At 38.4% G+C, this 121,896-nt stretch overlaps 1 protein-coding gene and 1 long non-coding RNA gene across 6 annotated transcripts in view; both read right to left on the bottom strand.

Moving 5' to 3' along the window:
- Positions 1-3,584: 3,584 nt before the first annotated feature.
- DDHD1 (DDHD domain containing 1) lies at positions 3,585-101,821 on the bottom strand. Of its 5 annotated transcripts, XM_034992785.1 has the most exons (15): positions 100,889-101,821; positions 60,928-61,101; positions 60,279-60,299; positions 54,016-54,117; positions 51,996-52,124; positions 50,780-50,927; positions 40,092-40,198; positions 33,905-34,011; positions 25,345-25,607; positions 23,844-23,919; positions 18,268-18,417; positions 16,116-16,368; positions 14,911-15,102; positions 12,284-12,367; positions 3,585-6,560 (listed from the first exon to the last, which is right to left on the bottom strand). In XM_034992785.1, the coding sequence occupies exons 1-15, from the start codon at positions 101,715-101,717 to the stop codon at positions 6,379-6,381; spliced, it is 2,817 nt and encodes a 938-aa protein (XP_034848676.1). In that variant the 5' UTR covers positions 101,718-101,821; the 3' UTR covers positions 3,585-6,378. The 5 variants fall into 5 exon arrangements, with proteins under 5 accessions (XP_034848676.1, XP_034848677.1, XP_034848678.1 ...); XM_034992786.1 differs by lacking the exon at positions 60,279-60,299; XM_034992787.1 differs by lacking the exon at positions 12,284-12,367 and having other exon boundaries at positions 100,889-101,820.
- A 13,698-nt stretch (positions 101,822-115,519) lies between these two features.
- The window catches only part of LOC118002150, a 172,531-nt gene continuing 166,154 nt past the window's right edge, over positions 115,520-121,896 (bottom strand). Inside the window, exon 4 of the long non-coding RNA XR_004676965.1 lies at positions 115,520-116,336. This is a non-coding gene — a long non-coding RNA (uncharacterized LOC118002150). The remainder of the gene's footprint in view (positions 116,337-121,896) is intronic.

Raw genomic sequence — 121,896 nt, 5'->3', positions numbered from 1 at the left:
ACTGTATAGGATCAGGAGGATTATGTTCCTAAGAATGCTTAGAACAGCCTACTCTTTCAGGTTACTATAGGGCATAATTGCTTGCTCCTGGTGAATGAGATGATGAATGGATCCATTCAGCTAGAGAAACTGTGTAATTCAGGAGCAAACTACATTTACACCTCACTTCCTTGAAATTATTAAATGTGCATGCACTAGCTCCAGCTGTGAAAAATCAACACTGAACACTTCTAAAATGAGGGTTGTTTTTTTGCCATCCAAGCGGATCACTGCAGAGATAAAAACGGGAATAATGCTTCAGTAAAAACTGAAGTTCCTGAGAAAATTAACCTTGACTATTGAAAATGAGAGGAAAGAAAGGAAAAAGAAAAAGGCCACCTTCTAAGAGTTGTTATGGCAGCCACTGACAGCATTTTGTACTGTCAGGGAGAGCAGGCAAACATCAGAAGAGGTCACAGAAGCTGAAGAAAGGGTCTCAGGAGAGTCATGGTGCCACTGCTCCTGAGAAGTATACCCAGTGGCAGAGAGCAAAAAGCTCCCCAGACTCTTACTTGCAGAGTGTGGATTTATTATGACAGCCTCAGGACCAAAAATGGTTATATTTTTCTATGACAGAGCTCACAGGGAATCAAAGACTTTCAGAGATCAAGCAGAGAAGGTGGTGTGTGTAGGTGTAGTCAAGGGAAGGTAGGAATGATGCTCACAGACACTCGATGTTTTCCAGGAGAAAGCATTAAAGGTGAAGAGTTAATACACTTGTTTTTCATCTTACTCCAACAGCAGACCAGATGTAATCTTTCTAAAGAGTGACTTCCCAAAGTATCCTGATAACTGTAGGGTGGGGAGGAAGCAAGTTGCACCCTGTTACAAATAAATGAGAAACCATAAGGTGACAGACAATACTAAGCACACTCCCACCCTTATTCAAACACAAAGGCAGAGGAAAAGTTCATGCTATCTGCCAAGAGATTATTTTTGGGGAAAAGAAGCATGCACACACACACACACACACACACACCATATACAGCAGCAGCAGCAAAAATTCTTCTGTTCTCCAGTACTTAAATTAAAAAACTTCCATTAGTTAACCTATGTTGGAACAGTTTTAGAAGGGACCTGCTTGTCATGAATTGATAAAAGGCCAACATACAAACATTAAGGGAGTGAAAGAAATATCAAACATTATTTAACACTGTGCAACCTCCCTACCAAATTTGCATTTGTCTCCAGAATGGAAAACTAGTATGTTCCTGGTGTACCTTTTTTTTCTTATTTTGTTTTTTTTTTTTTCTTGAGTATGTTGAGTCTGAGTCAAGAAAGGCCCTCTGTTCTGATCCGGTAGGGCACTCTTTCATAAGGGCCTTGGAAACAAAGGAGACCAACTGGGGAACTCAAGCCTGGAGCCATTTGTCAAGAGCTTGCAGCCCGTAAAGCATCAGGTTACACAAGAGGGCTGTGGGTGGGGCCGGGAGGAGGCACAAAAAATGGAGAGGGAGTTTCTGCCCTTCAGGAGTTGCCGATCTCCTAGGGGAAGGAAACAGGTAGCGTGGCCTAAGACGTCGCTGGGAATGGGGGTGGGGGCTAGGTTCTAATTCTGACTCTGTCATTGGCTGGCCATGTGATCTTACAGGGTGGGAGCGGTCACTTGTCAAATGAAATAACATGAAGGGGCAGATCTCTGTAAAATGGAGTAGTTAAATAATGTGATCATTTCTCTAAGTATATTCCAATTAAAAAAAAATCTGGTTAAATAAATTTGGAAAAACTTCCCTTCCTGAACCCCCACAGTACCAGATCGATTCTTACTACATTTAGTGTATCAAAGGCTCCAAAGTCCTGTTGTAAAAGATTCTTTTAAATTTGGCATTTCCCAAACTTATTTTCTGAAAAAACATCTGCTGACATTTGCAAAACATGCTTTGGAAAATGCTGATCTCTCTGCCCCTCCCAGCTTTAGAATTCTACTATGATTAGTGGTTATTTTTCCTTATGGGCACCATCACTTCCCTCCTCTTTCATTGAGCCTCTTGGGCTGAACCTAACATGCTACCTCTGGCTTTACTTTTCATGACTTTATGCTATTTAAATGCTCACATGAAACTAAAACAGGGTTGGACCAGATGACCTCTAAAATCTGTACAAGCCCTGAGATTTTAGGATTCTTTGAATATTTTCACAAACATCCACTGAAGACCAAAACAGGGTGTATATAACCCAAGCTGTTCCCACCACAGTACTCATATTTACTACATGAGAACTTGGGAGATGAAATTCTATATCCTGCCATTGTATACACGGCTCTAAACTCAATACTCTATTTCCTTGCAAGTTCCTTTCCCCTTGACTAATGCAAAAGGAGAACATATAGGGAGACAGTGTGGGTTGTATGGGCTCCCTAGACCCATCCTAGAGGTGACAGAGTTGAGTCCAGTGGGGGCGCTTCCTGCCAAATCTGCTCTTTGTAGGTACAGCAAAAGGTTCTTCATATAAGTAAATTCTTATAAAACATTAGGAAACTATACATACTGGACCATACCTAATTATAAAAATATTTAGTGCATGTGTTTCAAAGTCAGCCAGAGTACCATCCAATTCCTGGCAGAGGCGTGAGGCCCAGGGATGACAGAATATGGGTAAGAGACAACTTGAGAATATCTACAGAAGTCAACTAGCCAACACTCAGAGAGTTTAGTACAATTCTAGTTCTTTCTCTAGTGTAGGAGTTACTAGATCCTCTTTTTCACTCTGTCTTGACCCTTCTTTAACATCACACATTTCTTCTTTAGGCCCATTTCAATGCCAACAAGATTGTTGAAAAATACTTTTAAGACAGGGGTGCCAGGGTGGCTCAGTCAGAAGAGCATGTAACTCTTGCTCTTGGGATTGTGAGTTCGAGTCCCACATTGGGTACAGAGATTACTTAAATAAAATTAAAAGTATTAAAAAAACAGTTAAGACATACACTCAAATTAACTTGCTCAATTATCCAAATGTAGTAGCTGAGAAGACAGAAATATTAACCAACCTAATTAACAAGAAAGCCATTCAATTGTTTTTCCTCCACTGCAGACCTTACAGTGAAATCTCTAGGTCTGGTCTGCTCTACTTTTTAAGGGGCTCAGGTGCCATTACTGAAATGAAGGGTGAACTGACTGGGACACCATTGATGGTTTCTTTTCCCTGTCTACTCTTTTTTTTTTTTTTAAAGATTTTATTTTTATTTATTTGAGAGAGAGAATGAGATAGAGAATGAGATAGAGAGAGAGAGCACAAGGGGGGGGGGAGCGGGAGAGGGAGAAGCAGACTCCCTGCTGAGCAGGGAGCCTGATGCGGGACTCGATCCAGGGACTCCAGGATCATGACCTGAGCCGAAGGCAGTCACTTAACCAACTGAGCCACCCAGGCGCCCTTCCCTGTCTACTCTTCAGGGCAATGCAAAGCGGGCATATGATGTGTGAATGCCATGTAGACCAGGACACTTCAGCCCCCAGTGAGGAAACAACAGAGAGAAGAAGAGGTGAGGACAAATGTTCACATGTCACTGTCCAAAGGCTTCGACAGAACATGTGCAGTGTGAGAATTTCCAAAAGCTGACAGACGCTATTTAATAAAAAGAAGTAAAAGAGAAGATTCTTACAGTTTGCTTCACATATAAAGGGGTAGTTCCAGTACATTTTGTAATTATATTCTATAATACAGTAATGATAGATTGTAACATAAGCATAATTACTGCTGAAAATAAAGTTATGAACAAAAGGCTTTAGCAAAGGCTAATTTCAAAGTAAAAATAAGATTTAATCTGAAACATTCTCCTTATTCTAAGTTTTGATAATTCCTGGGACCCTAACTAGGTTCAAATTGAATGATCTGACCAATACTCAGAAGAATCATCATAGCATGTACACAAAATAGAGAATAAAATTTTAATGGTATCAAAAACAGAACTTTTTGGCCAATTTAGTACTTGCTGGAATAAAGTTGCAAAATGTTACTCAGTAACGGACTTAGCTTCTAAATCAAGCCAGAATTACACATACTCTGTATATTACTTGAGTATATACAAGTACATTCCATGATAACATGCAGAGACATGGAAACAAGAAGAGTACTATCAAATCAAGATCACCATCTCTATTGATGAAATAATGAAATCAAAATACCTGTTCAGTAATCCAGAATATCTCATTTTGCCAAGGGGGGTTTTAAGTGTTGCTCTTTTCAAGAATTCAAATAAACTCCATATGGTTAAGTTTGTTTCCTCAACATGAAAAATGAAAAGCAGATAATATAGCTATAGCTATATCTTTTTTTTTTTTTACTCAATTGCAAATTAAAAGGTTTGATAGACTCTACTCTTCTCAGGTAAAAAGGGCTCTTCACATTCTAGTGGTTAAGAATGAATCCCTTAAAGCTCCTAGACATTTGAGTGTGACACCATCTATAGCAATATATGCTCAAGTACCTTTAAAGATACAGTCATATGAGACAGGAGTTTAATTTTCCTGAGAACTAAATTAGACTTATGAAATAAACTAGGGTATGAAAATGACCTGAGTTCACAGGAATCTCTAAATTCGAAAGAGATTGCTTCAGCTTTGCTAAGATTTCATCAAAAGCCTTTTATAGCAAGCATTTCTCAGGGAGTCACATATTTGGTCATGGAGCCTTGGGATCTTTTTAAGCACTAAGAAGTGCTTTCTGTTGTGCAAATTCAATGAAAGGCCAGAATAGACAAGAAGACTGACAGTGCTGTAGGAAAACCTACAGGCGAGCCTATCGATTCCACTACTTTGTAAAGAAAGGAGTAGGTGAGATGTGCAACTGATCCAACTGGGCAGCTAAGAAAACCCTTGTAAGATAAGCGAAGAAAGCACCTTAAGTGGAACCTAGTAGAAGCCACTCGAAAGTGAGGGTTGGTTGGGGTAGAGATGATCTCCTCTAAGTAACTCTCCTCTGTATGTGAGAACCCCAGAACATATTCGAAAAGTAGGGTAAAATATTGGCTTCACAGTCTCTTCTCCAAATTATGCATTGCAACTTCTGTGATTATTATTGTTTGCAAATTAAGAGGTCACATGTGAATTACTAGTCACTACAGCATATAAAAGAATATAGTCTAGCCTCAATCTGAGCTCTTCTGTTTGCTCTGTAATCTAATTCAAGGCACTTTAAAATGTTTTGGTGCCTTAGTGTATTAACACGTAACATGAGAAAAACACTCATTTACTTACCTCAAGGAGCTACCACATAGATGACTGAGTCTTAAAGCACTCTGGGCTCCTCAGATGAAAAGCACTGTGGAGACAATCACAGTGGAGGAAAACTCTCCCAGTGCCTTAGAATCCTGATCTATGTGCCTTGTGTCTCAACCAGGTTTTCTTAAATACTTCACAAGTAAAATGTGTTAGTGGCACTCCATCCCTTTATATATGTTAATTGTTTGGCACACCGATGTTTATATATTTAAAATAGTCGTAGTACTCACTACTCCAAAGTTGTTTACTAGTTGTCCAATAAAGTTAATGAAATGTAGCCACGATGGAGTACTTTGTGTCAAATTTAGAAAACTTTAGCTTTCTCTGAGGTACATGTGACATAATAAAAAGTTCATTTTTTTCAAAATAACTAGTGTTAATTATGTGAAACCACAAGTTTTTAATGAAAAAAATACTGAAAGTATGCCACAGTGTCTATATATCCCTCTGAAGAGTATAAAGATGGAGTTTTGAGGAAAAAAGGGTCTTACTGCTATAGAAAACAAAGGTGGTTCTGAAATTGTTCAAAGGAAACATTTTAAAAATGTCATGTTTCACATATTGAAATAAAGCCGTTAGAGGTAATAAATTATAAATACAGTAGTTCAAACATTGTTTCTTTTTTAGCATTAATTTTTCTAAGCAAGTTAAATTCAAAACACTTGAAATCTGTCATCCTCTTGTTTCAAAGAACTATGGAAATAGAAGCTTTCATAGGAATCTACAACAGGGATACCACCAGTGATCTTTACATAGCCTACACTGGACCTTGGCCATTTTAGATTTACAACATATTTTGGTTAATACATTAGATTCAACTTATTAATATGCCTTTATATCTGGAGAAATTAGATTGTGATTTATAACCCAAACTCAATTCTAGGTCGTGCTTGATTTTCTGCAGGGGGTTCTGTCAGATTCATAATTAAAATGATGAAAACTGTAAATAATTTCTTTCAGACTGAAAAAATATTTTTGTTTTTTTAAATAAAGTGCTTTTAAATTTAAATGTTTCTTGCCCTAAACAAAACTGAAACACACATAAACCTGAAATCTCCATATCTTGACACACATATTTTAACAGAAAGAAATCAGTTTTGGGCCATTAATGTCCTTCAAGAGTTCAGATTGGATCTAAATTGGGTTTTGCATTATTGTCGTGCTCATGTTTGTACATGAAGGTTAAAAGAAAGAGGGCAACATCCAAGGAAGACCAATAGGCAGTATGCGACGTAACAGCTGACCAGTAGCGGCTTTCCACAAGTCCTTCTCTGAGTTCAAAATCAATTCTGTGATCCAATTCCACTAAAAAGAAAAGAAAGTCACACAAAGGAGTAAGTATTACAATATGTTCTATATAGACTTCACCTAGAGTTGAGAATAAAAATTTAGCTAACAGAAGTGATTTTCCTAAGTACCTTTTTTTCCTTTAGTGACTTTCCACTCTAAGCTTTTGGGGGAAAAACAACAACAAAAAACAAAAAACCCCAAAAAACACAACACCCAAAACAGCCTCAATAGCTCGGAATTCTCTTTGGTGGAGTCCTTTCTTTTGTATGCTCAGGTCAATATGGAACAGTAAAGGAATAAAACAAAAAAATTCACTTGGTATCACAGAGTATATTTGGAGTAAAGAAATTGGGCTCAAATCTTAGCTTTCCCATTTAATTTTTGTTCCTAATCTAAAATAAGGAAAACAGCCCTCCTGCAAAATTGTTCGCCAGGCTCATATGCAATAATGTCTGGGGGGGTACACAGGTCACTCAAAGGCTCCTTCCCTGGGGAGGGCCTATCTATCACCTCGCTCGGTGGTGACTTTTTGCAGTCCTAGACTCCCCATGTGGCTGCCGTCACACAGCCTGGTCCCCATGCAATCAGCAGGGCCTAACATGCACCTGGGACATACAAGTGCTCACTAAATGTATGATCGATAAAGAATCCACTGGGTGGACAGTTAAACCGGGAGGAACAGTGGTGATCCTTGGGATGAAGGACTTCATTTATAACAATGCTGTCCTCAAACAAATCAGTGAATTCAATCAAGTCTTTTTCTAAAGCCCACAGGAAGCCCTTGCAATACCTGTTAGAGAAAAATCGAGGCTATAAGAGAATTACCAAGGAATAAGTTCTCAGAGATAAAATACTTAGAAAAACAATACTTCGATCTTTAGGAACTCCTTTAAAACAGTCATTGAGCGATATAATATTTTGAAGGAACTCTCTTAAAAACAAAAAAACACTCAGATCTTTGTTCAGAGTGCCAGAAGATGTGGAAAGTAAAAGGTGGCAAATATCAAGGAGGCTTCAACAAAAGTTGGGTTTTGCTTTCTACTGAATTTGATAATTGCAGAGGAAATCGTATTCACTCTAGAGAATGCTTTCATATAAATGTTCAGCTAATGCTTATTTTAAATAGGTACTTTGTGACAAGATCCACTGGTGATTTAAAAATGCATATAGTTGTTACTTTTCTATTCAACTATGCTTTTCTGACAAGAAAAGTCCATGGACCTATCTATACATTTTCAGATAAGGTTACCCTTAAGCAGCATAAATACCAATTAGGTTATAAAACACTTGTAAAATATACTGACATGGGCCTTTTATAATTTTTTTAAACTGCTATTTTTCTCGTTTAAATTACAGTAAGCTAATCCACAATACATCAGAAATAGCTGAAATCCATATGTGGAACTGTGGGGTAGTAACGTCTGAATCTTTTGTCTTTTGAATTCCACGGGACATTTGAGTTTGATTTGTAGGCACATTCTGGCACAACAGGAAGATGAAAAAAGAGGAAACTGGAATTCTCAAGCATGATGAAGAGAAGTCAAACTGGAGTTAGTTATAAAGAAAAGAGGAGAAATAAGAGGAAAAACAGAAGAGATGAGAAAAATACACATTAATATTGGTGAAGACCACCAAGTTATAATTTCTACTTTAAAATGCTACTGTAGAATGTCTTCCTAGTCTAACAGTCTTAAGTCAAATTGTTGTTTTAGAGTCAAAGAAAGGGAAATTTTTTTCTGTTATAGCAAGTATTATTTGGCTTTGATTTTGTGTCCCTGACATTTATTTTTTAAAATTTTTTATTGTTATGTTAATCCCCATACATTACATCATTAGTTTTTGATGTAGTGTTCCATGATTCATTGTTTGTGCATAACACCCAGTGCTCCATGCAGAACGTGCCCTCTTTAATACCCATCACCAGGCTAACCCATCCCCCACTCCCTCCCCTCTAGAACCCTCAGTTTGTTTCTCAGAGTCCGTCGTCTCTCATGGTTCCCTGACATTTATTCTTAAATGCTGTTACTGTCGTGAAACACTGCCTTTCATATACTAGACACTCAAATGCTGAATTTAATTATCATCCTATTATAGCCTTTGTCATTCTCACCTACAGGGACTTACTATCCCTTGCTATTTATCTGTAGGCTGTCCTCATCAAAATGGGACTAATGTAAGGTAGCCAGCCTGTACCCGATCAATCAGTTTTAGTCTCTCATTTTCCTTAAAAGGTCTACAATAGGCCGTCTGGCTGCTAGCGCAGCTGACCTCACATGTGTTGGTTCTGCTGGTGGAGAGATGGAATTAGGTGGGCCCAGGTCTCATCCATTCTCTCCCTTTTATGTAGATCACAGAATTTCCAGGGGAGCAAGGGTCTAGATGGCAGTACCGTTCTTTATGTGCTGTGAGATGTGCTCTTGGCCAAAGTAGGCCCAAATCTATATGGAACTGCCTTGGACCTACTTTCTCATGATTATCACAAATGGGTGGCACAACACAGCTGGTAGTTTTTTCCTAGTTTCTCTCACCGAGTTCGGTCAAAGAGAAAGGAGAACGTAATATCATCACTTTGTCCCTTCTTCTGAGTGCCTGAGGGCTAGAATTCCTTGATCCACAAAGAAAAGACTGCGATCCTGAACGACTGAAGAGAAGTAAAACTGAGAAAAAGACTGTTAGATTTTAACAATCATTAGCAGTTTGCTTATACTGCTTTAAAACATGGGTTCTCTGCTTTTCTGGGGAGTCTCGCATGTAGGCCTCTTTCCCCAAAGTGAAGGTCTGCAATTTATGAAGGATGAATAAAAAATTAAAAAAAAAAAAAATTAAAAAAAAGGGCGTCTGGGTGGCTCAGTTGGTTAAGCGACTGCCTTCGGCTCAGGTCATGATCCTGGAGTCCCGGGATCGAGTCCCACATCAGGCTCCCTGCTCAGCAGGGAGTCTGCTTCTCCCTCTGACCCTCCTCCCTCTCATGCTCTCTGTCTCTCATTCTCTCTCTCGCAAATAAATAAAAAATTAAAAAAAAAAAATTATGAAGGATGGAGGTGAAGTGTCATCAGTACTGTGCTTTCATTAGAGAACTCTGTACAAGGCTTGTCCACATGGATATGGTATTAAACAATATGTGTGAACAGAAAGTTAGCGTCTTAGTATTAAAATGTGTACTAATTGGACAGGTTTCCACTGTTTTAATGGAAACATCTTAACTTTCCTGGAGAGAAATTTTCAAAACCTTAATCTTAACAGTTATCTCGGGGGCACCGGGGTGACTCAGTCAGTTAAGTGTCCAACTCTTGGTTTTGGCTCAGGTCATGGTTTCAGGGTCATGAGACAGAGCCCTGAGTCGGGCTCTGCGCTCAGTGGGGAATCTGTTTGGGATTCTCCGTCTTCCTCTCCCCTCCCCCTCCTCTCGCTCTAACAAATAAATAAATCTTAAAAAAAAAAAAAAGCTATTTTAAGTAATAATTACGGTCATAATTGCATGATTTTTGGCTACAGGCAGACACCAAGAAAAATACTAGTAAAGGAAATTGTGTTTTCAAATCACTGGCAAAAGATTCTTTCATAATAAAAAAGATTATGCTGAGTTCTTGTTGGTAAATTATGTCTTATTTTTGTGCTGCCTCAGTTCAGCTATACATTTCATGTGGTTAGGTGTCTGACATTCAAGGAATATCTATATTTTGTGAATTGTTGTAATTTCAAATATATTTAAGAATACTCTCCAGCTGTCCTTTATTTGAAAAAACAAGAACTCTGGGGCGCCTGGGTGGCTCAGTCACTAGGCATCTGCCTTGGGCTCGGGTCATGATCTCAGGGTACTGGGATGGAACCCCGCATCGGGCTCCTTGTTCGGTGGGGAGTCTGTTTCTCCTTCTCCATCATACCCCCGCCTTCATTCACTCTCGCTCTCTCAAATAAATAAAATCTTAAAAAAAAGGGAAAAAACAAAAACTCTAAAATGAGTTTTGTAATCAGTTTTCATATCTGCCAAAATAATTTCCCAATATTAATCTATCCTGAAAGATACTCAAAATACCTCATGTTTGAGAACAGATGGGCTTTATGGGTAAATGTAGGCTCTATGGGTAAATCTTGAATACAAAAAACTCCAGGAGATGGGCAGATTTGTTGGACCCTCTACAATCTGGTTTAAGAAACTTTTCCAATCCTATTTAGAACGATTCCCTTCCATTTAACTAACTTCTGGTTCTCTACATACCCTGTGCTTTGCTTATGCTGTTTTTTCTCCTGAAACATCTTTTTATCTCTGCATGTCCAAATCCTACTTCCACAGAGCCTTTTATGATTTTCCTACATGAAAGCATTTTCTCATTCCCTAGAACTGACAGAGTCCTTTACCTGTACCTTTGTTATGTGGCTCATCATATTCTACCATATACTATAATTATTCATGTAGTTATTCACCTCCCTACTAGAATATATATATATATTCTCTAGAAAATATTTAATTTCAACACCAGCATTTACATCTTTGTGTGCAGTACTGAAGTCTGTTTCATATTGGTATCTTTTCTAGTGACAAGCTTGGTACCTTGACCCATGGTAAACCTTTAACAAGTAATTGTTAAATGAAAAAAAGCAGAGGAAGAGAAATAGAAGCCACACACATATTACCATTTGAGTCAGTTTGGTGTGGTTATAATTAGTGGTCTAGTTGCCTAGATAGTTGGGATCGTTTTAAGATGGCAGATATAAGGGCTACTTGAATGCACGATAAATGAGTGGATTAATTTTCCTTCATCCAATTAAATATGCAAAATGCACAAATCAAATAATTTCTTCATGGATTTGACTAACTATTTACATGAGTGGGGCCAGAGAGAGCACTTATATAAGATCATTCCTTGGGGGGAAATTCATGAAGTTACAGCAACACAAACTATTGCTAGGGAGCAAAAAAACCCGAATCCGTTTGTTATATTAAAATATTTTTTCGGAATTTTTATCGAGTTTTTTTTTCTTTTAAAATAGAAAAAAAAAGTATGGGATATTAACAGTTAAACAGAGAAGTTGTAAAATTAGATGCAGTTAAAAATCCAAGGAAAAACTTGTAACATATTTTTTGTTAAAGACAAATCCAATATTAAAAAAAAAAAAAAGAAAAAGGAAAAAGAGAGGAGCTGTGGAAAAAGGAATGAAAGTTAATGATAAAGTGATTTTAAACTAAGATAAATCCTTAGTGATACATTTAGAATCTGCTGAAAATTATAAGACTGAAAATATCTCTTACATCCCAAACCACTAATTTTTAAAAGCAACCCTACCCCTCTTAAAGAAGGTTAAATATACCTACAGCCCTAAGGAGTAATGTTACTGACACCTGAAATAACTGGGAATGACTGCATATCTTATATTATGAAACCTTTTTATATCTAAATGTCTTACATGAAAAGAACAGTGAACCTCTCTGAAGCCTTTAGGACAATAAAGAAGGAAAACAGACTAATGCTTTTCTTCCCTCTCTATAAGGTTCCTTCTTTGTAGGAATGTACAGGAGTATCATTTTAGCACACTGAGTGGCTAATCAATACTTGAGTTTCAGGACCACTACTACTTAAGATTAAAAAATACAGGAAGAAAATATATATAAAATAGTCTATAATGGTGACATTCAAGCTGATCTCACAGAAGAATTGATGAAATTTTTCAGTGAGCAGAAGACCTCTAAGTAGATCATTTTCATAGTATTCTGGCGCTATTCCTGACATATACCATACCGAGGGTATTATCTTTATTCTGCATTACATTTTCCGGAAAAAGAAGTTGTGGGAGATTAAAGAACGATTCCTGAAGTCTGAAATCTGTGAAAAAAAAAACACAAGATGCTGTAAAGTGTTGGCTGAAAATACAAGATGCTGTAAAGTGTTGGCTGATGGCTACAAAGGGTCTTCAATGATGTAGTGGTCAAAAGTTAGAATACTACTCCCAAATATGCTGATTAAACCTAGCATACATAAAGAAGTACACACTTTGGTTTTTATGAAGAGCTCTTTCATGGAAAATGTAAGCGTAATTAACTTTGAAATACAATGTCATAATCTGTTGACACCCAGATACCTCCAAAATTTATAGCTCACATAAATTCTAATGTAGAGGCAAAACATGCTAAAAGAAACAGACTTTTTTTTTTTTATATATAATATGTTACAAACACAGAGGAGCACAAGAAATGGAACCATAAAACCACCGTATATAAGCCTGGACTTTTCAAAAGAAATGAAGAATAGCTATCTAAGATGCTTCGACTTGATGACAATAAAGCGGTTTCAACGGACAACACACACACACTCTTCAAAGAGAGAAACCCAGATTGATTCATGAATTCAAAGTCTGTGTCCATCTTACCTTCAAAAAGCAAGAGAATCTGAAGCTTCAGAATAAAGGTTATCAAGAAGAACTGAGGCAATCAGTGTGAGCAGAAAGGAAGGAAGCCAGAATCACCTAGTCACGATGACCAAATTCCAGAAAGAAGATTTAAGGAAGAAAGGCTTTATGATTTGCAAGATACAGCAAGTATGACATAAGGAATGTCTAAATCAGGATTACACAGAAAAGTGTATTATTGAAGCAAGTCTGAGAATTAGTAAGGCAAATCTTGTTGAATTTGGTTTAAAACGTGGAATTCTATAGTAGTTTAATTTTAATAGCTACATCGATGTCTAGAGATAAATATATGTTAACCAAGAGTTACCATTAGCTCATATTTAGTGGAGTCTATAGTCGACAAGGTATTTACCATTAGGACCAACAAAGAATTTATATGCAAGAATGACAGAAAGTGTATTGTTAAGCTATCAAAATATAATGATACAATATAGCTAAGCACCTCTATAACTGCTGTCCTGAAAGAAGAGAGAGGTTTCTCTATTACCATTTTGAAATTACTATGTTAAACAGTAAAAGACCTAAAAAACAGCTTTCTTCCCTCAGATACTATAGATTCTCTCTTTATGTCTTCATTACCCTTTCTCGGGGGCATTAACATTACAAGGAATTGTGACTTTTTACCTGCCATCTTACAAAATTCTTTGAAAGTATTTCTCCTCGGAAGTTTAGAGTTTTGACCTCGGCATGTCACAATAGAATTTTGTATTTTTACAGTCACATTTCTGGTATTAAATAGAAGTAAAAGCTTAAGTCAGCAATAGTATAGGAACTTATGTAAGAAACTAAAAAATGAATTTTGTACAAATATCAAAGTCTAAAATGAATTTTCTAGGCAGTGTTCAAAAGGCTTACAATTATAAAATTTTCAGTACTCAGAGTCTGACATAAATAGGATTAAGTTAAAAAAATGTTACTGGCCCAAATAGGAATGTCCAAGTCAGGAATGTCCAGGATAATTCCTTCTGGAGTGGGCCTGACTATGGAGAAAGATCCAGCCTCTAGGACTGCCACATCTGAGTTTCCTTTTTAAGTACGTTTTATGGATGGCAATGGATGCTGGTCATTTTAAAATTTAGAGTAGCAGACACAGCAAGAAAATAAGGCTACAAGTATCTGAAATAAAATCTGCTTAAACATTTATTGACAAAAGGAAGGAAAGCTTTCTGCTGGCTATAGTTATAAAAAGCAGCTAGTTTGAGAATCCACATTTCCTTATGTAAATCAATAGAAAAATAGGACTTACTAGTCTTATTTTAATGGACACTTAAATATAAGGTTAAAATTTAGACCCTTGGAATTAGATATATATAATAAATGTGTAAGAGTTTCACAACTATTCAAGATCTTAAACCTTAGAAATCTACTGGAAAAAATTAAATAAAGCTCCATGGTAATGCTAAGTCCAGCATAACTATCCATTCATTCACTTCTTGAATATCTACTTTTGCTAGGTAGCTGGGATAGGATTGAAAGCCATACAGCAGATCCAATACAATAATATAAGCCTGAAAGTCTTATAATTTGGTTGGATGAAGGGAACTGTGGAATTAGCAGCAGGATGGTTTTGGCATAGTGGCTTTTAAAAAGTATCAAGAATATACACAGTATAGGTTTGAAGCAGTTAAATTAATTTTTAAGGCCATATTATAAAAACTCTACTTCATAAAAATCAGGGGGTGCTCACCCCAAAGAGATTTGTTTTATACTTGATGTTTAAGACACCTTGCCACCAGGCCCTGATTACTAATAATTCTTAACTATTAAGTCACCAATGCAGAGAGTAATACTGCATTTACCCAGGAACTTAAAAATATAATCAAAGGAAAACATTTTTTCTTTAAAAGCTAACTTATGCTTTAGATTTAGAGTTGACTGCTCTTGTCAGTATCTTCATCCTCTGTGCCTCAAGTTGTAAGAGATAGGGTATAAACGTAAGGAAAGAAGAGTATAAACTAACATGCAGAATCCAGAAAGCCAGAACTGCTGTGTGGAAGGATCTGTGTTGCAACAGTGGTCGTGGGAAGCGAGGCAACTGGCTTCTTCTCGTCTTCTATTGAGTCTTTTGATGCCTCAGACGACTGTGATGTAGATGAACGTCCAAATCTTGAGAACAACATTCCTCCAAGGCCCTTTCCAATGCTAGCGGCCCCTGTATTTCACACAATAGGGCAGTCAGTCTGTTGAATCAAACCACATACCAAGCTACAGAGCACTATCCACAGTTACAGCCACCTGGCAGAGGAACCAAGCCCTAGTCATATTTTTCCAGGGTGGGAACATAGGAAAACTGCAATTTATATTGTAGGTTTCTAAGTAAAAATGGTGTTGAATAGAATGAGAGTTGTACAAACTGTAGGAATATAGCTTACAAAAAAAAAAGAATAAAGATTCTATTTTATTCAAGTGATCATTGTTTATTCAAGTGTTTGGTAAGATTAAAAACTTTAATAACAGAACCATGCCATTGACATGGGTATGTATTTATTATTGATATGCTTTACTACTAAAATTAGGTGAATATTTTATAAAAAGCTATCATAAACAATCTGTATGACAAAGTGAAATATCAATGAAACGCCTATTTATAGTGCCATCTTGTGGCATTTTATATTAAGACAACCCGTAACCAAGAGCAATGGACTAATTCAAGTGGCACATAATTGAGCTCCAGGGCTACACCAAACACTGTGGCTGGTGTTGGCAATCATTTAGAGAAATTAAATATCCTTGTTGCCCCCAGGATGGACCCGGTTTGAAAGACTGTTAAGACACAAAGTGGGGAACTCGTTGGCGGGGGCACCCTTAGAACTCAAGTATTCCCTCATTTTACAGATGAGGAAGCAGACCATTAAAAATGATGTGACTTACCCAAGATCTCACAGTAGGTGGCAAGGCCAAGATTAAACTGAGGGTCTTGATTCCCAAACCTTCCCCTGAATATCCAGCTATCTCATAGTCTAAAACTATAAGATCTGATCTAATTAGAGAACGTTTAGGGCTTTTGGCTCTCAGTATGAACAGTGAGAGGGTAGTTAATCCTAAACACCGGGATTAAGTGTTGGATGTTTTGTAATACAGAGAGTATTTTCAAGTACCCCAAATTTAATGCCTATCTAAAAAAGTGCTTATATTTACTGATAAGAAATACTTAAGAGAAATTACCTAATATACTTGCTTTGCCTATATTTGTTATAGATTCCCCATAGTGTCGGCGGGACAAGACTGGTGAGGTCACAGGGCTTGGTATTGTTGAAATGCCTTCATTCTCTGAAATTGAGGTAGGTTCTTTTGCTGGATGGAGAAAGCTTGGCTTCATGTACTCATAAGGTAGAGGATTGGAAGTATTATACCAGTGGATCTGGACAGGTGAAATGTTGCTGTAGTGTTTCAGTATTAACGGTTCTAATCTATAAGCCTTGATTAAAAAAAATTCAAAGAAACACAACATTAAGGCACAATGGTTGGATTTTACTAAACTGTTTATTCTTATTCTATTGCCTGCTCAGCAGACCTTAGGGAATTTAAAAAACCAGGTATTTCTAACATGCATTCCTATTTGTTTACTGTTAATAATATGTAATTGGTCTAATTATATATCCTTAATGATGAGATTATTAAGAAACCAATTAGCGTTGGTCTAAGCTAACAGTGCCTGTTAATTTGTTTTTCAGAGAAACATTCATTTTTATCGTATTCTGATATCATCTAACAATTAGATTTATGTTAGTCTCAACAACAAAGCTGAAGCAGTAAACATAAACTAGAACATGATAAATAAGGTCAATCTGTAATATTTTAGGAGCTCTCAGTAAGCTCTATTTTCAAATAGATTAACATAGTAACAGCACAAATTACATGCTGATACAAGACCATTTGTCTAACGTGAAGAAGGGATTATATAGCAGAAAAGGTAATGAATGGATTTGGCCAATCAGAAGTAGAATTCCCCAAGTTCATATTCCAGCCTCTGTTGCTTATTAAGTGTATGACAGCTACTGAGTTGCAAGGTCTCAGAGACACTGTTTCCCGAGCTATAGGAAGGAGATTAGTGCTTCCTACCTCACAAGGATGTTGAGGAACAGATAACGTTTGTAAATACTGCCTAGCACAGTTCTGACATAAACTTTATTAAAAAAAACTTCACTTAAAAAAGTCACAGGAAAACTATAAAATGAATAATAAAAATAACTTAAAATAATACAGTGACTTTGGAGCCCCCCTTTATAATATAACAAAGTTAAGATTATACCCAGAATAGGGTATACAATGAAGAGTTCCCCTATGAACTCTCACTTTCAAGTTATAAGGCAATGAGTAAAATGAATGTATATTAATGAAATACTTAATGTCTAGCTGGGTGTTTTCACATATATTTTACTTAATACCAACAACCTTATGAGGTAAAATATTATCATCTGCAATATACAGATAACAAACAGTCTCAGGAGAGACTTGGCCAAGATTGTGCCGTCTGTATTTGAATCTAATACTAGTTTCCAACTCAGTGAAATTTATTTCTTAAATATAGCATTTTTGATTCTTTAACATATAGGAAATTTTCTAAAATTCTTGTATTTAATCAATGTTATATTTACTTGGTACTAGCTAAAGATCTTTTAAAAGACAAAGCTATTTTTCTGAGAATGAATGCTATTTAAAATGGTTTGTTTTAAATTTAGTTATACCTAACCTTGTCCCCAAAAAGGATTTAAGGAAGCATTTTTCTCATCTAAAAATCTTACTTGGTATTACATGGCCTACCTGGATGCAAGATCACTGGAGTATTTACATTAAAAAATTATTAACAGTACAAACATAAGAGAGAATATAAAACCCTCAAATTTTATAATCCCACCAGGCTAAAATAAATTCATCCATTTTTTCATGTTTAACACATAATATTAAAATATTTTCATTTCTAAGGGGACCTACCAGACACATTTCAATATTGTAGCATGCTTTCGAGAAAGAAGAGTTTAAAGTGGGATTTTAAAATTTATGGTTCCTGGGTTATTGGTATCACAACTGGTAATGGTTTAACAGTTAAGAAGACTCCTGTTCCAGGTATTAATTGTCCAGAGATAATATTTTTCATTATGCTATTACACTATAACATAAACAGATCATCTCTAAGGTATTTTCTGAGCCCTATAAATTAACCAAAACACAAATGTCTTAAAAACAGGAATCTATGAAAATATAACCAGATAAATGAACTAATTTCTCATTAGTTCAGGTGTACCTTGCAATATTTCTTATAGAATCTTTAGGAACGGTTAGTATTGAGGGAAAAACATCCATAACTGCAACTCACCACTGGATCTGTTGGATGAAAAATATTTAGTAACCGGTTACAAATTTCTCTAGGCAAAATATGGTCTTGACTTCCAGTGTTTCCTGGGCGGATGCCACGCAATGCCAAGAAAACTGCTAGTGGGGATCCCATGCAGAAGAAATTCTCAACCTAAAATGATAAAGTTATCCTAAATTTTAAAACCAGTGAAATGCTTTTCAGCAGAATTTGGGCACAATATAATACATGGTAAAAATGCGAATAAAATTATCTTCAGTCTTTTTTCATGAGCTTTGTTCAGATGGTATCTGCATTACTTGTTAATTATATGCCAACCATTATTCTAAAAATCTATTTTCAGAAGCAACGTCTTTTTCCTTAAATCTAATAGAAAACAAAGAATGAGAAGAATGAGGAAGACCGCCTTAGTTTCATTAAGCTACTATTTTGTGTTAAGTAATATTTTAGGTGCTGTGAAGTCTATAAAGACCAATAAGGCAGAACTTCTGCACTCAAAGAGTTTACAATCCTGTGGGGGAGGCAGAATAAAATAAATGAATAGAGAGAAAGACTGCTATAAGAGAGTAAAGAAAAGGGGCGCCTGGGTTGCTCAGTCAGTTAAGCATCTGCCTTCGGCTCAGGTCATGATCCCAGGGTCCTGGGTTCAAGCCCCGCATCGGGCTCCTTGCTCTGTGGGGAGCCTGCTTCTTCCTCTGCCTGCCGCTCCCCTTCCTTGTGCTTTCTCAAATAAATAAATGAATAAATAAATCTAAAAAAAAATAAGAGAGTAAAGAAAGGAATAATTCCAACTCTGAGGGTGTTTACACAGGAAGAAGCATTTTTTTCCCACATTGTGTGAAGTTTTTTTTTTATTCCAGTATAATTAACAATGTTTATTAGTTTCAGGTGTACAATATAGTGATTCAACAACTCTATATATTACTCAGAACTCAACACAGTAAGTGTATTCTTAATCCCCTATACCTAGTTCACCCATCACCACCCCCCCACACCTCTCCTTGGCAACTACCATTTAGTTCTCCATATTTAAGGGTCTATTTGTTTGTCTTTTTGTCAATGTGTTTCTTAAATTCCACAAATGAGTGAAATCATAAAGGTATTTGTCTTTCTCTGACTTATTTCACATAGCATTATACCCACTAGATCCCCATCCATGTTTTGTAAAAGGCAAGATTTCATTCTTTTTAAAATGGCTAATATTCCATGGCATATCTATATATCTATATATCTATATCTCACATCTTCTTCATCCATTCATCTACTGAGGGACATTTATGTTTCTTCCATAATTTGGTTATTATAAATAATGCTGCAGTAAACACAGGGGTGCATCTATCTTTTCAAATTAGTGTTTCCATACTCTTTGGGTTAGTACCCAGTAGTGGAATTACTGGATCGTATGGTATTCCATTTTTAATGTTTTGAGGAACCTCCATACTGTCTTCCACAGTGGCTGCACCAGTCTGCATTCCTACCAACAGTCCACGAGGGTTCCTTTTTCTCCATGTCCTCACCCACACTTGCTGTTCCTTGTGTTGTTGATTTTAGCCTTTCTGACAGGTGTGAGGTGGTATCTCACTGAGGTTTTGATTTGCATTTCCCTGATGGGGAGTGATGTTGAGCACCCTTTCATGTGTCTGTGGGCCATCCGTATGTCTTCTTTGAAGAAATGTCTGTTTATGTCTTCTGCTACACAGGGAGGAAGCATTCAACATTGGCGATAAAAGGTAAAAAGGATTTCTACATTTGGGGCTGAGTCACTGGGCCAGAAAGGAGGACACTTTAGATTGATAAAATCACTATGAACTAAGGCAGACGCAGGAGAGAACCTGGCTCAATTTAGAAAATAGAAATAGTCGGATACAGTTGAAAAATTGGGTGTCAGGAAAATGTAACTTGGAATGAGAATGTACAGAACCTTCACTATTTGACTAAAAAAAGTAGGACTTAATTGATTTTATAGGTAGTAAAGAAGAACAGGATTTGACCCATGTCTTAGGTGGTTAGTAAACCTGGTAGTAGTGTGTGGATGAACTGGAAAACTGAGACTCCGGTGACTCAGAGACAAGTTAGGAAACTACTGAAAGTGTTTAAGCAAAAGATAATCTGAACTGGGCTGGACAAGATGTTCCATTCAGGGGCGCCTGGGTGGCTCAGTCGTTAAGCGTCTGCCTTTGGTTCAGCTCATGATCCCATGATTCTGGGATTGAGCCCCGCTTCGAGCCCCGCATCGGACTCCCTGCTTGGCGGGAAGCCTGCTTCTCCCTCTCCTGCTCCCCCTGCTTGTGTTCCCTCTCTCACTGTGTCTCTGTCAAATAAATAAATAAGATCTTAAAAAAAAAAGTTCCATTCAGAAATGGAAATGGGAGATGAGAGAGTGGAATCAACATGACCGAATGGAGATGGGGATGAGGAATGAGTCAGAGGCAAGTTACAAGCTTTGGGTCTGGCTGACTGGGAAGACAGTGGTTCATTTACTACAACAGGAAACTCTAGGTAAGTCCTGTTTTTGTTCAAGTTTGAACTATCTGTAACATACCTAATGGGCCGAGATTTTAGGACAAGAGATGGAGAGTTGGATATGTCCTCTCCCAAGTCCATGTGTCACCACCACAGAAGTGACATATAAAGCCAGAGAAGGGATAAGATGGCTTAGGAATTGCACAAAGTAAGAGAGGGCTTTAGCTGGAACTATGAGCAATGTCTATATTTGATTAGCAGGTGAAGGAGGCAGACTACAAATGGGAGAGTGAAAGGAAAAGGAGAACCAGGATAATGCAGTATACATGGAAGCCACGGGAGAGGGCTTCTAGAAAACTAGTGTGGTCAGCAGCACTGGATTATATACAGAACGTGACACCCCTTCCTCCTAAAGTTACCCTACGTCTCTCATATGTCCCATTATCCTGATGAGTGAGACATCCCCAATTCATCCTTCCCTCTCCTCCCCACATCAAAGAAGTTATTCCAACAGACTCTAACACTTCTCCTCATGGCCTCTCATCTGGACTGCACTGTAACTATATTGTCTCTGGCTCCAATTTTATGTACTTTTAATCTCTTCCCACCACTGCATCCAAAGTGATTCTTCTTTTTTTCCAAATGAATGACTATATATTTTGAAAATGGTCCTTTATGTTAAAGAAGTATGAGAAAGTTTTTGTTTGTTTTTAAAGGACTGGGTAACTTCAATATGTCTGAAGAAAATTAACTTGTGTTAATTAAAATTATAGGAAAAAGCATTTGAAATAGTGAAACAGATGAAAACACCAATTTTGAAAGGAAAAGATAATTAAGATAATAAAGGAAAGAAAGATACAAAAAATAGTTGAGCTAGAAGAGAAGCTATGTAAATCCTTTCTTTCTGTAAATCCTTCTGCTTGATACACACACATATATACATATACACCCTAGCAAAATGCTTTATGCTTTGGTCAGGCGTTTCATAAATGTTTGTTAAATTCCTACATCCCTGGAATAAATAACTTTTCTTTATGATTGGAATGCAGTTTCACAAACACACCAGTAATTATTCTAGGAGTAATGATATCTACATCCATCAAAGAATTTTAAAGGTGAAAAAAACGCTTCAGACATTTAGTCTAACCTCCTCGTCCAGAGAGGAGTAAACAAATGAATTCGAGATCTTTTTTTTTTTTTTTTAAGATTTTATTTATTTATCTGACAGAGAGAGACAGCGAGAGCAGGAACACAAGCAGGGGGAGTGGGAGAGGGAGAAGCAGGCTTCCCGAGGAGCAGAGAGCCCGATGCGAGGCTTGATCCCAGGACCCTGGGATCGTGACCTGAGCTGATGGCAGACACTTAACGACTGAGCCACCCAGGCGCCCCCAGATGAATTCGAGATCTTAAATGATGTGGCTGACATTACATAACCAGTTAGCAGCAAAGCTTCATGATCAGAAACAAAGTTTCCCACTCTCCAGACCAGTATTTGTCAATAGTTTGTTTTTTTTTAAATTCAGTGGTCACCTGTAACAGATCTAACACCTGTATTCTCAAAGTAAATCCACCTATTCTGTTCCTCTTAGATGTCTGGAGTCCTAAATATTTGGCAATGCATCAGATACTCCTTTTTAAATTTCAGATTTCTATATTTTTTCTCCATGAGTCATTAAATAACAATTAAAAATCCCTCTTATTAGACTACATATGACTGTTTTAAAAGAATACACAATTATAGTGTATAAGTTCTAGTAGTATGATATTTAATACTGAGAACCTAATGTACTTGGTGGATCATACTCAACTCTCCAGTAAAAATCCCAGGACTTGAAATACAAGAGTTTACTTTTTCTATCAGATCATTTCTATGTATTTAACACATTGATTATATGTAATAATGGTGGCAGAGATGGAACTCAAATTCCAGGCGGGGATGACTCCAAAGACCATGCTCATACGGTTTTTATATATAAGTTGTAACTTTACCATATGGCTTTTAAATGTGTTAAGTTTAAAAAGAAAACATAAGTCATAGAGATAGGCTCAGTAAGAAAATTCTTACTGCTTTAAAAAAAAATTTCTGCATCATTCCATTACTTACCCTGGATATTAAGTTCCTGTAATAAAAGAAAGATTTCAAGAAGAGATAATATAGTACACTATCCTAGGGTATACATTCAAAAGGAAATGAGTATTAGGGAACGTATGCCATGCTCCATTTAACACTGCAAACAAGTTATCTGTTATTCAGCTATAGGCTGTGTCCTTTCCAACAGTCAGGTCAATGTCCACATCTCTCTGGTCACTTTTCATTCTTCTAAACCACTGCTTTCAACAGCTCCATTCTGATGCTCAAAAACCCTGAAAAGTTTCCCACTGTCCAATCAAATATAAGGTCTTTATTTCTAGCTTTTCCTGTTATCCCACAGCCCGTTGCCCAATCCTGTGCATTCTTTTTTTTTTTTGCCCTGAACTAACCACATACACCCCATCTTGTGTTTCTGTCATATACTTCTCACTGAATGAAATGCCAACTTTCCATCCCTAAAATCATCACTAATTATACTTCTACTTATTTTTCTTATCAGCCACAACTAGCTGGTTACTAAGGTTTGTTAATTCTAAATGCTAAATATTTCCCAAATCTGTCTCTTTTTTCTCTTCCCACTATTTGAGATTATTTCATGTTTCTTGTACTATGAAGTCATATTCCTCCACACCTTTGTTATGCTGTTTCTTTTTTACACAGAATAGCATTTCTCTTTTCCTCCACTTGGCAAAATCCAATTTACTGAGATCAAGTACAAATGTCATTCCTTTGTAAACCTTTCCGGGCAAAATTTAAACCCCTCTCTCATGTATATGTCATCTATACACTGCTAATAGTACCAGTAACACTGCGTTACAGATTCTGATGGTTGGGGAACCATCTTGTCCATTCTTTTCCTTGCAGAACTCCAAAACTAGCAATGTCCATCCAATACACAATATGTGTTCAATATATATTCATTTGAAATAAAAATTCAGATTTCACTTGAGTGCTAATGTCATGCTTCAAATGATGTTTGAAAAGAAACAGATAAATAATGAAAATCTCATCTCTCTTTCCTTACCTTAAATTTTAAGGCAGGTGTTTGTGTCATGGATGATGCCTTCAAACCATGTAGCCGTTCTTCTATTTCTCTCAGCCTAGGAAGCAGTATGAGATTATGTACTAATATTTATAATTTCATAAATCTAATATTTATAATTTCATAAATATTAGATGCTCACTAGTTCACTAAAGAAAATCATGACCCATTATCCAATCCCTAAAATTAATCCCTATTGACAGTATTTAACAAATGTACCTGCTGTAGTCTATAAATATTTATAAAATGATTAGTAAAAGTACCCCTACTCTTCATAATAGTTGCTGTTAATAGCTCTTTGGGAGGATCCTTCAGAAAAATGTGAGGCAAATACAAGCATATATACATCTTAAATAAAAAAGAATCACACCGAATGTTCATACCATATACACTGTTCCATGTCTTTCTTTTTTTCTACATTTAATAGTGAATCTTGGAGGTCTTTTCATTTCATTGCCTCCTGATTTACTTCAATCTTTGTAATAGCTGTGTAATTGTCCTTCAGACAGATCAGATCAACCACAGTTTATTAATCCTTCTCTGCTGATTAACATTTGGGTTATTTCAATTTTTTCCCATTATAATGTTCTGTATCTACTTACATTTAATAAATAACAGAACTAATTTTTTTTAAACGTTCAGTTCATTTTCTAAACCTCATTTTTTTTTTTTTACTGGATTTTATATCTCAAATGCTGCTCTGAGGCTTGCTTATATTTTCTTTCAAAACTATAATTATTTTGACGCTACAAAATTTATGTATCTAGCTTATGGTACTTAATAATATTCTAAATGAAATCCTTAGGCAACTTCTATAAGACTAAAACAAATCCAAGGCTTCCTGAAAAGAAGTTTTAGTCAACTAAATTGGTTGTTTTTATATGATGCTAACTATCAGAATCAGTGACTTTTCACTATTCCACTAGAACTGATGGGCTGCATTAAGAAGACAAAGAATAGAGCAATATGTAACTACAGATGAAGATAGGAATGTGTTAAAGAATTATAAGATAGTATCAGGAAGGCCACAAGTGATCAAATAATTGTAAATCTGTGAAAAAATTTATGTGCCAAGGAGAAAAGGGTTTTAAAATTATTTTCAGAATAGTAAGACAGACAAAGGCCCATCTTTAAGATTCGTAAAAACTATGAAGGATTATAAACTGGTAAACATTTTCGATAAGGATTCTGTGTGGTGACTCAGGTTGGAGTAAGTTTTAGGTTTCACTCCTAATAAATTGTGAAGAAGAGATGGAAGGAAAAATAAGATGATGATAAAACAACTTATTTTGTGTTATTGGAACACACATGCAATTAGCATGAAAATTAACAAAATAGTCTCTAGCTGATTAGGCATCTAATAATCTTCGCACTCCGAATAATATATTTTTCTTTATCATGAACATCTTACAGTGTTCTCCTAAGAAGTCCAGTAATTCCACAAACACTTTTAAAATGCTTTGAAGAGACTAGGGTATTTTACCGTCGCTTTGTTATATAGAGTTCATCCAGCAGATGTCGTTCTTCATAGCTCATCCATCGTTCATCAGGCAACTCTTCTTCCTTCTGCAGCAACTGTTCATAGAGTCGAACTGGATTCCAGCCAGTCATTATGTCATAAGTGATTACACATCCCAAAGAATGTGACACTATTGAGACTTTACCCCCTTTTTCTTCAAAGTCTGGATTCCGAGAACAGAAAAGGGAATATAATCGATTCAGCTCTTGCTGAAGGCCTTTAACTAGCTGTTTGAAATAAGAAAACATTATCATATTAGAGTAGTCACTGACTTTGCTATAAACTTTATTTCTAAACCCAAATACATTAAGAAAGAAAAACAGATGTTACTGGCCAAATATACCTAAATCATTAAAATTAACTCAGGTGCTTCAAAACCCTGCAGAAAATGAAAAAGTATACATAATGTGTAATCCATCTCATCGCTAAGGAATGAAAGCAGGTATTACCACCTAGACGTCTTCACGGTCCTTAAAGCAGCTATAAATGCCAGCAGTTTCAGAGATTAAAAAACAAAGTTCCATGCAGAGTCCAGTAAGTTTCCCAAAGAGCCCCTTCAAATTTCTTCTTCATTGCAACTCATTCTTATGCTATTCTAAACTTTTATATCTTGTAGTTTTAAGCTATAGTAAATTTTAGAGAAAGACTATCTGGGTTTATGCTAACAGGTGTGCTAACATATATGTTATGACACTGTGCATTTAGATAGGAGTAATGTAATGAAAGGCCACTGTATGATTGAAAAAAAAGCTAACATGGATCTATTCGATATTCCAAGATTCCCATTAAGTTGGCAATATGGATATGAGTGAAATGTTGTTTCATGTGGCTGCAAAGCAGGGCTTTTTAAGGCTTAAAGTTAGTAATGTGAGAAGTACCTTAGTCATTTTTCTTTGTAAAATTGCTTCCTTTGAAATTTAGCTTTAACAAATATTAACTGAAACAGCCCATAAAGTCAGAAAGATGTTTGTTTGTTGACCAACCCATACTGGGCCCTGAGTTTTAAGGCAGTCCTCTCCTCACCCTACCATTGCTAACTACTATGTGATTATAAATTTCCTGCCTGCTATTAATTTACTTCCTCATTTCAGTACTTCTTAGAATGCCAGCCGCCGCTCCGATGTACAAATATTACTTATGTGTTACTTCTATTTTTGGTCTTGTTATTCCATCTCAAGAGGCAACTAGCCTCCGCTAGATTTTACTGAACATTTTCTACCTGCTGACATTAACTGAAAATCAGTTGAGCATTCATGCTTGGCAGGATTAGCAGGGACAGGAACGAAGGCATGGTGCTCTCTCTTGACGGTTGGCATCACGGGACTCTACAGTGCAATACTGAGGTCTGCTTAAAGCTACTGAAAGGGGGCGCCTGGGTGGCTCAGTTGGTTAAGCTACTGCCTTCGGCTCAGGTCATGATCCTGGAGTCCCGGGATCGAGTCCCGCATCGGGCTCCCTGCTCGGCGGGGAGTCTGCTTCTCCCTCTGACCCTCCTCCCTCTCGTGCTCTCTGTCTCTCATTCTCTCTCTCTCAAATAAATAAATAAAATCTTAAAAAAAAAAAAAAAAGCTACTGAAAGCATGTGTTGGGTCTGATGAAATATATTCAGCCAATGAGAGAAGAGAAGGATAGGAGGAGCTGCTAGCATGTAGAAGGGTGATAAGCTGCCTTTTCTCTAGGGAGAAATGCAAACAAAGCTTATACTTTAACTGGACATTTTTTCTTCTTGGGAAAAGCCAACTCCAACTTTCAAAGTGCATGAGAATCACATGGAGGGCTTGTTAAAGACAGATCGCTAGGCTCCAATCCAGAGTGTCTGATTCAGCAGTTCTGGATACCACATTTTAGGAACTACTGCCTTAAGTGGCAAATGCATATAAAAACCTTCTAAGACGTAGGTTGTAGATAATTCCAGTCAATATAGTTTAAGGAGTGTGCAGTGTGATAAGAATTACAGGGCTCTGCTCAAAGGGAGTTATAGTGTAATGCTCTGGACTTAGCTTTGACAAGAATATCAAGTAACCTTAAAATTTGTAATTTTCTTGATTTATAATCTACATGAAAGGAGGTCCAGAAAAACCTAACATATAGACAAGATAAATTCCTTCAAAAGCAACATTTATTAATAGTTTTTACTTTTGAAGTCCTTGATTTTAAGACTTACACTATGGAAATCTAGAAACACTAAAAGACATATACTTAAGTACTCTGGCAAAAGGTATCCAATCTTTTTGTTTTAAAATACCACCCTCCCCATCAAAATTTAAAAATTAAAAAAAGGGAAAAGATCTACCAGCATCTCTACCAATGAGTAACCTATTTCATATCAAAAAAATTTTAAAGCACTTCTCACTATACCCAATACTTCAGTAATCATATATGGATAACAAAACAAGGGTAAATATCCAAGACAGAGAAAGTCTATTTGATGTTAAAATATTTCACCATGACACAGAATGGACAGTTTCTGGAGAGCTGATGCTTTCATCTATTTTAATAATCATATGCTTGAATATAAGTGGTCTTCATGTTTCCTTATTAGAACATATCTAGATATGGTAGCATTTTTAATCTTTGCCCATAGCTTACACATACAGGAATGTTTGTGTTCCAAAACATTATGATTTTGAAAGCCAAGTTTTAAACAGTTGTGCATTACCTTGAAATGCTTTTATAAATCATCCAGTCAGCAGAAAAAGGAAAACTCCACCTCTATTTTGTGTCCACAAAGTCCACACTAACTAGGGTTTTTTCTCCTTCTCCTCGCTGATCCAATTATATTCTCCCAGCTAAGACCCCTTTGTGACCAAGTATATTCATTTGAGATATATGAACCAAGATTAATGATATACCCTGTGATATTAATTTTATTAGCTCTAAAATATTATCAAGTCAGCTAGCCTCTCACACGGTAGGCAACTGATGGCTCTTCAAAAGCTTAAGAGTTTTTAGTTCTCATAACTGCTGCTTTAAAAGTTAAAATTTATGAAGAAAATTAACCCAAAAGGAAAAAGCCAGCGGTTTCAACAGAGAATCCAAACCCACAAAGTATGGCTGATGAATATAATTAGTCCTTTGTCCTTCTCTCTGCTTCAGGAAATTTTAATGGGTAAAAGTAATTTAGAGAGTTTTAGTTATATGCATCAGTTGAATGATTTTCAAGTAATAATAACGAGATGTCCGTGACCATTCTCTTTAAAATTTTTCATTTTTAAAAGTCATTGAAAAGAGAGTTCAGATGTACAAGATGTATAGTTCTCTCTGGATTTTTCATGTTACTTTATTCAGGATTAAAGTCAGGGCCAAAGGCTCTTTGATGATGTCTCTGTAGTCTGGATTAGTTTCTTTTTTTAATTTATTTTTATTTTTTTAAAGATTTTATTTATTTATTTGACAGAGAGACACAGCGAGAGAGGCAACACAAGCAGGGGGAGTGGGAGAGGGAGAAGCAGGCTTCCCGCAGAGCAGGGAGCCCGATGCAGGGCTCCCTGAGGTGAAGGCAGATGCTTAACGACTGAGCCACCCAGGCGCCCCTAGTTTCCTTTTTTTAAATTGGTCCTTGGAAAGTATGACCTGAGAAGCACTAATTGATATACAAAACTTTTCCCTTAACCATGGCTTTTTAATGATTATTGGCACAATCACTAATTAGGGCCCTCCCATGAGCATCTCACAATCTTCAGTGAAAGGGTAACTAAGAGATGATCTAATTTAAGCTGCTGTGAATGAGTCCCTTCAGTGGCATCCCGGTAAGTCGCTCGGCATCCACCCCAATGAGTATCTCCACTCTAAGGTGGATACTTCTAGTTTTTAAAAACTTTTTTCCAGTTTATTGTGATATAATTGACACATACACATTGTATAAGTTTAAGGTGCACAGCATAACGATATGAAAGATGTATAAATTGTGAAATGATCACTACAAGTACGTTTAGTTAAAATCCATCACATTATTTACAATTTTTTCCCTTGAGACATTCCTGTTTTTTTTTTTAAGGCAGCTTTAGTTACTTACAAAGTTCTTCATTAGTAAACAAGCATGTTCCTTTCCATATTTTCTATCACTGATCTTTATTCACTTTCTAGAGTTAACAGAGTAAGTCTATTCCTTTTTTTTCTTAAATGGGAGTCCGTGAAATACATAAAGACAGATAATTAATCACAACTTGAGAATCTAAGGATGAGGAATTGTACTGGGAACTTTATATACATTACATCTTTAATCCTCATGACAACCTTTGTCAGGTAGGTATCTTGTGTCCATTTTATAAGTGAGGAAGCTGTGACGGTGAGAAATGTGATTTAAGGTCACACAGCTAGTTAAGTGGCAGGTTTTGAATGGCATCTACTTTAACTCCAAAGGCTGAGAGAAAGGGAAAAAAAGGCTCTTTCATATGCCTATTGAGTAAACCAAACAAGGTTCATTCACCAGGCAAGATATAATTCTAAAGAATTCCTGATTTCTGTTATTTATCACTGCTTCCTTAAGGAAACATATACTGTTTAAAAATAATTTAATCTAGAATACAGGCTAACAACAACCCTGTGCTAAACGGGCTTGATTTGAAGAATCAGCTTTCCTTTTTTAACATTAAGAACGATTTTTGCTTGCTTCTCACTAAGTTTTCTTTTGTTCTTCACAATACCTTAAGCAATGTTTCCCAAATTTCCCTGATGGTATCACCTGGGGAACTGTTAAAAAACACAAATTCACAGGTTCTACCTCAGACCCACTGAATCAGAATCTCCAGGGAGGAGATCCTGGAAACCATTTTTTTTTCATTCCTTTTCTTAACCTTTTACCTGGAAATAATTTCTAACTTATAAAATGTTGCAAAAACAAAACAACAAACAAAAAACAACTCCACAAAGATCATCCATATATCCTTTACCAAAGGTTTATCTACTGTTAGCATTTTATCCTGTTTCTGTAGTACACACACCCATGTACATTTTTTTGTGAACCATTTGAGGATATATTACATACGTCATCGTCCTTTACCCCCTAAATACTCCAGTGTATATTTCCTAAGACTAGGAATATTCTCTTCCATACTCAAAGTGTAGTAATCAACTTCATAAATTTACTTTGATATAACATTTCATCTAATCTGATCTACCATCCACATTTTGTCAGATGATTTAATAACATTCTTTGTAGCATTTCCCCCCATCCAGTACAAGTTATGGTCTAGGATATGATGTTGTATTGAGCTATTCTGTCTCTTTAGCCTCCTTTAATCTGGAATATTCTCCACAGCCATTCTTCGTCTTTCACAAGATTTACATTTTTTTTTTTTTTTAAAGATTTTATTTATTTGACAGAGAGAGACAGTGAGAGAGGGAACACAGCAGGGGGAGTGGGAGAGGGAGAAGCAGGCTTCCCGCTGAGCAAGGAGCCCGATGTGGGGCTCGATCCCAGGACCCTGGGATCATGACCTGAGCCGAAGGCAGACGCTTAACGACTGAGCCACCCAGGCGCCCCAAGATTTACATTTTAAAAGAACACAGTCCCAGTCTCACTTTATTGGAACATCCTCATTCTAGGTTTGCTTGATGTTTCCTAATGACTGGAGTACTGCATAAACGATGCTGTGTCCTCTGACTGTCCCTCATAACACCCAGTAAAGGTGTTGCCTAATTTCTCCACTCTATACCTGTTCCTTTTTTTAACTAATAAGCAGTGAGGATATACTTTTAAGACTATGCAAATATCTTGTTCCTCATCAAAATAATGCCCTCAATTAAGCATCCATTGACTAATCTTGCCCAAGCCTCTTTTACCTGATCCTACCACGACAGCGGCAAAATGAGTATTTTCCTCCAGCATTCCCTCCACATTTTTCAGAAAGCCCTTTGCATTTACTGTGGGCAAAGAAGCTTTCTCCCCCATTTGTTTATCTATTTGTAATCAACACGGATCATGAATTTTTTAGTGGTTTTATAACTCCTTATTATATTATCCTTATTATAATTCTATATTAAAATTACTATTACCAATTCCTTATAATAAGTAATAATAATTACTTGATTATTTTGGTGCTCAAATTGTTCCATATTTGGCCAGTGGGATCTGCCCCATCATTCTTTCAAGGATTTTCCTACTTTCTGTCATGACAAGTTGTTCCTACCCTACTCCAGGCCTGGAATCAGCCATTTTCCTAAGGAACCTCAGTTCTTCTTAGAAGGTAATAATAGTACTGGAGGCAAAGATCTGGGTGCTAGGTGTGCTCATTAGATTGGGGTATCCTCGCTTCTTGGACCTTTCAATGCACACAGGTGGGAAATACATGCAAGTATATATATATACATACACACTTGAATATATAGATATCTATACACATCCACGTATTTTAAAAATCATGAATTCACATTTATACCTTTAATTCCAATAACCCCCACGAGACTGGTTTTTTTTTTCCCTGTATTTTTATGGAGTACCCCAAGTAATTGTTCTAGTTAAGGATGTCTGGGAAACTGGGAAACAGTGCTCAAAACTGATGATGAATCTCAACCACAAGTTCTCTGGTGCTTTTCCACAAAATTCAACTGGATTAAAAGACAAACTAATTTAAAATGCTGGGTGTTCTTGGGGCACCTGGGTGGTTCAGTTGGTTAAGCGTCTGACTTCGGTCCAGGTTATGATCTCAGGGTCCTGGGATGGCTGCATTGGGCTCCCTGCTCAGTGGGGACCTGGGGAGCCTGCTTTTCCCTCTCCCTCTGCATCCCAGCCCCTGCAGGAGCACGCGTTCTCTCTTTCAAATAAATGAATAAAATCTTTAAAAAAAAAAAACCACTCTGGGTGTTCTCTATTTCATTTATCTTAGCTATCAGTTCCCTCTTTCTACTGGGTATCTGTTTTATTCAATTCCATTCGGAAGATAACTATTTTTGGAGATATAAGAGAGTAAAATAGAAAGTGACCACTTTCTCAGTCATCACTAACCAATGGTCAGAGCTTTGAATCTGACACTTTTTCTAGTTTTTCCTGTTATTAATGTCAACTTAAAACTTTTTTTTAAACAGCTCTTAATATTAGTTTTGGGGGACATGTCTCAGTACATTTTACCCTTAAACATTCAGGATACCGGGCGCCTGGGTGGCTCAGTTGGTTAAGCGACTGCCTTTGGCTCAGGTCATGATCCTGGCTGGAGTCCCGGGATCAAGTTCCGCATCGGGCTCCCTGCTTGGCAGGGAGTCTGCTTCTCCCTCTGACCCTCCTCCCTCTCATGCTCTCTGTCTCTCATTCTCTCTCTCTCAAATAAATAAATAAAATCTTTAAAAAAAAAAGAAAAGAAAAAAAAACCATTCAGGATACCTTCTTAGGAAACCTACCAACCATATACCTGTTGTGTGTGTATAAGGTATACTTATGGTTTATGAGTGTGTGTGTGTGTGTGTGTATGTTATATGCTCTCAGCCATTCTCTCCTTTTTTTCCCCCCTTACTGGTTTCACTTGCAATACTATAGTTCACAATTTCCTAACCTTTAGGGCATATCCAACAATGGATATGAACATGTAAATTATTAGTATTCTACTTCATGAACCAGGCCTTCCTTTTTGGGTTAGAATGAAGTCCACTATAGTTTCTTTTTACTGTTTTTACTGTTTATTGTACTTTCTTTTACTGTTATCAAGCAGATCAAGGCAGACTTTATCCCATACTGGGATACAACAATGAGGGGATATAGAAAGAGGAATGGTGAAAAATCCTGAGGGGATCGCAGTCCAAAGAGAAGGAAGTTCTGTGGCAATTAACCTAACATACTTCTGTAGATATGCAAGGGATATCCTGAGTGAAATCAGGGATGACTTTGAATGAACAGAATCAAGAAATGAACTGGCTTGGAGCCCCACAGAGCAGCTCTACTGGTAGGTAACTACTCCTTGTACCAGTTTCTTCATCTTTCGAATGAGGATACTAATTATATCTACCTCACTGGGTTTTTATGAGAGGATTAGATAAGCTAACATATGCTAGGTAATTAACAAGGTTATTCCTATGAAACAGAATTTTTTCTCTTACCAATAAAGTGACAAAATGCATTCAGTGGAGAGTCTCTCATCCCTCTGAATAAACTTTTACCCTTACCCACTCCCCCCAGGGTTATTTTTGTGATGCATCAGCAACATTACAATTTAAGAACCATACGAATTCACTACAGAAATGACACAATAAATGCAAGTCTATTACAATCAAAAAACTTGAAGGAAATTTCTTAAGTGTCTAAAACTTTTTTGTGAGGACAATAATTGTAGATAAAATTAATCACATTTACAAAAACTGGTTGTTTTCTAACCAATCTCTGACTTCCAAGGTTATCCATTTTATTAAGGGTTTTCCAAGTATAGTTTGAAGATAACCAAATTTACCATTAAACACAGGCTATTTATAGGTTAACGGATTCCTGCAAATTCTCATTTGCTTATTAAAAAAAAGTGCATAAAAATTTAAAATTCAGGACACATATGCTATCACTCTAAAAAATACCCAACAGCAACAAGATAATCATGATACTTACTTCATCTCTATAAAGTGGGCTAGTATAATACATTATGTCCATTGCACTGCTGTTCAGCATATCCCTTAAACCTCGTACTTTGTCAGGAGTAATGGAATCGACAGTGTCTACAAATTTAAAAAAAAATTAAACTTACAGAAGATCTTTGTTTTAGGGAAAAAATAAATTGCAAAAAAAATTACATTCTTTGAAACAACAGGTCTTCAAGTCCATGTTTGAAAGTTCAAGAGTGGCTTTGGATCTAATGAACTTTCCCTTCTTGCAAAATGTTGAAAAAAACCCAAAACAGTAAAAGACTAAAAGGGGACACGGGAAGAAAAGGAACATTAAGGATGAAAGCCATTATCAAAGCTATAAAGATTTACCATTTTTTTCTTATGTACTGGCTTTTGCATGACATTCAGGGGTACCCAGAGCAAAACCAGGACATCTTGGTTCTTGGAACAAGTGTTAAGGGACACGACCTCACTCTTCCTGTACTTTTTCTGTTTCCTTTCTCTTCTTCTTTGGTCTCTGTACCTTGGGCCTGGCAATATCCATGTGGAATGCCCACCACCACTGGTGACAAACCGGCAACAAATTAAAGTTTCCCTATGCTTTACATACATCTCTCTAGTGAACCCAAGATCCTATGGGCAAAAGCTGCCAAATTACAAATATGCACAAAGGCAAATCAGCAAAGGTCCTCTTCAGTAAACAAGATAAATTGATATAATTTGCTTTTGAAAAAAGAAAGTCACTTACACTGCACTGCAAACAATTTAGCATTCCTGAGTTACAGCTAACCCATGGAAAATCTATCTTGGGAAGCTTGTTCTCTGAAATGCCTAATGATCAGAGATACAGGAAACTTTGCATTTCTCACAGAAATATAAAGAAGCCCTATACCTGGATTAATATCATAATATGGAAGAACAAGTTAGGCAGGAGAAGGCTTATATTTTTAGTCTAGTGCAGTTCTTGAGTTTTTCACTGAATTGGTTTGGTTTTATTTATTCCCTACTTTAATTTATTATTTAATTTATTTATTCCTTACTTTAATACAATCTAATAATGACTGGACCACAATGATTCAAGCAAAGCTAGAAGTCTTTTCAAAGATGTAAAGGATATGGGTAGCACAACCCATTTTTAAATTGTAAAAGTGAAAGATGTGACTACTATGCTGATACAAAGAGTTTCAATGCCATTTTAATGCATTTCCAAAAAAAAGTTTTTACTGGAAAACACACATACATACAAAGAAGATATTTGATATGTATGTGCATTTGAAAGAATAATTTATATACGGGAAAACATGTTTCTGCCACCTAGCTTAAGAATATTGCCAGTATCGGGGCGCCTGGGTGGCTCAGTCATTAAGCATCTGCCTTTGGCTCAGGTCATGATCCCAGGGTCCTGGGATCGAGCCCCGCATCGGGCTCCCTGCTCGGTGGGAGGCCTGCTTCTCCCTCTTCCACCCCCTCTGCTTGTGTTCCCTCTCTCGCTGTGTCTCTGTCAAATAAATAAATAAATAAATAAATCTTAAAAAAAAAAAAAAGATATTGCCAGTATCTCTGAAACCACAGTATATCCCTAAATGATCACATGGCTCTCCCTAAGTAACCACCCGTAAGAAGCTGGTATTACACTCTTGCTTTATAGATTTATAGATTTGTTACATGTTCATTAATATTAATAACTTTAGCCAATACTATAACATTTACTATGTGCCAGAGCCTATTTTATTTCATTTTGTCTGTTTCTCAACACTATGTAAATCGAATTATTTCACCCCCAATAGCGTGCTTCTGAGATTCATATAGCTGTAATCCACTCATTTTCACTGCTGTATAGGATTTCACACATATCTAACAATGCACCCATTTTCCTTTGAAAGACATTTGGGTTGTTTTTAGTTTTTTGCTAATATAAACTATGCTCCTAATAACACTGTTGTACATGTCTCCTGGTGCATATGTATAGGAGTTTCTTTAGGGTATATACATCTAGGAGTGAAACTGCTGTGTCATAGGGCACATGCATACTCAACTTTATATGAATATGTCAAACCATCTTCCAAATAGATTGTACCAATTCACATTCCTACCAATAGTCAATGAGAATTGTCAATGCTGTACATCCTCACCAACATTTGGTATTGTCACTTTCTTAAATTTTTGCCTGAAGGCTAGAAGATATTTCATTGTGGTTTTAACCTGCATCTCTTTGATTACTAGAGAGATGTACATTTTATATATGAAAATATATAATTAAAAAATATAACACACACACCCCTATATATATATATACATATGTGTATGTATGTGCTGCCTAGCTAGCTCCATTTAAGTTTCCTGTTCTTTATTCTGGATATTAAAGCTTTGGTGGTTATATCTGTTGTTCTGTTGCAACATCTTTTCCGTTTGTAGCTTGTCTTTCATTTTTTATGTTGTCTATTAAGAAAAAGAAGTTCTTAATTTCAATCTAATCAGACTTACCAATGTTACTTTATAGTTGTGTTTTTGTGCCATATTTTTTTTCTAATATGTTTTAAAGTCCTGGCTTATGTGTTTGATCTTCTGGAATGTAAGGTAGGAATCATTCTCACCACCTCCGCCCCGTTCCCCCCCCCCCCCCAGCACAAGGCCCATTTATGGAACAGGCCATCCTTTCACCCGCGATCTGTAATGCCGGCTCTGTCATACACCAGGTTTCCAAATTAAGCATAAATCTGTTTGAGGGGTCTCTAGTCTGGTGTACTGATCTGTTTGACTATCCTCGTGCCAATCTAAATTGTCTTAAATACAAAAATTAAAAAACGGTCCAGTTATCTACCAGGACATGACACCCTCTTCACCCTCTTGTTCTGATTCTTGGCCATTTTTGGGCCTCTGATCTTTCTACAATAATTTTGGGATCAGTTTGGTAAGTTTTATGAAACTCTATTGGGATTTTGATTGGAATTGTGTGGAATCTATAGATCAGTTTGGGAGAATTAATACTTCTAGGATATTGAACCATCCAATCTACAAAAATGATCTTTGTATATATTTAAAAGTTATATTTAATATTTTGTTTTTTCATTTTAATATAAATATACGTATTTTATTAGATTTCTAGGAACCTTGTATTTTTATGCTATTTTGAACAGTTTGTGCTGGCATATAGAAATGCAGTTATTTTTGCATACAGATCTTTTATTTCACAACACTGTAAACTATCTTATTAATTCTAATAATTTTTCCTTAGATTCTTTTGTATATTCTGTGTAGACAACCATCAGACCTGCAAATGAAAACATATCTTTTCCATCCCTTAAAGCTATTATTTCTTTTCCTTATCTCATTATACTGGTTAAGCTTTCAAATTGAGTATCTGTTATAGGAGTAGACATCCTTAGCTTCTTCCTAATTTGAAGGAAATGATTTTAGTCCTTCAATACCAATGAGGACAGTAACGGTAAATGAGGGTAAATACTCTTAATCAATGTTTTTGAATTTACAAACAGTAAAATTGACATTTGAGTTTTAATGCATATATGCTTTTGCTAACTACCATGATAATCAGGATACAGAACTGTTCCATCACCCTAAAAAATTCCCTTTTAAATTTAAACCCTCCCTTAAACCCTGTAACCACTAATCAGTTCTCTGTCCCTATAGTTTTGCCTCTTCCAGTATGTCATATAAATGGAAGCACATGTTATGCAGCCTTTGAGACTGGCTTCTGTAATACTGTGATATACAGCTGACCTCTGTACAACAAGGGTTTGAACAGTGAGGGTCCACTCATACATGGATTTTTTTTTGGTAAATACAGTACAGTACTGTAAATGCATTTTCTCTTCCTTATAATTTCCTAAATAACACTTTCTCTAGCTTACTTTATTATAAGAATACAGTATATAAACACATAACATAAAACATGTGTTAACTGACTATGTTATCAGTAAGACTCTGGTCAACAGTAGGCTACCAGTAATTAAGATTTTGAAAAGTTAGAAGTTATACACAAATTTTGACTGCGTGGGAGGTTGGTCAGTGCCCCTAACCCCGCCCCCCCCAATTATTCAAGGGCCAACTGTAATAAGAAACACATGTTTGGTCTTTGTCCCTGGTTCTTGGCACAGGGTTCCTAAAACCCTTATAATTTCCTGAGTGATAGTGTGAAAGAAATGTCTTTTATTATTCATATAAGCCTCTTTCAACCACACCTGAGTTTACCCTAATAAGGTGACTCTTGAGGATGGGAACTGACTGCCATAGGAACCAACCATGTGATTGGAGGGTTGAACTTTCTGCCCCATCCCTGACATCCGTAAAGGAGAGGGGCTTGAGACTGAGGTCAATTGCCAATGATTTAATTATCCCTACAGAATGGAACCTCCGTAAAAACTCTTAAATAACAACAGGGTCTGGGGAGCCTCCAGACTGGCACACACGTGTGTGTGGTACACTTGGACAGGATATGAAATCACCGCACCCCTTCCCTATACCTTGCCCTACATAGCTCTTTATCTGGCTTTTTACTGTATCCTTTCTAACACCCTTTCAAATCAGTAAATGTGTTTTAAACTAGTGAATGTAAGTAAATGCTTCCCTGAGTTTTGTGAGTCATTTTGTGAATCTGGTCAATTATTGAACCTTAGGATAGGGTCACGGGATCCCCCTTCCCCAATTTATAGCCAGTCAGTCAGATGTATAAGTGACAATCTGGAATGTGTGATGGCATCTGAAGTAGGGGGCAGTCTTGTGGGACTGAGTCCTGAATCTGACTGCACTCTCTCTGGGGAGTTTGTGGCAGAATTGAGTTAAATTCCAGGATCCCAGAATTGGAGAAATAGCTGGTATGGGGAAAAACCTCCATACCTTTGGTATCAGAAGTGTTGAGAATAGAAACAGTGGTGTTTTTCCTTTAGTTTCTCTCACTCAGCATAATGCCTTTGAGAATCTATCACAGTAGTTTAAACCTAATGGAAAATTACAGATTCAGTTTTATTAAATGTTAACTCATCCATACTGTGTACATTCCTGAGCAGCCTCAGAAATTTATCTGGGTAAATGGGAAAAGCCCAAAAGATAGTGTTAATTACACTAGAACCTTATGTATGAGCTCCTGCTGTTGAAGTCTTCTCTGATCACTAGTATTTTTTTTTTTTTTAAATTCGTTACAACTTTGGATACCATTTTGGTTTATAAGCTATAACTGACATTGCTAACTGACTATGAGATAGAACCACAGACTTGTAAGAATCCTTGGAAATCATCCAGGGAGGCAGGTTAGTGATGTGATGAATAAGGGCTCTGGTATCATACAGATCTAGATTCCTGCCATTCTTAGTTAAATTCATTCACCTTTCACTGAGTTTCAGTTTCCTTATCAGTAAAATAGAGAAAACAAAGTAGGTATATTTCATAGCTATATGAGAAAATTAAATGAGAAACTCCATGCAAAATGAACTATGGAGTGCCAGGCACACAGTCAAAGCTCCACAAACAGCAGCTGATATGTCTAAAACTCTTTCACTTTCCAGATTATGCAAATCATCAACTGAAACATGCCATCCTAATGGTTTAAATATTAAAAGGTCACAGCTTTGTGCATATTTTAGCTCATAACTCTTTAAGGAAGCAAACAAAAATGATTTTATTTAAACAAATATATTGTATAATTTCTCTATGCTAGATTATAATTTACCAGCCCAGGGAATGCAGGAACAAAAGAAAACAAAAAACCTGAGATTTTATCTTCCAAATATAGGAAAAGAAAATTATTAGAAAGAAAATGTAAGCTCATATGGAATTGTGGACAACAAATATTTTTAAAGTTGTCAACAAATCACTTTCTGTCAAAAACTTTATTTTGTTCCCTCCACATGCTCCCCATTCCCCCTGCCCCACCCCCTAGTCCACAGAAGGCATGCATAAAAACTGGGCTATCTGTGAAATCTATATGGTGATCCAAATCAACATATGTCAATATAATTATTTTAAGAATCAATCACAGACCTGTACCCCTGAAACAAATAATACATTATATGTTAATAAAAAAAGAGATAAAAAAATAAAAATCAGTGGATTTTCTTAAATTATCTAGAACAAAGAGTGACTATACCTCAAGACAACTAAATGAAAGACACTTTGTTCCCAACGAGCAACACCTTGTTTCCACTGACTAAATCACTTAATTTTTAAACAAACTATACCTCCATCAAGAGTAAGTTTTGACCGCCACTCAACAGGCAGAAATTCAACATGTGTTGCGTGGTTGGAAAAATGCCTTTCTTCTATTTTTCTTGCAGCTTCTCTCATCCTAAAAAAAAAAAACAAAATAAAAACAAAACATTATCAGAGTAATTTCTCATATGTACTTATACGGTATAAAATGTCTTTAATCATACCACTTCCACTTGCTTCTAACTTCATCCTATAATGTTTCAGTCATCGTTACACTATGCAATAGTTCACAATACTAGGAAACCTTAATTTCAAAGCTATTTCCCTAAATTTGTCATCTATGATTTCATATATTACAAACTTTCACATTATATTCTAAATAATTATATGTATATATTTTTAGTAGAGAGAGTAGGACAACGAAATCCCCACCTCTTCTGCCATCACTCTGTTCCAAATATTAGCAAGTCATGGCCTGTCTTATTTCATCTATTCCTCCACTCATTCTCTCCATAATATGAATTTTTAAATTTTATTTTTAAAATTAAGCTTTTTTGACATCTTTTCCCTTTTGGTGTCAGTTGTAGAGATTTGTGGTTAGCACCACCACAATTAAGATACAAACTAGTTCTATCATCCCCCCAAAATTCCCTCATACTAACCCTTTATAGTAACACCCTTCCCCCATAATATTTTAAAGCAAATCCCAGACATCACATCATTTCATCTGTAAATTGTTTAGTAGCTATTTCTAAAATATAAGGAAAACATAACCTATTTAGTACTATTATCATACCAAAACTTTTAACAATTTTTTAATTTCAGCAAAGATGTAGTTCAGTGGTCCCATTTTCCCAGTTAGACTAGAAATGTTATTTTCTAACATAAAATATATATTTACACTTGTCTGAATTGAGCTCCAAATACAATAATCCTCCCCTTTATATGTGGGGACACATTCCAAGACCCCTAGTGGATACTTGAAACTGCAGACAGTACTGAACCCTACATGTACTGTTTTTTCCTATACATACACACCTATGATAAAGTTTAATTTATAAATTAGGCACATTGAGAGCTTAATAACAATAACTAATAATAAAATAGAACAATTATAACAATATAATGTAATGAAAGTTGTATGAATGTGGTCTCTCTCTCTAAATCTTATTGCACTGTACTCCTCCTTCTTCTTGTGATGACATGAGATGATAAAATGTCTGTGCGGTGAGATGAAGTGAGGGGAATGACACAGGCATGGTGATGTAGTGTTAGGCTACTATCACCTGCTTCCAGATGCAGATGACACTAGATAACTGACATCACAGAGAGTGAAACTGCAGATAAGGTGGGGGACTGTATAGTCCGTGCACTGTAGTTGGTAGGTATGTCTCTTATGCGTCTTTTTTTTTTTAAGATTTTATTTATTTGTCAGAGAGACAGAGAGAGAAAGAGAGAACAAGCAGCAGGAGCGGCAGGGGCAGAGGGAGAAGCAGGCTCCAGCCGAGCAGGGAGCCCGATGCAGGGCTTGATCCCAGGACCCTGAGATTATGACCTGAGCCTTAACCAACTGAGCCACCCAGGCATCCCGTGTCTTTTAATCTATCAGTTCCCCTCACCTTTTTTTTTTTTGGTTTTGTTTTATAATTTATTTTTGTCCTGTAGAGTTCCTGAGAGTCTGGTTTTTAATGACTGCAACCCCGTGGTATTGTTTAACATGTTCTTTGTTCTCTATTTCCTGTAATTTGTTAGTGAGATATAGGGGCTTGATCAGATTCAAGTTCTGTTGTTTTGGCAAGACTACTACTCCATGGGTGCATACAAATGTGGTGGTCTCTTTTTGGTCACACTAGGAGTTACGACGATCATTACTTAGATTGATTAATTTAGGGCGCCTGGGTGGCTCAGTTGGTTAAGCGACTGCCTTCGGCTCAGGTCATGATCCTGGAGTCCTGGGATCGAATCCCGCATCGGGCTCCCTGCTCGGCAGGGAGTCTGCTTCTCCCTCTGACCCTCCCCCCTCTCATGCTCGCTCTATCTCATTCTCTCTCTCAAATAAATAAATAAAATCTTAAAAAAAAATAGATTAATTTATTATGGTTCCATTACGCCTTATTTCTTTATAAAGCTTATACTTCTAGAAAGAGAAATTTCCTCACATCAAATATTTGGCTGCTTTGTAGTACAACCAAATAGTTTATGAACTGAGAAAAGGCAAAATGAATGGTTAATTCTTCCCTTTTATTAACAATTTTCAAAATACTGAGTTCTTAGCTTGTATATTTTTTGACATCTTTACTAACTCATACACTTAAAACTTATTTGAAGTGTTTCTTTTTTTTTTTTTTTTAAGATTTTATTTATTTATTTGTCAGAGAGAGAGTGTGTGTGTGCACAAGCAGGGGGAGTGGGAGAGGGAGAAGCAGGCTTCCCGCGGAGCAGGGAGCCCGATGCGTGGCTCGATCCCAGGACCCTGGGATCATGACCTGAGCCGAAGGCAGACGCTTAACGACTGAGCCACCCAGGTGCCCCTAATTTTTTTTTTTTAAGATTTTATTTATTTGACAGAGAGAGACACAGCGAGAGAGGGAACACAAGCAGGGGGAGTGGGAGAGGGAGAAGCAGGCTTCCCGTGGAGCAGGGAGCCCGATGCGGGGCTCGATCCCAGGACCCTGGGACCCTGACCTGAGCCGAAGGCAGACGCTTAAAGACTGAGCCACCCAGGCACCCCGCTATGAATATTCTTTAACAGGTTTTTGTGTAGATAGGTTACCAGTTCTCTTGGATATATACCTAGGAGTGGAATTATGGGCTGGTATGCTAACTCTACGTTTAAATTTTTGAAGAAGTGCTAAACTGTTTTCCAAAGCAGTTGTACTACTGCACAATCCCGTCAGCAACATGAGGATTCTAATTTTTACACATCCTCACTAACACTTGTTATTTTCCATCTTTTTGATGAGAGTCAACTTTGCGGGTGTGGAGTGGCATCTCTTTGTGGTTATGAATTGCATCTCCCTAATGCCTAATGATATTGAACATCTTTTCATGTGCTTAAGGGCCATTTGTATATTTTAACTGGACAAATATTTTTCAAATCCAGTTCTTTTTTTATCTTTATACATGCTAGATACTATAGATCCTTCTCAGATTATGATTTGTAAATCATTCTGTGGGTTGTCTTCACTTTCTTGATGATGTCCTTTGAAGAACAAGTTAGAACTTTTGCTGAAGTCCAATTTATCTCTTTTTCCCTCTGTGGCTTCTACTTTTGATGTTGTATCTCAGAAACCATTGCCTAATCCAAGGTTACAAAGATATACTCCTATGTTTTAAGAGTTTTATAGTTTTGGCTCTTATATTTTGGTCTTTGATTAATTTTGAATTAATTTTTTGTGTGTGAGGTAGGGTTTTAATTTCATTCTTTTGCAGATAGATATCCAGGTGTCCCAGCACCGACTGTTAAAGGGCTATACTTGGGGCACCTGGGTAGCTCAGTCAGTTAAGCATCCAACTCTTGATCTCAGCTCAGGTCTTGATCTCAGGGATATGAGTTCAAGCCCTGCATTGGGCTCCACTCTGGGTATGGAGCCTACTTAAAAATATTCTTTCCTCAATGAATTATTTTGGCACTTTTGCTGAAAATCAACTGAACTCTTAATTCTATTCCATTGGGATCATGCTTTGTAGCAAGTTATGAAATTGGGAAGTGTAAGTCTTCTATCTTTGTTCTTTTTCAAGATTGCTTTGGCTGTTCTGGGTTCCTTGCATTTCCATATGGATTTTAGGATCAACTTGTCAATTTCTGCATAAAAGACATGTAGGACTTTAATACGGATGTGCTGAGTTTGTAGATCAATTTGGGAAGTACTGCCATTTTAATGACATTAAATGTTCTAATCCACAACTGTTGTTTTTATTTGGTCTTCTTTAATTTCTTTCAAAGGTGTATTGTAGTTTTCAGTGTACAAATCTTACATTTCTCTTGTTAAACTTATTCCTAAGTAGGTTATTTTTTTTGATGCTGTAATAAATGGAAATGCTTTTTCTTTTCATTTTTTAAAATAAACTCTACCCCCAACGTGAGTCTTGAAATCACAACCCCGGGATTGAGTCATATACTCTTCTGACAGAGCCAGCCAGGCACACCTGGAAATGCTTTCTTAATTTTCGGATTATTAATTGCTGAGTTCATTTATTAGCTGTAGTAGTTTTTTTTGTGTGTATGTATAGATTCCCTAGTATTTTCTCTCTATAAGATCATGGTATCTGTAAAGAGAGATCATTTTATTTCTTCCTTTATAATCTGGATCTCTTTTATTTCTTTTTCTTGTCTAATTGCCCTGGCTGATACCTATGGTACAATGTTGAACAGAATTGGGAAGGGACATTCCTGTTTTGCTTTTGATCTTGAGGAAAAGCTTTCAGTCTTTCACTGTTAAAGTATAATTTTAGTCATGGGCTTGTACATGCCTTTTATCAGATTGAGGAGATTCCCTTCTCTCTCTAGTTTCCTGAGTGTTTTCATTATGAAAGGGTGTTAAATTTTGTCAATGCCTTTTCTGCATCAAAAACCACATGGTATTTTTTTTTTTTCCTTTGTTCTATTACCCTTGACTGATTTCTTTTAAAAATATGTCAGACCAACCTTGCATCCCTGAGATAAATCCCACTTGGTCATAGTGTATAATCTTTTTTTTTTTTTTTTTACGATTTTATTTATTTGCGAGAGACAATGAGAGACAGAGAGCATGAGAGGGAGGAGGGTCAGAGGGAGAAGCAGACTCCCTGCCGAGCAGGGAGCCTGATGTGGGACTCGATCCCGGGACTCCAGGATCATGACCTGAGCCGAAGGCAGTCGCTTAACCAACTGAGCCACCCAGGCGCCCCATAGTGTATAATCTTTATGTGCTGCTGGATTCAGTTCGTTGAGGATTTTTGTGTCCATAAGAAATATTGATTTGTATTCACAAGGGATACTGGTCTATAGGTTTTTTTTTCCTTATGGTATCTTTGTCTGTTTTTGGCATCACAGCAATACTGGCCTCAAAGGATGAGTTGGGAAGTTTTCTCTCCTCTTCCATTTTTTGGAGAGTTTATAAAGAATTGCTGCTCCTCTTTTGTGTTTTTGTTTTGCAGAATTTGCCAGTGAAGCCATCTGGTCCTGAGCCTTTTTTTTTTGGAAGGAAGTTTATTGATTATTAATTCAAATGCTTTACTTGTTAATGGTCAATTTAGATTTTCTATATCTTCTTACTGGTCATCAAATCAGTTTGGTAGTGTGTATCTTTCTAGGAATTTGTCCATTTCATCTAGGCTATCTAATTTGTTGGCACAGAATTATGCTTAGTATTCCCTTATAATCCTTTTGATTTCTGTAAGATTAGTAATTATGTCCCCTCTTTCATTCCTGATTTTAGTAATTTGAATCTTCTCTTTTCTTGGTCAGTCTAGCTGCAGGTTTCTCAGTTTTGCCGATCTTTTCAAAGAGCCACAGTAATATATAGAGGTCATCCTCATTGTTTTACAACTGCATAGTTTTCCATCATATAAATAGCCATAGTTTATCAACCAGTCTCTTACTGATGCACATTTGGGTAATTTCCCATTACACGTAATGCTGCAAAGAATAGCTTTGTGCATATATCTTTTTAAAAATATATTTGCTAATATTATCCTTGATTCCCAAGTTAAGTTTGCTGGGTCAAAGAATAAATGCATATATAATTTTGACACACATTCCCACATTCTCTCTTCTTCACTGCAGTTTACTAGCAGTATGAGAATGCCTATCACCTATAGTCTGGCTAAAGGCGTATATTGTCAAATTTTGGATTTTTTGCTAATCTCATAGTCAAGAAATGGCATCTTAGTGCAATTTTAATTTACATTTGATTGAGCATTTCCTTTTCTGGGAATTAGATGTTCACCTCTTTAGCCCATTTTTCTAAAAGGTAGCCAGATATTTTTTCTTTATTTTTAGAAGTTCCCTATATATTAAGGATACTATTTATCTGTGATATAAAAGCTGCACATGGTTTCTCTCAGCTTGTCTTATTTTATGTTTTTGTCAACATAGCTTTTTTTTCTGGATCAAGTCATAGTTAGGATAGTTTTCTCTATTCTTTTTTTTTTTTTAAAGATTTTATTTATTTATTTGACAGAGAGAGAGATAGCGAGAGCAGGAACACAAGCAGGGGGAATGGGAGAGGGAGAAGCAGGCTTCCCGCCGAGCAGGGAGCCTGATGTGGGACTCGATCCCAGGACCCTGGGATCATGACCTGAGCCGAAGGCAGACACTTAACGACTGAGCCACCCAGGCGCCCATAGTTTTCTCTATTCTTAAAGTGTAGAAGAATTCAAACTCCCCTCAATTCCACCTTTTAAATCCATAGTATTTGTATGGCTTCATTTCTTATATTTAAATGTGATCCAATAAAAATTTATCTGAGTGTGAGAAATGGACCCAATTTTATTTTTTTCCTATGGCTATCTAATTATCCCAATACTATTTGTTAAAAAAGTCTATCTCCATTTCTAGTATATTTTAAAAGGCAATATTTACAATATGATTACATTTTACTGATTGTATATCCTCACAGTTGCCTTTAAAAACATCTAAATAAATTCTAGGTTGCCAAAAGGAAAATCTGCTTCCTTTATCATTACTGAAAATAAATGACAGCCAAAACTTCAGACTTGAAGGCATGATCTCTTTCATTACCCACAGAGTCTATTTTGTTTTTGTTTTATTTTTTACAGCAGATACTCCAATAAGGGTTATAAACACATTTTTAAGTTTCTTGGCCATCTTTTCAAATGTTTAGTTTTAACAAGTATGAGAACGTATAAGAAAGACCATATTTTAAGATTTCTAATATTATTCTACCCACATTTTTGTTTGATGACTGTATAGTTCTTACATATTTCATTATGATATAATAATTAGCATTATCTGATCAAATATGTCAAAACTGATGGGGCTGAGGAACCCTGACTGAATTATAAACTCAGGAAAACACTACATTAGCCTAAAATATTGTCCTCTTCTACAGTAAACTTACACAGTCCTCTACTCCACAGGATCACTATCCTAGTTCTCAGATGGTCACATATGTAGATACTGATTAGGCAAGCAGGTATATCTCCTAAATCACTTGGTTGTAATTAATAGGAATGACTCAAAAAAAAGGAAAGGGAAAGATGAAAGAAGACAGTAAGAAATGGAGGAAGGAAGGGGATAAGGAGAAGGAGAGAAGAGGAAGAAGAGAGGGGGTAGGAGGGAGGGAGGGACAGAGAGATTGGTTTTGTCCCCAGATTTGCCTTACTAAAAATGGTAAAACATTTCCTAAATGTAGAGGTCTTGACAACATGAGAAATACTGAGACCAACGGAGGGTGGAGGAAACAAAACAGGAATGCTTGCAAACCATTACGCTATGGCTCAAGCTACAACTCATGACCGTGCATCTGAAAGGCCACGCACAAAGCTCCGTCCTGTATAGAAGCTTATTAAACTTCAATGTTCCCCTGCTAGGCAATGAATGCTTATTTAGTTGATATTTTGAAAAAGGAAGGAAGAGATTAATAGTGCCTGAGAATTACTGTCCAATTAAGGATCACTAAATTGCTCTAAAAGAATAAGTTTTTATAATTCTCAATTAAAAAAAAATCAACTGATAAAACAAATTGGTATTAAGACATACATAGGAAAGGAGAAAAACAGAAAATCATAACAATCAACAAGGTACACTTTTTACACAAGAAAGCAAGGTCCAGAAGTGTATATGCCACCTTTGTGTGAAAAAATCTGGATTTACCTAAAGAAACTTTAGAACAATATAAAATAAATGATTAACATTGTTTTGAGACATAAGGACAGTGGACAATGGGGGATTATGGAGATAAGGACAGGAGTCAGATTTCTCACTCTGCACATTTTTATACTTTGATTTGTCAACCATGTGAATGGACTTCCTATTTAAAAAATCAATTTTGGGGCACCTGAATGGCTCAGTCGTTAAGCGTCTGCCTTCAGCTCAGGTCATGATCTCAGGGTCCTGGGATCGAGCCCCGCATGGGGCTCCCTGCTCCGCGGGAAGCCTGCTTCTCCCTCTCCCACTCCCCCTGCTTGTGTTCCCTCTCCCACTGCCTCTCTCTGTCAATAAATAAAATCTTTAAAAAAAAAAAAAAAAAAAAAAAATCAATATACTCTTCTAAAATTATAGCTTTAACATTACTTATTTATGGTATTAGTATATAAGTTCAGTGAAGATTTCCCTTGTAATAAATTGCTACAAAAAGTAAATCCAATCCAATTCAAATACATTCATCCTTCTTAGTAAACCAGCTCTGATATTCCTAGAAGTTGTCTATCAACTTTCTTCTCAATCCACATCAATCACTAAAATAAGGTGAGGGATAAACCTCTAATTCTAGGTTTCTGAAACATGATTTCAAGAGGTCCTCAGAGAACAAAAGGTTGCCGGGGGTCGGGCGGGGGGAAGTCTTGTAACCCTTTATACTACACTTTGTTCATTTCAACTGTAGTCTCACAAATACAAACAAGACTCAGAATGGCAGTGACAAAGATGAAGTTAATTTTACTCTTTTTATTGGACGACTAACTTAGGAATGGTAGAAAGCAGGGAAAGGATTAAGAGATCCTCTGGATTTCCCCATTTATTATTAAGCAGAATTCTTTTACGTTTATTCTCTATCAATTACTAATTTATGTGGGGGGTTTTCCATCAAACTAACCTGTCTCTGAAGGAATGATGGCAATCTTCTCTGTAGCTGATACTTTTTTTTTTTTTAAGATGTGTTTATTTGAGAGAGAAAGCACGAGCATGAGGGGCAGAGGGAGAGGGGGAGAGAGAGTCCAAGCAGACTCAGTGCTGAGAGTGGAGCCCGACATGGGGCTCGATCCCATGACCCTGAGATTACCACCCGAGTGGAAACCAAGAGTTGGACACTCAACCAATTGCACCACTCAGGTGCCCCAGCAGATACTTGGTTTTTTTGAGCCACTTTGGATTCATTCATCCTACTTCCAATACTAGCTCTTGATTTTTATCTGTGGCTCTACCTCTCCCAATGATTATGATGAAGCCAACTTCCATCTGACTGTGGAAAGATGACAAGTTCAACAGATCAGACCCTGCAGGGCCACATGTGTAGATTCAGGCAGTTGGATGCAAAACCACTGGTCACTGAAATATCTAGACTAGCTGGGACTTCTGGAAAAAAAGGCTTCTTCTTTCTTCTTGAAGTGGAACACAATATAATATAAATCACATCTGGAACCAGATGTCTGAGAATAGCTAAAAAAATGAAGGAAAGTAGCGTAGATAGAAACTGGATTCTGGATTCTCATGACTGGCAAATCTTAGATTTGAATTACTAAATCCTCCTTTAGGCTTAAGCCTTTTTGGGTTAGGTTTTCCCCAACCTACACCCAAAATAAGCAAGGTGATACCTTCCCATTTATCAATAGCTCCAGAAAGAACATGCCATTAAACCTATGTCTCAGGTTCCTAGGTATCCAAGCAAGAGATCAGCATTTTAACAATAAAAACATAAATATTTGAGAAGTCATGTGCAACTCACCAGAAAATAAAGTCAGAATCAGAGGGAAGAGATTTTTTGTAATATAAGCTATGAAGACTGACAAAAGTTAGGGTGGCTTGGCAGTATCTGACAAAGTTTTTAAAAGTTGAACTGTACGTTTACTTTAATCCATCAGTTGGCATTAAGAGGTATTACAATAAAAAGTGAAACAAAACTCAACACTGCACTATTAGAGAGAGGCTGATGAGGACAAAATTCCTGGTATCACACAGTATTTGTTCTAAAGGACTCAAGAAACGCATTTACCTGAAGCCTCAGAACCAGATAAAGTGTGCTCTGAACCAACAACTGTTTGTTTTCATCACATCATAAATATGATTAGATTTTTCTTTCTTTCTTTTTTCAATTTTAAGTGGGCTCCACGCCCAACATGGGGCTTGAACTCATGACCCTGAGATCAAGAACTGCATGCTCTACCAGACTGAGCCAGACAGGAATCCCCGATTAGATTTTTCTTCATACTGGCTGCTAGTTTAGAGCCAAACTTGTGGTGGAATCTTTAACCCTAACATTTCCCTTCAACACAGTCCTCACACACAAATAAAAACATCCCCCACCCCTCTAACATGTTGGACTTTTTAGAATAAAGATGAATATAAATAATGAGGTAAATAATATACCATGTGTGTTGGTTAAAACACCCACTGTTCTCTGTGTAAAATTTAGAGTTCGGTTTCCCCTGGTAGTAATTAATTGGTCAGGTTAAACTGCTGACTGGCAATTTAAATGATTCTTAGGTTTTTCATAATTATGCAACTTTGCAATTATTCTCAGTTTCTGCAGTTCAGAAAGTAAGATACAAACCGAAAATTAAGCCTTTTTCTTTGCTTTCAACCTAACCTAGTTTTACGTTTTTAACCTTCATCTTCTCCATGCTGTAGGGGGAGAAAACTCAAATAATCATCATCACCATCATCATCATCTGGACATAATCACTCTCAAAATTTGGTCCAGAAATTCCATCTATAAAGTAAGAGATATTAGAGTACATTGAAGAAACATGTGGTAGAATGATTAAACTCTGTTATACCCCAGACCAAAGTTTGGATTCTAGACTAGATGGAGAATGTATTCATCAAAGAACTCACATGGCTGTATTTTTGATAATTCTTCCTTGGTCCATTTTCTGCCCAATGCCATGCACGACAAATACAATATGGGTAGTCTGTGATGGCTTGTCTTCTAATGTGGCTTCTTCTACATAACCTCTATGAAGTCTGGTCCCACTACTTGATGCTGTAGAAAAATTATGATTCTAAGTTTACTATTTATTCCAGAAATAACATTTTGACAATATATTGAAAGAAAATAATAAGGTAAAAGAGATCTTAAGAAAAAATTTCACTGGGTTGGGTGGGGATGAAACTTGTAAGAAGATGTACCTTGACTGGCTCAGATATAAAGTGCTTGACTGGACATGATGCTAAAACCAGAAACAAGAGGAAAAAAGGAAAGGAAGGAGGGAGGGATGGACAGAACACATAAAAATTTTAAAAAGTTCTCTATCAAAAAAATTCCATGAAGCAAAGCTAAAAGACAAATTGGGAAAATTTTTGCAAAATATGTTAATTACTGAGGTATGAAAAAGCTTACTAAACAAAAAGTGAGAAGATAACCATTCAAATAGCAAAATGGGCTAAAGGTACAACGTAATTCACAAAACAAATACAAATGACTAGTAAACATAGAGAAGATATTCAAGCACATCTGTTATCAAAGAAATCACAACAAAGATGGAATAGCAAAAAAAACCCTTAATATCAGACTTAACAAAAATTTCTGAAAAATTTATTAGTAATTTTCTCACATCTTCCTCAGGTACCATTTCCTCTTTTCTTCCCTTTAGTCACACTTCTTGAAAGAGTTGTCTATTCTCACTGCCTCCATTTCTTCACCTACCTAGATAGACTTCAACCCATGCCAATCTAGCTTCTGCCCCCTCAATCCATCCAAGTCACCAATGACCTCCATTTCACTACCTCCAACAGAAATTTTTAGTTTTCACCTTCAATTGCCATGTTTTATTTTCACATCACTGCCTGAGGTTTGACTGCTGTTGTGTTTCTAGAAGTATAAAAGACATTTATTAATCCTGTCAGATCATTCTAAATATATGATTACCACTGATGAATACATATGAACTCAATCACCTTAATAAAAGTTTCATTTAATAGGACAGTAACTGTCACTAAATTTAATACATATTTAAAATATACTAAAAATAGAATTTGAACAGTCTACTTTAAATGTAAGAGAAAAAGATTCTCAAAATTTTGACAAACTATAGTAATATTTAACAATTACCTTTAGAAAATCCCAGTTTTTGGGTTACTGTCCTTGCAATTTTAGATGTTGTTGCATCACTATAAAGATATACTTCATCCATACTGTGCCAGTCCACGTGATTTCGACTCAACTTGAAACTATGAATAGCTGTTGCAAAAAGGAAAAATTAATGTAGTTGCTCATTTGTGTGAAGAATTATAACACACAGATTTTTGAATCAATATTTGAACTCAGTTCAATAAAAAACTGTTTTGCTGAAACACATATTGATGTGAAGCAAGTAATGGATAGGGACTTTATTTTATAAATGATTAACCATGCTATAGGGAATGTCAACTTGTTAGAACAACACAGAATAACTGGCTTAACCACCATAATTTTAACCTCTAACATGTAGTTAATATGTTCTGATTATTAAAGAACTGCTTTCCCACGTGATAATGACCATTTCTTAGTTCTAAGGGATAATATATACCTTCATGAAAGTCCTCAATACCTTTGACATAGAAACTTAAGTTTCCTTTCTTCTGTGGATTTTATTTTTGGATCTGTGAAAACTTCACTCAGTGCAAGACAAAACAAGACTAAGAGGAAAAAATTTTATCTTTAAACTGGGAAGAGAACAACCTAATTTATGAGAATATATGGTAGTTTTGAAATGGATATAAAAACCAATTATCACTGGATATTGCTCACCATAACAGAAATCCAAAGTTGAAAGATGTTTTAGTAAGAAATCAAAGAAATTTTTTCTACTGTGATGTTCAAATCACTATGGTTATTGCATTTCTGTAACTAAGGTATGCCTGGTGAAAATAAGCTCTAAGGAAAAAAAAAAATCAAACCTATATGCTCAAGAAATACATAAACTCTCTGAGGCAGGTACTATGTCTTGATCATTTTGTACCCCACTAGCACCAAACACAGTGTCCTAGCACAATGCCTGACACGTATCACAAATTCAGTAATGTTTGTGGAAGCAATGGATTAAGAGAACTGTCATTTACATATTCATCCATTCATAACTTGATAATTCTTATATTCTGAAGGCCTTAAAGTTTCCTTTCTATACCTCTGGTATAGAGGTGAGAAAAATCCACATATCCCTCTTCAGAAAAGTACGCACCTTAAAACTGCTATGCCTGATTTATTTTTTTTTTAAATCCTTTTTAAGCAAAATATTACCTCCCATTATATATAAAGACCCAGAGGTACAAAGAGAATAAGTGACTTGCCACAAAGCTTGATTACCAGCAGAGTCTAACTATTCTGATTTGAAGATGGGCTGAAAATAACCTCTACTTAAATATGAAAGGTTACATAGCCCTGGTCAAGAACTAAGATCGTAAGTCATTTTTATGAAAAACTATTCCCTACTAAAACACATAGAAAAGTAAATCCTTTCAGAGAAATTATTCTCAATTATGTTACAAATGTAATTTCAAAAATTTATGAAAAACCAATTTATATTTCACCTGTCAGGATACATTACTAACACTGAACACAGACCAAGATGCAATGAATGTAACAAATATTAATAATGTTCAATCCAAAAAAACAAACAATAACGATGTACAAGCTCAGCTTTTTTTATAAAAGAACTTTTAAAAATCTTTTGCAAGAGTTTAGTAATTATTTACTTTTCTATGTCTGGTCCAAACCACTATTTTATGCCTTTTTATCTAATGTTTCCAAACTACATCTTTGTTAAAAGTTTTGAGCAACACATGCTTAAAACATTGAAACTACAAGACTAAGATATTAAGAGAATAGTGTTAAGCCAACAAAATTTTATTCCTCTTCAAATCATCCACAAGCTGCCTTAAAGTAAAACATCTTAGTATTGGTGAACATCCCATTACACTGGACCACACACATTATTTACAAATGTTTATATCGCTTATAGTTAAGTAACTCTAAGCAAAATAGCACAACAGACACATTTCTAAAAAACTAGTAACTTCTACGCTTTAAATGCTGAATACTGTAAGCCAGGGAGAAATAACTACATGGAGAAATAAAACTACAATTACTGTACCTTGAGAACGCTTTCGTTTAAGACCTGCCGCATCTGTACTCTCCTTATATCCTCTCCATTTGAAGAGAGAAGGGAGGGAGAAGGGAGGGAGGTGGTAGACAACTAAGAAAGCAAAAACACTGAGCTTCAAAGTAAATTTTAAATGGTTTGCCATTTTGCCTTTTTGCTGTATTAACTTTAAAAAAATGAGTTGTATTTGACAAACATTATTCTAAATGCTTTAATTTCTAATTAAAAATCGGCAAAGCGGGCGCCTGGGTGGCTCAGTTGGTTAAGCGACTGCCTTCGGCTCAGGTCATGATCCTGGAGCCCCTGGATCGAGTCCCGCATCCGGCTCCCTGCTCAGCAGGGAGTCTGCTTCTCCCTCTGACCCTCCCCACGCTCATGTGCTCTCTCTCTCATTCTCTGTCTCAAATAAATAAAATCTAAAAAAAAAAAAAAAATCAGTAAAGCAAAATCAGTTTAATAATGTTTATCAAATATATGCTCTACTTTTATTGAAAGAAAAAAAGGCAAATGATACCTAAAATTTATCAGTTAAAGACAACTATGTGATCATAATATTTAATGTCTTTGCACAGATAGAATAAAAAATAGGTCATGGTATTTTTGTATGCATAAGGAACTTATAAGCCCCATTTTCACAATACTAAGGTTATTTACTTTCACCAAATTAGCTGACAGCTGATGTCCAAATTAAGAAGGCAATAAATAACATTTTAAACATTTAATGCAGTTTTCCTGAGAAAATATCACAGTATACATTCCACTAGATATCTTCTATTACTGAAGTATATCATGGAAACTTGCCACAGAAAATACTCTTTTCGCAACTCAGAGTTGCGAAAAGAATTTTAAAATGAAACTTTCGCCAAAATAAATCAAATTGGAAGCTCTTTAACTGGTTAGTGATAAAATAATGGAAGTCTGTAATAAACAATGAAAAAAAAGCCACTAGTAAAAAATGCATGTTGTGACATCTTATCAACATGAAACAGACAACATAAAGCCAGACATAGACTTGATATTTGGCAAATCAGTAGATAACCTTAAAGTCAATAATTTCCCTGTTGGACATGCAAGTTACAGATCAGTAAATTTCTTTACATTTTAAATAAGCATTTAAAAAAAAAAATCCACTTGAAATTGAACCTTATAAATCAGTTTTTTTTCTTTTCTTTTTTTTTTTTTTAAATAAATCAGATTCTTAACACTTCAGGAAATGAACCACAGAACCTTTATGACTTAGTTCAAATTTATGTTCTAAAACATTTGCTTTTTCATCCTCACTCCCTTCTACAATAATGTGACATTCAAAGGTTAAATACTGCTCAAATATGAATATATTTAATTCCTGTTGTATAGGACTAGATACATTTTAAAAATCTGTTGTATGCATAGATGAAGTATATTCAAAGATTTGTGCAATAAAGGTAATTGAGAAATGCTTACAAGCCACTTAATTACAACTATATGTAATTAGATGGCTACAGACTAGGATTAAAAGCTGGGTTGTAACACTAAGATTATAAAAACATTTCTTTGTTAAAGAGGGGTGGAAAAATGACAACTTAAACATTTTCTTCATTGAAAAAGTTTCTTCTCAAAGGTGCCTTCTGGTCAGTTATTGAGGAGTAGATGTACCACTTCCAGGAAACATTTTTAAACAAAAAATTCATTAGGAAAAAGCTATCAAAGTAGGCCAAATAGGCATAAATTTGAGACTTTACTACTCAAAGAAACAAAACCTAGATTTTATATATCCACTAGTAAAACTAACATGAACCAAATCCATATTTACTACAAGGAAACTAAAATAATAATTAAAAAAGTCATTAGTAAAAATGTATGCTGTGACATTTGGTAAGCATGAAACAGCCAACATAAAGCCAGACACAGACTTGATATTTGGCAAATCAGCAGATAACCTTGAAGTCAACATTTTCCCTGTTAAATACTGCTGGTTATTTATAACATAAAATGTCTTTACATTTTAAATAAGCAATTATTTAAAAATCCACTTGAAATACATATGGACCATTTGACTACACTTCAAAATTACGCAAACACTTTCAGAAAGCTAGTCAAGATATAAAAAAGAAAGGCTTTTCTTTCTAAAGGAACCGTACAATTTAGGGATTAAAAAAGACAAATACCCTAATATACTAAAAATAGAGAAGCACATTTATTTAAAACATTTTCACAAAATTAAATAGACATGGTTCTTTACCTTCCTTTCAAACCAAATTCTTATTTTCACTTGAAAGTCATTTGCTCTATGTGTCACAATTTCCCCATAGCATAGTTAGAAAGCTTAATTTTTTTCCGCCCAAAGCACAGCATTAGGGGTACTACCGTAAGCACAGTAGAGACAAAATGTATTTACAATCAATCCAACAGGGAGCACCATTAAATGAAATTCAAGTGTTAGAAAGCATTACTAAATTTTTCCCCCTAAAATAAAGTTTTAGTTAGGAATTCTTATGTTAGCAAAAATATGCATAAACTCAAAATGTTAATGTATTAAATGCTAACATTTAATTAAAATGTTATTTTATATCCTAAAGCCTTATATAGCAATGAAATAGATTTAAAGTAGCATTTCTAATAAATTTCCTTACTAATCCTTCTCTTAAAGGGATTTTCTTCATTATATAATTCTGAAAGCAACAGAGTATCAAAAGAGGGGGTTGCTAATGACACACTAATCCCCAGGACAGAACAACTCAATGACTTTTCCCTTTCTAAAAGCTGGTAACCTGGATAATCTCAACTTTAAGGAAAGCAGGTTTGCACATCTCAAGCATGCCAGCTGTAATGAGAAAACTCCCAGCAACTGAGTCTTGGATCTCAGTTAAGTTAGGTAAATTTATAAAAAGTAATAACCAAAAGCTAGAAGACGGGAATCCTCTTAGTCACCAAAGAGGGAGGAAAAGGAAAGCTGGTTAGAAAGGATTAGCAACCCCCAACTCCTCACCTTTTGACTTTTGCAGTTCTATATTCACAACTTGGGATATTCTTATCCAGCAACAGTGATAGCAATACACACTTTACATGCCAAATTGTTAACTGTATTAAGTCTTTCAAGATACACCAACACCTGTGATGTCACAGTACCCCAAAATAGCTTGAACAGTAACCTATCCATGACTTTATATTGATAGTGTGACTTACAGATAACATATAGTTTTCACATTCTTAATCTGTTAATCTCTGCCTTTTAATTGGAGCATTAGTTCACTTATATTTACTGTAATTATTAACACAGGTGAATTTAGGTCTATCATTTCCCATTTATTTTCTCTTTGTTCCATCTGTATTTTGTTTGTTTCTCCTTTCCTACCTTCTTTTGGGTTAATTAAATATCTTTTACTATTTTATTTTAATGCCCCTACTTGATTTCTTTTCTTTCGTAACCTTGACACTTAAGAAAAAAAATCATCTTTATTGAGGTATAACTGATAAAAGTATAAGATATTTAACATGTACATCATAGTGAATTGATATACATTGTCAAAGGGTTCCCCTTATCTAGTTAATTAGATGCCTTAACATTTTTGAAGACCTCTGATCAGTTATTTTGTAGAATGTCCCTTAATTTGAGTTTATCTGATATTTTCTCATAATTGGATTGATGTTACGTATTTTTTGGTCAGGGTGAAGTACAGGACTAACTCATTTAGTTTAACCTTTTTAAAACTGGTTATTGCTTGGATAAATTATAAAGTGAGTCAAACACTAATCTGGCACTATGTTCCAAGTATTTTCAAAATTACTTATTTGAAGGGCTGATTTTATTTGTAGAATTCATCCCCAGTGAAACTCTAGACTTCCATTTGTTAGGCTGCAAGAAGGAGGGGTGGGAAGAGAATTTTTATTTTCACTCTAAGAGAAAACAAAATTTATTTATTTATTTAAAATTTTTTTATTTATTTCTTGACAGAGAGAGAGAGAGACAGCGAGAGAGGGAACACAAGCAGGGGGAGTGGGAGAGGGAGAAGCAGGTTTCCTGCCGAGCAGGGAGCCCGATGTGGGGCAAGATCCAGGACCCTGGGATCATGACCTGAGCCGAAGGCAGATGCTTAATGACTGAGCCACCCAGGCGCCCAGTGATGATGCTTTTATGGGTTATATTTGTATGCTAAAAGTTATGCAAAACTTTCATCAATCTATTTCAATGCTTACTTTGAGATTACTAGGAAAATTAACAAGGAGAAAATATCAAAAAAGCCAATTTATTTGTGGCATCAGCTACCCTAACCAAAACACAGGTAAGGTCAGAAAGAAAAGAAATTATTTTAATGTCCTTCAAGGCAAGAAGTCTGTTCAGTTTCTTAGAAATTCCAGAGGAAAAAAAAATTCCACAGAACACTTAAGAGTCCTAGATACAGTATTTTAAAATGTTTTTAATTATTAAATGGGATTTTTCCAGAAAGCCTTATTTGAAAAACTCCATGGCACTGTGATCTCCAACTCTGTATTCCAAGTCTGTTTGTAGAGTATCTAATTCTGTATTCACTGTTTATTGTGTTACCTTATACTTACTCTTTGTAACTACTCTCATCTTTGTCTTTGTCTTGCTCAAAACTTCTTGAGGTATCTTTCACAAAAGTGCCTAGCACAGTACTATCTGCACATGGAAACATTTAAAACCTCCTGACAATATGAAGAGTCAGGCTTTCTCATATGTACATGAGAAAATTTAGGTGGAAAAGATAGTTTTTACCCTAATTAATTAATGAAATACGAAATTTCAGAAGCTTAGAGGTAAGAAGCAAAACAAAAGATTATAATATGTTTTTATCTTTGTAGATGTGGTAAATTTGATTTTTCTAACAATGGTGGCTTTCTGGACAGCAGATGTTCTTTCCTCAAGACCAGTGATAATTTTCAAATGTACTACAAAATTTCCCATAATCTTCAAGGTCAAATATCACATCTTAACACAGAAATGTTTTACATAAAACTGAATAACAACTAAAATGGCTGTAAATTTATGACAGTATATATACGAAATTGAATTTAAAATCTTTGTTAATAAAATATGCTGAAGCTTTACTTATATGCTACAGTGTATTTTAAAAAACCAATTTTCTTCTAATGATCCTTAAAAAATCATCATTTTGAAAGATTACAATGCAAAAATGTTATAACAGTTTAAAAATTTTCTGACCAAAGTATATCCTTAAAGCTAGCAAAAAATATTACTATAATACCCTAAATTGATACTCTAGAATCAACACACACACTCAAAGACATACTAAAAATCTACTCACACAAATATACTACATTCTTTATCAGACTTATTTAAATGACTGGCTCATTAAAATTAGGGCACTGTGAAGAAAACTGAAGTATCCTGCTATATTCAGCATTTTGGTAGGCAGTAGAAATAAAAAAGACAAAAAAATTGTAATTTTTATTGTAATAAAAACAAGATTCCAAATAGATGCGATCTAGAGATGAAACAGAGCTGATGACTAACTTCTATAAGATGAATTAGCAAGAGGAAAAAGAATGTTTTGAATACAGTACAAGAAAGGGGAATAATCTACTTATATTTTTATTTTTTATACTCACCCTTTTTCTCCTCCAAGCTTTTGGATTTTCTTCCCCCTACACTAAGAGTAAGGAATTTGGGTGGCTAAACCGGGTCTGTTAAGGTGAACTGCCATTTCTGAGGGAGGACCGAAGGAGACTTAATAGAAAGAAATCTAGAATTCAGCCTTCTCTGATAGCAATCTTATTTTGGTAGTGGTGATGAGCCACAACTTTCCTCAGTTATGTAGATTTTAATTAACTAGACACAAAAGATATGTTAATTTGGTATAAACTAAACTATATAGTTTCCTTGCTTGTGACGTGTGTGCGCGCGCATGCGTGTGTGTCTTCAGAGAGAAAGGGTAGGTGAAATAAGACTTAGGATGTTTGTTACTAACAATAAGAAAAAAAATAATCCAAGCCAATTTAAAGCTTATTGTTTTGCCATTAATTAAGTCATGTGAACAATTACTTATAACCACATAATTTTCCCAAGCTGCATTCTGTGAATTACTTGATCAATACTGAGTTTTTCTGCTTTAGAGATGTTTTATGAGAAAGGGAAAAAAAAATCACTTAATTCATATTTTAATTCACTAGTTTCAATAGGGCTTGCCAAGAAACCTCCAAAATAAAGGCAAGCATAGATGAAGAAACACTTTTTAGAAAAAAATATTTAGAGAAATCTACAAATTCTAACCTACCTATATTATTATACTCACCAGAATAGCTGATCCCACTGCCTGCAGTAAATGGAACAATAGAAGTATTTTTAACTTGACCACACATTTTGAATTTTACTCAAGATCAGACATATAATGAAACATGGCAATCTTTGCTATTATATAAATATTTTAAGCTATTGCAAACAAATCCAAATGCTGAGTAAGGGAATATAAAGAGAAGACTGTTTCAAAGTAAAAGTTGATGTGGTTATTAGTATGGAGACAACTTAAAGATACGTATACAAAGGAAATTAAGGTGTTTTTTTTCTTAAATTTCAGGAAAAGAACCAACATTAAAATATTAACAAAACTGCCTGTTTGATATAATGACATATTTTTGTAGATTCAATTTTTGTTGGTAATTACAAACTACTGAAAAGGACTAATTCATGGAACACATATAATTTGTACAATAGTAAGTCATGTTAGTGTCATGTCAGTGAACACATATATTAAGTAAAATAAAAATTGAGACAGTTCAGGAATTCATAGCAGTATTAAATTCTAAAATAATCATCAAATGTTTAAATCAGAAATTTTATAAATTCTAACACTCATGAATTACTAGGCAAAATTAAGAACTACTCTAAACTTTGTTAAGAACTTACTTGGTTTACAACATATTAAATGTATTAATTGGTCTTACCATCTTTTCCATCTATGGATTTTGACACTTCAATATCAAAATTTTCCTGCATCTGCTGACCTCTAAAACAGCTGAGATGTTCTTGCTCAATTAAATTACTTTCTTCTTCTTCTAAAGGCTGCCAAGTACCATCAATAAACCACTGTCCACGCATTACTAGTATTTTATCTGCCTCTGAAAAGAGAAAACACAGAATTATACATTTTAGGATCCAACCTCCAGAAAGAGACACAGTAACTATAATTTTAATACTCTGTTACTATAACTGTGGCAAAAACTTCCATGACCCAGCAGAATCATTTAAAGTTTTAAATTTCAGATTTCAAGCCATGGCACATATTTTTTACAGTATATCATTTTATTTATATTGGATATTATGCAAAAATTTACTTTGGTATTCGAAAGGTAGATGAGCAGTTATCTTTATAACTGAGGCCCTGAGTAACCCAAATTAGTAGGTGATAGGGTTAAGACAAGTTCATGCAAGACTCTGGTGATAGTTCCAATGTCTTAGAAAATACTGATACACACTCCTAGAAGTAGTTCAGAAATAGTGCGCGTGGTAGTAGTGTGTTACACTTTTTAGGGTTGCCTTGAAGGGTACAGACTCCCAGTTAGAATACAGGAATAGCTGATACATTCAATTATAGTAAATTCCTTACCCATTTTAGGAAAAAACTGAGTAGAAAATTTTGAATAACTATAAACATTCCTTTGATTAAATACTGTTCCTATAAGCCTAATACTTTCCTTCCTTCCACCCCTCCCCCTGCTTCCTTTCTTCCTTTCCCTCCAGGCCCAGTGTGGAGCCCAATGCAGGGCTTGAACTCAGGACCCCAAGATCAAGACCTGAGCTGAGATCAAGAGTTGGACACTTAACTGACTAAGCCACCAAGGCGCCCCTATTTATATTTTGAAAAATAAACCACAACTGTCAGTTATGTTATTTTGAATACTTTAAGATTTATAAAAAATAAAGCAAAAATAAAATTGAAATAACAAACCCTAAAAAGAAAAAGCAAAATAAAACAAATGAACTTAGGGGCGCCTGGGTAGCTCAGTCTTTAAGTGTCTGCCTTCGGCTCAGGTCATGATCCCAGGGTCCTGGGATAGATCCCTGCATTGGGCTCTCTGCCCTGCAGGAAGCCTGCTTCTCCCTCTCCCACTCCCCCTGCTTGTGTTCCCTCTCTTGCTGTGTCTCTCTCTGTCAAATATATAAATAAATCTTAAAAAAAAAAAAAACCAACAAAACAAATGAACTTAATTATGTAGAGATTTGGTGGTTTAACCATATACAGGAAAAATTATTTCAAGTTGGCTTAAAACATAGTAGTTTTTATATACACACACACACACACACACACACACATATATATATTAGGATACATCCTGTGAACAAAAAGAACTGCAAATACATCTTAAGCCTGAATTTTGTTTCCTTGAGCTTTTAAAAATGCTGCTCTATGGTAGCTTTCCTTGGTATATTATTCTTGAGAAATCTGATGTAAATCTAATTTTTTTTTTTTTTAAGTAAAGTGATCTTCTGCTCATTCCTTACCCCAGGGGACAGAAAAAAAAATTGCCTTTAAAGTCTAATAGTTTCTGACTCAGAGTTCATTGTTCTGGATCAATCTGTCCAGGTGGGCCCTTTTAATATCTAGATTTCAGCTTTTCTCTTGTTTCTGAATAGTTCCCTTGGATTATGGTTTAGTAGTTAGTTCTGTTCCACTGATTTCTCCCCCTCAGGGACTCTAATTGTAGATATGTTGGGTCTTCCTTTGCCTATATTGCATTTCACACACTTTTTTTCTCAAGCTTTTTACTTCTTCCTGCATCTTTTCCATTATTTCGTTTGTTTTCCTTCCTTTTATAATGCCTCTTACATCAATGCCCTTATTAGTATGTCCACAAGAGAATTTTTTTATTCAGTTGGAGTATTTAATAGTTTCCTGAAACTTCTGGGTACGATGGTGGAGTAGAAGGATCCTAAGCTCACCTCATCCCACAAATGCAACTAGGTAACATCCACATCAGTGTAAATAACCCAGAAAACAACCTGAAGACTCTCCACAACTAAATGTAGAGATGAGGTCACATCAAAGAGGGTAGGAAGGGTGGAGACGTGGCTAGGAACCAAACTGACTAGGAGACTGTTTGCAGGAGGAAGTGATGCTGCAGGCACAGAGAGAGGAGCAGACACCTCACCAGGCATGGGGGACCTGCACTGGGAAAGGAATCCTCATAACATATGGCTTTAAAAACCAGAGGGTCTTAACATCTCGAGTTCTTATCATCAGTGGGGATTAAAAACTGGAACTTTAAAAAAATCAGTGAGCTTGGCTCTGGGAGAGCCAGAGAGTGATAGAAAGTGAGTCCCTGGGGCGCCTGGGTGGTTCAGTCGTTAAGCGTCTGCCTTCGGCTCAGGTCATGATCCCAGGGTCCTGGGACTGAGCCCCACATTGGGCTCCCTGCTCGGCGGGAAACCTGCTTCTCCCTCTCCCACTCCCCCTGCTTGTGTTCCCTCTCTAGCTGTGTCTCTCTCTGTCAAATAAATAAATAAAATTTTTTTAAAAAAGAAAAGAAAGTGAGTCCCTGACTGAAAAGAGACAGTGTAAGAAAGAGCCCCACTGAGATATAGATTAGAAAGAGCAGTCTGAAAAACACCTGGGGAAGATTCATTTATGAATCTCAGAATGTATGCTGGAGAGACAGGGATTTTTAGGAGACTTCTCCAAGAACAAAAGAGCTGGAAGGTGCCATTTCCCTCCCCCCACCCCCAGCAGAGATACACAGACACCTGGGAGAACCACTGGGAACTCTCTCCACCTACCTTGTTAACAGAGCTCTTTCCTGTGGACCTGTCTCCTCCAACAAGCCCTCAGCAGGAGTCCACCCAAAGCAGTGCAACAAGCGTGGCAGTGTGCAAGTAGCCCCAAAAGAGGCCAGCACTGCTCCAAAGTGACTCCTGCCTTGGGGAGAGGGGAAGGCAATCACACACCCCAGTCTGACTGCAGCCCCAGCAGTAGGCAGAGGCCAGACATGTGGTCTGACTGCAGGTCCCACCTACCAACAAAAGCTTCTCTCAGTGGACAACAAAGAGAAAGCACCCTGCAGTTCAGTGATATTATATCTCTGACAAGCACCTGCTCTGACTCCACTCAAGCCCAAGGCAGCCCCAGACTGGCCCATTAATGACACAAGGACCATGGCCTGCAACAGGCAAGAGGAGTCACTGCAGACGACTGGACTGAAGGCAATGTGGCTCACCACAATAGTAGGGTACATGCAACACACATAGGAGACACCTGGAGTGCCAAGTTCTGGTGAACAGGGGGGACACTGCACTGCTGGGCACTATAGGAATCTTCATCTTAAGGCCATTGCCGTTAGGAGCAGGGGATGTAGCCGATTTACCTAACACATAGAAACAGAGAGTTAGGCAAAATGAGGAGACAGGAATATGTCCCAAATAAAGAAGAGGACAAAACAGAACAAGAGAGCTAAATGAAATGGAGATAAGTAATATGCCTGCTAGAGAATTTAATGCAATGGTCATAAAGATATTCACTGGACTTCAGAAAAGAGTGGAGGATCTCAGTGAGAACATCAACAAAGAGAAAACATTTAAAAAAGAATCAATCAGAGATGAACTCAATAACCGAAATAAAAAATACACTAAAGGGAATAAACAGTACACTAAAGGAAAGAGCAATGGATTGGCAACCTGGAGGACAGAGTAATGAAAAACAATCAAACTCAACAGAAGAAAAAAAAAGAAAAAAATGAGAATAGATTAAGGACACTCAGTAACACCATCAAGTGTAGAATCATTCAAATTATAGGGATCCCAAAAGGATAAGATGGAGAAAAGGGGGCAGAGAATGTATTTGAAGAAATAATAGTGGAAAACTTCCTGAATCTGGGGAAGGAAACAGAAACCCAGATCCAGGAAGTACAGAGGACCCCCAACAAAATCAACCCAAGGAGGTCCACACCAAGACACACAGTAATTAAAATGGCAAAGTATTGTGATAAAGAGAGAATTTTAAAAGCAGTAAGAGAAACAAACACAAGGGAAACTCCATAAGGCTATGAGCTGATTTTTTTTAGAAAAAAAAATTTCAGGCAAGAAGGGAGTAGCATGATATATTCAAAGTGCTGAAAGAAAAAACCCTGCAACCAAACATACTCTATCCAGCAAGGCTATCATTCAGAAGGAGAGACAGACTGTTCCAGATAAACAAGAATTAAAGGACTTCATCATCACTAAACCAGCTAAGCTCACAAGAAATGTTAAAGGGGACTCTTTGGAAAGGAAAGACCATAAGCAGGAGTAAGAACAGTAGGAAGCATAAAAGCAGTAATATTAAGTATATCTATAAAAATCAGTCAAGGGATTCACAAAATAAAAGGATGTAAAGTATGACATCATATACTTAAAATGTGGAAGTGGGTGAGGAGTAAAAATTTAGTGCTTTTAGAATGGGTTCAAATTTAAGAGGCCATCAGCTTAATATAGACTGCTATATGCATAAGATGTTATAGATAAACCTAATGCTAACCACAAATAAAAAACCAGTAATAGATATGCAAAATAGAAGAGAAAGGAATCCAAATATATCACCAAAGAAAGCCAGCAAACTGTGAAAGAGAGCAAGAGAAGGAACAGAGAAAAACTATAAAAATAACCATAAAACCAGTAACAAAATGGCAATACGTACATACCTATCAACAATTACTTCAAAAGTAAATAGACTAAATGCTCTGATAAAGATACAGAATGATGGAATAGATAAAAAAGCAAGACCCATCTATATGCTGCCTACAAGACACTGATTTCAGATATAAAGACACATGTATATTGAAACTGACCTGATGGAAAAGCATTTATCATGCAAACAGAAGTGAAAGGAAAGCTGGGTAGCAATACTTATAATCACACAAAATAGACTTTAAAGCAAAGACTGTAACAAGAGTCTAAGAAGGACATCACATGATTACAAAAGGAACAATCCAAAAAGAAGATGTAACAATTGTAAATATTTATGCACCCAGCATGGGAGCACCTAACTAGATAAAGTAGCTAATAACAAACATAATGGAAGTAATTGATAGTAATACAATAGTAGTAGGAGACGTTAACACCCCACTTACATCAATGGATAGATCATCCAAACAGAAAAGCAACAAGGAAACAGTGGCTTTGGATGATACATTGGGCCAGACAGATTTAACAAGATACATTCAGAACATTCCATTAAAAAACAGCAGAATACACATTCTTTTCCAGTGAACAAGGAACATTCTCCAGAAGAGATCACGTTAGGACACAAAACAAGTCTCAACAAATTAAAAAAGACTGAAGTCATACCATGCATCTTTTCTGACCACAATGCCTTGAAACTAGAAATAAACCACAAGAAAGGATCTGGAAAGAATGCAAATATATGGATGATAAATAACATGCTACTAAAATAATGAATAGGTCAACCAAGAAACCGAAGAGAAAATTAAAACGTGGAGACAAATGACACAACAATCCAAAACCTTTGAGATGCAGCAAAAGCTGTTTTAAGAGGGCAGTTTGTGGGCGCCTGGGTGGCTCAGTCGTTAAGCATCTGCCTTTGGCTCAGGTCATGATCCAAGGGTTCTGGGATCGAGTCCCACATCGGGCTCCCTGCTCAGCGGGAAGCCTGCTTCTCCCTATCCCACTCCCCCTGCTTGTGTTCCTGTTCTCGCTGTCTCTCTGTCATATAAATAAATAAAATCTTTAAAAAAAAAAAAAAAAAGAGGGCAGTTTGTAGCAATATATAGGCCTACCTCAAGAAGCAAGAAAAATTTACAACCTAACCTTTCATCTAGAGGAGATAGAAAAGGGAAAATAAAACACAAAAACAGAAGGAAGGAAATAAAAGGATTAAAGCAGAACTAAACAAAAAATTTAAAAAAAATAGAACACATCAATGAAACCAGAAGCTAGTTCTCTGAAATGAGAAAAAAAAATTGATAAGTTTTTATCCAGACTCATCATAAAGAAAGACTGAAATAAAATCAGAAATGAAAGAGAAATAATAGGGGCGCCTGGGTGGCTCAGTCGTTAAGCGTCTGCCTTCAGCTCAGGTCATGATCCTGGGGTCCTGGGATCGAGCCCCACATCGGGCTCCCTGCTCGGCAGGAAGCCTGCTTCTCCCTCTCCCACTCCCCCTGCTTGTGCTCCCTCTCTCACTGTGTTTCTCTCTGTCAAATAAATAAATAAAATTTTTTTAAAAATAGAGAAATAATAACCAACAGCACTGAAATACAAAAGATTATAAAAGAATGTTATGAAAAATTATATGCCAACAAATTGATCAATGTAGAAAACATGTCTTAATTTCTAGAAGCATATAACCTCCCAAAACAGAATCAAGAAGAAACAGAAAATTTGAACAGACCGATTACCAACAATAAAATTGAATCAGTATTCAAAAAACTCCCAACAAACAAAAGTCCAGGACCAGATGGCTTAACCGGTGAATTTTACCAAACATTTAAAGAAGAGTTAATACATATTTCTCTCAAACTATTCCAAAAAATACACGAGGAAGGAAAGCTTCCAAATTCATCCTACAAAGCCAGCATTACCCTGATACCAAAACCAATAAAGACACTACAAAAAAAGAGAACTATAGGCCAGTATCTCTCATGAACACAGATGCAAAAATCCTCAACAAAGTATTAGTAAACTGAATCTGAAAATATATTAAAAAAACCATTCACTCTGAGCAAGTGGGATTTACTCTCGAGATGCAAGGATGGTTCAATTATTCACGAATCAGTCACTATGATACATCACATCAGTAAGAGAAAAGATAAAAACCATATGATCATTTCAATAGATTCAGAAAAATCATTTGACAAAGTGCAACATTCATTCATGATAAAAACCCTCAACAAATAGGTTTAGAGGGAACATACCTCAACATAACAAAGACCACATATGAAAAACCCACAGCTAACATCACACTTGATGGTGAAAACTGAGAGCTTTTCCTCTAAGATCAGGAATAAGACAAGAATGTACACTTCCCCCACTTTTATTCAACATAGTACTAGAAGTCCTAGCCACAGGCATCAGACAAGAAAAAGAAGTAAAAGGCATCCAAACTGGTAAGAAAGAAGTAAAACATTCACTATTTGCAGATGACATGATACTATATATAGAAAACCCTGAAGACTCCACCAAAAAACTATTAGAACTGACAAATGAATTCAGTAAGGTTGCATGATACAAAATCCATATACAGAAATCCAATGCTTTTCTATACACTAATAATGAAGTAGGAGAAAGAGAAATTCATAAAACAATCTCATTTACAATTGCCCCCAAAATAATAAAAACCTGAGAATAAACTTAACCAAAGAGGTGAAAGACCCCATACTCTGAAAACTATAAAAGAACACCGATGAAAGAAATTAAATATGACACAAAGAAACAGAAAGAGATTCCATGGTCATGGAATGGGAGAACAAATACTGTTAAAATATCCATACTATCTAAAGCTATCTACAGATTTAAGGATATCCCTACCAAAATACCAACAGCATTTTTCACAGGGCTAGAACAAATAATCCTCAAATTTGTATGGAACCACAAAAGACCCTGAATAGTCAAAGCAATCTTGAAAAGAAGAACAAAACTGGTGTTATCATAATCCCAGATTTCAAAATATGCTACAAAACTGTACTAATCAAAACAGTAGGATACTGGCACAAAAACTGACACATACATAGATCAGTGGAACAGAACAGAAAGTCCAAAAATAAAACCATGATTATACTGTCAATTAATCTACAAAAGAGGTGAGAATATGCAAAGGAAAAAGACAGTCTTTTGAACATATGGTGTTGGGAAAACTGGACAGCTACATGCAAAAGAATGAAACTGAACCACTTTCTTAAACCATACACAACAATAAGCTCAGAATGGACTAAAGACCTAAATGTGAGACCTGAAACCATAGAAATCCCAGGAGAGAGCAAAGGTAGTAATTTCTCTGACATCAGTGGTAGCAACATTTTTCGATGTATGTCTCCTAAGGCAAGGGAAACAAAAGCAAAAATAAACTACTGGGACTACATAAAAATACAAAGCTTCTGCACAGCAAAGGAAACAACAAAGCAAAAAGACAACCTACTGAATGAGAGAAGATCTTTGCAAATGATTTATCCAATAAGGGGTTAGTATCCAAAATATATAAAGAACTTATACAACACCAAAAAAACCCAAATAATCCAATTAAAAAATGAGCAGAAGACATGAACAGACATTTCTCCAAAGAAGACATACAGATGAGATGGCCAACAGACACATGAAAAGATGCATCAGGGAAATGCAACTGAAACCACAATAAGATATTACTTCATACCTGTCAGAATGGCTAAAATAAAAAATGGAAGAAACAAGTGTTGAAGAGGACGCAGAGGAAAAAGGAACCCTTGTACACTGTTGGTGGGAATGCAAACTGGTACAGCCACTGTGGAAAACAGTATGGAGGTTCCTCAAAAAATTAAAAATACAGGGACGCCTGGGTGGCTCATTCGGTTAAGCGGCTGCCTTCGGCTCGGGTCATGATTCCAGGGTCCTGGGATCGAGTCCCACATCGGGCTCCCTGCTCAGCGGGGAGCCTGCTTCTCCCTCTGCCTGCCCCTCCCCCTTGTATACTCTCACTCTCTCTAGCAAATAAATAAATAAAATCTTTAAAAAAAAAAATTAAAAATATAATTACCATAGGATCCATTAATTCCATTACTGGGTATTTACCCAAAGAATAGGAAAACACTAATTTGAAAAGATATATGCACATCTGTATTTATTGCAGCACTTTTTACAATAGTCAAGTTATGGAAGCAACCCAAGTGTCCATTGACAGAGGAATGGATAAAGAAGATCACACACACACACACACACACACACGAATATTATTACTCAGACATAAAAAAAGAATGAAATCTTGACATTTGCAACAACATGGATGGATCTAGGGGGTATAACGTTAGTGAAATACGTCAGAAAAAAACAAATACCGTATGATTTCACTCATATGTGGAATGTAAGAAACAAAGGAACAAAGAAAAAAAGAGACAAACCAAAAAATACTCTTAAATACAGAGAACAAACTGATGGTTACCAGAGGGGCAGTGCGTAGGGAATGGGTAAAAGAGATGAAGGGGATTAAGAGTACACTTAGTGCGGGACACCTGGGTGGCTCAATTGGTTAAGTGACTGCCTTCGGCTCAGGTCATGATCCCGAGGTCCTGGGATCGAGTTCCACATGGGGCTCCTTGCTCCGTGGGGAGCCTGCTTCTCCCTCTGCCTGCCGCTTCCCCTGCTTGTGCTCTCTCTCTCCCTGACAAATAAATCTTAAAAAAAAAAAAAAAAAAAAAAAAAAAAAGAGTACACTTAGTGTGATGAGCACTGGGTAACGTACAGAATTGTTGAATCATTATATTGTGCACCAGAAACTAATATAAGACTATATATTAAACTGTTATTAAAAAAATAAGAGTTGCCCTCTGTTTTGTATTTCCTTTCTGTGAAAGAATTTTTATTGGTGGAAATACATTGGTTCATATTTTGTGTATTCCTCTTAAAGCAGCTTTTTATAGCATCTTATTTTTTTCTATTTCTGAGCACTTTATGGATAGAGTTCTTAGTCGAAGGCTGTCTGCTTCTGCAGATTAGTAAAAGCAGCTGTTTTAACAGATGATGTTGTGGTAGGGGTGGTGGTGGGTGGGTGGGTATTGAACTTGTGTGCCTTGTTTCTCTTTGATTTCTCCAGACACTTATTTTCTCCTTACTTTCTTTTTTCCTCTCCCTGCAATGGCTCTGAGGGGCACCATCCTTTCTCTATCTCTGATGCTGCTAGTGGTCCCTCTCTTTCACACACCTTCCCTATAGCTAGTGCTATGAATTCCTAAGTCTCAGGCCTGTGTCTGTATTTTCCCAGTTGTGTGCGGGATGTTTTCTTTCTGAGGGTCATTTTGCTTGTGCTTCATTGTAAACCTCCTATCTCCTTTCCTGTCTTCACTGTCTCTTGAGCCTCTCTTTGCCCCACTTTCCAGACTCAGGGGTTTGTAGCAGCAACAGGAATTGTTGTAATTTGTTGTTTCTTTACATAAAAGCAATTTAAAATTCATGGTATTATTTATGTTGTAGTAATGCTGAAGGTATGATTTATATATGGGCCGTGTGTGTGTGTGTGTACATGTGTGGTCCTGTTTGGTCTTACGGCTTTTGGGGAGAATGTGTGGAGAGATTTACATTTGGACAGTTGCCATTATCTTCCAGATCCAAAAGCTGATCTCATTTAATTTTTATAATAATCTTAAAAGATAGCTATAATTACTGCAGTTTTACAAATAAATAAGCTACGTCTTAGTGAAACTAAATAACTTGCCCAAAGGCACATAGCTAAATAATATGAGAAGCAGGATTCCTACCAAACTTTGACTCCAATGTTCATCTAAGCTCTTTTTACTATACAACACAACTTTCTCAAGAAAGAAAAAATCCCTTTTTAGCCTTCTCCCCAAGAAATATAGGCTGTTTAGTTGTGTTCGTAATTTGAAAACAAGGAATTTGGGAGATTTTATATTGAGAGTCTATCATGAGACTTACAAACCAGAGCCAACCATGCCTCCCCACAAAAACCAGAGAAGTAAAAAAGCAGAGTGAAAAACTGTAAAACAAGTTTATAGCAAACATCTGCACTTCTCTTTTCCTCTCTTTAGCCTAATAAATCTAAACATGTATTCTACTGACAGATGTTTTGGGAGTTTTACCCAACCTTTAAATTCTACTAGTATGCTATCAAATACCATATCATCTTTCTGGTTCAGGCCTCGGTCTTGTCCAGATATTCAACTGCCAACTAAACACCTCCTAGTAGACAGATCACAATTACCAGAATCGTAAGTAGCCATGGAACACACTAGATTCCTGGAAAACAAAATGGAACATAAACCTGTTACTCAACCTGTGTTCCCTATCATAGCAAATGGTGTGCTATCAGTATTCAACCAGTCACCCAAGACAGAACTCTGGGGGTCATCCAAGATGCCTCTTCCTCAAATGCTTCTTATAACCCGACATTAATCCCTCTTTATTGTATCTCCTAAATCACCTTCAAATTCATCCCATATTCACTGGGCCTACACTCTAAGTTCATAATCTTTAACATTTCTATTTTATTTTAGGAACTTCCTATCTATATGTAGTATCCATTGCTTCAATTCTCACCAAATGCCTACTCACACGCATGTGTAAGAACACACATTCATGTATACACATACACAAATTCCCCTAACTTACTCTCTTTCTAGAGAAAGATTCAATCCTTGTTTTACAGAGTTCCCAGAGAACCTTTCTAAAATACCACAAATCATGTTATTCTAATACTTAAGTTCTTTAATGGCTCCTCACTGCCTACTAAATGAACTCTGAGCTTCTTAGAATTAATTATAGGCTCATGATCTTTCTTTGATGACCTCTTCACATAACAGATGCTATGTTAGGTATTTATTCACCTAAATAATATCTGAATGTCTATCATGAATCAGGCTCTGGGGTAGGCTCTTGATGATACATAAGATAATGCTGATGGTCCCTGTGCTGTCCATGTCACAAGGACAGTTCCTTGAATGTGTGATGCTGAGTTGTATTCTGTACCCTGCATGTGCTGTTCCTCCTACCTGGATGCTCTTCCCCATTTTCTTCATTTAGCTAACTTTCATCCTTCTCTCCTTCAGGAATCCTTTGGTGACCTCCCCTTCTCTGTGATTTCAGTGAATTAACTCTGCACATTTATCAGTGTTTATGTTATTGTATTCTAACTGCTTAGTCTTCCTCACTTCCATGTAGGAAGTACATGGAAGTAGGTACTGTGTCCTCAGGTGCCTCCAAAACCTAAAAATAAGAGCACCTATGATAAAGTAGAATTTCAATAAAAGTATTCTGAATGTTGCTGAACAAGACATATTTCATTCAGCTTATCATATCACCTGGCAAATTTGGTAGACTGAGCACTTTTATTGGGCCTTCCTCAGTTTGAGTGGTACGTGCCAACCTATTTAGTTGGTCTATGCTGTGGTCTGTCAGCCATTAACATTCTATTTTCTGATAATTATGTGATTCAGAGAATAGAGTCTGACTATTTTCCAAGAGTAAAAGAACAGGTTATTTTTTGGGGGGTGGACATTCTGTTGAAGAATGACACACACATAGAAAGGTGTGCTAATCTTACACATACAGCTCAATGGCTTTTTACAAGTTAACCACCCAGATCAAGAAAGAAAACATCAACATTTCAGAAGCCCCCTCATGCATCTCCTTTCCAGTGCTACCCTTACCAAGGGTAAACAATTCTTACCTCTAGCACCACAGATTATTTTTGCGTTTTAGTAGCTTATATAATAGAATCATGTAGTATGTACTCTTCTATTTAGTTTCTTTGGCTCAGGATTATGTTACTGAGTGTCAGCCACAAAGATGGGATTATTTGCATGGTTCAAGTACTTGTCAGGTGATAGCAAGTGAGCCTTACGTAGCTGTGAGCTATGTTCTTGGACTAGCTTCTCCTACTATTAAAATAATTCCAAATAGAATAGAGACATCAGCCAAAAAATCCCTAATTATGTGATTTAAAAGATATTAAATCATCAAATCAGTAATGGATCTCCATAGGGAGCAAGCTCTAATGTAAGGAAACCATCATAAATAGGCCTTTAGCCATATAAATGAAGCACTCTCTGTTTTGGACTAGAGAGGACTATTCCTGCCTCTCTAATATGGACATACTTTCACCCTGCCTGAGGCTCAGAACACCCCATGCCAGGCTGCCCTCATGGCTGGAAACCCTCCTAATCCAGCCTGTGCTCTGACATCCCACAATAAGCCATGATCCCTTGTGACTGCCTTCCTCACTGCAGTTGGCCTCCAATATCCCATGCTAGGCTGCCTCTCATGTGGACATCTCTTCACTCAACTTGGGCTCTGACATCCCAAGCCCAGCTGTCTATATGGCACGGGAACAGGAAAAGAGAGAAGGGCTAGTGTACTGGTTCTCAACCTGGGACAATCTCCCCACCAGGAGACATTTGGCAATGTTTTGTTTTTTAAAAGATTTTATTTATTTATTTGTCAGAGAGAGAGAGAGAGAGAGAGAGCACAAGCAGGGGGAGTGACAGGCAGAGGGAGAAGCAGGCTCCCTGCTGAGCAAAGAACCTGACAGCGGACTTGATCCCAGGACCCTGGGATCATGAATTGAGCCGAAGGCAGATGCTTAACCGACTGAGCCACCCAGGCGTCCTGACATCTGGCAATGTATGAAGACATTTCTGATTGTCACAACTTGGGGGTGGGACGGTGTTGTTGGTATCCAGGGTAACGATGTTGCTAAACATCCTACAATGCACAGAACAGCTCCCCTGACCTCACACCACCCTGCCCAGGAATGATAAATTATCTGCCCAAAATGTCAACAGGGCTGAGGTTGACAAACTCTTGGCTAGCAGCACCTTTTAAAACCTAAAATATGGGTATCTTCTTATTGAGCAATTCTAGAAATATGCTTTACAGAATAAACTCTTACAAAAATGTCTGAAGATAAAGATGTTTACCTCAACATTGTTATAATAAAAAACAAAAGAATAAAAACAAACAAAATGACCTAAATTTCTACCAACAGAGGATCCGACATATAAATGTTGCTTGGCACATAGTAGGTATGAAAAATATTCATTAAATAAATCAAAATATGAATGAATGGATAATACATCCATAGTGAAATAATGTTCAGAAGAAGTAGGTCCACATTTAATGACATGGAATAAGGTCTAGAATAAAAACGTAAAAATTAAAGCACAGTACTACATGTTATATATGTATATATGTGTGTGTGTGTATATATATATTAAGTAATGTAATCCTGTTTTTGTAAGATATATACATTAGTATGTATACTAGTATATATACTACAAGTAAGTGGAGAAAAATACACTAAGCTGTTATTAACAGGTATCTCTGGGAGGTAGGAATATAAGGAAATTTTGATTTCTACATAATAAATGTCTATAATTGGTGTTTTTACAATATAAATATTTTAGTTTTATATTCAGTTGAAGATGACTATAATGATGGTTAATCTTATATGTATCAAGTTAAGTGGGCCACAGGGTACCCAGATATTTGCTCCAACATTCTGGGTGTTTCTGTAAGTGGTTTTGAATAAGATTAACACGTATATCAATAGACTGAGTAAAGCAGATTGTCCTCCATGATGTGGGTGGGCCTCATCCAATCATTTGAAGGCCTGAATAAACAAAAGGCCGACCCTCCCTCAAATAAGAGGGAATTCAGCCTGCTGGCCTTTAAACTGAAACATTAAGCTCTTCCCTCTTGATGGCCTTTGAACACTTATTCTGCCAACTTGCCAGCCTCCCTCCCTAATTGTGTGAGCCAAATCCTTATAATCTCTTCATCTCTGGAGAACCCTAATACATTCAGGAAAAACAAAGATCACATATTGTGGAAGAAACTGCTAGATGCCCACCCTATCTATATCTACTCTCCCCCTATTCCTTATAACAGAATACTAATTTATTCAGGGCAGCAATATGCGGTTAAAAGACTTTTTCTACTCTCCTTGTGCAGCTAGGTTCCATCATGTGACTGAATTTTCGTAACAGGATACTGCAAATTACTGGTGGTACAGCTCTTTGATTTTTACCTCTTTCTTTACTGCCACCTATATGTCTTGAGCTCCTGAAGATCTCTTGGATCAAGTCACTTACTATAATATTGTGATTTGTAACGCTAAAAAGAAAACCATAGGCCGAAGATAGAGTCACTTATACCAGACCAAGTCACCAAACTGGGGCTTAATACCTAACTTAATTGAAGTTCCAATTTTTCCCCCAGAAATGTACTTTTAACCTGTCAGTCACAAATGTCCTCATCAGAAAACAGATAATCTGTCACTTGGGTCCTCTCCATCCCCCAAAGGAAGATGAGGTAATCCACTTACCTAATAAAATCCTTTGCCCTCTCCCCTAAGGGAAGATGACTATGCCTCAAACAGTTCTTTCTTTTCTTAATAACTTCTTGCCCAAACTCTCCTTCCTATAAAACCTTCCATTTCGTACAACTCCTGGGATGCTGCCTGATTCATGAATGCTTAATAAAACCAACTATATCTTCAAATTTACTCGGTTGAATTTCGTTTTAACAATAATAAGAAAAATGTCTTTGGTCTCTGTCGTCTTTCTGGCACAGAGCTCTTAAAACCCTTGGAATTTCTTAAGAGATGAGAAAGATAAAGGCATCTTTTGTTATGTTAATGAGGTGACTTTTGCAATGCCCCACTTCAAAGGATGGGGGCTGGTCACCAGAGGAACCAACCATGTGATTAGAGGGTTGGAATGTTCAGTCTCACTCCCTCACCTCCTTTGAGAGGAGAGGGGCTCAAAGTTGAATCAATCACCAATGGCCAATGATTTAATCAGCCATACCTACGTAAAAAAGTCTACCTAAAAACCCAGAAGGATAGAGTCTGGAGAGCTTCCGGATTGGTGAACACCTGGAACTATACTAAGAATGGAGCACCAAAAGAGAGCATAGAAACTGCATCCCTTCCCACATAACTTGCCCTATGAATCTTTTCCGTTTGGTTGTTCCTAAGTTATATAGTTTGTACTAAACCAGTAATCCAGTAAGTAGAATGTGTCTCTCAGTTCTGCGAGCTGCTCTAACAAATTAATCCAACCCAAGCAGTGGAAACCTCTGATTAATAGCTAGTCAGTAAGAAGTACAGGTAACAATCTGGGCTTGTGACTGCCTTCTGAGGGTAGGGGGTGAGGGGGACAGTCTTGGAGGACTTAGTCCTTAACCTGTGGGATCTGATGCTATCTCTGGGGAGACAGCGTCAGAACTGAGTTTAACTGTAGAACAACTCCAGCTGGTACCCCTAGAGAATTGCTTGGGCACCACAGTCCCACACGGTACCACACTCACACACATGGAACTGGTTACAAGAGCCTAAAGACTTACATAAGACAGAACGCTGAATAACACAAAGAGCCTCTGTCCCTGGTTACAGTGGAACTGCCCCATAGCCCTGAACTCTAAGACATCCACACTTCTTGTAAGTGGAAAGAAATATACCTTTTTGTGTTTAAGCCACTGTTATTTTAACTTTTTACAATCACACATAGCAGAATCTCATAGTGATACGGCCTTGCACAGATATATATATATATATATATGTGTGTGTATATATATATATATATACACATTTAAAATGTCACCTTACTTTGTAGTTAGAGAGTGGTGAGATCTGGATACATCTGTTAAACAACAGACTATGTAGCTAGAGCCCAGAAAAAAACTTTTCACAGGGATAATGCATATAAAGAATATGCTGGAACTAGTTTAACAAAGTATTACTTTTTCATCTATAACAACATTCATTGAAAGTCATTTGAAACTTAATATAATTAAAACTCGTACTTATAATTACTACCTGCCTATCAGAAAATAAGTCATTATCCTAATTATAACCCTTAGGTAAAAAAGAGGCCTTTACTGGAATCATGTTCATTGCAGCATTATTTACAACAGCCAAGATATGGAAGATATGGAAACAACCTAAGTGACCATCTATGGATAAATGGGTATAGAGGATGTGGTTATGTATGCACGCACACACACACACACACACACACAATGGACTACTATGCAACATAAAAAAAAGAATGAAATCTTGCCATTTGGGTCAACATGGATGGACCCCGAGGGCATTATGCTAAGTGAAAGAAGTCAGACAGAGAAGAACATACTATATGATCTCACTTATATGTGGAATTAAAACCAAAACAAGCTCACAGATACAGAGAACAGATTGGTGGCTGCCAGGGGTGGGGAGTAGGTGAAACGGATGAAGGGGGTCAAAAGGTACAAACTTCCAGTTATAAAATAAATAAGTCATGAGGATGTAATGTACAATATGGCGACTGTAGTTAATACTGTATTCATACCTTGTTTTATCGTGCTTCACAGATATTACGTTTTTTACAAACTGAAAGTCTGTGGCAACCCTATGTCGAGCAAGTCTATTGGTGCTATCTTTCCAACTGTGTTTGTTCACTTTGTGTCTCTGTGTCACACTTCAGTAATTCTGGCACTATTTCAAACTTTCTCATTATTCTTATTTTGTTATGGTGATCTGTGACCAGTGAGCTTTCATAGTACTATTGTAATTGTTTTAGGACACCATGAACTGCACCCATACAAGATGGCAAACTTAATTTATAAATCTGTGTTCTGACTGCTTCACAGACTACCTCTCTCGCTCGCTCTCCTCAGGTCTCCCTATTCCCTGAGATACAATAATACTGAAATCGGGGAAATTAAGAGCCCTACAACGGCTTCTAAGTGCTCAAGTCAAAGGAAGAATCGCATGTCTCTCACTTTAAATCAAAAGCTAGAAATGATTAAGCTCAGTGAGGAAGGCATTGTTGACAGCTGAGCCAGGCCAAAAGCTAGGCCTCCTGTGCCACAGTTAACCAAGTTGTGAATGCAGAGAAAAGTTCTTGAAGGAAATTAAAGTGCTAGTCCAGTGAATATACGAATCAGCCTCATTGCTGATATGAACAAAATTTTAGTGGTCTAGATAGAAGATCAAACCAGCTGCAACAGTCACTGAAGCCAAAGCCTAGTCCAGAGCAAGGCCCTAACTGCTATTCTAAGAAGGCTGAGAGAGGTGAGGAAGCTGCAGAAAAGTCTGAGGCACAGCAGAGGTTGGTTCATGAGGTTTAGGGAAAGAAGCCATCTCCATAACATGAAAGTACAAAGTGAAGCAAGTGCTGATGTAGAAGCTACAGAAAGTTATCCAGAAGATGTAGCTCAGATAATAAATGAAGGTGGCTACACTAAACAACAGATTTGCCATGTAGATGAAACCCTCTTCTATTGGAAGACCCACCTTGGACTTTCATAGTAGAGAGAAGTCAATACCTGCCTTCAAAGCTTCAAAGGACAGGCTGTCTTGCTAGGGGTTAATGCAGCAGCTGGTGACTTGAAGTTGAAGTTAATACTCATTTACCATTCTGAGATTCCTAGGGCCCTTAAGAATAATGCTAACTCTACTCTGCCTGTGCTCTCTAAATGGAACAACAAAGCCTGGATGACAGCCCATCTGTTTTACAACATGGTTTACTGGATATTTTAAGCCCAATGTTGAGACCTACTGCTCAGGGAAAAAAAAAGATTCCTTTTAAAATATTACTGCTCACTGAAAAGGCACCTGGTCACCCAAGAGTTCTGATGGAGATGGACACCGAGATTAATGAATGTTGTTTTCATGGCTGCTAACACAATATCCATTCTGCAGTCTATGGATCAAAGAATAATTTCAATTCTCAAATCTTATTTTTTAAAAAGATTTTATTTATTTGACAGAGAGAGTGAGCGCACAAGCAGGGGGAGCAGCAGGCACAGGGAGAGGGCGAAGCAGGCTCCCCGCTGAGCCTGATGTGGGACTCAAAGCCAGGACCCTGGGATCATGACCTGAGCCAAAGGCAGATGCTTAACTGACTGGGCCACCCAGGCGCCCCCAATTTCCAAATCTTATTATTTAAGAAGTTCATTTCATAGGGCTACAGCTGCCATGGTTAGTGATTCTTCTGATGGATCCAGGTAAAGGCAATAGAAATCTTCTTGAAAGAAGTCACCATTCTAGGTGGCATTAGAAACATCATGATTCATGGGAAAAGGTCAAAATATCAACATGAACAAGAGTTTGGAAGTCACAGATTCCAACCCTCATGGATGACTTTGAGGGATTCAAGACTTCAGTGGAGGAAGTAACTGCAGATATGGTGGAAATAGTGAGAGAACTAGAATTAGAAATGGAACCTGAAGATGGGACTGAACTACTGCAATCTCAGAACAAAACCTGAACAATGAGGAGCAAAGAAATTGGTTTCTTGGGATGGAATCTACTGGTGAAGAAGCTGTGAAGATTGTGGAAATGGCAACAGAGGATTTAGAATATGACATAAGCTTACTTAATAAAGCAGCGACAGGGTTTGAGTGGATGGGCTCCAATTGTGAAAGAGGTTCTACTGTGGTTAAAATGCTATCAGCTAGGGGCGCCTGGGTGGCTCAGTTGGTTAAGCAACTGCCTTCGGCTCAGGTCATGATCCTGGAGTCCCGGGATGGAGTCCCGCATCGGGCTCCTTGCTCGGCAGGGAGTCTGCTTCTCCCTCTGATCCTCCCCCTCTCATGCTCTCTGTCTCCCATTCTCTCTCTCAGATAAATAAATAAAAAATCTTAAAAAAAAAAATGCTATCAGCTAGCATTGCATGCTGCAGAGAAATTGTTTGTGAAAGGAATAGTAAAACAGACACGGCAAACTTCATTGTTGTTTAAGAAGCTGCCATAGACAGCCCAACCTTGAGCAACCACCACCCTGATCAGTCAGCAGCCGTCAGTATTCAGGCAAGACCGCCACCCTCACTAACAAAAAGATGACGATTCAGTAAAGCTCAGGTAATGGTTAGCATTTTTTAGCAATAAAATATTTTAAAATTAAGGTATTTACGTTGTTTTTTTTTTAGACAGAATGCTATTGCACACTTGATACACCACAGTATGGTATAAAGACGACTTTTATATGCACTGGGAAACCAAAAATTCATTTGACTTTCTTTAGTGTGATATTTGCTTTACTGTGGTGGTCTGGAACTTGAACCCACCTGTTATTTGAAAGTTACTAAGAGAGTAGATCTTAAAAGTCCTCATCACAAGAAAAAATAATTTTTTTGTAACTATGTATGGTAATGGATGTTACTTAGACTTATTGTGGTGATCACTTTATAATATATACAAATATTAAATCACTGTGTTATATACCCGAAAGTAATATAATGTCATATGTCAATTACACCTTAATAAAAATTAAAAAGAAAGAAAAATGTAGGTTCTTGTTGACTAGAAAACAATTGCCAAGATCCGTTTTCCACTATGAACACTTTCTTCATTTAAGCAAAAGCCTGAATGGATCTCTTATGTGTGGATGGGGGAAACTTGGCAATAATGATATTTATATATAAAAAGCCACACTTAGACCAGGAGGCAGAGGGAACTACTATAACATTTCTAAAGGACTGCTTTCAAGAACTATTTCAACCCATCTTATACTCTGCAATACAGGATATGTAGAGAGAGGAAGTCTTGACCCTTTTCGTCCAGCTTAGCTAAACCCCTGTAGCTTTATGCACTTAGGGTTCAAGGCATGCCTATAATTCACTGCTCTAAAAACTTACACAGCCAATCTGACCACACAGGACTTAAAGAGGAAGAAAGTCACAGAATAAGGGAAAATAAGAATAGTGAAGCATTGGTAATTCAGGGGAAGAAGAAATCAGCAAGGATCAGATGTAAGCAAAATAAAAGACACAAGGGAAGGAGGAGAGAAACAAGGAGGATGGAAAACAAAGAGTGGAAGATTAAGGAAAATACTTGCCATTTGTTCTTAAGGTTTATTGTAAACTTAGGATTTGGGAACTCTCAATACGCTTCTCACAGAATTAATGCTGTAAATGGTAGATAAGGTTCTAGGATTAGTCCCACAAAGGCCTATGTAAATCATTACATGCCTAACATACTGATGAACTATTTCTTCCAAATCATCCTTTATGAAGGAAGAGGAAGGGGTTTCTCTCCCTAGTTCCAGTGGGCTCACTTTCTCCAGTTCTTGCAGAGTGCACATTCTACTTTTCAGCAGCACGCATGTGCTAACAGCAGTAGCACCTTCCCAAGGGCAGGACCCCCAACTCCAGGGAGCTTCAGACTGGAACATCACTGGCTACATGCCCCAAACCCGCAACAGCAGCTTGCAGTGAGTTCTGAGGCTAAGCACCTCCCTGTGGAAGGCCTCGCCCAGCTGTCCTGAGGGCAGATTTCCAGCAGTCCCACTGGGGTGGCACCTCAGTGACCACTACCACTCTCCAATAAGGGCAGAATCTCAGGCCTGAGAGGAAACGGCCTCTTCCCTGGGTGCTCTATCTCAGTCATAAGGGTGGTGGCTGCTACGAGCATCTGCTAATTCTGTATTCTCCATAGAGTTCTCTTTGCCCTCTTACTTCATTCCTCTAATAACCCATTATGTTACACTTTCTCTGGTGAAATTACTGTTTGGTTTCTGTCTCCTGACTGGACTCTAACTGATATAACAAGCTTTTACCAGGAAAAAAAAAAAATCCCCAAATAGTCAATAAATATACAGCATGAAATACACTCAGATTTCACCAGTAAACAGAGAACAAGATGGCATCTGAAACAGTGCCATTTCTGGTCATATATTCTACAGAAATTCTGGCACATCTGCATAGAGATGCATATAAAAATGTTTATTACAGCAATGTTTATAATAGCAAAAATTACAAACAACTTAAGTGTCCAAAGAGGAAAACAAACTGGGGTATAGTCAGACAATGTACTACATCTACACAAGGTAAAAACAAATAGCTGGAGTTACATGTGTCAGCATGGATAAATCTCAAAAACCTAACCTGAACCAGAGGGCAAACTGCAGAAAAAAGCACACAGAAATGGCATTTCTAACAAGGCAAAAAGAAAAAAAAAAGGCCTATGGAAATAACAATCTAAAATATGTATGGGAATGAATAACAAATTAAGGAGGATGGTTACTTCTGGATTGAAGAAACGGGCCTGGGAGGGGTCATGTTTAATTTGTCAAGCTAAATGATGGGGAGTACTCTGTTGCTTATGTTATCTAGCTCTTTGTATATACTTGAGACATTTCATAATAAAATCAATAATTACTAATAAACTGACAGTTCTCAGAAGGTGGGTGATAAAATAACATTATTTATGAAAAGGAAGTTTGGTTTGCTTTGCTTTGCTTTGTTTTTTTTAAAAGATTTATTTATTTATTTGACAGAGAGAGAGACACAGCGAGAGAGGGAACACAAGCAGGGGGAGTGGGAGAGGGAGAAGAAGGCTCCCTGCTGAGCAGGGAGCCCTATGTGGGGCTTGATCCCAGGACCCTGAGATCATGACCTGAGCGGAAGTCAGACGCTTAACCGACTGAGCCACCCAGGCACCCCTGAAAAGAAAGTTTTATTGGTAAATGGAATGAAAGGTGGTAAATTAGGATCTAGAGGTCAAAATATGACCTTCCATTTGAATACCTGAATACTTGTTTATTCGCTGTGAAAGAAACTATAATCTGGAGGAATAATGTAGGACAAAAATAATGACACAATCATTAACGTAATCATCATTCAGCTTGGCCACAATGTTAAAATTGCAAAACTGGGTTCATAGTTAGCAATCACACAAAATTCTATCTTATGAAAGAAATACCTATACCTCAAAATGTACCTAGGCTCACATTTTAAAGTAACAATTACACTAGGAATACGGGGCGCCTGGGTGGCTCAGTCGTTAAGCGTCTGCCTTCAGCTCAGGTCATGATCCCAGGGTCCTGGGATTGAGCCCCGCATCGGACTCCCTGCTCAGCAGGAAGCCTGCTTTTCCCTCTCCCACTCCCCCTGCTTGTGTTCCCTCTCCCGCTGTGTCTCTCTCTGTCAAATAAAAAAAATTAAATTAAATTAAACTAGGAATACTAAATTACGTTTAGGCAAGGTTTCTGTGAATAATATGTACCACTCACCAAAGTTTAAACCGATTTCTTAAGAGGTGAGAAACTCTGGACAATATAATTATACCCTAAATACTGTTTGCTTGTTTTGATTCAGGGAACAAGGCCATATAGGTTTTAGAACCTGTGTTTATTTCTTACTTCTTCATTAGTGTAAGTGTAAAGTCCAATAAGCAATTTACTGTCCTTGTAATAGTTTGCTAGGGCTGCCATAACAAAATACCACATTCTGGGTGGTTTAAACAAGAGAAACTTATTTTTCTCACAGCTCTGGAGGCTAGAAGTCTAAACCTGTTGGCAGGTTTGGCTTCCTCTGAGGCCTCTCTCCTTGGCTTGTAGATGGCCACCTGCTCACTACAGCCTCAGATGGTCTTTTCCTTGTGCCCAAGCATCCCTCATGTCTCGTTCTGTGTCCAAATTTCCTTATGGTTCTTATGACACCAGTCACATTGGATCAGTGCCTTCTCTAATGGCCTCATTTTAACTTAATCATCTCTTTAAAGGCCCTATCTCCACACACGGTCACATCCTGAGTTAGTGGTGGTAAGGGCTGTACCATATGAGTCTGCGGGGAGGACAAAATGCAGCCCATAACAGTCCTCAAAAATTTTTATTACATGATCCTTTCAGGCTTTCTCATTACATTTTCATCCTTTTCTCACATTTTAATTCACAGAAGGCATATTTTAGATGTTGTTAGCAAAAGCTTTAAATCATTGGCCCTTTTGTTCTTAACTCTCCAAGTTTAATATTCAAGTGGTTCCAGGCAATGCAGAATTTTACATGCTTAGGAAAAAGTTCTCTAGCTCCTTGGCTAGTAAAAAATTTTTGATATAATCTAGGTGGATATGGGAGGTACACCTATATCAAAAATAAAGCATATAACACAAAAACAGACTTTTGAATTTTTAATGTTAATTTTAGCTTAATGGAGATAAGCAATTCAATACTGACTATAGCCACTCCATCAGATTATTAAAATCAAAGTAACAGAAATTAACAAAGTTGGAACTTTTAGAATCAGCGAAGTGTCTTTCAAACTTATCTTCTCATCTCGTTCTATATTAGACATGTTTCCTACAATTTTATCCTTGGTTCTCTCAAACTTGGCCGATTATCAGAATCCCTTGAAGAATTAAATTAAAAAATGGATTTTTCATATTCCTTGCTACACACTTAAAATCATAGTATTCTAGAGATAGGGTCCAGAAATATGTATTTTCTAAAACTTCTCCAGGTTAGGGGCACCAGGGTGGCTCAGTCAGTTAAGCGTCTGCCTTCGGCTCAGGTCATGATCCCAGGGTCCTGGGATAGAGCCCCACATTGGGTTCCCTGCTCAGAGGAAAGCCTGCTTCTCCCTCTCCCACTCCCCTTGCTTGTGTTCCCTTTCTCGCTGTGTCTCTCTCTGCCAAATAAATAAATAAAATCTTAAAAAAATAAATAAATAAAAGTTCTCTAGGTAATTATTGTAAAGCAAAATGCTCGGAGGTGACCACCAGTTTGCAACCAGCTTAAATTAGTAATTGCCGGAAATATTTTGAGCACATTTTCATACATACTTATTTCTAAATTATGCATATGTATTACTGTTCTACATGTATTATATACATTAGAAAACATTCAAAAGCAGAAAATTTGAATCGATGAAAAGAAAGTAAATATAAATTCAAACATGTTCATTATAATATGCCCAACAGAGTGTTTGCATACCCATTTTGGAGACCTTGGCTTAAATTATGAGGATCTTTACATCTTTAATTGCAACACCGTTTTCTTCTGAACTCTAGAACTATATAACCAGTTGCCCAGGGACGATTCCATCTGAGTGTGCAATAGGCACCTTAAATGCACTCCAAATAAACTACTATTTAGCTTCCTTCTGCCACCCCAAGGTGAACTTGGGGTTGGGGGGGAACCTGTTCATCCTGCATAATCCGCCCAAGTTACAAACATTAGGGATAAACTGGACTACCCTCCCTCTTACTCATATTGTACTGATAGTGTACCTTCTATTTCCTTAACATCTTCCTCCAACCGGCCCATAACCATTCAGAGTGTTGCCCTAGACCCGTTTTTCCCTTGTAACACTGCTTTGCTGGTCTCCCTGAGTATGACATCATATTTCCAGATTTCCATTTATCTTCCATACTGCTGCCAAACTCATAATTTAAAATGCAAATCTGGTCAAGCAATTTCCTCATTTTATACCTTCCAGTGTTTCATTCTCACAGGATAATTTTAAATTTCCAGTATGAAAAGGCCTGATGTAGTCCTTGCCTATCTATATCCAGTTTCTTTCTTCTACCCTTTTCTACCTATTCCCAGTGCTCCTACAAAAGAGAACCTCTTGAGTCCTCTGAATACAAGAGCTGTCCTTCAAGACTCTAGGCCTCGGGGTGCCTGGGTGGTTCAGTTGGCCCTTGATTTTAGCTCAGGTCATGATCTCAGGGTCCTGGGATGGAGCCCTGCCTGAGCCCCGTGTCCCCAACTCATTAGGGAGTCTGAGGATTCCTTCTCTCTTTCCCTCCCTCTCTGCCCCACCCCAGCTCTGGAGTCCAAAAACATGTATACTCTCCAAAATAAATAAATCTTAAAAAAAAAAAAAAAAGATTCCAGGCCTCTAGCCATGCCATTCCCTCTGCCAATAACACCCTTCAAGATCCAAGTCAACTATTTCTCTGGAAAGCTTTTTGTAAACTTGGGATAGAGATGATCCCTCTCTTCTGTAACTTAATAGACACTAGATGAATATCTGTAGAATGAAAGTAATAAATAAAATAAAATCTAAAAAGTAATAAAACGTGACCTGCTGAGTTAGACACTACAGATGAAAAGATCAGTGAACCTGAATTTTATATCAAAGGAAAAGAACATATTCAAAAACATAACAATAGAAACCAGCCAAAATGAAATACAGAGTAAAAAAAAAAATGGTGAAAAGAAAATGCACAAAGCTGGGGGACAATATCAAGCAGGCTAACATACAAGTAGTAGGAATCCCAGAAAAGGGGTAGGGTAAACAGAAAAAAAAAATCCAGAGAAATAATAGCCAAATATTTTCCAAATTTGATGAAAACTGTAAGCCCACAGTTCCTAGAATCTCAACAAATCCTATGCAGAAGAAATATGAAGAAAGCCACACCAAGATCATACCAGGATCATAATCAAACTGGGGATGGAAAAGCTGCCAGAAAAAAAAGATGACATCTAGAAGAACAAGTAACAGCAGATTCCCATCAGAAGGTACACAAATGAAAAGACAATGGAGTGACATGTTTAAGTTCTGAAGGGAAAAAAATGTCAACCTAGGATTTTGCTATATCCAGCAAAAATACCTTTTAAAAATGAGGGAGAACTACTTTTTTTTTTTTTTTTAAAGATTTTATTTATTTATTTGAGACAGAGAGAATGAGAGGGCGGAGGGTCAGAGAGAGAAGCAGACTCCCTGCTGAGCAGGGAGCCCGATGAGGGACTCAATCCGGGACTCTAGGATCATGACCTGAGCCGAAGGCAGTCGCTTAACCAACTGAGCCACCCAGGCGCCCTGAGGGAGAACTACTTTTAAAGACAAAAGCCAAGAGACTTTATCATCAGCAGATCTACACTATGAGAAACAGTAAAGGAAGGTCTTCAAGCAGAATCTCCATAAAGGAATGAAGAACAACAGAAATGATAAATATGTGGTAAATAAAAGACTTTTGTTTCTTATTTATTTATTCATTCATTCATTCATTCATTTATTTTAAAAGATTTTATTTATGTATTTGACAGAGAGAGAGCGAGAGAGGGAACACAAGCAGGGGGAGAGGGAGAGGGAGAAGCAGGTTTCCCGCTGAGCAGGGATCCCGATGTAGGGCTTGATCCCAGGACCCTGGGATCATGACCTGAGCCGAAGGCAGACGCTCGACGACTGAGCCACCCAGGTGCCCCTTTTGTTTCTCATTTAAAAAAATTTCTTAAAAATTGAACTCTTAAAGCAAAAATATTTGGAGGTTTATAACATATGTACAAGTAAAATGTATACCAGTAGCAAAAAGTAATGAGGGATAAATGAAAATACACTAATAAGGTTCTTTCACTCTACATGAAGTGACAACCTAATTTCTAGAGTTTGGCTCTTACAGCTGCACGCTGAAAATCCTAGAGTAACCACTACAAAAATAAAAACCAAGAAGTATAACTGAATTTCAGCCTTTGCTTAGAATGTGAAAAGCTAAAACAGCATTTCTTTTTCCTACCCTTAAAACAAACAAAAGACGGGGCGCCTGGGTGGCTCAGTTGATTAAGCGACTGCCTTGGGCTCAGGTCATGATCCCAGGGTCCTGGGATCGAGTCCCACATCGGGCTCCCGGCTCAGCGGGGAGCCTGCTTCTCCCTCTAACCCTCTCCTCTCTCATGCTGTTTCTCTCTCGCTCGCTCTCTAATAAATAAATAAATAAAATCTTTAAAACAAAAACAAAAACAAACAAACAAAAGACATTTAATTTCCAAAATTGTAATTTTCCTCAAATCCTTCAGACACCTGAAGTCACAGAGCAACTAACTACTACGATATCTAAGACAGGGAGGAACTAGATAGGAGTACTTGCTTACTGCGGGGGAGATACCAGATGTCCTAAAAGTGACTAAAAAGATTTCAGTTAAATTTTCAAACAAATTTTAAAAAAGGTAAGGGAGGCTACAGTGAGAGTATAGAATCCCTGGGGCTTCAGACACAGAGTAACTGCACCCCTTATACATTCTTCTTCAAAGATTTTACCAGGAGTTCTAAGAAAGATTGCGACAAGGATGAGAAACTTGAAAAAGGTGCATGGTGCAGGCCTGGGGGGAGGGAACAGCAGCAGCTATGGGAAAAGTGTGACGCCTTGCCTGGATCCTTTCTACTTCACCCATGGAACAAAAGCCTTAAGCTATTATCAGAAGGGCAAAAAACACTGTTGCTTTTAGGGCATAGATGAAGACCCACAGCAGCTGGGAAAAGGCACTAGAAAAAGAAAACCCACCCTTGGTGTAGGGGCAAGGCACTGTCTTGGGTCTAGACAATGAGGGTTCCTTTTTTTTTTTTTTTTAAGATTTGATTTACTTATTTGAGAGAGAGACAGAGATAGCGAGAGAAAACACGAGCAGGGAGGAGAGAGAGAAGCAGGCTCCCCGCTGAGCAGGGAGCCCAATGTGGGGCTCGATCCCAGGACCCCAGAATCATGACCTGAGCCAGAGGCAGACGCTTAACCGACTGAGCCACCCAGGCACCCCTAGACAATGAGGTATCCTATAGGTGGGGTAGAGGCAGAATCACTGAAAAGGACCCACTCTCAAGACTCAGAGACACTGTACCTAAGAATGAGGCTGAATCAGAACAACAGAGAATGTACTGTCGCCACTCTCTGACCACCATCACCAATATAGCAAGCATTTAATCTACTGCTGAGGGGCGGTAACAGCATAGAGAAAAACTCACTGGCAAACCCGTCCCCACCCTAAATACAAGGTAATGTCAGGCGACTTTGAAGCCTCTGGGGGCACTGATGATAACAACTATAGCGACAAAATCCAAACCCAGCTCAACTCCCAAGTAGACTGACTGATCAACCTCCCACACTAAAGGCTGAGCAAAAGATAAGGTGTGCCTATTTCTAGACTAATTATCTACTGTCCTATAGAAGATGCCCAGCTTTCAACAAAAAGTTGAGACATATGAAAAAGAAAGAAAACATATCAGCATCAGACAAAACAACAGACTTAGATCCGAGTTGTCCCAGATGTTGGAATTATTAGAGAATTTAAAATAACTATGATTAATACGCTAAAGGCTATAGTAGAAAAGGTGGGCAACATGTATAATCAGAAGGATAATTTCAGCACAGAGATCGAAACTACAAGAAAGAATAAAAAATGCTAGAAATTAAAAACACAGGAAGAGAGACAAAGAATACTTTTGATGGATTCATCAGCAGACTCAACACAGCTGAGGAAAGAATCGGTGAACTTAGAAGCCAACAGTGGAAAAATTAAAAAACAGAATAGAGCATCCAAGAGCTGGGAGACAATAACAAACTATGTAATACATGTGTAATTGTAATCCAAAAAGCTCAGAGAACACCAACCAGGATAAATATGAAAAAGGTATCTCTAAAAGCTAGTAATGGAAATAAAAGAGATTCATACCAAAAACTTAATCCAAAAGAAGGCAAGAGAAGGAAAAAAGGAACAAAGAATAAATAGGACAGGGGTGCCTGGGTGGCCCAGTCCATTAGGCGTCTGGCTCTTGGTTTTGGCTCAGGTCATAATCTCATGACTCCTGGGACTGAGACCCAAATCAGGCTCCCTGCTCAGTGGGGGGCCGGGGGGGGGGTCAGCCTGAAGATTCTCTCCCTCTGCTCCTCCCCCACCCCTCTCTCTCTCAAATAAATAAATAAATCTTTAAAAAAAAAAAAGAATGGGACAGAGAACAACTAGCAAGATGGTCAATTTAAACTCAAATTTAGCATTAATCATATTAAATATATAAATGGCCTACAACACCAAATAAAAGTCAGCACTTCTCAGAATGGAATTTACCAAGCCACATCTAAGACAGGAAAGACACGTAGGGGTTTAAAAGTAAAATAAGACATATTATGCAAATATTAAATCAAAAGAAGGTTGGGAGTGTCTAAACTAGTATCAAAGTAGACACCAATATAAGAAATAAACCGGAGATAAAGGGGGCCTTTATGAAATGACGAAGGCTTTATTTCATTTTTTTTTATGTTTTTTGTTTTTTGGTTTTTTTTTTTTAATTTTTTTATTCTTATGTTAATCCCCATACATTACATCATTAGTTTTAGATACTTCATTGGGATTCCCATAACTCTTGGAGGGATTGGTGGGGGTAAGATTAAGCAGCTTTACGATGAACACATAGGTGTATATATAGGAAAGGGTGACGGAGAAGGGGAAAGGAAGAATGAGGGACTATGTGTGTATGTATATGTGTATATGGTCATCAAATACGGGGTGAAGTAATTTTGGTCGAGCCACAGATACACATTCTTCTTTCTCACAAATAAAACAGGCCAACCACACACTTTTTAATTTTCAGAAGCTAGGCTTCTAGTTGAAGAGCCAATATATCAGCCTGGCTTAAATATAATGGCTAACGCTTACTGAAGCATGCTAAGTACTCTATGTGTATTTTAACAGAATCTTTCTAATAACCTTGCGAAGCGGGAATTACTGTCCCCACTTACAAGGTTGAAACTGGACCATCAAGAGATTATAACTTGCCTAAATCATATGGCTATGATAAATCAAGGACTCGAACTAAGGGAATTTGGCAACAAAGATCTGTTTTCTGAGCCCACTCAGCTTTTACTGCCAATGCTGGTAAGGGATGGCGGCTTCTGATTTGAAGCTGGATTTTGCACCAGGTGCCAGAACCTAGCTGCCACTTCTGTGGCTACCGGTTCAACTGCAGGTCAATTAAGAGGAATTGATTCCCTCCAAGTTTTCATGTTGAGGTCTCCACTGTAAAAGGAATTATGGGCCATTCCTTTCTTGCCAACATGGCAAAGGACCAAGAACACTACTGGCTCTGCCTCAACTGAAAACTGAGCAGCCTTTCGAAAGCTGTAGAATTCTCTATTGTATCAAAAGTCCTGGTAGCTAGTAGAGATGTCCTAAATGAGCTCTGGGGATGAAGTCAGTACCTCCCACAGCTGCTGACAGGATCTGCATACCAAAAAAAGTAGATGCTCAAGAACTCAGAATACTTGATGAGAAAGAATTCCTCCTTTCCCACAGGCAGTACATCTCTAAGAGAATGGTGCACACCTCTGGTGCACAAACCAGGAAAACTCAAGACACGACAGCTCCTTCTGGGGCAAAAATCAGGGACAGTTTCTCACAGGGGCAGGCAACAGTTCACAAGAGGTTCTAGGGCTGTGCCTAATCGAGAGTCGATTACCAAGAGTCAAGGCCAAAGAAAAGGCTAGGTCAGGAAAGAGACTGCAAATTGAAAGAGGACAGTTGAAAGCCAAGAATGTCGAGTGCGTTGTAAATTTAAAAGGACAGAAGAGGCAGGAAAATGGAGAAGTAATAACAGCTGTTATTTAGAACTTACATTTAGAACATCGTGAGAGGTTTCAAGATCTCTGAGTATTATGACACATTTACGTCAACAATCCTAAGAGGCAGGTGCTGTGAAGCACATTTTATAGAAGAAACGAGGCACAGAGAATTTAAGTTGCCCAAAGTTACACAGACAGTATATGGAAGAGCTGGGATTCTGGCCCAGACAGTTGCCACCAGCGATCATTTACATTCATAAACACGACACAGGGCTGCCTCTCTAGAGAAACCAGTAAGAACTGAACTGGGAGTGGAAGAGATAAAAACCGATGACCTGAGGTGGGGTAAGAGTTGATCTGAAAACACATGAAGTAAGCCAGGTCTACCCTTTATGGTGTATATGTATGTATATGGTGTATATGGTGATCTACCATACACTTTGATGGGTTCTAGATCTGCCCATGAAAGACAGAAGTTTGTCAGGCAACCAGAATTCCAAACGATTCAGACCAGTATTCCAGGATTAGGAACATTCGTTATATGTGAAGTACAGTGACACCTTTCTTGCCCACCAAAAAAAGTGTACTATGTAATGTAGCTTACACAAAATAACAGGCTAAATAGTAAATAGGTTAAAAATAAACTATATCCAAAAAGATACTCTAAAATATAAGGTCCCGATTTTTTTCTAGCGAAAGACAAAAGAGGACAACTATGGGTAGTGGGGCTAATCTTAAATAAGAGTAAGAGCGGTTAGCTATACAATGAAAATGCCAAGCGAAGGCAAGCATCTGTTCATAAACCTCACAGACGTGCACACCGGCCTCAGTTAGCGCTAACCATACGGTAAGGCTTCATTTCGGCAGCGGAGACAGCGGCATGGCAGAGCGAGGGCCCTCGGAAGTGCTTCAACAGCCATACTGCGCTTTCCTCAGTTTGAGCGCTCCTCAACCATTGCTTTCAAGTAGACTCTCTCTCTCCAGTGACTGTCTTTTTTTTTTTTTTAAAGATTTATTTATTTATTTGAGAGAGCGAGAATGAGAGAGAGAGAGAGTACATGAGACGGGGGAGGGTTAGAGGGAGAAGCAGACTCCCCGCCGAGCAGGGAGCCCGATGCGGGACTCGATCCCGGGACTCCAGGATCATGACCTGAGCCGAAGGCAGTCCCTCAACCAACTGAGCCACCCAGGCGCCTTCCAATGACTGTCTTTTGATTCACAGCAAAGATTTTGTTTTCTAACGCATAAACAAACTCGGGGGTACTTAATGTTAAAACCCATCAGATGTTAAAATGCAAGCTTTACTGAAGCTCTAGGTGGGTGAATCAGGTGGACAGGGGATACCCTGGGCCTACCTAGAAGCAGTTCCATAGAATGCGAAGAAAAAAAATGAATTCGGCCAATAAAATGCTAACTGAAAGTTGATCATTTGTAATAAACAGTAAAATAAAGGTGGAACTACACTTAACTCTAGCTACAGGAAGGCTCAGAAGGAATTCTAAGTAGGCTCCCTGTGCATCATCTGAAGTTACTGAGCAGCACATTCTATGCCATATGATCTAGAAGATTTATGTTTTGGCACAGTTAATCCAGCTCTTTGTCCCATATCATGTGTCTCAAGGACTATCCTGATGGTTCACTGAGAAGTGGCCAAAAGGAGAAATAGTAACGTTAGAGAGATTTCCACTCACATAGTTAAAATCACCCTTTACCAAATAAAAGCTGAACTCTCAACTAATTTGGAAAAGATACCCATTCAGACAGAATTTACATTTCTCTAAGATTTCTAGCTACCTGAGGTCTTGGGGTACAGAAGTACCAATAACAATGTAATTTCCAAAGGCTGGCCTGGCCCCAAAAGTCATTCAACAGATTTTATTGAAACATACAAGAGCAATGGTTATAAAGATTATCTAGATATAGATTAATGCGATAACACATTAGAACAAATACTAATGAGTATAGAACTTATTCTTGTAATGGCAATCTGGCAAAGTTAGAAAGCAGTACATAAAACAGAATTACTTTTACATGATCATATCAATACTTCCACCGTTTTGCTTTAGTTCTCTGGCATGGGCAATCCTGACAGTAAACCATGGGCAGCAGTTTTTACAATCTTGAATGTCACCTGTTCCCTAATCTTCTCACCATCTTAAATTTTACCTGTCCCCTAATCCGGGGGTATCAAAAAGTATCTTTATTATGCTTTTCATCCCATTAATCCACTCATTTGTCAGTGATTCAAATCTTTTTGTGGGCATAATTTCCCTCTACCAAAGCCAATTCAAAAGAGTAGAAGTGTAAGTTATATCTACTGGCTCTAAAAAATGATGTTTTTCCTTGTTCTACTTTTTAACTGAGCTTTTAGAAATGTATTGTGGCAAAAAAGAAGAAACGTGCCTATAGCCTTTATCAGTATTGAAGTTTTTCTTGATAACATGTACAGTTTAAATTTTATCACACTCATGAATATATAAAGGACTTAGATTGCCCAACAATCAGGGCTTCTAGAACTGTCTACCTCCTTACCTCTTCTGCCAATAATCACTTTAGGTTTCCTGTGAGTATATTCCCCATTTCCTTCTCTCCTTTCCAACCCCCTACTGTCCTCACTCAGTGTCTATATTCTCAGAGGATTCCATGACCAGAACACCCAGCTTTCTTTTCCCCCCGGATCAGAAAAGGATCACCTCTCGGGTTCCAGGCGTCAGATCTTGACAAAGCAGAAACTTCAGAGTGTGATGTGGAGATAAAAAGACCCAGGAGATAAGATTTGGAAGAAGGAACAGTACAAAAGTTCTCTTTTATGAAAAAATAGTAAAAGAAGAAAAAAACAACAAAGAAGGGGGTGACAGATGGAGTAAAGAAAGACATACCAATTACTCTGAACATTTATATAAAGCACCTTACAACATGCATTATTACATTTGAGCCATATACAAACAAGGTGGATCAATAACTGATATGAAATCAGTTTTAAAGTAATGGTGCAATGTAAAGGGGAAGAAAAGTCCTGAATGCCTTGATCAGATTGTGCCAGTCCTGCCCTCCATACATATCACTCAGTGTCATTCATATCTTTGTGCTCTTTCAGTAGATGGCTGAAAAATGCAGTCTAAAGCAGGCTTGGTCTAGAACAGGGCTGTCTAGAACAGGGTTCTCAGAAGACTTCTGCCAGGATTCTGCAAACCTGAGCAGCCAGGGCTCCAATGCAGCCCAAGGCTGCTTTCCAGTCCAGGCTAGCGGGAGACAATACAGTTAAAAAGAGATAGAAAAGACTCTTAACACTTGTTCAGAGTCAGGCGTGTCAATCCCTGGTCTCCATTCCCTATAGTTCTGCTTTCCTGGAGGCAGAAACTGATCAAGAAAGAGGGACTTTGGGCGCCTGGGTGGCTCAGTCATTAAGCGTCTGCCTTCGGCTCAGGTCGTGATCCCCGGGTCCTGGGATCGAGTCCCACATCGGGCTCCCTGCTCGGCAGGAAGCCCGCTTCTCCCTCTCCCACTCCCCCTGCTTGTGTTCCTGCTCTCACTATCTCTCTGTCAAATAAATAAATAAAATCTTAAAAAAAAAAAAAAAAAAGAAAAGAAAGAGGGACTTCTCCCAGCTTGGACTCCCATTACTTTCCCACGATACCCTGTGCCTCATAAAGGATTATTAATTATAAAGGTTATTAACCCTTAAATGAAAAAGACCGAAGAGATGGTTACAGGTATGCCAAGTTAATAAACACCATTTAATTTGGGTCCTTACAGAAAAAGCCTTTATTTTTCTACCTCATTTTGGTGGGAATATTAGTTTTTCTTCAATATATCATGCAGACTGGTTAATTTCTTTTTTTTTTTTTTTTAAGATTTTATTTATTTATTTGAGAGAGAGACAATGAGAGACAGAGAGCATGAGAGGGAGGAGGGTCAGAGGGAGAAGGAGACTCCCCGCTGAGCAGAGAGCCCGATGCGGGACTCAATCCCGGGACTCCAGGATCATGACCTGAGCCGAAGGCAGTCGCTTAACCAACTGAGCCACCCAGGCGCCCCAGACTGGTTAATTTCTTAAGTGTTTGAAAATGGTTTAGAATGATAATAATGCAAGCATATCAGAAAGTGGGGGAGGGGGAAGAAACTACACATTCATATAAATATTTGGTCAAATAACCTTAGTCAATAAGTGGAAATTACATACTCCCTAGTGTACAATGCACACATCACTGCCCTAAGAATTGCTATGAGACTATTCATCAAGTATCTCTATAATGTTCCCTATGCCTTTCTACCACTGTTACTATTACTATTACTAAATAGGGCCACTTACCTGCTAATATTCTTTTTTTTTTTTTTTAAAGATTTTATTTGACAGAGAGATAGCAAGAGCAGGAACACAAGCAGGGGGAGTGGGAGTAGGAATAGGAGAAGCAGGCTTCCCGCAGAGCAGGGAGCCCGATGCGGGGCTCGATCCCAGGACCCTGAGATCATGACCTGAGCCGAAGGCAGACGCTTAACGACTGAGCCACCCAGGCGCCCCTACCTGCTAATATTCTTTACATTCTTTCACCTATGGTGAGGTACAGGCCAGTAACAACAAAACCTGTACTTGACAGTTTTGCACTGGTCAGCCTTATGAACCTTCACATGAGTTTCTACAAGTAGGGATTATTGTTTTCTGAGATCCACACAGATATAGTTAACACCTAGTACTTTGTGCCAACCAGGCATGTTCTATGTAACAATTCTCAAAATAAGCCTACGAGATGGCTACAAGTAGCTTAGGAAGAAGAGGGGGAGCAAGGGAATTCACTTAGCCATTACTCAGCAAGAATCAATTTTTATCTAAAATGTCTACATGCAGTAAGAAAAATATCTAAACAGACAATAAAATGATAATTCTTTTTTCTCATGTAATAATATGGGCTTCCTATCTATAGAAGACAAATTCTATTCCCCTTCTGATTCATATACCACAAATTAGTTCAAATTTTGTCTGCTAGTAAGAGTTCAAAACGAAGGGGTGCCTGGAGGGCTCAGTTGGGTAAGTGACTGCCTTCGGCTCAGGTCATGGTCCCAGGGTCCTGGGTTCGAGCCCCGGGTCGCGCTCCCTGCTTGCGCTCCCTGCTCCTCAGGGAGCCTGCTTCTCCCTCTCCCTCTGCCTGCCACGCCCCCTGCCTGTGCTCTCTCTCTCTGTCAAATAAATAAATTAAAAAAAAAAGAGTTCAAAAGGAAGAGCAAATATAAATTACAACTTTCTTCTAGACTAGGCATAGCTAACTTATTGTCCACGACACCCAGATGCAGTGGGTTCAATTAGGTCACAAAAGCCTAAATGACCACTGGAATCCTACACCACCATCTGTAGGAACTTTTTGAAGTTTTTTTTTTTTTAACTTTCGTTTCATTCTTTGGAAAGCTTCCAGAGGAATTAAAAAAGAAAAGTTAAATGAGAAAGAAGTCAAAAGCTGCAAAAGCTGAAGACACCATACTGGGATTGAACACTCACGAGAAGGTATGAAAACTTATATAATACAGACAGACCTGAAGAACCAATTAGAGCAAAGTGACATGGGATTTTGCGAGACGTGGTCAATGAGGGACAATAAGCACCATTTTGTTTTCATTGTAGTTCATATGAAGGCCTGGGACACCCACAGGATTGTATACTATAGAAAACTATTTAGAAAATGCTAAAATGGAGTGAAAATAGGTGTTGCTGTTATGCGAGTTAACAAAAATTTATTTATAAGTTATAATTGGCTATCTGCTTTTGAAAAGATTTGAGTATAAGTCCACATTTCCTTTCAGGTTAACTTCTGTAGGGCTTCACGGTTTCTTTCTTGATTTAGGACACTACCATTCTAATGATATACCCCAACTCTACAATTCAACCTTTGTGTTGTCACTAATCACCTAAGTAACAGAGAACCTTCAATTATTTGGTTTCTTTTTTTTTTTTTTTTTAAGATTTTTTATTTATTTATTTGACAGAGAGAGAGAGAGCGAGAGCAGGAACACGAGCAGGGGGAGTGGGAGAGGGAGAAGCAGGCTTCCCGTCGAGCAGGGAGCCCAATGTGGGACTCGATCCCAGGACCCTGGGATCATGACCTGAGCCAAAGGCAGACGCTTAATGACTGAGCCACCCAGGCACCCTCAATTATTTGGTTTCTATTTATTTATTTATTTATTTATTTTTAAAGATTTTATTTATTTATTTGACAGAGAGAGAAATAGCGAGAGCAGGAACACAAGCAGGGGGAATGGGAGAGGGAGAAGCAGGCTTCCTGCCGAGCAGGGAGCCCGATGTGGGACTCGATCCCAGGACCCTGGGATCATGACCTGAGTGAAGACAGATGCTTAATGACTGAGCCACCCAGGTGCCCAATTATTTGGTTTCTTAATACAGCATATAGTCCAAAGTCCTTAAAATCTTAAAAAAAAAAAAAAATCCCACGCCTACCCTGTGTGTCTTGGCCCCTACAGGTGCAGCCTTAATTTCCTCAAAATGCCATTGCATTTGAGGTACCCTTCATAATCTCCTCCTGTCTTTGACCAAACGCCTCTGTCTCTGTGGTGGTCAAATCCCACACCTACCCAGGGCGCCTGGGTGGCTCAGTTGGTCAAGCGGCTGCCTTCAGCTCAGGTCATGATCCCTGGGTCCTGGGATCGAGCCCCATGTCCGGCTCCCTGCTCAGTGGAGAGCCTGCTTCTCCCTCTCTCTCTGCCTGCCTCTCTGCCTACTTGTGCTTTCTCTCTCTGTGTCAAATAAATAAATAAAATCTTAAAAAAAAAAAAAAAATCCCATGCCTACCCTACGTGTCTTGGCCCCTGCAGGTGCAGCCTTAATTTCCTCAAAATGCCGTGCATTTTCATGCTTCTGTGTCTTTGTATACATTACCCCATCTGGCTGGAACGCCTTTCCCTCTGCATCTCCCCATTTTTTTTTTTTTTTTGCTTGATTATATTCATCCTTTAGGATTCAGTCTTACATTATCTGGAACGCTTTCCTGATACCCTCACCCTTGGGTCATGTGTCAGATGCTCTTTGGACACCACACCTATTCCCCCAGTAGACTCTAAAATGCTTCACCACTTTCTAGCTGAATAACCTTGGACAAGTTCATTAATTTTACTGAGCCTATTTCTTCATGAATAGAATGTTAGCATTAATTTGGTATCACTATGAAATAATGTGAAAAATCACTTTATAAACAGTAAAGCACTATGCAAGCATTAACAATTTTACCATAGGGCGCCTGAGTGGCTCAGTGGGTTAAGCATCTGCCTTTGGCTCAGGTCATGATCCCAGGGTCTTGGGATCCTCATACAGACTCCCCTGCTCAGTGGGGAGTCTGCTTCTCCCTCTACCCTACCCCCTACCCTGCTCATGATCTCTCTCTCATGCTCTCTCTCTCTCAAATAAATAAATAAAATCTTTAACAAAAACACAATTTTACCATAAACCAAAAGAATACACAATATTCTAGGTAAATATACTTCAGTCGATTTAAGGGTAGGATTCATCCTTTGGCCTCCAGACTCCTCTCCAAGGATGCCCTGCATTTTATCCAACTTTCCTGCTCCACCAAGTCCTTGTTTTTCTATATTCAAAGGAAAAAAATCTAGAGTGATGTCTAGGACATTTGAAGAAAAGACTAAATGGGAAACTCCTGAAGGGTAAGGATAGTCTTTTCTACCTTTCCTAATGCCTTCATGAGACTACTGTATTATGCACATACAAATACTCGGCAAAAATGAAAAAGCTGAATGAATGAATAAATAAGTGAATACAAGCATACTCTAACCTTAGTGAGCTTGTAATCAAAAGGAGTGATGTGACAAATCCCATATGAATCTGGTCTTGTGAAAATGTTAACGAATGCTTTCAATGTCATCCATAAGTGTAGTAAGAAATTAAATTTTCTGCTACGCTTATTTGATTTGATTTGACACACACTATAATTGCTATCTTAGTGACTCATGCTTCACATACGTTTTAACATTATCAGAATCACTCGTGCAGTTCAATACCTATTAAATATCTACTGCACTAGGCCCAATGAGAGTATGAAGATAAAGGTGGGCTCTGCCCATAGATTGCTAGACATATAGAAAGGAAGCTAAATCATCAATATATATTAGTATAAGACAGAATACTGTAAAATGTATGAAAGACCTAAGGCTAGTGACAACCAATGAAGACAGATATCTGAGTTAGAGCACTAGGTCCATAAAAACTAAAACTATATACTACAAATTACTGGTGGCCAATAGTTTCTGTCACAGTAGAATATCTATTATATATTACATATGTAACATTTGCTTTTAACGGAATTTAATTACAAAAATTGTGTTGCTGTCTAATTGAGTAAGAACCTACTGTTAACACTTATAAATCACACTTGTGCCAAGCACAGTTTCAAGCCAGTTAGGTACCTTATTTCATTTAATCTCCACAACTCCACAAGACAGATACAATTATCTCTATTTTATAGACGAGGAAACCCAAGGCATAAGCCTCAGTAATTTTTCAAGGTTAAGAAGCAACAAAACATAAAAAAAAAAAAAAAAAGAAGCAAACTGAGAATATGTAAACAAGAACGTAAGAACGAATATTCCACAGAGAGTCAGCGGACCCATTTGCCAGCAACGCTTCACACAGTGCTTTCCACTTCTCCGGAACGCACCCGGTGGAAACAACCGATCTCCTTTCCTTTCCCGCCTGGGATTCATGTTTTTTTCCTGAGTCCATAACTGAACTGTTGATTCTCGTGCACATCATCTCAAACATTCCCACTTCAGAGGACAGACTGCTCTTTAAATCATAGGCAGTTCAAGGTAAATGAGACCGAATCAGATCCCCAGGTGGACAAAGCTCAGGCAGGATCGCGAAATTAAACCTTCGGGCTGGGCATCCGTTCCTGGATCACCTCCAGGGGATGGCAGCAGCACCCAGCTCACCCAGGAAGCGCTACCATGGCAGCAATCTTCTCCTTCTGAACCCCAGGGGGCTTGGATTTTGCCATCTGCTCGTTTACCCTTCACCTGCCGGCTCTGCGGGTCTAATCTCCACCCTGCTCCCACCAAACGCCAGGCCTCAAGCGCCTCGCTCTCCGCGGCGGTCAAGTCCCAAACCCACCCGGGGGCTCGTCCGCCCCAGAAGCAGCCCGTCCCGCTCCCTCCCCCGGGCCGGCTACTCACGGTTCCAGTACACCGGGTAGCACTCTCCTTGGGTCACATCCACCTCGTAGAGGCCGCCCCGCACACACACCCGCTCGATGTTCACCAGCTCCTCCATCTCGGGCTCGTGCCCCGCAGCGCGCGGGCACAAGCCGCAGACGCGGTCCTCGTCCTCGTCCTCCCCAGAGCTGGAGGCCCGGCCGCACGCACGGTCGCCGTCCGGGTTCTCGGCCCGGGGTCGGCCACCCGTGGCCTGCAGCAGCGTTCGGAAGGCGAGCTCAATGCGGAGCGAGTCATAGCCGATGAAGGGCTTCCAAGTCTTCTTGTCCTCCTTGTAGAACCAGCGAACCTCCTCGGGGCCCAGCTCCGTCACCACCTCGTAGCGGTGCCTGGCGGCCGTTCCGCCAGGCCGGGTGCGCTTCCTCTCCCCGAGCCCTCCTCCCGCCGCCCCGCCGCCCCCCGCGCTCGACGGGACCAGCGGCGGCTGCGGCGGCGGGTGTAGCGATGAGGAGCTGCCGCCGCCGACGCTCTCGCCCTCGCTGTAGTAACGCAGCGAGGAGCCCGACTCCGCGGAGCTGAAGTCGTAGTTCTCGTCACTGAGGCAGGAGTCCAGCGCCAGGTGGTGGTTGTGGTCCTCCGCGCCCGGCGCCAAGTGCAGCCCGGGCTCCCCGCGCAGCAGGGCCAGGGGCACCTCGCCGTCGCCCAGGTCCCCGCCGGGCAGGTGGTCGAAGCAGCAGACGCCGCCGCCGAAGGCCGGCTCCGCATCCGGGCCCAGCTCCCAGGCTGCGCCGCCGCCGCCACGGCCGTTATGTTCAGGGCTCCGCGGGGACCCGCGGCCCGGGTAATTCATGGTGTGGAGACGCCGCCGGCTGCCCGGCCCTGCGCCGAGCCGCGGCCCCCAGCGCTTCCGCCGCACATTCAACGCCGTCGCCCTCTCCACCGGTAGTTTTTAATCTTTCAAATCCCAACCGGGGCTGCGGAGGCAGCGGCGGTGGCTCCGCCCCCCCCCCCGAGGCCCGCGGCAGCCGCAGCCGCGTTCCACCGCCCGCCCCATTGTCGCGCAGCCCGACGTGGGCGGTGCTTGGCCCCGGCCCCACCCCGCCGGCCGCGCGCGCCGCCCCGGAAGCCTCTTATCGGCTCAGGCCTCGAGCGAACAGCTTGGCTCTTCTCTCTGGCCTCCGGTGGTGGGTCGGCTCAGAGCATCTGCAACTCCTCAGATGCCTCAATTGTCTTCCGCCTCCACTCTCCTCTCCCTGCACACCTGCCTCGGCCCCCGTCTTCCTAGGGGTCAGAGCCCAGATAAGGAGAGGCTTGATATCCCACGCAGCCTTGTATTCTGGGTCATGAGCCCGAGGGCTTAAGCTACAGGAGAGGGCCCCAGGAAGTTGGGTTCTCCTGACATTGCTTTTGTGACCTTAGGTCCTCATCTGGGAACTTCTCAGTCACCTAGCTCTGGTCCCTCCAGAACTGTCGGCCCACACAAAGGCATTCCACCCCATGCCAGTGATCCTAATGTTGACATCACCATCCCCTCTCAGAAACCTGAGTCTAAACCTTCCTTCATAGGCCACCTCCTATTATTGTGTAATTTTAAATACTTATTTACTGCTTTCGCAACCTCACTGTAAGGCCTTTGATGGAGACCGAGTCCGTATGTCTCAACCTCTCCTACACAGCGGGTGCACAATCAATGTTGATTATAATTGATGGCGAGTGCAGCCAGTTGTGATTGATTATTATATTGAAAGCCAGAAAACACTGGGTCCTAGACTTAGTTTTACTAACCACAGGCAAGTCACTTCATCTTGATCTTTTTGGTTTCCTCATCTGTAAAATGAAGTGATTGTTGGACCAGATCTCTAAAGTGTCTTCCAGCAGTGGAATTCTATGATCTTCATGGTTTCTTCCTGTTCTTTATGCCTCTCTGACTCTGTAGCTCACTTTCTGGGATCTGGTTGAATGCTGAACCTCCACTGTGTAGTTCTTTTATATTACAAAAAAAGTTTAATTTTATAAGCGCAACACCCTATCCTATGTTGAGAATCCAGAGAAAAACAATCTCCAACCTCCAGTGTTCTCAATTCATGACCAGACAGTCTACACTGTTTCTTTTACTCCTCTTGTGGAGAATCAGATCAGTGGGGCAGTTTTTCTTGCCCTGTGACCTAACCAGTTAGAGATTAAGTCATAATTTAAAGCATGGCTGTCTCTAGCTTGTGCAGTGCTATATGAATTTGAAGGAAAGGGCATTGCTTCCTGTGTGCAATACAACATATGGAATAGTGCTGAAGTTCATGGCTTAGAAAGCAGAGCATGGGCTGGATTTTTGCTCCAATTTGTGCCCTCGCCCAAATGATAATTTTATGTGGTGAACAACATGCCCAACTGGACACGGCAGCCCTGATTCAAAGCATCTAAGATCAGAGCCCTCATCTCCATTTATACTGTTTTCTGAATACTTGCTTTTCAGTTTCTTCTCCAGTCTTTCTATGACAACATGCAGAATAAGAAGTTTGGTTATGAGCTTTGTTCTATTTACTACCCATGAAAGCATTTATTCTACAGTGCTTTAATATATATGCCAGGCACTTTTGTTCTGGGTGTCAATACAAAGGGGAATGGGAGAGACTCAGTTCCTTCTTTAAGGACCTTACACTCTAGTGGGGGATACAGACAAGTACCCAGATACATTATAGTAGAGTAAGTACCATAAAGGGGATTCAAAATAAGGGATATCGGGCGCCTGGGTGGCTCAGTTGGTTAAGCGACTGCCTTCGGCTCAGGTCATGATCCTGGAGTCCCGGGATCGAGTCCCACATCGGGCTCCCTGCTCAGCGGGGGGTCTGCTTCTCCCTCTGACCCTCTCCCCTCTCGTGCTCTCTGTCTCTCATTCTCTCTCTCAAATAAATAAATAAAATCTTAAAAAAAATAAGGGATACCATAACATTTAAAATATCTCTATTTCTTGATGGAACATAGTCTACCTGTATAGCTTCTGATATGATTGTATGCAATTGACACCGCAATATCTGAACATTCATAGTTGTATGTAAAGCATTATGTTGTATTTTAATCATTATGCAAGACCAAGCCTCCTTCCCATAAGCCAAATAAGTATGATTGATTTAGACTTCTGGCATTTGTGGATCCAGGCTGCTGCAATAACCAGTGGGATATGGAACCAAGCCTGAGGAAGTTCTGGTTGGTGTGGGAAAGAAAAAAAGGCAAAGCCAGGTGGTTTGTACTATTAAAGACTGAAGCACATCATCTGCACGTCCTGCTATCCTCCCTTCCCCATTAGACATGACGGGCTATCTGACAACAATGACCATCTTTCCCTCCCCATCTCTCAAGAGTTACATGGTGAAGTTTATGCCACCTTTCCCTTTTCTTCTCTTTTTAAGGTTTCCCTATTGTTCATTTTAATCTATTTTCACCTGTATAAAAATATTGGGCCATTAGGCCTTATGCCATGTAATTTATTCTGAACCAATAACCCACAGCCACATCTGACATGGCTTTGTCCATTGCATATTGATAGAAATTTAGAATGGAGAAAGAGGGTGGTCGTATAACCATACCCGTTTGCTCTATCTCCTGTTTGATAAACCACCCACTACATTTAAATTTTTATTGTATGTTTTATTTTTAGGATCACTATCTAGTTTCTTAAAATGAGACTGTCTTAGCTGTTCATGCTACTACAAAATACCATAAGCTGGATAGCTTATAAACAACAAACATTTGTTTCTCACAGTTCTAGAGGCTGGGAAGTTCAAGATCATGGTGCTGGAAGATTTGGTGTTTGGTGAGATCTTGCTGGCTCATAGATGGTCATCTTTTTATTGGATCTTCACATGTCAGAAGGGGCTAGGGAGCTCTGTGAGGCTTCTTTTTATAAGGCCCACCTCCTAAGCTCATAACCTTGGGGATTAGGATTTCAACGTATGACTTCTGGGGGATACACAAACATTCGGACCATGGCAGAGAGTGTTTTTTTTTGGGGGGGGTGAACAGATTAAAAGGAATGATAACCTAGACTAAAGCAGAGAACTTTCACTGAACATATATTAGATGTTTGCTAAGTTCTAGGCACTAGCTAGGCCCTACCGTGAAGCATTCACAGTCTAGAGGTATCTTTAAATAAACCCAGAATGCCAAATTTTTAGTTCCTCTGAGGAATATAATTGTAATGCCAGAATGACCGCAGGAGTCATTCTTTCCCTAAAGACAGATCAATAGAGGAAGCCAAATTACAATAAAAATGTAGCTACATGAGCAGAAATAACATAGGAGTACATAGTGAATCAAGTCATTCATCCTTCTATTTATTCATTCAACAAATATTTATTGTCTACTGCTATTTTGCTGATGGTTTGTTTTTGTTTTTATGTTAACTGAAGTCACACTTAAAATGTAGAATTATCAAATGCATTTACTTAAAGATTTGTAAGAGGTCTGCTCTCAAAGTTGTACCTATCAAAACCCCATAAAATTTTTTTTATATTCCTTTTGGAAATAAAGGTCAATGGCATTGAAGGTATATATTCAAATGAAACAGATTGCAGATCAATACAATATGGATGCATTCTTTATGGAGGCAGCCACAAAATCCTCATTAGCTTGTTTATATCTGAAAGAGAAGATTTGGCTTATCCCTGTCTTTTGGCTATATCCCTGTCCTTTTATTACAGAAAAGTGAGTTAGACTATAACCATAGACTATTGTGAGATCCACATTATGCATCCACTGTAGATGCATTTGACGACTTTTATGCTCCAGGATTTTTTCCTTTCTCACACCAGAGGTAAACCCAACGTACCTATTCATTTATTCACAAACTATATAGTATATAATGCATACATAGTACATATATAGTATATAATTCATATCAGTTACCTTCAACAAGTAATTGATCATCTTAAGTTTTGCTAAGACTTAGATGCAGCATATTGTATATGTGTAGTTTATTCTGATTTTCATATAAGAAGTGAGAAAGAAAAGAAAAAGAAGCTATGTTTCAGTAGGGATTTCCACTAGTGCAACTCTGAGTAATTTGCTGAGTTTTTAAAGGACTGAGTGGCAGAATCAATTCATTGTTTTTGCAACTGCTGCTTAAGACAGTGTGTTTATCCTTACATCATAAGTCAGCATTTCAAATGTCAATCAGTATATGATTATAGACTCACAAGCCCACAAACTCCTTTCACAGCTTTCCCATTGCCTTTGGAACCATACTAGATAGCCATTAGGGTAATATCATTAACAAATTATAATGGGATGGTGGGAAAGCAAAGTTCTTCAGAAATTTAATCTTCTTTAAGATTAAATAACCTGTATTTTAAATATAAATGAATAACAACCGCCTTGCATTTATAACTCATTCTTTCTTTACTTCTTCAGTTTAGAATTCCAAACTAATTCTTAATCATCAATGAGAGCTCACAGTCCTTCATCTGATTATTCATATTATTATACTTCTCAAGTTAGAAATTATAAACCTTGATCACTCATCTTACCATACTTTCAGGTTAGAAACTATATATCTCTTGAGATGCTCTTGAGAGGTGCTTTGGAGATAATTTTAATGAAGACAGAGGGACAGTGCATTATAGTTTCCTAGAGCTGCCATAACTACATTTCCACAAATTGCGTGGCTTAAAACAAAAGAATTTCATTCTTTCACAGTTTTGAATGCTGGAAGTCCAAAATCAAGATGTTGTCGAAGCTGGTTCCTTCTGAAGGCTTTGAGGAAGGAACTGTTCCTTACCTCTCTTCTAGCTTCTGATGGTTGCTGGCAGTCTGCGGTGTTTCCTGGTCTGTAGCTGCATTATGCCAATCTCTGCCTCTGTCATCACATGGCCTTCTTCCTTGAGTGTCTGTATGTCTGACCTCTCCTTTTCTTATAAGGATACCAGTTATTGGATTTAGGGCTCACTCTAATCCAGTATGACTTTTTTTTTTTTTTTAAGTAGGCTTCGCACCCAGCGTGGAGCCCAACGCAGGGCCTAAACTCACAACTGTGAGATAAGACCGAGGTGAGATTAAGAGTCAGACACCTAACTGACTGAGCCACCCAGGAGCCCCCAGTATGACCTCATCTTAGCGAATTACATCTGCAAAGACTGTATTTCCAAGAAAGGCTGCATCTTGAGGTTCCAGATGAACAAGAATTTGGGGGGCACACTATTCAATCCACTATAAACAGTCAGTGTGAATCTGCAGGCACAAGTGTTTAAACATCTTTGTCAAATATGTAGACAATGGCGGGTGCCTGGGTGGCTCAGATGGTTAAGCGTCTGCCTTCGGCTCAGGTCATGATCCCAGGGTCCTGGGATCGAGTCCCACATCGGGCTCCCAGCTCAGCAGGGAGCCTGCTTCTCCCTCTGACCCTCTCCCCTCTCATGCTGTTTCTCTCTCGCTCACTCGCTCTCTAAAAAAATAAATAAATAAAATCAAAAAAATATGTAGACAATGGCTAGATTAATCTTTACTGGAGAACTTTTTTTTAAATGATTTTATTTATTTATTTGAGAGAGAGAGATAGCGAGAGAGAGCACAAGTGGGGGGCAGGGAGAAGGAGAAGCAGGCTCCCCACTGAGCAGGGAGCCTGACTAGGGCTCAATCTCAGGACCCTGGGATCATAGCTTGGGCAGAAGGCAGATGCTTAACCGACTGAGCCACACAGGCACCGTGTGGTTTGGTAGTATTTTTACATTAAAAACAGAAATCCAGTGGTGCCCGGGTGGCTCAGTTGGTTGAGTGTCTGTCTGACTCTTGATATCAGCTCAAGTCATGATCTCAGGGGTCATGGGATCGAGGCCCACAGGGCTTCTTACTCAGTGGGGAGTTTGCTGGGGATTCTCTCTCTCCCTGTCCCTCTGTCCCTGCCCCCCACGCTCACTCTTGCTCACTCTCTCTCTCTCTCGCTCAAAGAAATAAATACATCTTAAAAAAACCCAGAAATCCACACTATACATGTACAATATACATATGTGCATATGTATACATATATATTCACCTATATATATGTAAATCATCAGTAAAAATCTGAAAGAATAAGCTACAAATTACCCACATAGCTAGTCCTGGAATGTGGTGAGGAAATGAAGTTAGACCTTAAGTTCTATATTATTTGAACTTTATAGGATGAACATACATTTATATGTTACTTGTATAATTAAATAACTTTTTTTTTGAAGATTTTATTTATTTATTTGAGAGAGAGAATGAGATAGAGAGCACATGAGAGGGGGGAGGGTCAGAGGGAGAAGCAGACTCCCTGCTGAGCAGGGAGCCTGATGCAGGACTCGATCCAGGGACTCCAGGATCATGACCTGAGCCGAAGGCAGTCGCTTAACCAACTGAGCCACCCAGGCGCCCCTTAAGTAAAATCAAATGGAGAATAATATGGTGTTGACCACTCCCACTGCCTTAGAGGTTCCTCTATTCCAAGTAGCCTTCTCCTTGTATGACCACATCAATCTTGCTGACTCCCCGATTTGAATAAAATCACTTTCTACAGGGGTCATAGAAATCCCACATAGGTTGCAGACAGACTTAGGTTCAGCTCTCAGTCGTGTCAAAGATTAGCTATGTGAGCTTTTAGCTCAAATTCATCACCAGTGCGTGGGAATAATGATGATACTTGCCTCACTTTAAGAAAACATAGGATAATGGGGCTCCTGGGTGGCTCAGTGGTTAAGCGTCTGCCTTCGGCTCAGGTCATGATCCCAGGATCCTGGGATTGAGCCCCCCCGCATCGGGCTCCCTGCTCAGCAGGAGGCCTGCTTCTCCTTTTCCCACTCCCCCTGCTTGTGTTCCCTCTCTCGCTGTGTCTCTCTCTGTCAAATAAATAAATAAAAATCTTTAAAATTAAAAAAAAAGAAAACATAGGATGATGTATATGAAAGTCCTTGTGGAGCCTCCCACAGCCATCACCAGCACCGCTGGTGAAAACACATTATGTAACAGAACACCTTCCAGTATTTCCAAAGGTTTCCTTTTTTTTCCCCCCTCCTTTTCCCCTCTGGCTTTCTTTTTATCTCTACATTTTATGAAGTAGAATTAGTGGTATTCAGCATCTAAAGCACCTTATTTATTTACATTTCAGTTATCCCTGTGATTCCTCAGTTACTTAAACTTGTTCCTCTCAGAATAAGGTCAGGAAAAGGGAACTGGACTTCTGAGTCTTTAGATGGCCTGTAATTACTTGTTTCCTCTTCTCTGGAGCTGATTTCAAACCTTTTCTGGCTTCTCTACCTTGGTGCAGCTCCTAGGAGAGGACATAGACCCGAATTTTAGGTAACACAAAGTTCTAGTTGCAACTCTGCCCCTCTCCCCTTTAACACAGCTGGCCTTACAGCCTGCGGGGCTAAAAATGAAAATTTATGTACTCTTCCATGCACTTTGAAGTGTTCTTTTGAGCGGCGCCTGGGTGGCTCAGTCTTTAAGCGTCTGCCTTCAGCTCAGGTCATGATCCCAGGGTCCTGGGATCGAGTCCTATATCAGGCTCCCTGCTCAGAGGGGAGCCTGCTTCTCCCTCTCCCACTCCCCCTGCTTGTGTTCTCTCTCTCACTGTGTCTCTCACTGTCAAATAAATAAATAAATAAATCTTTAAAAAAAAGAAAAAAAAAGAATTACTTCTAACTTAAAAAAAAAAAATCTTCTTTCGAGGAGTCCAGGGACCTCTGAGATTCTTTGATATCTACAAATTTCTGATCTCCTTCAAAGATCATGAAAACTATGAGAGCCCTATTAGCACCAAATGAATTTTAAGGTAAGTGAAACTTTCTTGGAGGTTTTTTTTTTTTTTTTAAGATTTTATTTATTTACTTGACAGAGAGAGACACAGCGACAGAGGGAACACAAGCAGGGGGAGTGGGAGAGGGAGAAGCGGGCTTCCCACGGAGCAGGGAGCCTGATGCGGGGCTCAATCCCAGGACCCTGGGATCATCACCTGAGGCGAAGGCAGATGCTTAATGACTGAGCCACCCAGGTGCCCCCCTTGGAGTTGTTTGATTTGAAGACTTCGTAGTCTGAGTCAGAGGTGAAACATGGAATTCATTATTATAATTCTTAGGGAGGTAAAGGATGCAAATGGAATTTTATTTTCAGTGGCATCTTTCAGCTCCTATAAATAATGGTCAGGCAATATTTTCCTACTTGTAAGATAAAGGACAATTGATATGACCTCTCTCTCAAGGGGTAACAGTTGTTAGGGGAAACTGACAACAGATCAATTGAAATGAACACATATATATAGCATGCCTATTAAGTATGAGCCAAGCACAGTGTTAGGGACAGAACTCATAGCCCAGTGGGAAAATGGACAAATAGGCAGATGTAAAGTTGAAAGGAGCCATGAAAAGACCTTGAAGGGTGCTGTTGCAGCACTCAGAGGGTTGCCCAACCCACCCGTGAGGGCAAGGGTGGAGACAGTCATAGAAGCCTCCCAGAAAAAGAGACGCTTAAAGCAGGATCTGGAAGGTGAATAAAAGGTAGCTGAAAAGGAGAGTGGAGGTGGGCTGCAGAAGAATATTCCAGGCAGAAAGAATCATGTACACACTGATCCAGGATTTGAAGAACTAGATAGAAGACAGAGAGTGGGGCAGGAGAGATAAGCACATACAGATTGTTGGAAAAGCCAAATAAGAGAAAACCATAATTATGTAGATACTGCAGATGTCTAATATATTTTGGAAAAAAAAATGAGAAGTTATTTTATGGGAGCTTCTTTGAGAGGAACACAATCCATCGTATTTGAATAGCAGGCTTAAGTCCCTGGAATGATTGGAGATATGACCTTCCTTAAATCAATCCAACTGTAAGCACTTTTTTAGTTCCTGCTTCACCTGGCACAGGGCCTTGCACATAACTGCCCCTCAGTCTATACCGCTGAACCAGGGTACTTCTAGGTATTTGTTTCATTCCATGGCCCAAACTGATATTGTCATCATTCTCGCATGCACCCACCAGGGGCCCGTCCTCTGTAAGTCACTGTTCAGACTTTGATAGGGAAGGCACTGCAAAGCTCAATCTGCCTTAAAATAGTTCCTCAACAGACCTGCCATGGTGGGTCTTTCCTTCCTAACAGAGTCTCATATACACCCATAATCTGAGTTCCATAATGAAGGTAGGGGCATTGTCTTCATACATTTATCCTTAAAATGTGTGCAACCGGTATGGCCAGGCTTTTCACTAAGTGTAAAATGAAGTCATAATAAGTTTTTAATGCCCAGATGATCACTTGAGTCCCCATTGACTTGATTGCTAGTTGCATATTTCCAAATATTTCTTGTTGTTTCCCAAAGGATGGCTTATATCTGCTTATGGTCTGTTCTGTGTACAATAATCATCCTATCCACCATATCCCTTTTCTCTTGCCCTGGCAACACTGTGTCCACCCATGCACCCTTCCTGGCCTCCAAATAGCTTAGAGGAACCTTACTGTTGTCTCGCTAATGGTGCTGTCTCCTCCTAATATTGGTGGTGGCCTTGCCAAGGTGCCATCTTCTGACTCTCCCTAAGCCTCCACCATCTGGGTGCCTGCCAGAGCAGTGCCAAGTTGACTGGGAAGGAGAGAGGATCAGCCCTCTTTCCAGCTCTGAGCCATACGTTTCACCTGGAACCTAGAGTACTACCGCTCTGCCCAGAGTCATAAAGTTTCCCCTTCAAACTTTCCCTTCAATTTCAGAAGAGTATGTGATCATCTGGCATCTGTGGTCAAGTTAACCTACTAACAAGGTTAAGCACCTTAATAGATTTTCCCAAGAACAATTACTAGTCTCTTCCAAAGTTGAAGAAAGAAGTCTCCACTTCTGGGTGCAAATGAACCTGCAACTCTTAAATGACAACTTCTTCACTTCTACCCACCCAGGTTGCAAAAATCTTAAGGCTTGGGTCCAGCGAGGGCACCCTGAGCACAAAGGAAGTTCTGCCACCCAGAAGGAAAAAGACAGCTTTTTTTTTTTTTAAATTAACCCAATAATTCTCAATAGTTTATCAGATTGGTAAAGGCACAAGGGGTCAGAACTCTTAAGACCGGTCAATGTCAATGTATGAAATATCTGGAACCAGAAAACTCTGAGTAGTTCTATATGAATCTAGTAGAAAACAGGAAGGGCAGAGGGTGGGAAGGAAAGTATCCAGAAAGAAATTCTAGACATGAATTGCCTGGAAAACAAACTCTGGTCCTACCAGTTAAGCTATAAGTGTTTTGACTTTCTAAATTTACCCATAAGTCAATATCATCAACAACTCTGAAAAAGATGTCATAAAACATTCCTGATATAAGATTACAAACCTTAATTGGTAGAGAGTTCCTAGTTATGTATTGGAAAAACTAATATACCTCCATCAAAAGTTATAAATAGAAAATTGCCAAATGAGGAAATGAAAATTTAAAAAATAGCTAGCCCAGCAGATGATGCCAGAAGTACGGGGAGCCTTATTTGGTGCAAATGCCAATAGGAAGTTTTTGGACTAAACCTTTGGGTGAGGTGGAGTTCATCCATTGCTCTCCTGCTGTCAGGCGGAAGTTTCTGATATTTGAAGAAACAAGATATCTGTGTGGCTTCCTCTTTGCTCTTCTAATATTCTGTATTTATCAGTGGATCCTCTCTGTAGCTAATGCCCTGGCCTAATTGTTAACATGAGAGAAAGTTTCACTTACTATGATCAGGAAACCTTCTTAGCTTATCTGAAAATAGCACAACTTTCATTTGCTTCTGTAGCATGAAGGTGAGGGTATCAGATGGTGGTTACTGGAGCTTCCCTGAGTCTCTGCTCTTCCTCTCGTCTTCTGCTGTCAGTTCTCGAGTCTAGAGGGTGATGTGTACGGTGTTCTCTGACATTCAGTCTCTGCTCTTTAGGCTTCAGATGCATGGGGGGCATGCATTCCTGCCAGCACTGGTAGCTTCACTGTTCACCTGTTTGGGCCTAGAAGCGTTTCTCATCTGTAAATGTGATTTTGAATCTAAGCCATGAATCGGTCTTATTTATTAAAACAAAAGGTTTACATGGAAAAAAAAATAGCTGAAAGAATAGGATTAAAGGTCCATCTGGCATGTTAACAACAACAACAAAAATAGAAAGTAAAGCTATAATTGCATGCCACTTTGTGCCAAGCAAAATTTGTGCCAGATCACAGAGGACCCTGAATGCCATGTTCACAAGGCTAGAATTTATTCTGTACATGATAGGAAGACATGGATAGATTTCTAGTAAGAGAATAACATCCTCTCAGCCCCCTCTCTTTTTTAAAAGGGAAGATTAATTAGTCAATTGGGTATAGGATGGATTAAAGAAGATCATGGTGCCTTACCATTATTGGAAAGATGAGGGAACCGTTCCAGAAATGGTCTATACAGGCATGTCGTTAGATATCTAGCTTTGGAAAAACCCACTAGAAAGGACTGAATAATGTACTGACTTCCTCCATTCATTATACTGTCTCTCGGTAGACCTAGCTGCCTGATAAGTGATGCTAATGTACCATAAGACTCTGTATAAATTGATAACACATAAGAACAGCCCAGAACTCATTTTTCAAATTGAACAGAAATGTCCTTTTAAAGATTTTTGTCTTTCCACAAAAATTAGGAAGCATCAGCATCAAGAATTGGGGGATTTCCATTTTCAGAAAGTGCTGTTGTTTTTTTTTTTTTCTTCTCAATGTCCATGACACATGAACAATTTCTCAGCCTCCTTAAAATGACTATGCCATTCATTTTTAATGGTCCTCCTTAATTACAAAGATATCCTGTGGTAAGGAGGCTTCCTTAAGTTTGGCTTTACTCCAAGGACAAAGAGTTTTCTGATACATATTGAAAAAAAATATTGCAACCTTCTTAGAAGATGGCCTACGTGAACATAAACACTGTTTCCTTCTTTCAAAGAAACAACAATTCTGTTTAATTGGCAATAACATTGAGCAAAAACCCATTTTTCCTGCCCAGATTTCTTACTTCCTGTGTGTTAAGCCTGTCCCTTATTGCTCACCAAAGACGTGGTGATGCAATGATGGTTTACCCTTTCCCCAAATGAGGTCTGCTATCATCAAAACATCAGCTGACTATAGTCTAATATAGTGACTATAGAGCCAATGAATTGTTTTTTTTTAATTATTATTTATTACTATTACAAGCATTTTCCAGAACTTTCCCAGGTAGAGCTCTAGGGATGGAAAAATAAAGTCTCTGGGCTATCATAACTTTCTCTCTCTCTCTCTCTTTAAAGATTTATTTATTTATTTGAGACAGAGAGATAGAGAGCATGAGTGGGAGAGACAGAGGGAGAGGGAGAGAGAGAATCCTAAGCAGACACCCTGCTGAGTGCAAGCCCGATGTGGGGCTTGATCCCACAACCCTGAGATTGTGACCTGAGCTGAAATCAAGAGTCAGACACTTAACCAACTGAGCCACCAGGCACCCCCTCTTTCTTTCTGTAGGTGGATGCAGTAGGTCTTGTTGGTCTCAGCCGTCCTTAACTGCATCCTTCATAGAAATGGAAGGAAAAAAAAGTTGGTGCTATTGACAGAAATCAGGGACAGCAAATGTGTTTCAAGATGTGTCGTGAACAGCAGCATGTGGGGATGAAGGAGCAGAGTAAGCATGGCACAGGAAATTAGGACACCTGCATTGTAGGCTCAGGCCTGTCACCAACTAGACATTTGACCTCTGGCAACAATTTATCTGTAAAGGGTCTGACTTTTTTTCATTTGTCATATGAGGAAATTGAGCTAAAGTCATTTCTAGTTATGACCTCTTATTATTTTTCCTACTCCTAAATTCAGCGTTGGGGACTACATAAGACTTTTGGCCTTTTTGCCAAATGCAGGCATCTGGCATGCCATTATTATCACAACAAAGATGTGAGCAATGGAATTGATATGTCATGTGAACCTAGAGCAAAGTAAAGCTATTGAGCTAGTGGGGGTGTCCTGGGAGTGGGGTTAATATTGGATGTGGCTTAGAGACTGCTTACATGATCTTATGCATTATCTCTCTATACTTCTCTCATTTTTTCATTCCTGTCCTCACTTATTTTTGTGTTTTATCTTATTTTATTTTGTTCTCCCAATCCTCACACTTTCCTTTCCTTTACAGTGTTCAGGCTTCAGTGTTCTTCTTGGAAAGGAATTTTCAGAATTCTGGGTCTGAAAGAAATGTCCTAGTGTAACTCTCGCTAACTGAAATGTAACCCTAACCAGCTTCATGTGTGAGTTCCCACTATGAGAAGCCTCTGGAGCATGAGTGTGGGTGGCGCTCCCCTTGCAAGAGTTCCTGGCACTGGAGTTCCAGGGAGAGGATCCTTACGCATGTCATTCAAGTTCAAATACCATGTGACTCACATGCTTTGAGGCAGAGGCTCTCCATTTGCTTCTGTCCATGTCTAACTTGTGCCCTATCTTCCTGTTTCTTTAAAAATGTTTTTCTCTCAGTACACTGATCATGATGAGCACTGAGCAACGTATGGAATTGTTGAATCACTATATTGTACACCTGAAACTTACATCACACCATATGTTAACTATACTGGAATTAAAAGTAAAAATTAAAAAAAAAATGTTTTTCTCTCTATTTGGTTAAATTGCAACTTGTTTTATTAACTGATGCGGAGGGTACACATTCCAGGCTACACAGGCAGTTAGGTAAGAAATGTGCTCTCTTTTTCTCTATTCTGTCGGTGGTCGAAAATTAATCTCAGGGTCTGAGTTCTGGGGTGCTCACCTGTGCCAATGAGTCAGACTGGAGGTGGGAGTCAGGAGCATCTCTTTTATGTTGTCATCATTTATCCATCCTGGCACCTGTTTGATCTTTGATGATTGATCAGTGGGTCACTGTTGTGTCTTTCTGGTCGCAACCTCAAGTAGTCTTCAGGCTTGCCAGCCCTCTCTCAGCTGTATGTTGACCATTGTTCAGATGGAGCATCACAGTGGCCTATGGAAACCTCCCTGAAGCCGTCTCAGGCATTCTGGGCAAGAAGAGACACTGTGAAGCTGTCTCTATTCTATCACACTAGGCTGAGTGGGCAGAGATCTAGGGCTTAGCAGGCTCCGGAGGCTCTAGGCTGAGACAATGAATAAAGAAGGTCCTAGCTGTAGGGTGCCCAGGAAAGGCCTAAGAGTACTGGGTGGGGGTAGGGAGGACAGGGTAGGGAGGTGGGTATCAGGGGGAAAACTCTAGGTTAGTATCTCAAAATATTATCCCACTACATAAATATTAATGAGTCTATTTAATCCTTGATTTTTGGCACAAGGCAGCAATAATAAACCTGTTAACTACCATTCTGAAGATGTAGCTCAGGTAGGATATTGTTTTCAAAAGTCCAATGCTGCCCATATTAATGATGAAATTGAAAGGGCTGGTGTTGCCCGGGGCTTCTAACTTCCCTTTCTTCTCTCTTTTTCTGCATTTCAGTGCTTTCTCTGCTGTGAGTTGTTTCTGTTATCTTGGTTTCCTCTGTCCTGGGGGAGAAAATGAGATAAATTAATTCATGCTAAAAGTCTCTGGCTTCTGGAAGTATTTACATTTTACAAGAGGGTCGTAGGGATAGATCAGTGTTTAACACAAAAGAATGGATCACTGTAGGTGGAACTTAAGATAATCGTAGGGGAGAGATTTTTACCTTTTTCTCCCTATAACGATTCCATAGTGCAAGGTAAAGGAATGGCGTTCTCTCCCCCTTCCCGGAAAGGCTGGAACAGATCAGGTAAGTGAGGAATGACTCAGACAAAGGAGAGGATCCCTGAGGCCTCCGAGGGAAGGACAGAATTACAGAGCTGCTGCCAGAGGAGCCAGTCAGAGACAGGCCTGGAACCTGGCTGTTACACTGGAACATTAGGACAGGTTGATAAGTATGGAAGAGGCTGAGGGCTTCCCAGGTGAGGTCCACAACAGGGAACGGGAAAGGAGATTTGCTTTATGTGGTGCTTGGTGTGTGCTGTGAGCTTAAAGATACTGAACCAGACTGGTTAAAGGTCATGATGATTTGATGAGGAAAGTAGACTCTCTACAAAGTCCCTGCCGTGCAAGTATGCTGTTTCTCGCTTTTCAAAATATGGTCAGAATTTATTTTCAAGAGTTGATATTTAGCATATTCCTTAAGTACCAAACTAAGTTCATTTTAATATATGGCTTTTAGAAATATATTATTAGTGTAAAAGTTGTAAAAATTCTGTCTTAGTCCATTTGGGCTGCTATCACAAAAGTACCATAGACTGTGGGTTTATAAATGACAAATTTATTTCTTATAGTTCTGGAATCTGGGAAGTCCAAGATCAAAGTGTTGGCAGATTCAAGGTCTGGTGAGATCCACTTCCTGGTTCATAGACAGCTATCTTCTTGCTGTGTCCTCCCACGGTGGAGGGGGTGAGAGAGCTCTCTGGGGTTCCTTTTATAAGGCACTAGTCCTAGAGGGCTCTGCCTTCATGACCTAATCACCTATCAAAGGTCCCACCTCCTAATACTATCATGTTGGCAGTTAGGATCTCAACATATTAATTTTAGGGGGATACAAACATTTAGTCCATTAACACAGTGTTACTTCTAACATCTTCCAACATAGTTTCATTCCACTTTTGGCCCAGCAAAGTGGACCAAGGTCGGTATAAAAGGAATCACCTAGAATGGTCTCATGCCCCACTATCCAGCCTGACCTGCCCACACCTGGTTCAATGTCTCCTTACTAGACTTAGCTTGTCTCATTCCATCTGTAGCTTCTTGGTCAACCCTTCAGCTGATTGGCTGGTTGTGATTCTGGATTTTGGTACCATTCTCCTGCCTTCCTGATCACAGGTCTTTGCTTTTGGCCAGGTTCTGGATGAATGTGCCAGGCCCTAAGTCCTCCCTTTGGCGCATTATTGCCCAGACATGAGGACATTGTTTAGGGTTATTAGGGTGGGGAGGGTCAGGATCAGGAGCAGAACCCAAATAAAGACATATAAGCTATACTCTAATTTCTTCTACTTGTCTTCACTTATTAAAAAAGATACTATGTGTGTATATATATATATATATATATATATAATTATTTTAAGATTTTATTTATTTATTTGACAGAAAGAGACACAGCGAGAGAGGGAACACAAGCAGGGGGAGTGGGAGAGGGAGAAGCAGGCTTCCTGCTGAGCAGGGAGCCTGACGCAGGGCTCGATCCCAGGACCCTGGGATCATGACATGAACCAAAGGCAGACACCTAATCACTGAGCCACCCAGGCGCCCCATACATATTTTTTTATTATGTTATATTAGTCACCACACAGTACATCATTAGTTTGTTTTTGTTTTTTTTTTAAAGATTTTATTTATTTGACAGAGAGAGACATAGCGAGAGAGGGAACACAAGCAGGGGGGTGGGAGAGGGAGAAGCAGGTTTCCCTGCAGAGCAGGGAGCCCGATGCAGGGCTCGATCCCAGGACCCTGGGATCATGACCTGAGCCGAAGGCAGACGCTTAACAACTGAGCCACCCAGGCGCCCCAGTACATCATTAGTTTTTGATATAGTGTTCCATGATTCATTGTTTTCTTCTAACAACCAGTGCTCTATGCAACTCTAGGTTAGTATCTCAAAGTATTATCCCACTACATAATACTCATCACGGGGCTAACCCATCCCCCCACTGCCCCTCCCCTCTAAAACCCCCAGTTTGTTTCTCGCAGTCCGTAGTCTCTCATGGTTCGTCTCCCCCTCCAATTTCCCCCCCTTCATTCTTCCCTTCTTTCTCCTAATGTCCTCCATGCTATTCCTTATGTTCCACAAATAACTGAAACCATATGATAATTGACTTTCTCTGCTTGACTTATTTCACTTAGCATAATCTCCTCTAGTCCCATCCATGTTGATGCAAAAGTTGGGTATTCATCCTTTCTGATGTAATATTCCGTTGTATATATGGACCACATCTTCTTTATCCATTCGTCTGTTGAAGGTCATCTCAGCTCTTCCAGTTTGGCTATTGTGGACATTGCTGCTATGAACATTGGGGTGCATATGACCCTTCTTTTCACTACATCTATGTCTTCTCTGTATCATTCCAATTTTAGTATATATGCTGCTGAAGCAAATACAAGATACTGTATTTTGGATACTAAATGTAACTGTATGAAAACGTCTCTACAATAGCTTGGTTGTAGATTTATTGTCACAGATGGCTAGTTAGTTAAAATAAAACAAACAATTTTTTATGCTTCCATCTTTCTAGGTGACAAGCCAGCAGAACATACCTTTAGAGTCAGATACTTCTTGAGAATTATTAGCAAAAGGGATTATTGGTTGAAGGTTCACAAAGCTTGCTTGGGAGATTCTCCTGAGGTAAAGTGACAGTTAAGACCAAGGAGGAAATGGATGCACTGAAACAAATATATACAGTATTCCTAGCTTTGGATTTTAAAATGACAAGAACAAGCAAGCCAGTCAAACCCTGAAGAATCTCTGATGGGGGGGGGTTCTTTCTGAGAAACCTTCAGGAGAGGTTAATTAGAAAGATTGTTTCACAAATATGGTACAGTCTTGCAGACAGCAGGCTTACCTCCCCCAGCCTTCCTGAGAGAGCAAGAGGTCCATTAGCACAGTGGCCAGAGCCTGAACTATGGAGCCAGGCAGGCAAGTTGGAATCCTGGCCCCCCCATAAATCTACAACCAAGCTATTGTAGAGACGTTTTCATACAGTGTGAGATGACCAAATCTTTCTCAGCTTTGGTTCCCCCCCCAACCATTAAACAGGGATAGTAATACACACCTGAGAGTTCATATAAATCTCTTGGTCATCAAATGATTGCCCTCATTTCAGTGAAGGAAGGTCAAATTCTAGTCACTCTCATAGTTGGCAGCCCCTTTATCTGGTTATGATGGTTAATATGTATGTATTCCTGGACTTGAAGGCCCAGCTCAGGATGGTCCCGTGACTGCCAACAAGTTCCACAGGGGCCTGTTTCCAGACTTGCCTTATTTTTGCCAAGTAGAGATAAACACTGATGGAAACTGTCACTTGTCACATTCCCAGGAGCCAGGCATCTCTCTAATCTTGGTTTCTCTACAAGCAGGGCTGTCAGGGAAGGCAAATCAAGAGGTCAGACAAGGGACTGCTGCTTTGGCATCACTCCTTTGCCCACTCACAGAGATGTGCCAGACTCCCAGAGCCAGCTTGGAGGAACAGATACATCTCCTTCAGAAATATCTGGAGGAGCCTGGATATTTTCATAGTAAAAGATACCTTCACACGTTAGTTTGAGGCAAAGACTTTTATGTTTTTATGACAAATATTACCACTTATGTGTGGTTACAGATGGAATTAACCACAGCTTTAATCCACAGTGCTGCAGTGTGACCAAGTAGGAGGTCCTGGGAAAATGTTTTGGACTTTTAAAGTTCGTCCCAATAAAATTTGTAGAACTTCGGGGTGCTGACATGGATTCTCACTTCCTTACTACGTGGGTTCTCATTTCCTTATTTCATTACCAACTTATTTCAAAATACGAATTTATGTCCCAGTAGTGATGGTCAGAGTGCCAGTGATTTCATAAGATCAGGCCTAGAGATGGAAATGAGGTTTGTTTTAAAAAAAAAAATGGGGGTGGGCAAGCAAAAATCCAGACTCTTAAATACAGAGAACAAACTGATGGTTCCCAGAGGGGAGGTGGGTGGGGGGATGGGTGCAATAGGTGATGGGGATTAAGGAGTGCATTTATTGTAATGAGCACTGAGTGATGTCTGGAATTGCTGAATTACTATATTGTACACCTGAAACTAATATAACACTGTATAAAAAAAGGTAAATTTTAGAAATACCACTGGAGAGTCATCAATAAAGTTTGGAAGTAGGGAAAAAAAAAGAAATGAGGTTTGATTTTAATTTGTGTCTTCTGCTGTCTTTAGGTCAGTCGTGTATGAATAGTTTGTTCATTCAGTGTCTCTACTGCCTCAAGTGACAAAGGATATCAGAGTCACTGTCACAGAGGACATTATCACCGAGCAGTATTTATCATAAACCCACTGCTGCACAATGCCAAAGCAAGGTAAATAGGCAGAATAATTGCCCATGAGTAAAGACTGTTTAACACACAGATCATTTCACAGAGCCCTTCAGACCCCTGTGCAAATATACTAACAGGACCTTGGATGTTAATTTGCAACAAAAATTGTATGGATAAAGGGGCAGGAGAGTTGGTAATATTCTAAAAGTTATTTGATTACAAAATGTATATCCTTATTTTCTTACCTACAAGGTCTTCAAAAAATGGAAGTGGGATGTAATGTCCTATAGTTTAGTGGTTTCCAGATAGTTGTTTTTAATAAATCAGTTAAATTTTAAAACAAAAAATGGGAGGGACTAATTAATACAAGATTGCCAACTCTTTTTTTGCAAATTTTGTGAAGGAAATTAAAAAACAGATTTCCTATAAAGTATTGCTATAATTTCATGAAGAAAGACTTTCAAATACCAAAATAAAAGGGAGGGTATAATTTCAGGATAAAGAATGGTCTTTCAAAGTAGATAATAGTGTCTACCACTTATTGAACACATATGCAAGGTACTAAGACATTTGAATGTACTGTATAACTCATACAACCTTGTGAGATGGATACTGTTATTATTCCCATTCTACAGATGAGGACTTTGGGGGTACAAAGAGGAAATGTGTCTAAAGAAACACAGTAATGGCAGAGTGTGGATTCATTTCTGCAGAGTCCATGGTTTTAAAAACTATGTGATAAGCATTAATAACACCTTACGGTTAGTATCACTAAAATACTGGTTACATAACTTGCTTTTCTAATTTTGACATCAACAGGTGGAAACGTGGTCACAGACCTGCACCAGTCTGAAAGCCAGGGTGTCTCTCTCGAAGGGGCCAGAGTGGGAGGCTGGAGTAGGCTGGGGCCTCAGCTTCATTTGGGGCCTCAAAGTTAGACTTTTGATGTTATCTTCAAATATTGTTATACATATACACACAAAGAGACACCAACTGGTTTAGAAGAAAAGCAAAAGAAGTCATTCACCAAACTTGTTTTTACCTGCCTACTGC

Source organism: Mirounga leonina, unplaced genomic scaffold, assembly GCF_011800145.1.
Source record: "Mirounga leonina isolate KUSES-001 unplaced genomic scaffold, KU_Mleo_1.0 Mir_82, whole genome shotgun sequence".
In the NCBI taxonomy this organism is placed as follows: domain Eukaryota; kingdom Metazoa; phylum Chordata; class Mammalia; order Carnivora; family Phocidae; genus Mirounga; species Mirounga leonina.
Note: the sequence above shows the minus strand (reverse complement) of the source record. Positions and strands in the feature narration are given on the sequence as shown.

Bases quoted from the DNA above. Each gene is read 5' to 3' on its own strand.
- DDHD1 (XM_034992785.1), bottom strand. From the start codon at position 101,717: ATGAATTACCCGGGCCGCGGGTCCCCGCGGAGCCCTGAACATAACGGC. The intron at 60,300-60,927 runs GTAAGACCAATT...CATTTACTGCAG, and splicing joins ATCCATAGATGGAAAAGATG to GCAGTGGGATCAGCTATTCT. The intron at 6,561-12,283 runs GTATGGTATATG...TTTTCTTTTTAG, and splicing joins GAATAAAGATAATACCCTCG to TGGAATTGGATCACAGAATT.